This window comes from Lichenostomus cassidix, chromosome 3 (genome assembly GCF_008360975.1).
Source record: "Lichenostomus cassidix isolate B80296 chromosome 3, HeHo_3.0, whole genome shotgun sequence".
Classification (NCBI taxonomy): domain Eukaryota; kingdom Metazoa; phylum Chordata; class Aves; order Passeriformes; family Meliphagidae; genus Lichenostomus; species Lichenostomus cassidix.
Genome location: NC_139483.1, coordinates 107,123,232 through 107,267,410, shown reverse-complemented (window position 1 = coordinate 107,267,410; position 144,179 = coordinate 107,123,232). Strand labels below are relative to the sequence as shown.

The 144,179-nt window shown below is 40.6% G+C and overlaps 1 protein-coding gene across 3 annotated transcripts; it reads right to left on the bottom strand.

The window, feature by feature from the left end:
• Nucleotides 1-62,263: 62,263 nt before the first annotated feature.
• On the bottom strand, nt 62,264-139,815 carry CLIC5 (CLIC family member 5). Of its 3 annotated transcripts, none has more exons than XM_085057057.1 (6): nt 139,088-139,687; nt 94,769-94,878; nt 94,312-94,437; nt 92,877-92,983; nt 73,677-73,858; nt 62,264-71,427 (listed from the first exon to the last, which is right to left on the bottom strand). In XM_085057057.1, exons 1-6 carry the CDS (start codon nt 139,574-139,576, stop codon nt 71,260-71,262), a joined length of 1,182 nt encoding a protein of 393 aa, XP_084913183.1. In that variant the 5' UTR covers nt 139,577-139,687; the 3' UTR covers nt 62,264-71,259. The 3 variants fall into 3 exon arrangements, with proteins under 3 accessions (XP_084913183.1, XP_084913185.1, XP_084913184.1); XM_085057059.1 differs by lacking the exon at nt 139,088-139,687 and adding an exon at nt 120,233-120,603; XM_085057058.1 differs by lacking the exons at nt 62,264-71,427; nt 73,677-73,858 and adding an exon at nt 87,610-92,778 and having other exon boundaries at nt 139,088-139,815.
• Between the last annotated feature and the right edge of the window lie 4,364 nt (nt 139,816-144,179).

Here is a 144,179-nt window from a genome sequence, read left to right as displayed (position 1 = left end):
CTTCTAAGTGTCTTTGACTCAAAAATTTCTTCTGTGCAGGTGTTCATATAGCCAATCATATGAACTATCATTGATAGTTATAATCAATCATAATATCAAAAGTTATTAATTGTTATTATAGATTATGTCAGTAAGATAGCAGGTAGGGTATAAAATAACATGAGGAGGTTAGAAGAAGATAATCATAATTCCTTAAAATCCCAACTATCCTGAATAACAATTTTATGTGGAGACTAAGAACTTCTGGTTTTCCTTCCACTTGAAGAGAGTTTGTCCATTGAAATATTCTAGTTGAGAAGAACAGCTGTAGCTCCTTGATAATACAGTTCATGTCTTCAATTATGTTGCTCAGTCCTTCAGTATCTCTTCTTGAAAGTTCAACTTATTACATAGAGAACACTTGAAAATTTTATTGTGCTGCAGCAGCAAAGTCAATATAATAAGTACAAAGAAGATGTAGCCCACAAACCAGGACAAAACCATGACAGAGTATCCCAGGATTTTTGTAAACCTTGGCAGAAGTATAGAATGCAAAAGGCTATGCATTTTTATAATATTAAACAGCATGTGACTTTAGTACTGTGGGGATAGCTAGATATAGATATAGACATAGATATAGATATAGATATGTAGATATGTAGATATGTCTTAGTTGAACATTGGTATCTAACCATGTTCCATGGATGAACTGAATGTGGTCCCTCTCTGTGTGATCTGGAGTTCATGTCATAAATGAAATTCCTCTCCTCTTGAGGACTGCTTGCATGTTTGAGTGACTGATTACTGTGCAAACACAAAGAGATGTCCTGCCCTGAGCAGTTATGAGGAGTGACTCTGAGGAGCAGGGTGGATGCCAAACACATTGCTCTGCAGATCTTTTGCCTGCTTTCTTTTCATTTTGGATGCAGTACTGGTGGATTATACTTAGCATGTATTTTGAAACTAATTAAGTTTGACTGTTTATTATGTATCTAAAAAGGCAAATGTCTAATTTCCACTTTTTAACATTCTCATTTCATATTTTCTTTAGCAGATTGCTAGTGAAAGCACTTTAACCAGAGAGACTGTGACACATCATCTCAAGAAATAAAGATGAGGGTGACTTTTTTCCCCCCACATTTCCAGAACTTTTTTCCGTACGCTTCTTTGGATTCAAAAGCCTCATCTTTGGAACTCATACCACAAGACAGAAGGATAAACCAAAATCTTCCTTGGCTGTTCTCACAGCATGTTGCAGGAATCCCCTATATCCTGTGGGACAGAGCAGAAAGCATTGAAACAACATTTCAAAAGAAATAAATCCTGCAGAATGTACTACCCCAAAACGAACCTCACCTAGAGTGGCTTCCTAGACCTTAGAGGTGTTCAGTTGCTGTTTTTCATAAGCACCACTTTGATGCCCCCTGTTTTGCCTTAGGTATTGGCTCTAGATCCTGCTGGCTTTGGGATTGTGCTTTTAAGTCAGTGCAGGCATTTTCCACTGACTTTATTGGTCATGGGATCAGGCCTTATAAGAACAGGTCCAGCTTTGTAAGAATTTCATTAAACCCATGTATAGGGGTGCATGAGATGGTCCAGACCATCTCACCTGTCCCTCAAGCCTGCAAAGGTGAGGTATGTAGGTAGTTAGATCAGGCTCCCTGATGCTGCCAACGGTTTATTTCTCTTTTATAGACGATTTAGGAAACTTTGAAGGAGAATACCAACATTCAACACATCATATAGGTAGGATGAACATACCTAAGTAATATCTGTGCAGCTGAAACCTCAGCTAGGAGCTGAAAGATATGGAATCACAGAATCACAGAATGGTTTGGGTTGGAAGGACCTTGTTCCAACCCCCTGCCATTGGCAGGCACACCTTCCACTCTCCCAGGTTGCTCAAAGCCCCATCCAGCCTGGCCTTGGACACTCCCAGGGATGGGACAGCAATCACTATGGATGCTACTGTCTTTCTGAAGTAGACCTAGAGGAATTCTCTGGAGGAACTTAAAGTTGCTTTGCAATGCTTTTGCTAGTCATGCAGTATTTTATCATAGAAATAAATTTTTCCCTAGTGCTGAATGTCTTTAAGATATGACAGACTCTGTGATTTGTTAATGTTTACTATTGTGATTAGTTTAATACTTTAACAGATACAAGGGGGACCAAGGGGGAAAATGACATCCAACCATGGCCAGAGATGAAAGATGCTGCAATTTAAAATAAGAAATAGTGTCTCAGACCCATTTTCTTTAGCTTCTGTATTGCCTCTAAAGGCTTATCCTTTTGCAAACCTTGCCATAAATTAAATACCTTCTCCACCAACTGTAAAGAAGGAAAAGATGACTTTGAAAGCTGTTTTCCACTGTGAGTCATACAGAAAATGTGTATTCAAGCTGGACACAAGGCTGTGTAGGACCAGGACCAGGAGCCAGCTTTGGGACTGCAATATCTTTATGCTGATCTTGTCATCTCTATAATATGTTGAACATTTTGAGCTGGAGAAAGGCAGCCTCTCCTTTTTTAAATGCAAATGCTGCAAAAATTAACTCCCATTCATAATACTGGCCCAGCATGGTTTTCTGATTAATAAAAATGCCCTGTCTTCCTCTAACATATTGATTACTCTCAAGAGTAAAACAATTGAATACTCCCTTATCATCAGGAGTGAAGTCATCTAAATTTTGCTTAAGGATGCTCATACTATTTGCTTTCAGATCCTTTGAACCAAAATCCTTCTTGGCTATTTATTCTTTGCCTAAAACAATGCCTCCTTCAATTCTTATGCTGATGTCATCTGAGGCATTCAGGATGTGCTTACAAAAACTGATGGATTAAACCTCACAATGACCCTAGAAAACAGAGAATTATTATATTTTTGACTTGGTAGAGTAGGGAATTGAGATGGAGAAAAAAAAAAACCTTCTTTACCCAAAAGGCAGTTACATAGTCTTAGCAGTGCAAGGCCTTAGCAAACAGAGTCATTATTTGTTCTCTGGACTTCAATTCCATGTTCTAGCAGTAATACAACACTTTCCCTCCCCTATGTAATACTTTCCCCTCTTCCTTTGAACATCTGTCCTTGAAACTCCTGCCTCGTGTAAATGCATTATAATCCTTAGTTTCAATATTTCATTCAAATCATCCCATAAACAGACACTTTCAAGAGTAAATAATTCCATTTTGAATCACCTCCTTTTGTATGTGAGTCATTCTTCCCATGTATCATATTTGCAGTCAGATGCTTTGTGCTTTCCGGCTGAAAAGTACCTCTTGTCTCAGTAATGATTTAGGAATAGATATCTGCTTTCTATATATTAGTGAGGGAAGACTTCCAAATATTCTCAGAAGCTTTCTTGCATTTTCATCACAGCCAATTCAACAGCAAATCTGATTTTTATTCATGTAGAATAAGCATGTCGAGTTTCTAATCCCAGAACAGTCTTTACTGCAACCCTATATTATTTATTCAGTTTATCCCATGTTTCCATTGTCTTCAAAATGCACTGAATCAGGGAGGGATAGAGCTGAGATTTTGGAACAGGTTTTCATTGGCATAAACAGAGTGAGGTGCCTAACCCGAGGCAGTTTTCATGCACAAATATCACGGCTGTGCAAAGCCTTTGGGGATTTGAAAGTCTCTTCCCAATGCCTAGTGCAGTAAAACAACCAAATCCACACTTACTTTGTGGGAAGTGTGTCTGGATGAGATGGCAGTGCAAAAGGAAGTGTCTGCTGTAAACTCACACCTGAATTTGTTTCACAGCAGCTGCCCTACATAGAGAAGCCTCGGAATTTTTAGCAAAGGCAAATAAATTCAGTGTGTTCACCACTCTGCTGTTTGCTGTGATCACACTGGATTGGACATTAGAGTTCACAATTGAGTTCTTGCCATGCTGTTGGCAAAGTCTGGGTAAAAATATGATTTTTCCAGTGTCTATGTGAAACAGTGCATCATGGTCCTTGTAATATTCTGTGAAATGGTTGCCCCATGTCACATCTGTGTCCTTCTTTCTGCTTTGTTTTGTTTTTAAACCCAGGAAAAGAATTCACTTAAAGCTTGAAGTTTTGGAAAAAGAATAAGGATCAATCAAATTGAGCAGATAAACAGATACTTTCCTTGTAACCTGAAATTTTATGTGGGATTTTGACAGCTTGAGGGAAAATGATTTCTCTTTGCTTTTAAGCCTGTCTCTGATCTCAGGCATTGAAACTTCAAGGCTTTGGGCAGGCAAATGTTGTAAAAGTCTATTCCAAGAGCACCCTGCAGTGGCTGAAAGGACATTTGGCACCTTCCCCATCCTTGCCAGTCGAGGATCCTCAGCTCAGGTTGGCCTTGGTGACTCAGCCCAAAAAATCCCCATCCCTACAGTCATATGTGGGCAGGAGAGGCTGACTGTGGTAGTCAAGATTAATAATTCTTCTACACCATTTGCCAGGTCTTTTTGGAACAAATGAAACAGAAAGAAGCCCGAAGTATGCCTGAATTAAGAACAGCAGGGTTCAGTATTTGGTACGCCTTTGGAGGGAGGGGAAAGTGAAACAAGATAACAGAGGCAGATATGCAAAAACTTGCCTTTGGCAGGAGGGAGTCAACAGATAATGAAATGTAGCTCGGGAGAAATGTGGGCAGAGGGAATTAGGTTTAGCTTATAGCTGGGATTAATTTGTGTTGTTGTGGTGTTCACACATCTGAGTCCACCTGACAGCAGTCTGCATCTCTCCATGCCTCAGCTGTAACTGCACGACTGAGTCCTGTAAATGTGGATGTCTAGCAAAGGTTGCAATGGTCCAGCTGGTGTTTCTAGAGCCTCTTGTTGTTATGTTATCTGTTTGGTACCTGGAGTAATACCTGGAGTTGGTTCCACCTTAGCTCAGGTGAGACAAGCACTGTGGAGGCTAAATAAGGGAGTCAGTGTTTGCCCCACAGCCAAGCAGAGGTTATGTCAAGGATTTGACTGATCAAGCATGATTTTTGGTTGATCCATTTTGAGCAAGTATCTTTTTCGTCAGCAAGTCCTGCCTCTTAAAAATGTAAGTGCTTTGCAGAAATGTGTCCCTTTTGATCACAAATAGGTGAAGGCAACCAATGTTCATCCAGTAGCTCGAGCTGTGCAAAAGCTGTGCTGAAATCCATGCTCTGCCCACTTCACAATTAAGATTTTCACCTGCACTTTCCTATTTCACTGGGAAGTTTCCTAGCTGTTTAATTGTGTTTTTAATTTTTTACCAGAGTTGTATCTGCCTAGCTCAAGTTACAAACAACAAAAAAAAACCCTTTAGCACATTAAAAAGAAAAGAAAAAAAAACCGAAGGATTTCATAAAAGTGACCCAATGAACTGTATGAATCCAGGCAAGTTCTAGTCACTTCTTCAAGGTCTGGAGGGGAATTGAAATCAGCAGAAGAAACACTCTCATGACAGCTGGGATCTCCCTGCAGACAGAATGAAGGTGCAGGGTATGGATCTCATCAAAGACAGGCACGACCGGGAGCCTCTTTGGTTTGTGTTCATTCATGCCTTGCCAGTTCTGCTCACTTTGATGATAAAATTCCTTCTCCCTGCAATTTCAAGGAAATGGGGAGAAAACACACAAAAATACTTTGGAAAATGTCACTAAGGCTTTCAGAACAATTTTCTGTTAAGGAGGCAGTGTTTCGTCTCTAAGAGGGATTTGCAGTGTTTCAACCAATGCTAAATAGGAAACTGAACCAACCTGTCACTAAAAGTAAAACGTTGACTCATGTTGACATTTGAGCCAAAACTCGTAACAGGCCTTGGGAAGAACAGCTAAGATCTCCTGCATCTGCTTCCTATCTGGAGGTAGAGGTTATTAACATTTGCTTTACTTTTGACTGTGATAAAAAAAAAAAAAGATGAATTAACACCGAAAATATAAACTTGAGTTAAAAATAACGTCTCCTCATATTTATAGTGTCTCTCACAGAGAAGTAAACTCTTGATAAAACTGTCAATATTTCCACAGAATCACAATGCTCATTCTTTAAAACTTTATTAATCCCATTCTAAGGAAAGAATTCAAAGTATTCTTAGTGTTAAGTGTGGTGAACCGGGGAAATGCTAAGAATTTTGTTCCAGTAATATTCACTGTTTGCAGCAGCTAAAATAACAACACCCAAACTCATGGATGAATCTGATATGAAGGCAATTTTCCTGGCCCTGTTGATGCAGAGGACTGTAAGTTCTGAGAGCTTCAGACAATGCATGTCAGCTGTGCTGAAGAGGCAACATAGGAAAATTAAAATCTGAAATACACATAACAAGTGACAAGTTGATCAGTATTCCATAAAGTTTAACACAGTTCTCCAAGAGGAGTTACTTCAAGAAAACATCTCTCTGAGACATCTGCCAGGGGAAAAATATAAAGAAAAAAACATTTCCACCAGATTACTGAAGGTTAGAAAATACAGCAGATCTACTAAATCCTTGGCTACATGACCACACAATGGTTACAAACTGCCAGTCTCTGAGCCTTAGTTTCCCAAACTCTGTTGGAGGTGACTGAGACTCATTTCCAAAGCTTTCAGCTGGGATGTTTTATTTAATGGGTTTTGTTGTGTGGGAACTGATGAAGACCAGTGATATGATAAGCTCTGCCACTTAATTGGGAAATGGTTTGACTTAATGAATTTGGGCTCAACCACTGCCAAGTGCTATCAGAAGGTGAAATCAATGTATCAAAAAGCCCCACCAAACGCTGTGTTATGGAAATGGGTGGCAGGATCTGGCTGGATCAGAGTCTGATGGACGCAATGTGAGCATCACATGGTGAGGTTTTGTGGTTGGCATTATGCAGAGAGTCAGTCTAGGTGATCTGAATGGTGCCTCCTGGTCCCAGCAGAGAATAAACTAAGGGATGTTTTGATCTCTGTGTTGTTTAAAACTTATTTCTTGCGCCTGTTTTCACACCATAAATGCAAGGTGTCCACTTGCACTCATATTTGTGAGCTCTTAGCTGCTCTAATCAAGATCCTGCAAATGTTGTCTTTGGGAATGGGGCTAAATACATTCATAAACTTTTGCAGGAGCAGGCATTAATCAGAGCAACCCTTTCTAAAAGGACTGCATTTAATTAAATTAATTATGTTTCTTTGTATTTAATTAATTCCATGCTTCAGGGTTTCCACTGGAGGCCTAGAGAGGCCAGGAAGATTTTTTTTTCCCACCTTTGATGAACAACTTGGCTGCTGATTTTTGGTGTTTATTTTTCCCTATTTTGCTCAGATGCATTGCAGATTGGCGGCACTCTGACGTGGGACATGAGGTCAGGTGCACTGCTGTTTCCCTCTCATCAATTACAGGGCCAAGAAAATCTTCTCCATATCAGATTTGCAACAATTTTGTATGTTGGGTGGATTCCTTGGGCATTTTCACATGGCCAGTGTCCTGCAGTGGAAGATGAGAAAATCAGAGGTGATGGCTTGAGTCTGTTCTGTGCTCATCATGTTCAATACTATAGTTTTAAGGTTGTTTTGCTTTCTTGTGCTATAGATGTATTTTTTTTTCTTTTTTTCTTATTTTTTTTCTGAGTGTTGGGCAATGCAGCTAATGATGTTTGGATTTGTGCAGAGAAAATGCCCTTAGGGGACCTCCCATCTCTTACATCTTTGCTCACAGGGGAGTAGATTCTGTTACCCAGGTGATGTTCTCCAGTCTGACACCCCTGAGATAGCTGAGCATGAAGTCACACCTTGAAATTGCTTTATGCTTGAAATTCTTGGGACAAATGCACCTAACAAAAGGCAAACTACACAAATGACAGCTAGCCACAAATTTAAAGATATTCTAATGCCAGGCTCAATGAATATTTAAGAAATATATAGGCTCCCATTGCACTTTATAGCAGCTGCCATTCAGTTAAAGACTTTAACACCAATCCATGGGGTTGAGCTGTCCCTGGCTGCAGAGGGAGAGTTCAGGGGATGGAGGGTGGGATCTCCTCATGGCTGGCATGAAAACAAGAAGGAGACCATTGCTTATCCTCCTTCTGTGTGACAGGGAGGACCTGAGTGCTCAGTTTGAAAGAAAACCTTGTAATGAGAGCTGGGACAGCAAGGTACCCAGGCATGGACAGGGATTTGTGGTGATCACAATTAATAAGACTGTGACAAACTACTTTGTTCAGATGGTAGTTTTGGTTTGGTTTTTTGGGTTGGGGGGGCGTGGTTTTGTTTGTTTGCTTGTTTGGGTTGTTTTTGAGGTTTTTTTATTTGGTTGATTGGTTGTTGGTTTGTTGGTTTTTTGTTTAATGTGCGTTGACACAGGGACTCAATCTTCAGAAAACCCCAGAGGAAAGGTCAACATCCAAGACTTCCTTGGACATCAACAACACGGGGATGGGATTGCAGAAATGCCTTAAAATTTTTCTGGGTCTGTACAGGACAAAGCTTGATTTCCACTGGGACAACTGAGGCTAAAGCCAATGCTCTCAGACTGAGGAGCAGGTGATTATTAGAGCCTTGGGGGCCAGACCTGTGCTCTGATTGTGCAGGTAAGAGATGTAAGGAGACAGCAGCACAGCTCAACATCCATCTGTCTGGGTTCTACCCTGTGGAAACCTTCAGTTTAGCAGGCAGATGCTGCTTTGAGTTAAGCACAAGACCAGTGACACTAAATCTTCCTTCTCAAAATCCTTCCACCTTCAGGCAGAGAGGATGACAGAAATGTTCTGACACAAGTGCTCTGTGGCTCAGCTCACAAACTGGGTTGGGATGGCAAATGCTGGGATGAGGCTCAATGTAGAGTGTTACATTCCAGGGCTTGCTTGAGATCAAAGGCTGTGTCATATTTCTGCCAGAAATATTGGCCTGGGAAGGAAGGAAAGTGATTGCTGTGAACGCATCATGTCACATGTGACTTGCAAGGCTTTGGTGTTTTTAGTGTTCCCTATCCAAAAACAACTCTCCTGGCTTGAGTGAATTTCCTGCAATAAGGGTAAGAAGAAAGATTTCTTATTTCCTGGGCTGAACTGTGAAATTATTTTCCCCAGGAATTAATGAACACCACAAAACTCACCGTCCTCTGGTGAAATGCAAGACATCTACCTCTGAGCTACCTCCTCTGATATGGGACTTGAAAACATTCCTTGGGAAAGCAAAATCCCTTATTGCACACCCTTGCCTCCTGGGGAAGGAGTGACACAGATGACAAACACCTGTCACATCTCTCAGTGGGCTCCTGGAAGGTGGTCACTCATTATGGTGGGGAGCCCAGCTCACAAATATTCAAATATACCCTCCCAGGTCTGCCAGCCCAGCACCACCCAGCTTCATACCACAACCACCAGGGGATCCTGCCTCAGGAACAGAATGCCTCTTATTCACAGCCTCAGCATTTGTTGCTTTAAAACTCTAGAAGTTTTTTTGTTTGGTTGTTGTATTTTACTTTTTCCAATAAGTTTAAAAGAAAAGAAATGCAAGAAATCCCTTCCCTTTGACAGAACTGTCTCCTTCTTTTAGATTTGCAGCAGGGAAGGGTGTGTTCAAGGAAGAGAATGCCAGTTTGTTAGGAAAGGTTTTATTTAACAACAAAACCAACAAAACCCCAACCAAAACAAAAGTCAACAAGCTCACGGGTAAACAGTCCAACACAACAAATCTGAAACTAAACAGTAATGTCAGTCAAACAAAAAAAAAATTATCATTCTTAAGTAAAAGCTACAGATAGAGCAAGCCAGATGCCAAACTGATTTTATTATTCCTCTACTTTAGCATAAATAGGCAAATGTCAAAATACAGCATCTTGTCATTTGACGAAGTGAAATTCTACTAAATTGAATCAAGTTGAATAGAAAGACGACTGTAGTTTAGACAGGCACTCCCTCCCCTTCTGACATTGTGGGTCTGCTTGGCAGAATGCTCAGGTTTCAAATGAAAGAAATGTGTTGGAATAGAGCAAGTGATGAAAAAAATGTCCTTAACAGGAACTTCATTAATTAAAACCCAAGAGGCTGACAAGCCTTGAGCTAATGTCTTGCAGTGTTGGGGTGAAGAGTATAAATTACTGAGAGCTACAAGCCAGGTTTATCCCCTGCCCCTATTATCAGGACTGGTGGAGGTTTCTACTGTAATTTAAACAGCATTCACTGCTGGAAAAGAAAAGAAAAGAAACACAACATCAATAAAACTGAGCATGTTGTACTTCTGCTAACCTTAGGGCAGCATGCAGCTCTCATCATTTATAAAAATCTGGCTATCAGTGTCAGGGTGTTATGCTGGGGCACATCACCAGAGTATCTCTCAAAGAACGTAAAGCAGATTAGCCCCTAAAGCAGATTAGCTCCAGACTGGCTTCACAGCAGTTTTCATGGACTTGTTGACTTCTGCCATTTGAAAATCCGCCTTGTTCAGGGTCGTGTCTCGTTTGTCCATGAGGTTTGAGTTTCTCTTAGCCTTTTACAGCTAGATTTGACTTTAGCTGGCCAAAAGTTAGTTGGAGAGGGACCACCCAGGGGCCTTTCAAGCATCTTGCTGGCAATAGTGGAAGAGATGTTAAGGAAGAAGGGGTACAGCAGTTCCTGAAGATCACAGAATCAACCAAGTTGGAAAAGACCTTTAAGATCATTGAGTCCAACCTATGATCTAATATCACCTTGTCAACTCCCAGATGTACCTTGTCTTCCATAAGACCTATAAAGCACATTTTAACTGCTTGTTTTTAGAGTTGTTTGGCCTGCCTTAATGCTGCATGGGTTTTTTCATCATAGGATCCTGTGTTCATTTGTGCCTGAATATTTATCTGAACTTCTTCCATGTCACACATTGCCCTTCAAGCTGGATTTCTGTGGAAGTGTCATCAAAATATTTCATCCCCTTGCAAGTACAGAGCACAGAAAAAAAATTTACTCCTGTCAGGCAAGACAAGGAAAGAGTGACTGGAGGGGAGTTTAGATCAGACAAGAACCTAGAATTCTGATGAAAAATAAAAACAAGAACAATTAAAATAATAACTCTGGGGTGAAAAGGCTCAGGCTGTTTCCTGAGGGAGCCTGAAAGCAAAGACATAAAGAGACTGGTGGAAAGTCACATTCCTGGGCATTATGTAATTGCATGAACCAGGCCTCATGTCTCCTTCTGCAACCTTTGTCACTTTTAGTCTAGTTTCAGCATGATAATGAATTTTTGTGATAATGAAACAGGAAGCCATCTTTTCAATATGGGAGTATTTAGTAATTTCACTGAGTTCCTGTCCCGTTCACTGACAGAAACAGAGATCCAAAAGCAGGGAAATACCACATCTGATTGAGAAATAGGAAATAGACATTTTTCACTGAGGACAATAGAAAGGAAAGGACAGGAATTAGCATTAGCACTTCACTCATTGTGCTCTCCTTTGCAACAAAGCAAATGAAAGGATCAGTAGATCTTGTGAGTCTCCCATTGCACTGAGCATCTGTAGGATTAACATGAGGCAGAGAAAGAAGAAGAAGAAATTTTAAAGTGCAATATTGCAAAGGAGATTATAAAAGAAACTGGTCTTCTATCTTTTCTTCTTGACTTTGGTCTAAATTTAATGCAAATTTCACACATAGGAGGGAGCATATTTTTAAACAAAACACTCAGCACTTGGAAATTTCATAGTTTCATAATGAACTAACAGACCTTCTTTCATTTCCTTCTGCTGGTCAGTCCCAGCCAAAACTCAGAGTCCAAAACCCATGCTCAGGAAAGTATATGGAATAAAACAATACACATGTTAGAGTACCAAACAACTGGTAATAATCAGGCTATTGGAATCAGGGGAGTAAAAGAAAAGGAGTTGGACCCATTTGCCAAAGAAAAAGGAAAATGAACCCAAGGCTATTGTAAAAAGAAGGAATGGCAATGAGAAAACTTTATATCTGTAAACAGAATTTTTTTACTAATATAAAGGTCTCCTCAGGGCAGAGGGAAGAGGAAGATGCCTCACTCAGGCTAGCAGCAGTTAGACAAATTGATCTCATTGACTTTCACCTCCAGCTCTGTGGCAATTCCAGAAGCCTCAGTGAAGGTCGAACAGCCATCAGATGACTCCAAGTAACTTCTCCATCCATTAGTTTAGGCCATATGAAGGTTTGCATCCAAATCTAAACAGCTTATAGCCTATGCCTATTTCTATTTAAAACTTCGCTTGGCAGCAGAGAGCAAAAGATTTATTTTTCTATTATTATTGTTATTAGAAATGGGATAAGATTCCGACTTGATCTGACAGGAGAAGTTAAAGTTTTCTGCATGGGATTAGATCATAAAATTCTGAAGTATTTCCTACATAAATTCCTAGTGACTCTGTATTTAAAGAAACTTTGAAGAATTGGAAGGCAAATCTCAAATTACTGGAAATGGCTTTCAGTGAGAAATTCATTCTCAGTCAAAACTCTTCAGTCCATGGAGTGTATCAGAAAGATAACTGAGCAATGATGCAACTAAAATCTATGAGTATGCTCTCAAGGTAGAAAGCTTCAGCATTCAATTGGTCTTTCATCAATCAGAGAAAGGGATAATAGGAATGGGAGCCCTAAAATTTCCAAATAGAAAAATGACAATGGAAGTGATTATTCATAATTACAAACTACAAGGAAAGCAATGAAATATTCACCTGTGGAACTTTTAAAGGGGCAATAAAATTGTCAAAGATATATTTTAACCAATACAATGTTATGGCTTTCTTGAACAAAAATTATTGGAGTATTTAGCCAGGGTAGTTTGGATAATTTGATTGCTGCATCTCCATATTAAATGTCTTTTCATCACTCTTCTGGTCTTAAATTCACTGATTAAATAAATCTAGTGGGGTGTCCCCATTCCAGCCTTGAACATCTATGAAGCCACAGATCTAATCTTTGCAGAATGAGCACATGGTTGTGTTTTGACACAGCTGAGGGTGGTGAGGCACTGAAATAGGTTTGTCAGAGAAGTTGTGGAGATTCCCCATCCCTGGAAGTGCTCAAGGTCAGGTTGGACAGGCCTGGAGCAACCTGGTCTTGTGAAAGGTGTCCCTGTCTGTAGCAGGGGATTGGAACTAAGTGTTTTTTAAGGTCCCTTTTGACCCAAAATATTCTGAGATTCTATGATTCTGGTATTAAAATTTGAAATAAGTAGCATGGTTCTAATTTTAAAGTTGATATGTACAGCTCGTGTTTTTGATGCCCCCAATGAGGTGAAAGGGGTTTTGACTGCTCAGGAGGGCTGTTAATGCTGCCAGCCTGTGCAGATCTTCCCTCTGAACTGAAACATGCAGAGCAAACTGATTTATCAGCACGGAAGAACTGCCAAGGGAGAAATTAAGATCTTCCCAGTCTCTCACATGGAGCCTTTGAATTCAGGCTGTCTTCACAGAAGGAATATTAAGTGATCTGGAGAGACTGCCTTACCGTTGTTCCCAGGCTTCTTTGTGGAGTAGCTGGCAGAAAAGATGGGAGGGAAACAGCAGAGAAAGGTGAAAGATAAAAGGAAAAGTTTGAAGGGAAGTGTTCCACTTATTTAACTGACTAAAGTTCACCATCTGTGTAGAGCTGTGTTGAGAGCCAAGGAATTTGCATGTTACAGTGAACCATTTATGAAATACACAAATATGTATATAAATATATTATAGTAAATATTCTTGTAGTTGAGGGGTTTTTACCATTAAAAGACCCTATTTGCACTAAAGTTCATAACTTTAGATTAATCACTTGCTATAAGGAATGAACAATTTTCTGAAAATTCTGAGGTTTTCATAGAAACTTTCTTAGGATTACATATAACACAGCCTTCAGCATTTGCTTGAAGCTTTCATTTCACTTCCAAAATGGAGCTTTGTTTCCCTCCAAATACTCCCACTATCACTTTTAGCAGCCTACTTCTTTTTTTTTTTTTAATTGGACAATACTATGTGTATTAGGAAAAGACCAGAAAGAATATTGCTGGTGAAAATGTTCCACTTTATTATATAAAGTGACCTCCCTAATCCTTTCTGACACATAAAGAAAAAAATTTTCTATAGGACCAGGTCACACTTGGCACCCCTGTGGGTTTTCATGAAGAAATTCAGTTTCCAGGTTTACTTGGTTTGTGTAAAAGCCTTCAGGTTTGCAGCACTGGACTGAAGAATCTGGAGGCTCCAGTGGTGTAATGCAGTAGACCTTGGCAAAAAATGAGGTTCTGGACCCATCTTGGCACTTAAAGGCAGTGTAGTGCCATTGGCAGTGCTGGTAGAGAGAGAAACAAGAGAAGATGCTCCTGTGCCTTCTCTTGCAGTATTTGTCAGCCTATCAGCATGTACAGCTCTAAATTATTCTGCACCCTCAACACCCACTCAGTCTTCAGCTAAACTCTCTGCATTTCTTTGAGGAAATCATGATGGTTGTTCAATGCTGAGGAACTCAATAATTCTTCTAACCTTCTCCATGAGAACCAAGGTTTGGGTAGATAAAACATTCACAGGGGTCGGCCCTGGTCTTGCACTTTCACTATGGAATGGATTTGGATCAGGATGAACTGAACCAAGAGAAGAAATGCTTTGAAAGAACAAATAGCAGCACATGCAAAATTCCAGATTGAAGGATGAATAATCAACTGTGCAAATAGAGTACAGATACAGAGGACTGGAAGTTTCATTGAAAAACATCAAGACATTACAATGGATCAGAGGGTGATTGAAGGTTCATCAATGCTGTGATGCTATTGAGGAAAAAATGGGCAAACACAAGATCATGAAGCCTCTCCTGCTCTCTTCTGCATCAGTATGTCCCCAGCTGGGCACAGCATCCAGTTCTGACACCTTTTTTAGGGAAGAGCATGCACTGACCAGGACAGCAGAGAAACTCACCTGGGGATGCGAGAATGGCTAGAAAACCTGGTCTGGGAGAAAAATGGAAAGAATAATTTTTAAGAAAGCAGTAAACCTGGAGCAGCTCCTGAAGGTATCTTCCATACATTCCTGTTTACATGCATTGTCCATGGAACACGTTCACTTTCCTGCTTTAGCCACCACATATGAACACATTTCCCTCTGCTCCCATCAGTGAAAATTCCCAGGGATCCATAGAGTCCTGTGCCTCCTCACTTGGCCTCCTCCAAATTTGGCTTTGACCTCCCCATCTCTCAAGCCTTTAGACAGCTCCAAACCTGTCATCCAGCAGGTCAGGGCTCTCCCCAGCCAGCTGCCTTACAGCTTCTGGATGAGAAGTTGGCTGGGCCCTGCCTGCTGTGTACAAAATAATCTGGGTTTAGGCATAAACATGTGCTTGATTTCTTCCCTCTGTAGAGCAGTGTCCTCCCAGCTAAATTACAGGAGCTCTTATTTTCCTTTAAGATATCAGGAAAGTAGTGAGCTGCGACCTATAAATGCAGATCCATTGAATTTTTAGCTCCACGAAACAGCAACCACTCATCTTTAGGGCCATAAAATTGACTGGAATGAAACATATACTTTCCTTAAAGGGGCTGTGATTCAGTGTAACTGAAAAAGTTCCTGTCTGACTAGGCAAAAGAATAAGTTTTGGGATCCAGCCTCTGCCACAGGTGTAGGATTTGAGCTACACCCGACATTGATGCTCACTGGCTATGGAGATATCTGTGATTTACTGAATTTCCTCTGCACCAGGAGGGCAAAACAGGTGAAGGTTTCAGGAGCACATGCACTGCCATTACAACACTTACTGCTGTGCTAAGCAAAGGTACTAATGATAACAGAAAAAAAAACCCTAAACCACCCAAAAAACCCCAAAAGATACATTTTCATAGCAGAATATTTGATGTATAAAAAGTGTACAAAAGTATGCAAACAGATGCACTGAACTGGGTAAATTGTGGGCACTCCCATTGCAAACCCTGGCTATGAGTGACTGGTGAGTTCAGAGTGATTTGCAAAAAATGTTTAATAAGTAATCATTAATATGGAATAATTCCAAGGGAATCATGGAAGAAAAAAAAATAGATAGGACTTATTGGTTACATATTTTTGTGAATTATTAGCCCGCAGTCTGCACATAGCACACATGTCTTATTAAAGAAACTAATTTTCCTAGAAAATAAGTCTTCGAATAGACCTGAACTATAGTGAATATTCCAGCTGTTCAAACTGATTTTATCTCCATGAAAAGAATTCAAGCCTCTATTTATTTTTTCAGCCATGCTGTTGCTACTGAGTGAGAGAACTGTGACTCCATGTTATGTATGTGCACCCATTCAACAATCAGATTATTGACATTCCAGTCCCCTTAGTCTTTAGGCAATATCTCCAATGGGAAAATTCCCTTTGAGGTGATGGAATACTAGATCAGACCTTGTGGTCATGATCAATCCATGAAATGAAGCCAAACACAAAGGAATTGTGTTCAAACACATGTTGAACAAATCATCTGAGGGCATTGCAAAGACTGCAGAAAGGTGAAATTTGGAGAAGAAAATACGTTGTTTTGCCTCAAATGCATCAAGCATATCCATGAACCCACCTCATGGGTGGATGTGTGCAATTACACACACTTGCATGCACGCACAGAGCCAGGTACATGCACACACACATCCATGGGCATATAAATAGTTTTATGGCAGGTGCCTCCAAATGGCAGGGTTCCCACAGAATCCCCAGCTCTGTTTCTTGGCATGGAAGCAGACTTTCCTGCCATGTAAAGACATGCTGTTACGCTCTTATGACTTTTAATTTTCTGGCTAATTGTTGACAGAAGATCATGAAATCTCAGGGCACCCAGTCAACCTTGAGACTGCAAGGGAAAGTGAGGAGCCCAGACACACTTAGCAGCTCTTAATAACTTGTTGAATCTGAACTTCTGTCAACTCTGGCCTTTATTCTTTCCCTAAATCTGCGCTTGGAGCTGTTTTCTGTGTTGAGACATCTTGGGAGCCAACAACCAGCATGAAAGGAAGGATTGCTCTGCCCATCCTTGTAATCCCCTCTCTACGGGAGAGGTGCAGACATCTAAATAAAGAAAATTGCACTTTGCATGTCACCAGGCTCCTCATCCATCATGCTGCTCGGCCAAAATGTGTGCATATATGCCTCCAGTGAGCTATCTATGGGGGAACAGAAGAGAGAGCAGGAGGGATTGCTGTGTGTGTCTCGTTTCTAAGAAAGCAATGGACTCCCAGCCTAGGGAAAAAAGAGCTCTGATTAGAACACCACAGCCCTTTCTGATTCATTGCCTTGGAGAAGTGAGAGCAGCTTTGGCATATTCCCCTGCTATTGTGTGCCAGCTCTGAGAGAAGCCACACTGGGAAGCCTGGGGCTGTACACCGTAAGCAAAAAAAATAATCCACCGCAATAATTGCTTCTTGTTAGTGCAGCTCAAACCCACACTGCAAAAGGTTAAGCTTTTGGAATAAAAACTAAATAGAGATTGTCATTTTTTTCCCCTCATAAGTACAGTACTGTACTGTTTAGTTTGTTGTTTAAATCCTCATCTTGCCAGTGCCTGGACCTTCAGCAGAAGTCTGAACATGAGAGAAGATTTCTGGTGTCAAATTAATTTTGAGAGTAGCCATTTATTTTGTTTTGTTGGGTGAGACGGTTGTTGTTTTGTTTGGTTATTGATTTTTTTTAATTATTTTTATTATTACTGTCTTCACTGGCATCAACCTTCTACATCTGACATGCAGAAACACACACCCATGCACATGTTCATGAAACAATGCTGTGGCCACGTGCCAAGGAGAAGGTCAGGTCCTCATGAGCCTGTGGGTTTGCATGTGAACACCTCACTGTGGAGCACACCTGAAAGGCTGGAACAGAGCTCCAGGCTCTCTCTAGGGAGGCCACGGAGAAGCCACAGCCCCAGCCTTGCCTGGGCTCTGAAAAGAAAGCAGATCCCCCAAGCATGGCTAACACCATCCCAAAAGCCTCCACGCACAATTAACTTGGGGAACTCACCACCACCAGGCAGAATTGAAACCAAGGTGGTAGTGCTATTCAAAATCACACTGAAGCACATCCCAGAAACATCAAGAAGTACCTTAGCTTGCATAAAAATATGTGCATAGGGAAAGTAGCACTGAATTTACATTCCTGACAGGCAAATTTCTGCGGTCTACACTCATTAACAAATTGCCTTAAAAGGCAGTGAAACAGTTAACCAAGGCAACAGCTCCCTGCAGAAACTGTGCATAAAAATGAACAAATGTTGTTTTCCTTCTCTGTATCAGCTTGTGTCCCAATGAACTGCTATAAATTATTCTGCAATACAGATCCTGAGTAGTACAGTTAAGCTCATCCCAGATAAGAAAGGTTTGTTGTTTGCAAAGATGTCATGGTTTTACCCACAGTAATAATGTATCCCTAGACACAGGAATCTCAGCCTGCTCGTGTGAATCCTTGTGACTTTCTACAGTGGGAAAATATTGGAGTTAAAGATGGGTCAGAAGATGTCGAGTGAGTGATCAGCAATTCAGTCTCCTGAACTAACCTCTGGAAACCATTGTACCAAGCTCAGGGGTGAAACAAAAGTTCAACTTGAGCCATTTCAGCACGACCTAGACTGTGCTGTTCAAGCTGTACAGACAGCAGGAAAGCATTTCATAGCAATTTCTGTAATTAAAAAGTATTTTCATTTAAGAGACCTCAAACAGATCCCATTTTCCAATGACAATTTTTGTGAAGCAACTCATTTAAGCACTTATCAGTATGACAAACGGGCTATAAAACCAACTTGAGAATGAATGAGATCTCTAAAAGCAATTATTTTGCTAATGGTTAAGACAAGAATTTCCATGATAATTTTAATTAAACATGTGTTGTAAAAAGTCAAATAAAACAAATAATATTGGCAATTGTGCACCCACAAAAATGTGTCAGACAATTTGCCCTTCTTTAAAGCAAGCAATTTAAAGACATTTGTTCACCTGCTCTATTCTTTTGCTTGAAGCTATTAAACATTCAGTTACACTGATCTGAGATTGTGATTGTGTCTGGTGTAATGAAATGTGTTAGATTAGATTTACTGACTGGGGAGCCTCGATCAAAACTGCTTCCTATGCACTTCTGAATCTGAAATTATTCCTTTGAAAATCATTTTATGTACCTCAAACCTGGTTCTAGTCTCATTTATAGGGTGTTTTACAAAAGCATATCTTAGTGTCTAAACCCTGTCCTGACATCCCTTGTCAGATTCCTGCTGCACCAGTGGCTGCCAATCAGATTGGGCTCATCAAGCATGGTGCAAACTCTCCTGAGCATCTCTTTGCTCTGGTGATGGTTGGTTCTGCCCCATCTTCCTCACTCCTACCCTTCCCTTTTGTGTCTCCTCTCCCTTTTCATCTCTGCCCTGCCTCCCACAAATGGAACCAACCCTCAGCTGCTTGTCTGTCACCCCTGTTGGGTACAGAGACTCTCTGGGACCCCAAGATTTGGCTGATTTTCCTCTTACCCAGTACATCTTCCTGTAAATTTGCTGGCCTTCTAGCTGAATATTTTTAGCTACTTCCAGACAATTCTACATCACAATACTACCAAACCCTTCAATGCAGTTTTACCCTGCCACACTTTTGCTTCACCATCTCCACTTTTGAGTCCTTTTCTTCTTGAACTCTCTCCAAGTCACATCTCACAGTGCTTTACAAAGTTACAACAACACCCTCCTCTGTGTTTTGGTGCCGTTTCTCTTACTCCCTTTCTATCTCACAGTGCTCTTCTTCCCTCTTTTTGATACAAGCAGGGACAGGTATGTTCCTCCTTTAGCACTGGCAGCCCTACCCCACATGATGCCTTTGCAGATCCTGTCCTTTTTTCCTCTGAAGAAGGAAATTTGAATTTTTCACTTTATATGAATTTGTACTGCATTTCATGCTCTGGTTAAATCATTGTTCTCCTATTGCACCTCCAAAGATACTGGTGAGGATTTCGGGTGCCAGCACTCTTTGACTGCTGATTGTCACACTGAGCAGCAATTGTCACCTTTCCCCACCATTGCTGTCCCCAGTCACCTCTTGTTCCTTGCCTCACACCTCCAAGACCTTGTAACCAGCACTTGGAGAGTCACCAGGACCTGCTGAGTCACCAGGAGGGCTCGTGTGTGAGCCATCAGCCCCTGGCAAACATGGTGTGAGACAGCTGAAGTGGGAACTTAATTAACACAGGGTCTGTATTCATACAGCTCCTCGCTGGGGACCTGACCCCAGAGTTCAGGTTTCCCAGAGGCTGAGGCACAATGACTAATAATAATACTAATCCCTCAAATATCAGCAAGGGAATGTTTTTGATTACAATGCAGATGCTGATGTTTGAACACAGGGTTTCAAAATCTGCTTGCATTGTAATTTTAAAGACATGGTTATGCTGTGGAAGGCCCTTTGACCCTTCTTTACCTGCTCCCAAAGTGATGTGAAATTCATCCCCTGCAGAAAGGCAGCACAATGAGCCAATTAGACCCCCAAGACCCACGAAGGGTGAGTTATGTCCATAGAGCACCTACACGTTATGAAAGTATATTGCTGAAAAAAAAAAAATAATGTAACTCTGTAACAGTCTCTTTGAACACAATATAAATGCTACTGTGGACCACAGGGGTTAATCCATTACAACAAGGCAATTAGATTTAGTGACTGTTTGGAAGATAAAAGCAGCGAGTCATAATCAATCCTGAGAACCCAGACATGATAAATTTCCATAATTTCCTCTTACTTCATAGATCTGAGCATGACAAAGCGAGTTAGGGTGGAGTGGTTACAGTCCCATGTCAGAAACGCAAGAGGAATTTTATTTTTATTAAACAAGTTACATGTGAAAAAGGAGTCTTTCTCTTGCTCTCTTTCTGGCAGTCCCATTCCAGATGGTGATACGTTTAGCCCTCAAATATTTTGTCGATGCTTCTTGCTAAGCTTTGAATGTCAGTTTCTGGAGGAAGATGGGAACAAAGGACTTTTTTTTCCTGGTTCTGCTACAACCAGGACACTTCAAATTGAAGGTCCCATTCACCACTTTCTGGTGAAATCTTGGTCAGGATAGCTGTGCTCTGCTTGCAGATTGTTTCCCCCACCAAGGTGAGTGGGAAAGCACATTTCCAGTCCTTTCTAGAGGTGGTACATACTGCTCTGCACAGCCAGCTGCTTCCCAAGCCACACTGCAGCAGTGGACCAAACAATTTCTGCAGCTGAGAGTGGCAAATCCCCACTCATTAAGCATGGGGTTTTCCACAGAGCCAAAACCCCAGGCCAGTGCAGAAGAGTGGATCAGAGGAAAGCCATCCTGGTAGTTTGAGTTGTGCACCCTTCAGTCCACTCTGCAGCACAGGCCAGCCAACCCAGCTGGAAGAGCATCCTGGCTCTCTGGCAGTGTCCTCCAGCAACCTCTGTGTTGGCCTAAATTAGGCACCTGAGGTTGGATGTCTGCTTGGTGTAATCCCCCTGACCTCACTGCTCTGTGATATGCCTACAAAGCAAAAGATCTTGTTCTCACTGGATTTGGTATCAAGGCAATGCCCTTGAAATGCTGATGTCTGTGCAGTCACTGCTCAGACTTTCTCTGGAGACTTGGGTTAGAGGAACAGGACTGCAAGTGCAAGGCACTGCCACCCTGCACAGCACAGCTCCTCCTGGCAATGCTGCCTGGGGAGCTGGGATTTGATCTCAGGCAGTGAGATTCATCTCAGTTTTGGGTCTCCAAAAATTAGTGGCCTAACCTAGGCAAGTCGTTGAGATTCCCTCTGAACTCAGGAGGAAAAGATCAGAGAGGGATTAGAATCATAGAAGCATTAGGTTGGGAAAAACCTTTAAGGTCAGGAGTAGGCAGAGATTACTGAGGGATAAAATATCATTGAATAGGGGGGATTAATGAACTGTGAAGGTGCTAACCATACAAAGAGTACAAACAACTTGTTTAGAAAAAAACTTAACTTTTAAAGAGAGATAAATGCAAGTCTTTAAATCTCTAGCGAGCTAACAGCAAAAAAATTAAATAAGATTCCTGAAATTGTTTGATCCATCCAATAGCTAGTTAGGGTTCTAACTCCCCTTTTTTCCTTTTCCCAAAAGAAAGCCCCAAATTAAGCAGGTTGGGCAGAACCCATGTGCTTTCCTGGCCCTCTATGGAGATGTAAGCTCAGAAACACCACACAGGAATTCTCAGGAAGAAAAACTGTCCCTGGTTGGACAGCCCTACTTTTTCCTAGGAGAATATGAGAGCTGTTTTCTTCAGTGAGCCCCTAGCTCAGCATCACAGGAGTTGCCAACCAAAAAGGTGACACATCTCTAAGAGTAAATAAGCAGCATCCACCTCCTCTCCCCACCCACCCATCAGACCCAGCAATGTGCATCTGCTGGCAACATTTGGATCAGGAGAGCTGGGATGAGCCACCTCCCTGGCTGTGCCATTACTCAGTGCCTTAAGTGACACATAATCCCTTGTTTGACAACTCGCCTGCATGTCTGTGGTGATGTGACCAGCTAACAGCAGTTCAAGCATTCCTCTGCTGTGTGTAGCTTATTAGGGCTTTCAGCTTTTTTTTTTTATTAATATAAGAATATGTGAGGAGGAAGAACATGGTAGCAATTAAGTGCAGCCATGAATTTTATGAACAGTATGCTGGAAACCACATTAATGACTTCATCAAGGCTAAGTGCACACATCAGCCCAGTGATATTTATTCTTAAAATAAATGTAGTGCTCAGGAAAGATGCCCAGATGTCAGCCCTGAGGACCAAAGCACCCTCCCGGCTACAGAAAAGGCACAGTGAAAGCAGCAGTGGATATACCTCACTGCATTGCCATGCACATGTGGGCCCCAAGTGGGCAAGAAGGGTCACCTCTAGACTGGCACAATAATTCAATATTACATCCTTTGCTCCTTATCTGCGCTTGGAAGAGGTTCCTGTTTACGCCAGCAGTAAGAGGATCTTTAGTACTACAGTAACCAGAGCCTGGATTCTCCTCTGAGCTGCAGCACAACAAATCAAATTACATTTCTCCAAGAGTCAGCATCATTTCAGTGCACCTCTTTGCCTGGTAGGAACTAGAGGGTCTGAGCAGCCTGTGAATTTAATCTTTGTTGTCTATTTGCTATTTTTTTCTGATATATTCACACCTTTTTCCCCCCTTGAATTTGGAAGATATTTACCATAAATATCTCTAAAGCATCCCTATTTTCATTGCTGTGGTTTCTTTCTTAAACACCTCCTTTGCCACACTGTCTAAAGATGACCAACTTGAAAAAAAAGTCTTATCCCAGTCTTTATCACACTGAGCAGCAATGCCTCAGTGGCTTTTACTCCAGGGCTGTCTGATGGCTTATTCTCATCCAGCTATGGCCAATAGTCATCTCTATCCCACTGGATGATTTATTCCAGCTCCAGACAGCAGACACCTCCCACTGCATTGGTAGGGGTGGACACTCACTCTATTCTGATGAATGGTTGGCATTTGAGTGCAGGCAAGTGAGGATTTTAAGACTGTTGGCTTTTTAATGGAAGAAGCCACTTTTAATGCAGTTTATGAGGAGAGAACAGTGAGGTCCAGGTCTCCTGCAACAACACCAAATGTTTCAGACAACCCCAACCACAAAATTCATATCCAATTCAGGATTTAAACATCCACAAGCTTTGTCCTTGGTTGTGAAATTCAGCTCAGATTCTCATGGCAAATGATTTCTAAGGCCAGTGTCATAACTGGACCCAGGCCATTCTCTGCTAGGAACTGAATCACTGCACACAGAAAACTGGAAAATTCTCAAGTGAAAAGAAATATACTGAAAAAAATGCTAATGGACAACCTTTTCAGCAAAAGGCTGTTACCTGGGTACTCCATGCATAACCTTTTTAGGCTGCTCCACACCATTTTTTTTCAATTTATATTCCAGTGCTAATGAAATTTGTCACATGCTGGTTTTGCATAAGTACTATTTCTTGAGAAGATATTTGAGATAAAAAATAAAATTCAGTTTAGCCATGTATTTTCCCTCATAGTGAAAGAACTAAAAGAATAAAGAAAAAGCTTTTCTAAACATGAGTGGAAAGAACTTTTTAACAAACTGAATAATGAATCTGTGAAATTCATTAATTCTAGATAAGATTACCAAATATACCTGAGGACCTAAAACAAATAATTTATTTTAAAGCAATTTTATGTATGAGCAGAGTAGATTTATTCTGGAACAAAGGCTGTCATTTAATTTCTCTGTACAATGTTGTGGGTTTTAATGAGGTTAAGCAACTGAGGAAATCATTCTTCAGATAAATCCGAACAATTGTGTTCTCTTCAACATAATTGCAAAATCACAGAACTGCTGGGTCTAGAAGGCACCACTGGAGATTGCCCAATCCAAGCCCCTGCTCAGAGCAAGGTCACCTGCAGCAGGTTGCCCAGGACTGTGTCCAGCTGGATATTGGATATGTCCAAGGAAAGTTCCCTGGGCAACCTGTTCCTGTATGTGAGCACTCACGCAGTGAAAAAGGTTTTTCTCATGTTTAAGCCTTTCTTCCTCAGGCTGAAAAATCCCAGATCTTCAACATTCCTGTCCACCCAGCCATTACAGGCATGTGGGGCTGCTCCTACTCAGGGGCAGAACTCAGCATTTCCCTTTGCTGCACCTCATGAGGATGCTGGGGTGCTTCATTTTCTCCATCCTGTTGAGGTGCCTCTGAATAGCAGTACATCCATCTGCTCTATCAGCCACTCCTGCTGCTTCTGTATCCTCTGCAGACTTGCTGAGGACCCAATGTGTTCCATCAACCAGGTCACTAACAAAGGTATCAAACACTGTTGGCCCCAGTATGAACCCCTGGTGCAAAACACCAGCAGCTGATCTCCAAATGCATTTCATGGCACAAATCACAATATTTTAAGCTTAATATATTGCATATATTTTTATTTTTCTCCTCTAAGTTCTAAAACACGTGATTCTGCAAACACTTGTATATATTTATGTATCTCTATCTATATATAAGTACATAACCTATGTCTACATATATTATAATATACAGAGTTATGTAGCTGGCTTTGAAACTGCACATAGTCCTGATCATTTTAGAGTTACTCTTGTGTGCAAGCCTGTACAAGATCAGAGTATTTAAAATAACCAGTCTGGATCCCAACAAGAAATATGCATCTGACCTCAGGATGCTGGGCATCTCACAAACATAGCTGAGAATTATGTATGTCAGGAAACTTACGTGGAGAAAGATTAGAAATGGAAACTATGAATATTTAAGTGTCTCCTTGGGTTTTTTAATGTAAATTTCACTGAGGCCAATCTCTTCAGTCCATGTTTTTTTAAAACATTTCCATACCTCTCAAAGTATCTAAGGTATGTTAACAGCCAGCTTTTATGCAACACAAGCAAAACGACACCATTTCAACTTAGAGTTCCCGCTTAGCAAAAATGTTACCTTTCCAAGGTTTTTCACTTTTCTGGTTTTTTTTTTGAGAAGTGAGGTCTCTTCCTGCATCTTTTCTGAATTAAAAGAGGAAGGGCAAAGGTGGGTGATGAAACGTGCTGTGAAACACAGTTATGTATGAGGAACCAGGCATGTAATGTGTATTTTCATAACGTTCCCAGCAGCAGCCAAACTTCCACTTCAGAAGAGCTAGCCTTTCACATTCCTTTTTTTTCTATGGGAGGGAAGATTTCCAGCACTGTGTTTAGTTTCCATATCACGCTTTTGCTGGAAATGTCCTCTTTCCATACAGTACCTCTGAGTCATGGCTCAACGGGAACGCTGACTATAATCTCCTCTTGACATTAAGATGTTGCTGAGCGACCAGAGGATATTTCAAGCAGTGGAATTCATGTTCAGCCACATGTTTGGGCTGACGACCAGTTAAACCTTGCTGGGGCAATATTTTTCTATGCCGTTAGTTTTTATACCAAACAAGGTCTGTAGTAACTGGATGCCCCAATTGAGCAAAGCTGTTTACAAGGAATAAATCACTCCTGGCATTAAGAAAACACAAAGCCCATGACTCGAAAGCACAGCATCATTCAGATCTTTATTTCTCATAAACCTAACCCCCAACCATGTGCATTCTGCTACACGGTGACTTTGAGCTGTGGTCAGTGCATTTCCATAACCCTTTATTACCATGCTTCATGCTTACCTAACCTTGCAGCCTTATTTAGCTGCAAATGCACAAGCCACCATTTCACTGCTCAAAAAAGGAAAAAAAATGCAGGTGAAGACCTGACATGAGGTAGAAATTTATTTGCCTAATAAACCAAAGCTTAATTCTCATGCAAAACCCCCAGTGATGCATGAGGGTCAAAATGTGGTGCTGAGAACGACGTGTGGCTGGTGTAAACCCTGGTGCGCCTGAGTTTCAGGTCCTCTTTCTACCAGCCCACAGAGGATATGAGTTATTACAACTCCTGGCGTGGCTTTCTGCTCTGCAGGCTCCTGAGTTGCATTCTGATGTGTCAGGTAAGCAGGATCTGTCTGACTCTTTAGGGCCTCGGATCTGTCTGGCACTTTAGGGCCTCAGACCTCAGTGCTGCAGTCGAGCTTCCTCCGAGCACAGGGGCAGTGCAATCCCTGGTGATGCAGAGCTCAGTTTTCAGACAGATTTCAGACCAGAAGGTGGTGATTCCATTTTGTTTATAGAGCAGCACCCTCAGTTTTACAAGTCCCAGGGAGCAGCTGCTCCCAGCAGAGAGCACTGAGCATATACTTGGAGGCAAAAAAGGAAACTGAGCCCAGCACCTTGTTTGCTTCCCTCTCCATCACAGGGAGGTGAAAGCAGAGTGCTGGACCAAAACTGGAAATCAACCTCAAATCCTCAAATGACAGCCCTGCCCGTGTCCATTTTTGCATCAAAGTGTCAGTGGCTGTGTACAACAGCAAGGCCACCTCGATCCCTCTACCTTCCAATGAAAGATCAGATGATACTAGAGAGGCTACAGAGGTTGATACTCCTTGGAACAGATTTTTTTCCAAGATGGAAGTTTCTTATCTCAGATGAAACTGACATTTAAACCTCTGCATGATGTGTGTAGCTGTTAGTTCCTCTTTTACCACGTCAGGAAAACAGTACTTGCATTTTAGTGCTTGTAATCTCATCTCTCCAGACAGTTATCTTTCATCATCAGAGCTTGCTTCTTCCTCTGTTTCTGTGCAACATGCAGCATAAGAAAACCTTGATTTTTCACTCAGCCCTCTCATTTCCTCAACGTGGAAAAGAAAAAAAAGTTATTTTGAGATTTTAAACAAGTTCCCATGCAACAGAACCCCATTTTTTTCTCGAATAGGTAGTAAAATGATATCAAAAGCAGATAGTTACTGCTCAAGCATAAAGTGTTTTACTTAAATTATGTGTATTACATGATGCATTGTTTTGTGTGCACTTCCTTTGTTTTGAAACATTTTGTCAAATGTCCTAGGGGTTCTCAGCCCATTTTACTCACACTTTAAGATCATCAAGTCCAACCCAGCAGTGCCAAGTCCATCACTAAATTATGTCCCTAAGCACCACATCTATAATAATAATTATAAAAGCTCTCATTTCTGCTGACAAATTAACAAAAAATATTTGTCATTCAATCTCAAGAGCATGTGTGCAGAAATTTTAGTTACTGTAGGAAAGGTGATTGACTAGATTTTAATGATGATACTTCTGGTTCTAAAAGCATGGCTTGCATCCACGAGAGACAATTTTCTGTATTGTTTTCAGTTATTTGGCTAATTCTAAACAATTTGCTAATTTTTCCATCCTGAAAATATCTTTTTAAAGGTGTATTTTATGAGAGAGGCCAAAGGATCCCACTCAGAACAGCTACATTTATTAAAATAAATTAAACAGGGTCAAGCCCTTTTCTCTGGTCCTAAGAGCAGATGGCACAGCATAGATCATGTCCATATGTTCTCCTTCATTCCCAAAAACCCCAGCATGTCATTTCCTACAGTGTTTCTCAGAAACACAGTGAAGTAGCCAGTGCAGACCAGGTGAGTGACCTGGTCAGCACCTGGCATGGGCTGTTTCATTGCAGAGGTTTAGCAAAGGTCAGTTTTCCAGTTTTTTTGGATTTGTCCTTGTTTACATTTTGAATAAAACATAATCCTAGACCAATAATCCAGAGATCCTCTTTTTTTATACTTCAGCTGTGGAGAATCCCTTGTCCATCTCTGCACAAACCCAGAAAATTTTACTTTTGAGCCAATTAACGGAAGCAGAGGTGGATGTTCCTGTCCCAGGCTCACTCCCACAAATGCAGGAGCTGTGCTCCCTGTGTGGGCACAGGCTGAAGTTCGGTGGGCACATTTCCAGGCTTGGTGGCGAGTGCAGCAGGTAGACCTCAAGAGACTCATGACAGGAAGATCTATGGCTGTGAAGTGCTTTAAAACACCTTTGAAGTCTCAGCTGTGAATAATCATAACATTTCCACAAAATTGACGTAAATTCTATGGTGATTATGCTGAGTTCATGTTAGCTGTGGAGCCAGAGGTATAAAGCTGTGGCACTGAGTGGCAAGTGTGCTCGTGAAATTGGATAGCTCACACTGTAATTTGTAAAACTGGAGTGTGTGTTTGGCCACTGGATAAAATTGGAACAGCTTAACTTTGTGTCATCAGTCCTAATAATATTAATAACACTTTTTTCCTAGATGGTAATTTTGGCCAATATTCCTCAAAGTATTTTACAAAGTGACAAGTAAAATTAACTCCAGTTTATAGGACAATAATTCGAGGCACAGAGAGGTGAAATTTCTGGCATTAGGACTCACAGTCAAAGATCTGAACACCCTGCACACCAGACTGCTTTCTTGGTGGTGCTAAATCCACATTTGGGGTCAGCAGATTCTGAATTCATGTCTTTATATAGCCCAATGCCCTTTCAATGTTTTATTTATGATATCTGTAGGTATATATCTTGTATGTGTGATATAAGGTATTCAGGCTGGCTGCTAAAAACAAAACAATTTGTTGCTATCGGAATATTGATTTGTGTCCAAAGCTGTATAAGAGACAAAAACAGGTGAAAAGAAAGCAGGATAGATTTTTTAATGGAGCAGTATCACTTGTGAGGTCAATTCGCCTTTCTAAACTGCTCAACTTTCCCAATAACTATTGTTCTATAGAGATATTGAAATAGTGAAGCACAACACATCAGCACAAACCATTTAGACAGATAAATTAATAAAAGCAATTAGCAGGTATGAAACACTCAACCAGCTCTACTTGTCTTCTAAGCTCAAGTGTTGCCTTCACCCTCTCATAGCAGTAAATAGGAACAGAGCCAGACTGGGTTTAAAGGTTCAAACACTTCCTCTCCCCTGCCCAACAAAGAAGATGTCCAAAATATTTCCAAAGCAAATTATGATGGAGCCAACCACAAGAATGTCCTGCCATTTTCAGTGGCTTGTACCAAGCCAGTCTTGCTGTTTTCCCAGTGGAGTGGGGCAGAAGAGTCACAGTGAGTTCTTCGACCTCAGCCCTGTCAGCCCTTTCCAGCCTCAGGAATCTCTGGATAATTGATGACCAGCTGGCCTCCATGGCCATCTAGGTGATTAGCAGTGTTCTTGCTGAAGGATCCGTGCACTTTGGATCACCCTCCATCACGGATGCACAGATCTCTTGCCGTGCTCAGTGCCAAGGCTGCGGGTGGACATGTCACCATGGGACAAGGGGAAATAGTTTTGAACTAAAAGAGGAGAGATTTAGATTAGATGTAAGGAAGAAATTCTTCCCTGTGAGGATGGTGAGTCACTGGCACATATTGCCCAGAGAAGCTCTGGATGCCTCATCCCTGGGAGTGTTCCAGACCAGGCTGGACAGGGCTTGGAGCAACCTGGTCTAGTGGAACGTGTCCCTGCCCATGGCAGGGAGATTGGAACTAGATGATCTTTAAGGTCCCCTCCAAACCCAAACAATTCTGTGATTTTTAACAATATTCTTCATTGCACAGCAGTTGGGGAAAAGAGCCACAACAGGTCTTGGGTGCTTAACTTGTTCTTGCTCTCCTTCTAAGATCCAAATCCCTGAATTACCTCCCACCTAACTTGGAGGTGCCTCCAAGGCACCATCAGCTGTATTCCCTGAATTTGCCACAAATCCTTCCTCCTGGCACTGCTAAATAGCAAACAGTCTAACGTGTGTCATTTTTAAATGCTGCCAATCCCCTTTTAAGGGTACAGCTGTATCTATCCAGGAATCTACTTAACAGTGGGAAGAGCAGGTGACTAAGGAAACTCCAGCACTCTTTTCACACTGTTTGGTGTGGGATATGCCCTCTGTGACAGCACTGGAAAGAGGCTGGCAGGAGCACAGCCCTCTGCAGAGCTTCATGTGTCCTTAACCCCATACCATTATTCAGAGAACAGTGTCCTATATGTGGCTTTCATATCCTGGACTACAGTAAGCAAAGTCTGTACTTCATCCCATTATGACACTCCTTTTATAAATCTTCATAACTTTGTGAATTTAATCATTTGGGCTGAAATTTTACAAATGCGGTTCACCTGTTTCCAAAACAGAGTCCAAGAAAAAAAAGTTCCATTGTCTCACAGTATAAAACACAACAGAACCCAAATAGGTGTTTCATTAAAAAATTCTACTATCCCTCTTCTCCAGAGCAGGGATTTGGAATTCAGCAAGGGGCTTACCCTACTGTCAGAGACATGCCTTTTCCTGCGAAAACCTTCTCCGGTGAAATTACCCAGTGAAATTATCCTATGAAATGAGCCTTTGGGAACTCTGAGGTCGCACACACTCCACAGAGACTTTTTTTTCAAGTTTAACAGCTTTGGAGTTTCCTCCAGCCCTAAGCCAAATATGAGTTTCTAGATAATTTGCTGCTCTTGGCTGTGGAAGGGGTGCTGGTAATGCTGGGGGAGCTGGGGATGCTTCTCATGTGCTCCCATTGCTCCTCCTGCTGGAGTCGAGCAGCATGAGGGAGGTTGCTGGGGAGGGAGATGGGTATAAGTAGGGCAAGGGGAAAGGGTTGTCTGTTAAGGCTTTTCCCACAATTACTGAAGTTGGCAAGTTATATAGTTTTTAAAGGAAAACTTAATTTTCTGTGCAAGCTTTTCATGCTGTCAGCTGAACAAAAAGATGTAATTCTAATTACATGGGGAGATGTAAGCACAAGTGTTCCCAGCACCAAGAGCAGAGATCTCAGCAAGAAAGCAGGTGGGACCCCTTAAACGTTTCTTTTCTGCCCCTGTAGTCCCTTACTCCATTTCCACACATCCTCACACTACTCTTGAGACTACTGATCCTGAGCACTGGATGAGACCAAGATGGTTTGGAAGAGATGGGATATGATAATTTCATTTGAGACATTAGGGAATCACAGAATTGTTTAGGTTGGAAAAAGCCTCGAAGAACCTTGAATCAAGCCATTAACCCAGCACTGCCAAGCCCACCACTAAACCATGTCAACAAGTCTACACATGTTTTAAATACCTCCATAGACTTTCTGCACATGGAAAGAAAACTGTGACTGCAAAAGCTACCCAAACTGTGGCTTTTCCTAATTTCTTGCTTGCCTTTGTGACCTAAACCTCTTGAAGAATAGGATGTATGCACGTGTTTGTATGTAATATCTATTTTTCCCAGCTAATTTGCTCCTGGAATAACACAGACACCAGACCGTCTAGTGTAAAAATGTACAACATCCTAGGTAAAAATGCAGCCAGAAACTAGCTTTTGGCTATGGGCTGCAAAGCTGAGAGACACCACAAATAGGATAACAAGGTGAGTTTCGTGAATCCAGTTGCTCAACAACCTAATGCAGCTTTTTCAAGGCCTCAGTGGTGGATTCCTGTCTCCAGGCTCTCTTGTGGTCAAGGAAGTGTGAGGAGCCACAAATGACAGCATGTTCTTGGCAGCAGCATGCTGGCCTTGCAAGTCTTGCAGGATTCTGGTACTTCAGGACTTCAGGTTTTCATTCACCACAGAAGTAAAAAAGGGCATGCACATGATTTTCTAAATTTTATTTCCGTCTCCTGTACTTCATGCACACCCTCTGGTTCATACGTGTGTGAGTCTGAGAATGAAAGAGGAAACTGACAGATTTATCTATTTCACATCACTTTTCAGTAATGTTATTAGATGGAAAATGAAAAAAAAAGAAGAAAACCTATCAAGCAATGAAAAAGCATTTTTAGAAATGGAGACAGTAGACAGAACTGAAAAAACCTGTTTGAAATGTCATAAAATTTGATATGGACATAACTGAAATTTTGCAACAAATCTGGAAGGGAACACATTTATTGTTCATAGTTGTGGCATAGGGTGGCAGACAGCTGGATTCACTTTGAATTTCACTATAGTGGTTTTCTGGTAAGTATCACCACAAGAAGATGCAATGTCTGAAATCCTTTGTAGTTGTAAAGGTAAAAAATTTTATGTTTAACACAATGAAATAGACTTGCCTGTTGAGATCTCTGGTAAAAGGAAGTGTTCAAAAATTACTCCTGGTCACTGGGAGAGGACTAAAGCACCATTCCCTCACTCCAAGAGCAACTCCTCACCAGGCTGTGCAGGGCTGCTCATTGAGTCCCTGGGGAGGATAAGGTCTTCCACAGCTGGAGAATACCAGAACTTCCTCTAGAGCTTCAACCAAGAAAACCAGGTAAAACCAAAAAATACTCAAAGATCAACATGAAAATCCCATTCTTTTAAATCATGTCTTCCTAGACAGAGATACATAACTGAAGTTAAAACTTTCTTTGGGAGACAGAGAAATTCAAAACTTTACTTTGGACTGTTCAGAATTTTTATGAGCTTGGACACACAAGGCGCAGACAAGGAGCAAGGGAAGATAAACAAGAAATAATAAGCCTGAAATTCAACAATAACAATTTATATTTGACAAGAGAAGAAACTTTTTAAAGCTAAGAAAATATATTGCTTGGGAATTTGAATTTCTCATCACAGGAAAATTTTTAGAACATGCAAAAATGTCAAGAACAACATGGATGATGTTCACGTTTTCAATATGTTCATGAAGTCTTTTCCAGACTTCCTGACTTAATATTCCTCTAATTCTGGTATGTCACATGCACACATGTAGAACTACATTAGAAAGACATCAGTAAGATTAGAAGGCAGGTTTCAAAATGTTCATAGAAACTCGACTTTATGCTTTTCCTACCTTTAGCCCCTGCACACATGCATAGCAAGTTAGCCAGCAGCGTTATCGTTGCCTGACTGCCATTTTCATTAGGAGCAGCAGCATTGGGGCTGGTTTGTGCAGGCATGGAGACTGAATTCTAGGTCTCTTTCTACTCCAGAACTAAGTGATAATTGAAGGGTGAACTGACCTTTGCAGAGCATTACCAACGACTGTTCTGGATCTGCTGCCAAATCAGGCTTGTTCTGCTGGATGTTACAGTGGGATGGATTTAAAACCAGTTTTGGAGTAGATACAAGTGAAATTGTGCTTCACCTCTTTGCTGATAATGGTGAGACCAGAAGTGTTTCATGATACAAAGAGACTGTAGACCTTTTGCTGAGGTGATTTTTGATTTGGGTCTCCTTCAGCAGAGGTTGGGCAGAGATCACCAGTTCTACCATGGGTGTGCTTGCTTTGGGACAGGTCAAGAAGACCACTGATGTCCATGACTTGTATGTGTAAGAACATAGCTTTGCTTGACTGTGAAAAAATGCCTTCAAAAATAGAACATTTTTTCTATCAGTAAGAGAGGAATGAATGAATTTACAGAAACTAGGACTGACCAGTTTGCTGGGCAAAATCTTTGAAAAGTTTCATCATATATCAGTATTGTTTCAGTCAAAACAGTAAAGGTGCAATAGCAATTCTGGTACATCTCTATAAATCTTCTAAATTTGAATGTGTGTGAAGATTGCATTTATGGTTTCACAACCAGCTAGAATCTGCAATGCCTCGGAGGAACCACTTTGTCAAAGTGATGACTGCTCAGATGGTTGGTTATAATCTGAGTCAACACTTCCCCAGATACAGAGATGAAGACATCATAATAATTGTCAAAAATTTATGACCTCAAAATTAGTGGTTTAACTCCCCTTTTGCAGCTATTAGCTCCTTTCTTGTTTTTTCTTTTTTTGCAGCTCCCATTTTAAACTCAGCTCTGCTTCATTTGATGCATTTGATAGGCAAATCTTCCATTTCTTTTTCTGCTCCTTATTGTTACATGCGCATTACTAGAGACAGGAGCCTTGAGGAAAAAAATATATGTGATTAGATAACTAAAGACTATCATAATTTGCAGTGCCAGAAGGCAACGTTTGGAACTTGATTGACACCCTTAATTCTGGCATTTATCAGCTTTTAACTGATATAGTTTATAATGACATAGTTTTCACAACTATAAAATGTTCTTCCTGGTTGATTGGATTATTTATTTGTTTATTTATTTATTTTCAGATGTAGTATCCCAGGTATCAAAGGTATCCCAGGTATTCCCTTCCCCCTCCATGGCTCATCAGGTGCCACCATGCCAACATTCACGTGGGAAGGACTGAGGTCTATTGACGCAGACTGTGGACCAAACTCCATTAAAGATAAAAGAGAAAGAAGCAGTGAGAGTAAACTGTCCTCTTCTACCAGAGTTATGTGGAGGTGAGAAAACTTCACCAGTAATTTTCACAGACATTTACTGACTTCAAAGGAATAATGAGCAATAGAAATGCTGGGAGTCATCCAGACGGCACTGAGCACAAAACCAGGGCTCATTCCTTCTTCCCCTTCCTCTCTTACCTCTCCCAGTCTCCTTCCTACTTCTGAGTATACCTAATCCCATCCTGCTACCCTGGACAAATTCAAATAAGCTGCTCAACACACAGCAGAAAAGTATCAGGAGTCAAATTATGCATGTGGGCATTTAATGATTCCCTGGATGGACAGACTAAAGAACAGCACAACAGACAGAAAAATGGATATGTGGACTAGCAAAAGTAGAGGTATGCTTGTGTTTGACCTGCAAAATATCTGACCACAGATATTCTCACTGTGTCCAAAAACTGCATTAAAAATATTTAGGGACATATTATACCAAATTTACAAAATCTACAGTCAGCACTTGTTCACACACATCAAAGCCCTGTATAAACAGGGGCACATTTCACTCCATTGTACAGATGCTAATGACTCTTTTTTCTGTAGAGGTTTACTTTTTGGTCACTCATGTGGTGGGGAAGATAATTTTCAAGAAGCCCAGTAAGTAAATTCAGTAAGGTCCAAGGAAGTGGGTATTGTCATCTGTTAACTACCACGTTGAGCTTTGAAGTCAGGAGAAGCCACAGTGCTCACCACAAGGCCATGGTTAATTTTGAGTGGTAACGTCTTCCTCCAGATGACATTATGTCAACCACTGTAATAATGTGCTCTCTCTAGCTTTGAAGGGTTTTTTTCTGATCAGTGCCTAGGATTTTATCGGAAGAGTCATGGACCTTAGGGGACTAACTGCCAAAAACTCATTGTGAAATTGTGCAGGATCAGATTACGGTGGTGAAGAGAGGGTGAGAGTCCAAGACAACTTTAGACAAATCTGCCTAACTCAGTTTATTTGATACAGGTTGTATGATTGCACAAAGCCTTATTTCCCTGTCAATAAGAAAATAATACTGTTTAATAACAAGAAAATTGTATGGCTGTATTCCAGCTCAGCAGAAGGAACCTTGTAGCAGAATATTTTTTTGCCTTAAGATAGTGTATTTCTATTAATATGCAAGAACAATGTAAAAAAATGTTTGTAAGAAAGATGTTTTATAAATGACTAAACATTTGTCAACTCTTTATTATTCAGGTATCATGCACTGACAAGATTCGTGCTCTAATGCTCTCTATTCTTTACCTCTTTATCCTTTGAGTAACTCCTTCTCAGTGAAAAGAAATTCTCTTTCAGGTCTGTAACCATTATGAAATGAAATTAGGTGGCTTAGATCCTCATTACCTCAATTAAAATATGATGCAGAGCTAGCCAAGCCCCCTGAGTAGCATCCATTACTGTATTACTCTTACAGTGCCACTCACCCATGATCAAACAGCAAAACCATGAGATGACCAGAAACTGAATTTATGTCTCCAATACCTAACTCCAATGCCTTGACCACAGCACCATCATTCTCTTAAATCAGTAGCATTTGGTTTTGGTTATTCCAAATCTCATCAATGAGGTTTTGCATAAGCAGAAAAGCATCAGCATTGGGCTAAAAGTAGCAGCCAGTGGGAGTGTTCCAATCCTAATGGCTTCTGTGGGCTTGAATTGGTATTAATGAGGGCAGGACTTGCCCTTCTGCTACTTGGCTCACAAAAGGATTTCAGTGTGTAGTGCTTGAGAGGTAGGGATAACTGGAACAAGACGGTCAGGATATGGATCTGTGCACTTCAGTTCCTTGGTCTTTTTGTGCAGCTCTTTTTCTGGTAGTTCAATCTCATGGTCAGTCATTCTTCAAACATATTGATCTTGCATCAGCTTCTTTCCAGTATAAGGAATGTTTTATATTGTTTACAGCAACTCCTGTGTAGTCACACATTTCAGCCAAGGCTTACATGAGACCCAGAGGTTCTCCTTGAGCTCAGGTGTCTGTGGTTTTTAGGTGAGGACAGAGTTTGGATTCCAGCCTAACTGCCCTCAAGAAACACACTCTGGCAATCTGAGGAGTTAACAATTTTTAATTCAACAGATCTTGGTAATCTGCAACTTAAAACAACCTGAGAGAGATTTTGATATTTTGGTGGGTTCACGCTTATTTTTAATGACCGTAGAAGCTCAGAATTCCTGAAGATCAAAATTAATGTGCAAGATTTCCAAGGCAGAAAAGTGAGATGATGCAGATAGCTGACTGAGGTGACTTAATTCAGGGTAAAATTAAAGGAATGTAGAAAAGTGATTCAATAAGAAAAGAATTTAGAAATAATATGTAACTGGGGCCACTCAGTAAGTTCAAATTAACCTAATTTTCTTTTGAACCAACACATTAGGTCTATAATAATATCTTCTGAAATATGTGAGGTACATAGGCTTTTGCAAGGTCAGTTGACTGTGTAGTAATTCTCCTGCAACCATGAACTTTGAGCAGTCTCAACAGCACATAAGTAAAATGAATTAAGAAATTATTAGCTAAGAGATCTCAGAAATAGGAATGTCAACAGGAAATTAGTTTTTAATATGGTACACCCCCTGTGCTCCTACAGGGATTGCTATTGTGTCATGTCATCCAGTGCTTTGATCATTGCTCTGAGAACAAGTATAAATATTGCTGTTCATAAAGTTTTCAGATTGTACAAAGTTTCCCAGGTGGCTAAATAATAAATTAAGACTGAGCCTCAATACTGAGTGAATTGGATCAGTCAGTAACCTCATCTAAGTCAAACAAGAGATGTTTTGGCAGGTAAAAGTAGAAGTATAGCTCTAGAAATAGGTAGTTCAAACAGTGCAGAAGATCTCCAGACCAGCAGTGGATGCTTTTCCAGAAAATACAGGTAGTTACATTAAAGTTATAATTTTTCCAGGCAAGTGGGTCATATCACATTATTTCCAAACATTCAGTTTTAGAACATAAGGTATACATCTGACCACAGATACATGAGTTCATCTGACCACAGGCATACACTTCTGCATAGAAATAGTCACTCTGGACTCTACAGCCACAGAGTCATAGAATTATGGAGTGGTTTGGGTTGGAAAAGACCTTCAAATATCATCCAGACCAACCCCCTTTCCCTGGGCTGGGATATCTTCCACTACAGTTGATTGCTCAAAGTCCCATCCAGCCTGGCCTTGAACACCTCCAATGATGGGGCATCCACAGCTTCTCTGGGAAAGTCATTTCAGGGTCTCACCACCTTCATCACAAAAAAGTTCTTCCTTGTGTACAATCTAAATCTCCCATCCTTCAATTTAAAACCATGGACCCTTGGAGTGACATACTACAGGCACTGGTAAAAATTATTTCATCACCATTCTTATTAGCCCTCTTTAGACATTGAAAGGCCACAATAAGTTGGAGCCTTCTCTTCTTCCAGCTGAACCACCCCAGCTCTCATGATAGTCATAATGAGAGATGCATTTTAAACCCATGATGTATCTCTTCCGAATACAGATTAAAAAAACAGACCAGATTAAGCAATCCCCAAGGGATCACATTTCTTTCCTTTGCTAATAGTGGATGCTTGCATGAGCATCCTCAGTGTAGCTTTCTGAAATTATACAAGATAAATCCCACCTGAAGTGAGAACAAAGGATACAATTCCCTCTAAGTCATGAGACATTAATGTATCTCTTACTGAATTATACTTTCAGAACAGCATAGATCAGGAATAGCTCAATTCACTGTGAAATAACTGACAACTTCTATTGGAAGATAGTCTGAGAAATTATGAAAGAGCCCAGTTTTCAAAAACAGTTTTCCAGTTTCACAGTGCACTTTTCGAATCACAGACTGTGTACCCCTCATATTTCATTTGTATCATGATATTGCAGATTGAGTGAAATGGTGTTTTTGTGGTATTAATGCCATTAGTTTTCTCTTAGAATCCATTTGTCAAAGCAAAATTCAACAGTAACGTCAATGTGTTCTGATTGGCAGAGGCTTCAGTGTGTCTTTATCACAAACTCAACCACATCTGTCCTTGAAGCAAGTCTACTGACATTTCCAATGACGAGGAAGGGAGAATGGCAGGTCTGCTCACCCCTACGTGTCTGGCTTGCCTCCCTGACGTGACATCATTGCTCATGCCCTACTCCAGCATAATCGAGCAGGTCAGTGGTTATTCCAAGCTTCACCCATTCCAGATTCCACCCTTAACCCTCCAAAATGAGTCTTTTATAGTTAAATTATTCACTTATTAGGTAAAATAAACATGAAAATAATGTCAAATTAAAATAAAGCAAAGTAGCATGAAGTTAAATTCAGACTGACACTGAGCAAACAGTCTGGCTGGAATCATTATACCCTTTTGGAAACAGGCACGGATATCGGAGCATGGATCCAATTAGTTTCAGTTGGGAGGACCCTTCCTGTTCCTGGCTCCCTGAGCTTAAATCTCAGCATTTAGACGCTATTTTAGTGCCAGAGACAACTGTCATGCAGTTGCCATCTACAGGAACTCAAGAACCCTGCAAAGTGTGTTCTGGGCTCCAGACAACAAAGTACTAAAACAAAGCATGTAATTGATCATTTGCAAAGATCTTTTAGACCTCCAAGAGGCATTGGTTTCTATGAAAATTTGGAGAGAGAGCAAACCCAAGCCAGGTTCACCAAGTTCAAGCATTGGTCTTCAAGTTTGGAGCCAGCAGAGAGGCCAACGTAAACAGAAGAAAAACAAGGGGAAAGGGGTCAGCAAGGGCTGCTCTGCAACTGCCTCAGAGAAGTGCTGTACCACTCTTTCAGGCTGGCTTTTATTAATTGTGGTCCACAAGTGATATATTTAGATGCACTACCAGACCACCTACAGCCACTTTTTGGCTTTTCTGGTACTGCCCCTTACCTCAGCCCAGCAGATGCAAAATGATACACAAAGTAATATGAAAGGGCAAGTCAGTGGCACTGGAGCAAGCTTGTGGCTGTAGGCAACTTTCTGCCTTTCAGGCATAGCTCCCTTGTTGAAGTTGTGGTATCACACAGGGAAAACACAAAACCACAAAATTAACTTGGTGGTGCCAAGTGAAAGTCAGAGAGGAACTTTTTACAAGGATAGGTAGTGATAGGACAAGGAGGAATGGCTTTAAACTGAAAGAGGGCAAGGTTTGATTGGATATTAAGAAGAATTTTTTATGTGAGGATGGTGAGGCCCTGGTACAGGTTGCCCAGAGAAGCTCTGGCTGCCCTGCCCCAATCCCTGGAAGTCTTTAAGGCCAGGTTGGATGGCGTTTGGAGCAACCTGGTCAAGTGGAAGGTGCTCCACAGAAGGAGGGTTGGAATGAGATGATCTTTCAGGTCCCTTCCAACCCAAACCATTCTGTGATTCCATGGTTCTGTGATTCCATGCCAGATCAGGATGTGTTGGACACAGGATTCTTCACTGAACACCGCTGCTATTGGTACCACTCAAACACAAACCTCAGAAGAGGAAGGAAGTACATTTCCCAGCTAAGCTAAGCTTGCTTGAGCTCAGTGAAAACAAGACATTTTCCAGGCCCACATGGAAGAATAATTCTCAGCAACACTTGTAGATTTTACACCACTTTTGAAACCATGCCCAGGGTGTGTATAGTGCAAGGTTCATCCCCACTTGTCTGCAAACATTCCACCACCCTGAGAACTGGCAGTTCCCCCCAGCTATGTCACAAGAGGTGACATTTTAATATCCTGACTCAACAGAATCCAAGAACTTCTCAGCAGCTACCTGTCATGGGGCAGCTGTGAGCACCACAGATATACACAGTTCCTGATTTTGCATGCAGTGAAAATCAAAAAGTGTCAGGATGTAATTTCAAATACCTAAGTCTTTATTTATATTTTAGGATGAAATATGGACATTGAACACCTTTTTTGTTGTTGTTGTTGTTGTTGTTGTTATTCAGTTTCTTTGTAAAATCTCAAAGCAAATGGAGCCACAGTATTTTTGCTGGTACACTGATATTGTTCTTCTGATTTCTGTGTATTTGGTGGCAAGCAGTTTTCATATATCTCTCTCCACTACACCTTGAATTGCCAATGCACATAAGTATATTGTATATATAGTTAAATTTCTTTTCAGCGCAATGAGAACCACACATGTATTTTTAATTAATAAACTGTTGAATTTGAAAATTGGGTAACAGTGATTTAAAATAAAAATCAAAGCTGATATCACCATCTCTGCCAAGTCAGAGTGATCCAATCAAAACTTGGCATAATCAAGTGGTATGAATTCTTCCAAACATTCATTACAACCTTTAAAACAATTCTTCATCCAAAAAGCTGATACAGCATCAGTCATCACTCCCAGGAACCATTAACAAAAGAGGTATAAGAAAAGGCAAATGCAAGAAGATATTATTAAAAATCATGCAAATTGGGCAAGAAAAATCTTTGTTTTTACTATGCTTGCCTCTCAAATATGACAGCTGATGTTGTTTACTTGGGCTTGTGTCAGTTCAGCATTCTCTGGATGGGGACATCAGCTTTTCAACAGGGCACTTTACATCCTGGCAGTGTGTCACAGGGCTCTGGCCACACAAATAAAAGCCATGTCTAGACAATTCTTGAGAAATAAAAGCAGTAAGATGGCAATGCTGCAGAATTTCTCCCTTCCTGTCCCTGGAGAGGCTGATGATCTCTCTCAGCATTTGGCAGCTCCAGGTCAAAACCACAAGCACAAATGGAAAAAAGTGGGAGATAAGCTTGGCTGAGGAGAGAAAAAGGCATGAAGATACTATTTGTAGATGTCACCAGTTGCTATTTTATGTAATATAGAATTTCACCTCTTAGTACTAAGAATGTCTTATAAACAAACACTTAAGATCAATTTTCAGTGTCATGACACTGCAAGCAAGGTGAGCAGATGCTATGGCAGAAAATTGTAATGTACTCCTTGACCTCACAGAATAAATCAGAGTCTAATAAGAAATGCCTCTGGAAACACCATCTTGAAGACATCCATGAAAAAAAACTGCTCATCTTGATCCCAGTAATGCATTTTTTACATTTGTTGCCCAGAGAAGCTGTGGCTGCCCCATCTCTGGAAATGTCCAAGGCCAGGTTGGACAGGGCTTGGAGCAATTTCATCTAGTGCAAGGTGTCCCTGCACTTGGCAGGGGGTTAGAATGAGATGATCTTCAAAGTCCCCTCCAACCCAAACCATTCTGTGACTCCATGATTCTCTGACTTCCATGGCCTTCCCTGGCACAAGGTCAAATGCACAAATGGGGGTCTCTCCTGATGTCTGCTTTCCAGCAAGAGGTTGTGCCCATTCTGGCCCCTGGAATTTTATAAACAGCGCAGTCCCAGCACACTGGCTACTGTTTTGTATATTAAATTGTTGGGGAGGTGGTATCAATAAACAGCTGCACGGTCAAATTAGTACTGTTTACTGTCAAATTAACAAGGAAAGTGATACTTTCTGCTCTTTGTTTATAACCCTGCACAGTTGGCCCTGGCATCAGAAAGACTAAATGAAAATGGACAGCTCCCGATGGTAGATGCTCTCCAAGATCAAGCAGAAGGGAAATTTTGTTTGTCTTATAAGCTAAACAGTATCTTTTCAGGTTCATGTGCTCAGAATAACAGCTATTCAGCTGCACCAGCTGTTTTGTATTTCACTGCTAATTGTGTGTCTCATTCCTTGCAGGTCATTGTTTGATTGCTGATGTTCACTCAGGGAAAGGGAACAGGAGCCCAAAGCACATGTGTGTGCATGAGGTAGAAGACTGGGAGATGTTTAAACTCCTGGATGAAAGTTGTGTACAGCTGTAGGTTTTTGTTGTACTGAGTTTTAGAAGACAAGCCCTGGCCTTTCAGCACACTCTCTGAGCTCTGCTTTTGGGAAGGTGGTGTAAAAATGTTGTCAAATGCTTGCAACAGTTATATGAGACTGCACCCACACTTGAGGGTGTTTTACCTTGAAAAAATGCCTCAAAAATTTACAAACAGACTTTGAGTGTAAAGAAATCTGTGCTCTTCAGTCAAAATATAAATTTTGAACAGAACTGAATGATTGCTTTTTCAAAAATATCTACTTTAATAGGGAAAACTTAATTAATTCCACCTGAGCTTTTTTTAGGTATGTTCTAGACTACTTGAATCAGGAAGATGCTACCTCTGCACACTGTGCTTCTGGCCATTCACTCACTCTTCTGACTTTTCTTCCTTCATCTCACCAATCATTAAAATTTCTCTTATAATAGTTTATTTTCTAAACTGCCCTGCACTCAGACAGAAATACAGAAAGGCTGTCATCACATAGCAAAATAAAAACAATTGGCAACGCAAAGAATGCACAACTTTTGCTTATGATAGACTTGCCCCTAATTTTACATTATTTGCCTTATTGTCACTTCAAAGCAGGTATTTGCAAGACACTTGATGTTGGTGTATCCTTCTCTTTAATCCAATAATAATTCTACCATGTATTCACAAGAGTATAATTATGAGAGATATGCGAACAACTTTCGAGAGCTGCATTTCTTGTCAGAGGAGACAAAACTTAGAGAAAGCAAATATACAGACTGTTTGCATCCTTTTGTTAAATTCTCAGAAACTATGTGAGTGAGGGTGGCATAAATGCTTGGATGCATTAAACCCAAAGGCAGCTCTTCTCTGTCTCCAGCTAAAAGACTTTTGTGGTGATATGTTGATAAGAACTTTGAAGTGCTATAAATAGTTAGATAGGATCTCTAAAGAATGTGTTTGAGGTCATTCTAATTCATCCATTTCCAGAAAAAAAATTCACTGCAGGCAATGTTTGCGGATCACATAATGTTTGGTGAGCTGCTAAAACAGTAAGAGAGGTCATTGCTCCAGAGTGACAGATCAGTACCACAGTCAGGCAGGAAGGGTGGGATGGATCATGTCCAAAGTGCTTTCAGGACACATTTAGACATGTGTTGGGCATCTGACCTCTGTTTTAGTCATTGGGGGTTTCATCCCAACAGTCAGTGAGGTGTGTCTTGCTGTAGACACCCATGTCTGCTCTCATGATCTTTGCCCAAGGTTCCAAAAACCAGAGCAATAAGGTTTTGACTTTAGTGGGACTCAAGACAAGCAGTTCACTGGTGGATGTTGGCACATGTAGACACCTGAAATTAGGAATTAAGGTGACAATGAAGTAACTTCCCTATGTTCCCTGTATAAAATATGGACAGGAGTGTTCCTTATTCCACCCTAAAAGGCAACTTTATAGAGTAACAGGTGGGATGTCACATTCCACTAAATTCTAAGGAAACCTAGATGAGTGATTTAAGCTATCTACACAGCTTTAGAGGACTGAAATTGAATGAGGTGAGAGGGTGGGGAAAAGGGGAGAAGGAAGGAAGGAAGGAAGGAAGGAAGGAAGGAAGGAAGGAAGGAAGGAAGGAAGGAAGGAAGGAAGGAAGGAAGGAAGGAAGGAAGGAAGGAAGGAAGGAAGGAAGGAAGAAAGAAAGAAAGAAAGAAAGAAAGAAAGAAAGAAAGAAAGAAAGAAAGAAAGAAAGAAAGAAAGAAAGAAAGAAAGAAAGAAAGAAAGAAAGAAAGAAAGAAAAGAAAGAAGAAAAGTTAGATTTCTCTTTTTTATTAGCAAACAGCATCATATATTAAGAAACTATATGGTGATCTTTACTGGCATTTTTACAGAACAAATCATAACATGCTATAAAGCAAGATATCAAATCAGGATCCTATAAATTGAATATTTTCCTGTGCTTTCATCTGGATGTTTAATGATATACTTCTGAACCAAAAGCCTCTGTAATATTATTCCTTCAGTATACATATATTCACTTCACAAATGACAAAACTTCAGAGATAACTGAAGCCATTTCTGAACCTTTCTGGACATTTCTAGGCTGAGGAAAATGTGGAAACACAATGGCAAAAGGTAGCCAAAAAATATACAACATAGTTCTGTTAAACCTTGAACATGGTGTCTCATTTATTGAACTCTAACAGTATTTCTGTTATGTGATGCCAACTAATGCAGGGCAACTGTAAAGTCAAAGAGGATAAAGGAAATCACTTTTTCAATTCTGTGCCAGACTCTTTCAAAAGACAACTAGGAATGTAGCAAAAGTGATCAAAGGCAAAAGAGCCTGCCAGGCTTTATTTACTCTCTACTCTCTGTCTGTTGGGGATTGACATCTTTTATATTTTTGTTTCTTTTCTAAAAACAATAGTTTAGACAAATGTGTCTAGACTGATGGTAGAGCAAATGTGACATTAATTATGGATTCTTACACAGTGGCTCAGCGTATGTGGGCAGTTGCCAGTTCCCAGGGAAACAAGAATTGCCAGGCTGCCAAAGTGGAAATAGCTGCTCATCTTTCCATGGCCTGGTCTCAGAGTGACTGGTATCAGATGCTTCAGAAGAGGCTGCTGGCTCATGGACTTGGGCAGCTGCAGGGCAGCAGCACCAGAAAGGTGTTGCCATATTCACAGGTGCTGATGGAGAGGAGCCTACAAGGAGATTTGTTTTCACAGCTCTGCAGGAGGTACTTCAGATCCAATCATGTGCCAGGTGAAAGCAAATTTGGCTTGGAGAAAGTTTTATGCAAATATGGTGAGGCTCTGTTTGCAGCCCAACCAGGTCCATTTAGTGAAACCCCTGAGTCTGATCTCACAGGGTTGGTTTGCTCAGGCTTGTCCACACAACTACAGAAACTCAGGAATTATTTAATATTCCAGATTTTTTAGAACAGTGGGAAACATCTGCCTTGCTGGGGACATCTTCCATTTTGGGAAGACTTTTGTGCAATTCTGATTCCATTGCACTGATGGCTCAAAAAAAACCATGTTATCAGCCAATAACATCTCAGTTGCTTCCAGGTGATGGCTCTGATACTAAAGCAAAAATTCTCATTAATAATTCTGAAGTGAAATCCTTGTATTTTGCTCTGCTGAAAATCATACAATTTCTGCTTTTCTCACCCTCAGGACATCAGCTCTCCCTGCATGTTAACCCTTCTCTTTGTGACATCAGCAAAATATAGAATCATGGAATCAGAGAAGGGTTTGGGCTGGAAGGGAACTTAGAGACCATTCAGTTCTGAGCCCCTGCCATGAGCAGGGACACTTTCCTTTAAATCAGGTTGTCCAAAGCCCCATCCAACCTTGCCTTGGACACTTCCAGGGATGGGGAATTTACAGCCTCATTGGGAACCTCTTCCAGAGCCTCACACCCTCAGAGTTTCTTCCTAATATCTAACCTAAACATACCCTTCTTCATCTCAAAGCCATTTCCCCTTGTCTTGTCACTCCATGCCCTTGCGAAAAGTCCTTCTCCAGCTCTCTTGTAGGCCCCTTGAGGTTCTGGAAGGGACTCTAAGCTCTCTTTGGAGCCTTCCCTTCTCCAGGCTGAAAAGCTCCAAATCTCTCAGTTTGTCTTCATAGGAGAGGTGCTCCAGCCCTGTGATCAGTTTAGTGGCCTCTTCTGAGCTCATTTCAAGAGTTCTACATCCCCTTGTGTTGAGGGCTCCAGAGCTGGATGCAGCAATCCAGGTGGAGTCTCACAAGAGCAGACTGGGAGATAAACAACTTTTTTATACCAATGGCCGTATTAAATGTGCTCATTCTTAAGAAATGGTTATTGACAAGCATAATTCTTGAAAAAAAACCTCATCCAGTAACCTCCTTCTGGCCCAATACATAATTTCTCTCATTGGAGTCAACATTTCTTTCTATTGAGCTGATTCCTTACACATCTTCCAGCTAATTCATATTTGATGACTGATCAGCTACCACATGTATTCTGATTTCTTGTGGAGTTTTTGGAGCATACAGCAAAATATAAAAACACTGTAATAACAGGACAATGTAATTCAGTGTGGAACACATTGCTGACCATACTCAGTTTATGCATCAAAGTCTGAGTTGTATTAGTGTACCAGACCTGGTTGTCAGCTTCCACACAACCTTATAGGTGATGTGTTTATCAAGAAAGGTACTTTTTAATATTTGAGCCAATGAATTAATCTAAAAAACAAATATAATATTTAAAATATTTTTAAAAGCATAGGCAAATTGTTCTGCCTCTTAACAAAGACTCAGCATTATAATTTTTAGAACTTGCCAGTAACACTACCCATTATTGGTTTGCCCATATTAAAAACTTCCTGGCTCTATATTTAATCAAAAATAGCTCTGACTGGCAGAAGTGCTGAAGGCTGTAACCTTCTGGTTATCCACAGAACTAGAATAACAAGGGCAGCAGGGCAACCTCTGCTCACCCTGCCTCTTCATGCTGTGTCTGTTCTCCCAGAGGGTCCAACTCTTCCCACTCAGTCTAGGGCTGTTTTGCTGAGTCTGACACCAAAACTGTGCAACTGAGTTTCCTGTAGGGATGCCAGGGATTAAACCAGAGTCAATGTGAAGCCACAAAGAATCCCTTAAAACTTAAGACTCAGAAAAATGACTCAGACTGGCTGAGGAAGCCAATTCATACAGATAACTACTCTCTGCAGCACTCAGGCTAGGGTGAAAGAGGTGGGTGAAAACTCCTGCCCTGTTATTAAAAAAGCAATTTCCCTGAATTCTCCCTGAATTGAGTTCTCCGTTGCCTTAAGTGATCTGCTGGTGAAAGTGCAGCAGTCAGCTCCTGCAGTGCCAGAACCACAGGCGCTGGGCATTGCAGAGCTCTGCGCGCTCTCTGCAGACAACGCGCTTCCCAAAACTTTTGATTCCATGCTTTTTTGAGAGGTGTGAATATGGAGCTGCTCAGTATTGAAAAGTAGGTTGGGTGGGGATGGACCATACTCCTGTGTGTGCTCAACATGGAGAAGCAAAGGCTATGGGGCGATCCCACTGGAGCTTTTCTGTCCTTAAAGGGAGCCCACAAAAGAGAGGGAGAGTGGCTTTTTCATTGGAAAGATAGTGAGAGGACAAGGGGGAATGGTTTTAAACTAAAAGAAAAAAGATTTAGATTAGATGTTAGGGAGATGTTCTTCACTGTGAGGGTGGTGAGGCCCTGGCACAGGTTGCCCAGAGAAGCTGTGGCTACTCCATCCCTGGAAATGTTCAAAGCCAGGTTGGGCTTGGAGCAACCTGATCAAGCAGAAGGTGTCCCTGCTGCCTCATCTTTAACATCTACTGATGCTCATGCTGATCATCAATTCACAGTTCTTTTTTCCCTCACACACACAGAAAATCAGGATGCACAGCTTTCCATTGGAGGATCCATTGTGCAAAGGCACTAAGCTTATTAAAAGCATTTATTTCATTTAAAAAAAAAAACAGACAAGGATGTCTGGTGTGGAAGGAAGTATCAAGAAGGATAGGAAGAAGGTAGGACCTACTGGGTAGAGTAAGATCTACCAAGTGACAATAAAAGATTCTGAATGACATTTTGAGCTTCCTAAGAGACCAAATCCCCCTAAGTGACGAAATCCTCCTAAGTCCACATTCAGACTGACATTGTTCACATTTCAATTTTTTTTAATTTCTAGAAAAATATTCATTTTCCATTAAATCTTGGGCAAAGAAAAATACCTCTTTTTCAGCTGAATGCATAAGTGACAACAGCACATGGATTATGGAAATTAATTAACGGCCATGGTCTTTCCACTCTGCACAGTGGAATTCATTTACTTAAACTTGTTCAGCTTCAGCCAGTAGTCAAATACTTACCTCGAGTGCACAAGAGAACAGTGGCTTTCCATCTACTTCCATTTACAAGATGTTTCCTTAAACACTACGTAAATTTAAGTAGGTGGTATTGTCCCATGGATATTTCATCAGAGGAGAAGCTGGAGATGTAGTCTTGATATTCTTTATTTAAGTACTTGTTTTATTAGTGTTTCTCTATGCCTCAGGTCCCTTATTCTTACCATTAATATATCCTGAAGTATTGTCAACACAAGGGAGTACAGTAAAATTAACCAGCTCCATTTATTTAGCAAATTCTAAAGCAGAAATTATATTCAGCATTAGTAAATATGCATGTAAGTCTAATTTGAATTTTCAAGAATACCCCCAAAGAATAAAACAGTGGACTGGGGGCTGTTTGAAAGGGAATTAAGAAATTTTTTTTTCTTTTCCCCCAGTTTTAAACCATCTTTTTACAGACATTTTTAAGTTTCTAGTAATTTTACTGGATTTGTTCATTCCTATGTTTTTGTGTTGAATAAGGCCTACGTGTTGAGTTTACTTATTTTGTTTTGGTTTTCCCTTTCCAGTATTTTTTTTTTATATTAGTCATTTCTTGTAGCAAGTGCTTATCTTTCCCTATCCTTATTGTGATAAGAAATGACTATGAGACACTGGACAGTAGGCATTTTTCCAACCTTTGTTTTTTTAATATAATTGGGCTTTTGGAACAGAAAATCACTTAAAGAAAATAGGATGCAACCTCAAGAATAGGGAGTTTTACATTGTACAAAAACTTGGTTTCTTCATGCGGTTGAGTCTGAGGCTGTTGCTACGAATTACATGCATCCAATGATTTTGAATACCCACTGCCAAATGCCAGGATTTGCTATTGATATTTTTTGACTGCTCCCTGCCCCCTAAATGACTGTTCCTGATCCAGAATGGCTCATACTTGGCTTGAGCAGCACTTGTGAAAGATTGCACACTCATGGAATACACATGATCCCTGTGAAAACACAAAGGTACAACAGAGAACAGAAAGGGGATGGGAATGTTATATAAGTTGTGAGAGGGAAGAGAAGAGCCAAAACACAAAATGAACCTCTTGAGTGGGGATTCCCAGGTGAGGAAGGAGTGCAAGGCTCTCTGTGGGATCTCAGCAGCAGCAATGGGATATTGATGGCCCAGGCTCAAGTCCCACTGAGACCCTTGGAATTCCCTCCTGTGCTGGATCCCTGCCTTCTCTCTTTCCCCCACAGCCGTGTAGCTCCTGCCCCAGGACTTCTTTGTTGATATTTTGCTAAACTAATTCAGCTCATTAAAGTGACAAAAGATATATCCAACAAAAAAGTATGGAAATTTGCCATTTCCTGCCATTTTACAGGAGTAGCTCAGCTCACACAGGCATTGGACATGCAGTGGAGACACCCAAGTGCAGGTGCAGGACTACAGGACCCTGGTGCTTTCCATGTCCCATGGATTCCCCACCACCACCTCCAGAAATCTGCCAAGAGTTGTTTGTGATGGTTATACAGTTAAATATTTTACTTTATTTTGAACACAGACACACTGACTGCACCTATACTAGTGCTTCCCTGGATGTCCATGTGCAAACAGCTAAATACTCCCCCAAAGGCAGGAAGCTGCATCTGAACTGCTACTGGGAACAGCCTGAGCTCTCTGTTAGCTCCCAGCTCTCAACTGGACCCTGCTGGGCTCAGGCCAGAAACATCCTGGGGGAAATTCAGGCAATGTAACAGCAGAGACAACCAAGGGGCTGCACACGAAATGCTCCTTGGCACTGTTTAATCTGTGAAGGTTATGTTCAGCATAGGTGAAGACATTGTGTCTTTGGTAAAAAACCCCAACCAAACCAACAATAGAAGCAGCAAATAAAAGACATGGATCAACCAAAGCAATCAAACTCACTGTTTCTCTCCTAAGACACTGTGGTCTCCATGCACATTTTGCTTTCAGATCCACTCCTAACAAGATGCCTTAAGTCAACAGGGTATTTACTCACTAATTTGGTCTATATTTATCCCAGGGTTGAATGACCAGTCTTTTACTGATTTCCTGCCTTTCATGAGAGTTTTGTTCCATCTCTCCATCTCCTCTTTGTATCAGATGATCCTGCCATGTGAACATTTCCCAAATACTCCCAGCATGTGCACTGTAAGTTGTCATTTCTGCAGTACAGAACTCAGGACTCAATTTTAATGCATATTCAGGGTGTGGGGGAAGGAGAGAAAAGGGAAAAAGTACAGAGTGAATTTATTTCTTTTTTTGCACTAGAACTAGTCCATATTAATTCCAGTTGTGCTGATGAAAGAAAAATTTGTCTTGGTGCTGCTCAGCAGGGTCTTGTAGATTACAGAGTATTCCCCTCCTTGGTTGTAGACCAAGGCTGTAGACAACCTCACAGCACACAGAGATCTCTCTTCACTGCTTTCATCTGGCTCAGCCCTGACTTGCAGAGATATCAATAAGAGCTTTTCTCCTGGCTCCAGTGGGGGATGCCTATGGCTCTTGCCTGGTTTGCTTCCTACTCATCACATTTTGCTGGCAGCTGCCTCTGCTGCTGGAGGGACAAATGTGTTCTCAGTTATCTCCTAATCACTGCCCTATGGCACTGCAATGAAAGGAGCCTTTCTGGGGCTGGAACAGAATTTGTCCCTTTCAGAGGGGTGTTTCAGTCAGTGGAAGCACAGATATTCCTGGGGGTTGATTGCAACAGCTGCTGACTGCTCAATCCAGCAAAGTGTGCAAACCCAACACTTCAGTTCAGACCTCCCCTGGTCCCATTTGTGTGCACGTGAGATAATTCTCATTTAAGTTCATCCATCATGAAGTCTGAAGCATAAATGCATAGTCTGAGATGGTCTTCTTGTAAAGAATGGTGTTCCTCCCATTCTAAAGGGATGTGTTTACAACCAGAGAGGCAATCAGCTTTGTGAGAGTGCTCATCTCACAGGACTGATGGCAGACACACCTTGGTCTGAGGTAGCCAATGTTAGATGAGGACTAGCCCGCCCCAAGGGTTTGGTGTGGGCCCTCATCTCAAAAGGGTCACACCAGGGTGCACAGGGCTCTGCAGAGGCCACACACAGCCCTTACTGATACTGCACTTCCTAAAGATAAAAATCTCAGTTCCCTCCTGCTCTGCATCTCCATTAACTAAGTTATGTTCATGATTCATAGAATCATTTGGGCTGGAAAAGACCTCTAAGATCATCAAATCCAACCATTAACCCAGGTTTCTAAGAGAGCTTAACTTTGTGATTGAAGATTTTTGCAGAGTGGGATACCAGTGTCCTGGTGGGAGACATAAAGTGCTGCTGGCTGATCTACTTGGGGAATCTGTAGTCACCAAATGGCAAGAAATGCAGCTCCTGGATATTTAGAAGACCCAGGCCCTTGCATTTCAAACAGTTTCCTGTTTACCTCCTCCACTGCTGTCCTACAGGGAGTCAGAAGCAATTCAGTGCTAGAAAGTAGTAAATAAATACAGAGAATTGCAAAGAAAGGACCAGTAAGCCTTATTTTCAGAGCTCATCTTCACTGGTACTGCAGACATGGCATGAATTTGCAGCTCTCTGGGACCCAACACCTGCTGTTCACAAAGTTGGTGCAACCACCTGTTCCCCTGAACCACTGCATGTGTGTGACCTACACAGCCGAGAGGTTTTTACTACAAACTGCAGCAGCTCCAGATCTGTGCCACTCCAGGCTGCCCTTCTGTGAGAAGCCACACAGGGAGCTTCACATGGCAAACACCAGGAAGGGGTTGACCACTGGGTACCACCACTGAGCCACGGCTCAGCTGGAGAGGCAGCTGCAGAAACTCAGCTTCACCCCAGGTGGGGTTGGACAAGCAGGGTCAGACATCCAGCCTGGACCAGACCTGGGTTTCTCCCTGCCTCGAGAGCATGGTGGGCATGAACCACATTTTTAAAACAAGGAGAGAATGCTTTGAAACTGGCATCTCCACCACGGCCTTCAGTGCCCACAACTATGTTTGCACAAATATATGAGGGGTATCAAGAATTTTATAATGATACTCCCTCGCCCATGGTTCCAGTTAAAACCGCTGTAATAAACAAAACATACAGAGCACATCACTGGCACCAGAGGCTATAATTTCCTCTGAGCAGAAATATTACCAAAAAGAAAAAGAAAAAAGAAAAAAGGCAGGATTTCATCCAATTTAGGAAGAAATCTATGCAGACCTTTCCTTTCATTAGACTTCTCAACTATTATTAACGGAAAGTCAGTAGCCAAAAATTCTTTGATGATGACATTGAATCATTTGATGACAGAGTGTTTTGGGAAAGGCTACAGATGCAGATCACTGGCAAAAACCTTGAGTCCCAGGAAGAAAAATCTTTCAAATGTCACAACACTTTCTCTTTTGTGGGGGAACACTTTTAACCCTCTTTTATGAGTGAGGTTTATATTTTATCTGAAATCCTTTGGTTTTTTCAGCTATGAGGAAAATAATATGCAATGTCTTTCCTTCTGAAGCTGCAGTAGGTCTTGACTGATAGCAAAGAGAAAGCAGGTAGCAAAGAAAGAAATCTTGGTACTGGAGGATATGAAACAGGTAACACTCAAACATACTGGGAGCCGAGATGTTTACATTTTATTTTCCTGCTTAAGATATTTCATAAAACCACAAGGAAAAACATGGTCTACATGGTGAACAATTCATCACCACATGACTCCTCATTATTTAATATTCTGTTCGCTACATATCTTTATGTTTCAAATATCCCTAATGATTTATTTTTCACTAATTTTTAGCACCCAGCTGTGGGCACTTTAAAGAAAGTACATTTGAAGGTGCTGGTTAGTGCTATTCAGAGGATGAAGTTTTCTGAAGGTGTTTCTCTTGCTGTGTCACCCTGTCCACTGAAACTGACCTTTTACATGATCTTGGATGGTTTCTTTTTTTTTTTTTTTTTCATATCAACCTCTCTCTCTAAATTCTGTGGAAATTCAGTATCCAAATGAACACCTCTTCAAGCACATGTTCAACTCTATCCCAGATCAACAGACCATGTAATACCATGACTTCAGTCATGGATTTAAGGATAAGTATGTGCCCATGCATTTTTTCGGGTGGGAGTCAAAGAATCTAAAGATGTGATCCAAGCTGAATCTGGCCAGCTTTGAGCACCTGCAAAAGAAGCTCTGGGCTACCTGTGTCCACCCCTCTGGGACTGAGGCAGTGATCATTTACCACAGAATCACAGAATAAGTACTTAGGTTGGAAAAGACCTTTCAGATCATCAGGTCCAACCATTAAACCAGAACTTTCAGGTCCACCACTAACAATGTCTCCAAGTGCCACATTGACCCATCTTTTAAATACCTTCAGGAATGGTGACTCCAACACTGCCCTGAGCAGCCTGTTCCAGTGCTTCACAACCCTTTCTGTGAAAGTTTTCCTAATATCCAATCTAAACTGCCCCCGAGGCAACTTCCCATTTCCCCTTGTCTTCTTGCTTGTTATTTGTGCAAAGAGATCAACCTCCATGTCTGCACAACCTCCTTTCTTGTGGTTGTAGAGAGTGAGAAGGTTCCCCCTGAGCCTCCTTTTCTCCAGGCTAAACACCCCCAGCTCCCTCAGCTGCTCCTCACCAGAGCTGAGCTCCAGACCCTTCCCCAGCTTTGTTCCCTTCTCTGGACACACTGCAACCCCTTAATGTCTTTCTTGTCATGAGGGGCCCAAAACTGAACCCAGGATTTGAGTTGTGGCCTCACCAGTGCCCAGCATAGAGGGAATCCCTTCCCTGGTCCTGCTGCCACACTATTGCTGTCACACACATGAAAATGTGATGTCCACATGCCAGAGGACAGCAAATGAGTACAGCAAGCAGGTGATAATGACTGTCAACCAAACATAGCCCATTTTGGTGCACTAGAAGGAACAATTCCTTTTGAGCTGCTATTTTACTTTGAAAATGTAATTTAATTTCCAAATACTGAATTTCAATGAGATATTTAACTTTGGGATCCTGGTTAGTAAATGAAGATTAACTGTTTTGGTGGGGTTTTGAGTGTGCGTCCAAACCAGAAATTTTATTTGGAAAATTTTGACAGGATTACGTTTTTTAGCGAGAATTTCCTTTGGGCTGAAAAATATTTTTTCATCTGGGATACACATTGCTCAGAAGATCCCTTAACTGGAGAGCCATGCACAGAAGATCCACGAGCTGCCCATTCAGATTTTTGGAAAGGGATGATAGCATTTAACTTTTCCAATGGGACCCCAAGTCACCTGTGCAGCAAGAGGTTCCTGACTGGGTCTCTGCAGGTGATGGACCACACTCAGGGAAGACATCAGGATTTCACTGGCCTTGTTAGAGTGGATAAAAGCAGGAGAGGAGCACACCTGTGATGCTCATCCTTTTGGGTGTGTGCTGGTTTGGGCTGGGATGGAGTTCATTTTCCCCACAGCAGCTGGGATGAGGCTGTGTTTTGGGTTTGTGCTGGAAACAGTGCTGACAACACAGGGTTGTTTTTGTTATTGCTGGGCAAGGCTTACTCAACACCAAGGCCTTTTCTGCTCCTCACACCTCCCCACCAGTGAGGAGACAGGGGATGCACGAGCATCCCTGAGTGAGGGGACTCAGATGGGACAGCTTACCCCAGCTGACCCAAAAGATATCTCAGATCATAAAAGCAGGATTTAAAATTTATCCTGTTTCAGAAGGAAAAAGGAAGGGAGGATGTTTGGAATGACAGCATTTGTCTCCTCAATCACTGCTATATATGATGCTTTCCTGGCATGGCTGAACACCTGCCGGCTCATGGGAAGTGGTTAATTAATTCCTTGGTTTGCTTTATTTGTGTCCATGAGTCTGGCTTTACCAATGAAACTGTCTAATTCTTAACCCACAGATTTTCTCACTTTTACCTTCTAATTCTCTCCCCCACCCCACTCAGGGATTGAGTGAATGCCTGCACTGCACTTGGTGCCTGGCTGGGGCTAAACCACCACAGATCCTGCAGGGGTGGTGGCACTGAAGGGATAAGGGCTCCTTGGTCAGTATTATTTATCAATTGCATTATTTAGCCCCAATTCATGGTGGACCTCAACCCTCTACATCAGATGGGAGGTCAGGAGGGAGCATGGCACAGAGAGATGGGGCAGAGAGAGCAGGGAGGAAGAAATGTTAATGAGATTGTTCCGTGTCTGGTGCCCTACACTGTCCCAAAAATAAGGGGGCACTTGGGCACTCAGGGAGGAGATTTTCAGAGCTGAGCTATTAATCGGACCATTGAGTGATGAGTGAGCATCTCTGGACAATCCTCTCTCTGCAAATGGAAGCTCCAGCATGAAATTTTTATCTCATTTGGATTGTAAATTCATGGGAGTAGCTTCAAGAACTTATCATATTATTGGCACATAGTGTTATATATTTTCATTATTTTATTGCTATTTATATGACAGGATGTCAGGCTGTGTGGGAAACCTCTTTCAAAGCTTGCTGTGCTAACAATGCTGGTGTTACCCACTGATTATTTGTCACCATCCCTTATGCTTTCCTGTAGTTTTTTCAGAGGAAGTGATTAACCAAGTGCTCTGCCATCACCCCTTGACAGAGCCAGCAAGGTTCTCACTGCTCATCCAAACTACTCATGATAAACACCATCAGTGAGCTAAGGAGTGCTCAGGCAACCCCTTGCCCATGGACAGGGCTGTGGAAGTTGTAGCAAACACCTGGACAAGGACATTTTCCAGCAGCTCAGTATTTGCTTAGCAAACCAACCTCCTTGGTGTTGGTCACTGCCCCCAGGGGCTCTGTAGCTGAAACAAGACCAATGCTCTGGGCACAGAGAGGGGTTTGGGAAGGAGGATCTCTGCCCTCTGCACTGCCCAGGGTGGTTGGTGCCACCGAGGTCCCCCCGGGCCACTGTGACTCGCGGCACTGGGAAGTGCAGTCAATTTAATCCAGGTCATGTCTCTCCCAAAAAATCAAATCATAAAAGTACATTAAAATGTGATTTGTTGAATGGTGACCAACATAACAAGCCACCCCAGACAGCTGCTTTCCCACGTGTTTCCTTCTCGACAGGCAGCTGGAACTGATAAAGCCATAATTGCCACTTCCACTCCAGAGAGCATCATGGGGAGAGATGCACAGAAAGCACCTCTGTCCTACCTGGTGTGCACATGACTGTCATGCAAAGCAGATATTTGAGTGAACTGGTGAAAAGATGTAGAGAAAACTTTTATTTTAATCAACAAGTATCACAGATAGTTGCAATACCTGCAAATGCCATGGTCCCTCTACATCTCACCAGCCCTGGTCCTGCTGGTCTGCCAGGTACTGGTGCAGAGGATGGAGCAGAGCTCCATGTTGCTCCTCCATGGCACAGATGAGCAGTCAGTGGTTTGGCTGCCTGAGGAGCTCCAGAATCAAGCTTGTTTCCTAGGAAACAATGGCATTGTTGCCACTGGAATAAACATCCTGGTGGGCCACTTGTGTTTATCTGGTATTTCCATTCTCTGCTGATTAACCCAGCCAAGTGAGGTCTTCATGTGGTAATTACAGCACAGCTCATTTGTGTGTGTTTTACAATGGTGTTGATATAATCCCACTAGAGCACCCCAAGCATGTGCAAGGAGTTCCCACCAGAAATCCAAATAACGCCCCAGCACTGCTGACAGCTTAATAACATGACAAAGTTCAGTCTCGCTGGATGTCAGGGACAGGAATGCAGCTCAGGCTGCTCTGACCTGGAGCTTTCAAAATACTGTACAGTTGAGGCTGAGTGTTTGACAAATAACCTTTTCTTTGCCTGCTCAAATCCATCAGACGCTACCAGGTGCCATGGAGAGGCCACATGCCACTGTTAAAATGTTAAATTGAGTGGCACAGCCATCGAAAGCTCTGAGGAGGGACATTTATCTTTATTATTATTGTTATTAATAATGCAGATATTGCTGTGCATTGCATTCCAAGGTATTTTTGCAGCACTAAATCATCCAAACGCCCATCGACGGCCCTGATAAATCACACAATAAACCAAAATTCAATACAGCTGTCAGCCCAGACCCCAAGCAAAATCTCAGCGAGCTTAATTACAAAGTTCAGGCAGAGACTGAGCCTGCTTGTGAAGGGACGAGGGGCAGCCTGGCACTGGGATGAGGGGCAGACTGGCACTGTCCCTCCAGGAGCTCAGGAAAGGCTGCATCAGCCCTGTCCTCCCACTCCACAGCATCCCAGCACTGCCACAAGCAGCACGATGGGGATAGCTGTTCATGACAACACCTCTCATTGTTTTTCTCTTTCTGCTTTTTCCACACTTCTTCTGATTTATTTTAAGCTCTTTCTCTCTCTTTGTATTATTTCTGCTTTTCTTTTGCTCTTCTCCTTTCCTGCCATCCCTTCCCTCTCTGCCATCACTTGCCTTCTGTCTCACCATCTCTTTCTTGCTCTCTCCCTCTTCCTCCCCTCCCAACCCCCCCATCAAAGCAAGGAAACCGTAACCCAAAGGAAGAACAAGAGTTGAACCTGTGCCAACACAATGGGCCAAGAGGCTACATATGGAACCAGCAAATCACAGAGCCATGAAGGATGTTAGTGATTTAAAGTTATGTATATTGAAGTCTGGATCTTAAAATGAATCCATAACGGTAGAGGTAACTAATGGAGAGACTTAACTGACAGCAAGCAGAGTTTTTTCTTTTACATTGTTATGTTCCCACAAACTCCTCTTTTCCTGTCCCCACCCTTCCCCTGCTCCCCTTTCTGATTAGTTCAACATCCACACTGACAATGAAAAGCTAAAGCTGCTGCTTCATGAATAAAGATTTTAGCCCATACACTATAAATATGAGTGCTGGTTGCAGAGCAAGGCATCCAACTGGCTCTGACAGCTCTGGGCTCTCCCTGGGGAATCATGCCCATGGCAAGGGATAGGGGATATTCCCAGCAGGGCAGGCAGCACAGCTCTGGCTGTGGTGTGATAAATAACCTTCTGAGGACTTAGGATTCAGCAGAGATGAGATGCCAAAGCCAGCTGGTCCTGTGGTGGCTCAAATCCCAACTCCACTGATTTTCTACAATCATGAAGGATAATAAGGGGGAACCCAGAATTAAAATGCTGCTCAGAGGGAAGGATGTCACTGCACATGTGTGCATGTGCCTCTATAGATAGGTGTACAAAACATTATACAAAGCAAAACTACAGTAAAACATTACTATACTTGCAAAGTCACTCCAAAGTCAGGAAAGATAAAATACTGCTCATCTGCCCCAAATTTGCTACTTTTTATGTGCAAGCGTCATGGTGGCACTGGGACCTGAGGCAATAGCTGAGGGGCAGGAGCTTCTGAGCACTCACAGCTGTTAGGAACCATAACCCAAATATCTGCCTTTACTACTTAGTGTATATATATTTATTTACATATATACATATATACATATATACATATATACATATATACATATATACATATATACATATATACATATATACATATATACACATATATACATATATACATATATACATATATGAATATGCATGTGTGTCTTGGCTCAGGCCATCTAATACCCTCCCAAACGAACCTTTGAAATCAGTTGGAAGCTCATTTGTTCAGAGAGTGTTTCTAACAATCCATTTCCAGGCAGCCATTCAGCTGAGGAGGGTAAACCAGTATGTACAGGAGCCATTTCATGCTAGTTTGTCCCACAGTTTAGGAGTGATCCCAGTAAATTGAATTTATTGGTACAGCAGTTCCCTGAAATCACAGCACAGTGAAAAAATCACGTCTTAAAGAGATGAAATGGAGCATCTGAAGTGAAAACCCATCTCTGAAGTTTTCAGTCTTGGTTCCCACACTGTGAAACACCATCCCGTGCTGCCCCTTGGGGACACATGAAGTGATGTGACGAATGTTTGTGAAGCTGAAGCAGTCCCAAACAACGCTGCTGCAGAGAGCACATGATACCGTGACTGCGTTAAAGAGTTTCCTAACAGGCTGAGCAATAAGGAATAAAGAAGGCCCAGCACCACGCTGTGCCAAGAAAACAAATTGCATCACCCCTTTGGGGCACCGACAGGGCAGGAGCTGTGCAGGATGTGGTGCATGAGCTGATGAAAGCTGGTACCACAACCCATCCACACCAGGAGCTGGATGAGGATTACATGGGTGACCTGAACTCCAGCAGGTTCTTCAAAGTCTTTCCCTTGGCACCAATAATGCTCTTTAATGTTGTTTTAACAAAGGGTTGAGGGAAGGGGGACTTTATTGCTATAAATTCTGTCTCACAATTCTCAGTGAATATACTTCCATCCAGCTTTTCTCAAAACCTGTGGCTTTCAATGCAAGGGAACCAGAAAAAAACCCTCTGTTATCTCTGCTCTAGAAATCGGGAGCATAAGGGTTACAAGACTTGCGTATGCACTAAAGAAAACACCCTTTCTTCTTGTTTATGGCAGTTTAGGCTTTTCAAACTGCTGCACCTTCTTCCCTATGGCATTAAATTCCCCTTTGAATTCCACAGTGCTGGTTTAGGGGGAAACTTAAACAGATTAAAGTCCCTGGGGTGTACACACAACACCCAAGAGAGAAGGGCTGCCTTTCCCTCTGGTTGCTGAACAACAGGGCGGGTTGGAAATTGGCCACCAGCCACTGGCATGGACACGCTGGGCTCCTCTGGTGGAGAAGCCAGTTCCAGTCCTGCTGAGGAGTGACTAGACTGCGGGTTTTCCTTTTCCTCCAGGCTTCTCCAGAGAAAAGCTAGATCCTGTCAGCAGTGGCTGAATATTGGCCAGATTATGGGGCATGTGGGTATAGCCTATATTTATTTTTTTAAAGTATATATTTGTTTGATGTTTTTCAAGCATCTGCTTAAGATTTCTGTGCTTATCTAACGGGAGAAAAGAGCCCATTCCTCCCAAAGCCAACTCAGTGCAAGAAAATGTCATAACACTGCTGGGCCCCTTCGTTTCATCCTTCGCCAGAGGGACTCCATAGTTCCTCTGCTGCTCCTTGGAAAGCCAAGAAGCAAAGGCTGGCAATTAAAGGCATCTGCTGGGCTCATGAAAGGAAAGGCATGCACGAGATATGAAGGATGGATGACACCTGAAATGTCTAAACTCTTGCCTGGTGCAGACTGGACTGATTGCAGCGTGTCGAGAAGGACATGTGGAGTGTTACGTCAGGTATTGAGATAAAAAGGAAAATCCAAACTAAACCCTCCATGACAAAGCTTCCCCCCAGCCCATCCCTGAAGGAAGAGGTGCCAGCAGCTCCATGGAGCCCATCAAGGGCTCTATTTTTCTCATGGCAAGCAGGGAGGGGGAGGGACAGCAGTACAAATCCCTGTCAGATAGAGTGATTACCTGGGTAGAAGTGATCTTTCAGAGACTGAATGACCAAAAAAATGACCAGCAGCAGTGAGACTTTGCTGTGGAAAGGGGAAAGCTTTGGCTTGGTTCAGAGCAAATGCATAAGGAATGATAAAATAAAGACAGAGATGATAAGTGATCCAGGCTGTTACTCACCCCATTTTTCATCATTCAGATCTGCAATCACAATCACTTATGCACAGAAACCACTTATTTTCCACAGTGCCTAATGGATCTGATGTACTCAGTCTTACTCTTTGAAAACATCACCTAGACCAATGTCCAGAGAGCCTGAGACCAGTGCTAGATTTGCTTGTACAATGAAAGGAGACAGAGCTATAAGGAATAATTTTTAATTAAATAAACACCTAAAAACCCACCAGTGTTGAGCATTTTTTGTGTACAGTCAGTAGGTCAACCCCAAGGGTTGGGGCTCCTGGCACTCCTCTGTGAATTATTTGGTACTGGCCACTGTCAGAGATGCGCATCAGGAAGGAACAGCCTCATACCTCTGGTTCTGGCAGGACAGTGACTTGATGGAGCTTTGCAAGGTGTGGATTTCTACAAGAAAATGCCCAGCAGTGTTCTCCATCAGCCACAGCAGTGCACAGCAACCTTCAGCCGCTGAGCAACTGAGCAGCAAAGCTGAACTTCCATTCAGGTCTGGTTACAAATAAGACCCAAAAAATATTTATTAATTCTTTGATATGTCTGATGGTGAGTTTTTCTGATTCCCTGGTTTTTCTTCATGCTGCCATGAGAAGAGAGAAAGGGAAAGATCATATCTGATATGAAGGTGAACCTCAATGTTTGCACATTTAGAGCTTAGTCCAAAAGCAGTCATCCAAGGGCCTGGATTTCTGGTGCTGGACAAGTGAAATGGAATTTCAGCTCTAGTTAGAGCAGAAACATTAGGTTGCCACTTCCCACCTTTGGTCTGGAGAATTTGAAACAGATGCCCATTTTTATATGACACACAACATTGAAAAATATGTGATACGAGAGCAATGCAGGACTAGAGAGATGAGGCCCTTTGGGTACAATCTTTGGTGACCAGAAGAGAAGCTGACATGTAAATTCAGAGAAATCCTGCTTGTTCCTCTCCATTTGCAATTACTGGATGATGAACTCTTGTTGTTTCAGATGGAATGTGATTCCCTGTCAACTGCTATGAGAGAGATTCCAAGCCTCTGTCTGTAATGTGTCTCTGGAACTGGTTTGCTCTGGGGGTGCTAAATTCAAAGTTCTGTGCTGGAATTCAATTTACAATACTCCACATTTGTGTATTGTAATCCCAGAAAGGACATCCTGGAGCCAGCCCTCCCTTGGCTGTGTCTAATCTCTTACAGCAGAAACAATGTAAGAAATGAGGCAAATGGAAACCTCCTTCCTCATGGACTTTCTCTCAGCCCTGGTACTTAGGGACTTCTTGACTTGAAAATTGCTTCCAAAGTTTCATGTTTAACAACATTAATGGATCTGTTCTTCAGGAAGTTGGTGTGTCCATATCTGAACCATACATTCATTTTGATCTGCACAGCATCATCCAGTAAAGGGCTCCAAAGTTTAATTGCACACTGTGGAAAAAGGCTTTTCTTTGTGATTGCTTTAAACTTGCTGCTTGATTATTTCATTAGGAACACATAACCTCTGATATGAGAAATAGGGAATAGTCACACCCCATTTAGCCCCCTTCATTATTATATAGAGGTGTATTGTAACCCAGTCCGTTCTCATATCCCATTTTTAGATCTAGGGATGAGTATAGCTGTATTCAAGCTCTGAGCACAATTTTGGATTTTTGCAAGAAAAGAAAAGTTGCCTGTTCAAAAAAAAAATTAACAAAATTAAACAAAAGTTCAGGAATAACCCAATGAGAAAATAAACCACTTTTATTCAAATTATCAGGTGTTAATCACTCTTGGAATAAAATTATAAACAGCTCCAATTCAGGAAGGTGGTTTCTTCATTTAACACATACTCATTTGAAGGATACAAAAGAAATATTTGCTTATATATTCAAAAGCTTAAAATGAAACAATGAGCAGATACTTTTTCTGTGTTTAAAAATTCAATTTAACTCTTTCTTCAATAATAAAATATACTACCTATTATACAAAAAGGACGTTGATTTATTCACAGTTGACAGAGTACAGTCTCACAATCATAATATCAAAGGTGAACTGCAATGGTTTTTTAGTTCTATTTTTCTTATTATTATAGATTATAAGGGTTACAGCAGCACACAAAGGCCCTAATCAGGGTCATGTAAGGAGCTGCACATGCAGAGAACAAATATATAGTTCCTACTCCAAAAAGTTGCAATCTAATCTAAAATTGCACATTAAGAGAGGATAAGCCTCAACTCAAAAACACAAGTATGCAAAGGGATCCTGGTTTTCTTTCTTATCCAGGGAGACCCCTGGATACACAGTTACTTTTCACTGTCAGACACTAATTAATAGTTGTTTACAAATAAATTACTTTCCTTTGAAGCTTACCAGATCTGAGCTTAAAGGTAATTCCTACTTTCTCCATAAGAGTTCCTGATCTTTCTCTTAGCCCAGTATTTCAGGTGGTAGCCCTGAAGCCATTTGGCATTTCTGGGATTAATAATATTTTGGAGGAGAAAATCCAATCATGGAACTCAGGTCTTGACCAGTAGCTAAAAATTTGAGTGTTGTTTCAAATGAGCTATTTTTTGCCTGTATAATGTCCTGAAGAGGTACCAAGTCTGATCATCATGTCATGCTTCACTGCCCAAATTTTGGCTTTGAATGTCAGTGCAGTTTGGAAGCAACTGTGGGTCCATTGGGGCCATGCAGGTCTCAGATTGCTCACACATCGATGGGAAATGTCCTTATATCTCTTAACACTTCCTAACTAGTTCCTTCTATCTGCTCCCCTTCCTCTCTTTCAGCCTTAGACCTCCTCAAAGTAACCAGGATTGTACCCCAAATGAGTCAGGATTTGAAAACAAGTAGGTTTGGGGGAAAAGAAAAAAGCACTTCTGCTCAACTCCAAATCTTACTATGCAATTTGGTTTTGATCTTCAGGCTTTAGAACTGAAAACAGATTACAAAAATAAATCTATTGATCACTATATCATAATTTTCTAGGAAATACACAGCAGGACCCTTCAATTAAAAAAAAAAAAAAAAAAAAAAAGGAAAGGACAAAAGGGAGCAAAGGGGGATTACCATCATAGCTCTGAGGGTTTGCACAGATCAGGACCCGTTCTCCAGAAACCAAACCAAGCAGCTGTTGGAATTTGTTCACAGCCTCTGAAAACACACCCAGGAGCACAAACTGTCTGGTTTGCACCAGGAAAGAGAGTTGGGATGGGGTTTGGGGTTTTTCGCCCCAAATTCTTACAGTTAATAATGCCCAGCAATTCCCATCACTACACTACACAACACACTCCTGGTTTCTTTGAAACCCAAGGCTTAGAAACAGAACAGGCATTGGAAATGAGAAGTGAGGCAGCAGCGGGGCAGCTCGGTGCACTTATGGGAACATTTTTAAGCCATTTAGCAGGAGTTTATTGCTCCAGCACTGGAGGCTTTGAGCATTCAAGCACGACAGGGTGTGCATTGTTGTGCCAGAACTGCCCGCCCTGGGTGTGTGTGGTGTGGGGCAAGGGGCCAAGGGCTGTGTTTAAACGCACCCGCACGAGAAATGCGATTTAGGCAGAACAAAGCTCACTCCTGTTGTGCCTCCCCGTGATTATAAAATAGATCTGTGTCATTATAAATAGAAAATGACTGGTGACAAAGATGCTGCTTTGACTCACTTCTGAGGCCAAGCTCCTTCGCTGCGGTTCCTGATGTCAGACCAATTTAGCGGCTGCGCTGCAGGCGAATGTGTCTGGTTTGGGGTTAGCCAGTCCACATCTCATGATGGCTTAATCTCATTTTAAAACAGCAGGGGATTCACTGGGGTCCTTTGCAAGCATCGCTCCTTCACCCAAGGACGGCTCTGGACGCCTTCAAAACGCACTGTGCCCACTGCAAGGCTCAGATTGCTAAACAGCAAATTACCTTGTCCTCCGAGGGACTGCCAAACTTTCGGGGTCTGTGAAGTTGAGATCCTGCTTCTACACAACTAAATGGTGTGGTTCTTGTTTATTCCAGTGGGAACCAAATCAAAGACACAGAAATAATAGTGCTGTTTCAAGGGTGTAAGTTTTCCTCTTTATGCCACCTTCCATCCCAACAAACTTCACAGCATGATTGAATTAAATAATGCAGATAAATACCCTGAATATATTTATATATAGTTTTCATGTTGTACAGTAGGTAATTTAAAAAAAAAAACAACAAAAAACAACCAAACAAAAAAAACCCCAAACCTGAAATTAGAACTGAATCTGAAGTCCCTATTGCAGTATCTGGAATATTCTGTTCATTTACTCCCAAGCATGTTTCTTAAAACAAACTACAATCTTTCTGCTTCAATAATTTAATCAGAATCCCACTTCCATTCGTATTTTATACCACAGTTTATTCCCAAAGCTGGGAATAGCCTCTCATTTCCTGAAAGCTCTTAAAAACTTTCTTAATGAAAGAGTAGAGAAATCTGCTGTTTGCAAATTCTACTTACTTATTGCTTACTTCCAAACTAAAGTAGTTAATTTAATGAAGGAGGGGAAAAAAGAGTGAAAAAGAAAAAGACTAATTTGGTGCCTGTAGCCATTTCCCAAATTCTTCAGTTTATAGATCTAGAGAGACAGAGAAAGAGCAACTTCTCAGCAGTGCAGCAGAAAAGGCTAAAATGACCCTGTGAAACCCAAGCAATTCTGGGAATTAAAGGATGTTCACTCCTGTTATGCTTCCACACTGCAAACTGCTTTTAGGGCTCCCAGTAGTCCCCATTAGCAATAGCCAAGCTTTTCTGTTTTAATTTAATTTAATTTAATTTCCACCAACAAATTCCACCCTGTGGTGAGAATTGACAGTATCATGTTGAGAACCATTAAAGCATATTTGGATTGTTTTTACTCCATGTATACATATAAAAAAAAAGAAAAAGAAAAAAAAAAAAAGAAATTCCCCCACCCTTCTTAGTTTTCTTTAGACAAGCCACTTCATAATAAGAGTGAGGCAGACACAATGGAGGCATCGTTGTGCTGTGGGATACCACAGGGAGTGTGGTCGGAGATACAGCAGAACATGCTTTGGCATTGCACTGCCAGCACAGCCTGGTCCCAGCTCCACTCTGAACCTCCCACAGGACCAGAACAGAGCCTGGCAGCACTGCTTGTGTCCCTCCAGTTACCACCTGGTGTCCTTCTTCTGCACTAAGACCTTTTATATCACTGCTGCCTCCTTTTCTCCTTGAATGTATTCTGTTCTCTCTGCTCTCGAAACATCTTTGTGCTTATGCAGCCTTTGGCTTTACTGGGAATTCCTATTGGGAATTCCCCCACTGGGAATTCTGCCACCAGATTTCAAAGGGAAGAGAATAATAATGCCCTTCATTAACGTAGGTTTTTCTGTCATGACTTTTAGGCCCCTCTCCAGGCAGGCAGGCAAGCACATGTTTAACATTAAACACATCAGTAGTCCCTATTCACATGCTGCAAGCTAGAAATGCTCATTAGCGCTGGATCATGGCCCCAGCTGAGCTCTAACGCTGCAGCCAGCGAGCTGGGCAGGAGGAAAGGTGGAAAGGTGGCCCTCAAACCTTTCATCATGTTTGCACCATCACTGGTGGAGTAGTTTTGGCTCCTCCAGCGGGTGGTGGGTGCCCTTGGCAGCAGAGGCACAGCCTGCTGAGCTGTGACAATGTCACCATTCAGAGCTGCTTAGCTGATGAGCACAGCTCAAACACACCACATTCAAATGCATCCTCGGGAGTGTTCTCAGGATTAGCATCTCTCCAGTGAATGGTGAAAGGCAAATGATTTGGGGCAACAGGGGAATAAGACGATGGCTGCAGTCTCTGAGAGGTTGCTGAGTCCTGTGTGGGGAGTGCCCGAGGGATTGCATGGGATTCTTCAGGCTTTTACATCACATGTTAAAAATGGACTGATCAAGCTTTGGAAAACAGCACTGGATGGGGTTTCTGGGCTTTTCTAGGGCCAAGTGTTGTTTGGAATGTGGGACAAGGAAATAAAGCAGCTTAATGCTCTCTGCTTTCCCTGCACATGAGCTGGAAGGAGAGAAAAGGGAACAGGACTCCTTTTTTCACTGCTGAGCACCACATGGGCTGTCATAGTTCAGTGTCCAAACCAGCACATCCCTCCTGAAAGGAGGAAATGGGAAATTTGTGACTCAGAGGGAACATGTCTACTACCTCAGAGAAACCCCTAGGCAAAGATGCCTTCAACATGCTGCCTTGCTCATGTCTGTGCTGAAATTCAAAATCGAGACTAAACAGTCTATCACTCTTGGTTAAAGTATCCCAGATTAAAAGACACAATTTTTCTAATGCTTTTAATACTGCTTTCTAAAAAAAAAATTTTTTTTAAAAATCATTACCCCCTTCAGCTTCTCAACAAGTGTAAACCTCCAGTTACCTGCCTCCTCTGCAATTACTAAGTCATTGCACACATCAAAATTAATGAAAAGGTGAAAGATTCAGCAGAAAGGCAAAATATTACTGGAAAAATATTTCTTAATGTCAAAAGCAATTAAAGAATATGGAATACATGTAGAAGAGTAATAAACATATTTCCTCATGCTTAAAGGAATACACATGAAGGAGGACACAAGACTTTGGGGTTATTTCTTTCTTTAAAACATGAATTAATTTTTTTTTTTAAATAATGCTTCCATGTGCTTCTGGTTTTACAGGACTATGATTTTCACTGACTAAATTTTTGCAATACTTTCAATTCAGCTAATTAGCCAAACTCAGGTGATGCATACAGGGGGCTTCATCCCATCTGTCTGGGAGGAAGGGTCACATTAAAACACAGTTTCCCCTGTGCTCATCCATGAGAATCCTGCTACTTACCACTGAGGAAATGGCTCTGGCTAACTTGGAGCTGAATTTGAGCGCAGACAATAGAGGGAGAAAGGTTTTTAGGAGTTAAAACAAAATAAATATATATCTAAAATAAATGCTATGTGCAATTCAGCAGAACTTTCTTGTAGGAAACAAAGTTGTCTATTTTCTTTGTAATATAGACTGTCATTCCCCTCTGGCAGGGGCTTTTCAGCTGATGGAAACAGAGCATAAACCTTGAGCTCTATATTCCACCCTAGACCTGATAAAGCAATATTGTGATGTGATTTCTATAGGAAAAAATGTTTCTCAGAAGCCCTGGTTTAAACAGACTTTAAACAGATATTCTTTAGTCCTACCTGTGCTGCAAAGTGACCCCTTGGCAATTCAAACAGTCTAACAGAGAATAAGGGTAACTAATCTATGGGATCCCTAAGAACTCCCATACCATTGCTAATAGAAGAAAAATCAATATTCATTCCAATATGAATGGAGTGTTGGATTGACTGAGCAGGGAGCTTTGAAATAAATATCTAAGAAATGTTTGGATGAAATGGACATCTTCAGAGACATTTGGTCTGCATTTCTGAAATGTAGATGATTAAATCCACATTGTTGGCTTCTTCCCCCTCTGCACTATGTCTTTACATCTTGCAAAAAAATTTATGAACAAAGTTATTGTAAATCTGCAATGTCTGTCTTGTCACTTAGATTCTTTTCAGAAATGTTGCCTTGCCAATGTAGATACACAATCTTGTATGATTAATATTTATTACTTATAATTCTAAATACAATGGAAGGTCACCAAAAATACTCTGCCTAAAAGAGTCTGGAGCCCTTTAAAATCTTGTTGGTGATGGATCCTGAGTCTTGAGAACTGAGCGCAAAATCTTAGCAAAACACTTTTCTATGTAGGATTTCCAGTATTTCCTGCTTCTGGCTTATGGATAAAGCAAAAAAGCACAAAGGTGAGTGAAAGGTACAGATCTGAAAACATGAGCTTTGATTTCAAACCCAAACAAAGGTCAGGGAATGTCTGAACCTGTCCATAATCTTGGATCAGCCTATAATAGAGTTATGAGTAAAATGCAAAGTTAGAATGCAGAATGAGACTTGAATTCAGGCAGAACAGGCACCATAGCTGAAAACTGCCCCACTTTCCTCCAATAGTTTCCATAGTTATATTTTATCTAGACATTTTGGAATATTGTATGAAAAATGAAGATATTTATGAATTTTTAAAATTAATTAAAAGGAAATTAGCCTGGGGACTTTCAGATTTTATTATGAAATCTTAAATTTTTTTAAGGACATGCAAATCATCTTAGAAAAAGTTCATTGCACTTATAGCTCATTTTCTTTTTTATATAAGCTCAACCATTTTTAAACATCATTTTTAAAAAATCAGATGCAATTGGAGGTCACTGAAATCTATGGATTGTGATTTGGCCCTCTTCTATGAAAAATAACAACAAAGTAAAGCAAAATGGTGAAGATTGTGAGATGGAAATCAGGGCACACCCTGGTTCACCTGCCTGAGAACTGCTGCATGTTTGGACAGTCTTCTTTTAGAAGCTAAATATAATAAGCAGAGAGAGAGTATCTGCATCTGCTTCTGTGTCTTTTATTCAAAGGTTCACTACAACTGCGACTCGGCAAAGCTACTGATTGAAGTGCAAACCTGGGAAAAGCCACTGAGAAAAATGTAGTTTCTGTTGATCAACAGGATCATACTGAAAGTAAAAAATCCCCAGGACCATTGATCAGATAGAAGACTTTTCACTAGGAACAAATTTGCAGAGCTCTGCTAATAAAACTTTCCTAAACAGACTGAGCCATCCTGACCCACGTGCTGAGTGAAAAAAAAAAAAAAAACAATAGAAAGACAGACAGAAAGGATCGAGTCAATTAAGATAAATAAATAAATAAATAAATAGTTGTCAGATTTTTTTAAAAAGAAAAAAAAGAAAATAGTATCACAATAATTCCAATCTCATGAAGAAATGTTTTTAACAAGCTACATGTGCTTGTGCAGACACTTCTAATCTCATCAGATTTTTCTGGCTGCTATTAGTGTTCTCTGAGCCAGCTGATTTCTCAGCAATATTTTAAAGAGTGCAAACCTTTGCCCTCCAGTCTAGCCGCTGCTAAAATAGCCCATTCTAGGAGAAGACTTGAGAGTTCATGGATTTTCTTCCAAGGTTTTGAAAGTTCAGAACAAATTGACCGTTGCACACAAAACAATAGTCAACCGCAAACTCTCTTCAGTCAATGAGCAACATTCTGCTCCCAGTTGGGTTAGTGTGAAAAGTGGAATAATCCCACCAAAGCAACAGGATGGTTTCAGATTGTCATGAGAATCACATGACAGAGGCTGCTTTTTGATGTTCCACTTTCCCAGCTCTCTGGCTGCAAACAAGTCTGCTGTCAAGTTCCCCTTGGTCACAACTCACCAGCTTGGGGTTCCCCTCAAATCAGTGAAGCTCTAGCAGCTCTGATCAGAAGGGGAGCCACATCAGGTTACAGCTCAGCTTTATTTTGTCTTTTAAAACACCAATAAATCCCCCCAAACTGAAACCCATGGGCCATGTGCGCAGCTGTACATATTGGAGCATGTGAGTTTTAAGTGAAAGGGCTGTCATCCTGAATTTACTAAAAGAACGTGCAAATAATCACTGGTGTAAAGTAGATGTGCCAGGCAGGCATTGCAGATAGAGCAAAATAATCTCTTTGAGAAAAAAAAACCTAATTCAGAACTGTGGAACATGGATGGGTAAAGTTTGGATGAGCAGGACTGAGGCATCATGCCTGGATTTCTGCTAGCACACTTGCTGAATTCCTGGCTGGAAACATGCCTCTCACTGTGCCAGCCTGCCCTTGTCGAGGCTCTCACAGCAAACTGCTCCTGGGGTGACATGATGAGTGCTTGAAAGTGACCCATCTGGAGCCCAAGGCGACGAAAGCTCTTCCCCTGCCTGGAATCCTTGTGCGGCGACAGCTTCCTGCTGCTGATCCAAGTTTCCCAAGATAGCAATTATAGTGGAACTGGCAACCATACAGCCAAGATGACAATATCCTACGTGGTTTGGTTTGCTGTGCCAATTCCCTCTGTGGGTGCTGGAGTCAATCTGCTGCCCCTGTTATTGCTGTGTCTGTCTCTACCAACCAGCAGATCCACTGGGCATTTGGCACAGGCCCTGCTCTTCCAAGGGCTGCCTGTTCAATTGCTCATTCACTCTCTTTTGCTTTAAACATTCGGATCCAACAACACCATGCAAATTTTATGCAGAGTAGCATCTGCAAGTCTGACATATTCGCTCAGGCTTCCCCCTCTTGCGCCAAGTTAAAAATAAATACCCTATAAACTCCTGGGCCTGCTAAGACAGAAGATGCATTCAGAGAGTTTATTTAAATATAACTGCTAAGAGTATTTCTGCTTTAGGGTCAAGCTCCTATTTTTCCCCTCTCTCTCTCTCTCTTGTATGTTGCTCGTGCCTAAAGGATCTTAATAGAACTGGGGGAAAAAGCGTCCTTGAACTAACCTAGAGAAGAACCAGTTCTATGTGTTCCTAAATCCCTTACCAGAAATTTCAGCTAATTTTAAAACTCTAAAGAGTACAGGTCATGATGTACCCCCAGCACAGAACAAGAAACTAGTCAAGTGGACTCATTTCCAATACTGATTGCAAATAACACCAGTTGAGCCAGATCTTGGGTTAGACTTGAAAAGGTCTCCACCCCCCCACATTAGACCTGCCTTCTCTTCTCTCCAGGGAGAGGCAGATTTGTCCCTGCCCAATACACTTGGAACAGGTGAAGTCATAGGGATGCCAACCAGACAGCATAAGGATAAAGTACATCTTAAGGCAACAAGGAGAAGAGTCTGTAAAAGGGGACAGTGAGCCAGGGCTGGGGGCAGTTAGGACTTGCTGAGCCTCTTGGCCACGTCTGCGTAGGCTTGCTCGATTTCTTTGTCTGCTGCACAGGTGTTGGTGAACTCATCCCTGGCATAGGCGTTCTTCAGGTATCGCCACAGCCCCGTCATCTCCGCCGGGAACTCGAAGTTGCGGTATTTCTTTGCAACAATCTAAAGCAAAGACAAAACACATGGAAAAAAGAATCTCACCGGTGATGTATCTCCAGGCTCCTTCTTAGGCAGCTTCTTGCTCTTTTCAATCATATAATTAATAGAAAGCAAGAGGAATGTTTGCAGGATCGGGGACTTATCATAGAAAAGCCTGAGAAGTGACTGCTGGTTATCTCCTATCTTGCAAGGCTGCTGCTTGGCCCAAGGACACTCCAAAGCAATGACCTGGCTACTCTCACCAAATTGAAACTTTTATGGTACTTGAAATTCATTGATTTTACCATATTGGGGTTTTTGGGGTATTTTTACACGTCTTAAGTACATCACTTAAAGCTGAAACACCACATAAGAAGGGGCTGAATCATAAAGGCAAGACAGATTTAAGAGAGAGGCATTAGAAATTATTATTACATATTTTCATATTAATTATTATATTTAACATTATTTTATATATATGGTATTATATTTTTAATATATGTAATATATTTTGTCTGGCCAATGGTGTCAGAGGATATAACCACCTACAGCTGTTGGAAGGCTGTATCTGTGCTCATGAAAAAGAAAAATTCAGGGTGGTATGAGTACCATGATTAGGAAACCAAGATGATTTGGCATATATTAGAAACAGGAGTATTGGGATAAACTGAGGGAGAAAATGGTTATTTCAAGACTTGTTAGACTAGGAAATTGTCTATCAAGGCAAATTTTCGATTTCTAAAAACACTCAGGCCCTTATTCAGGAAAATAGTTAAGAGCATACTTAATTTTAAGCACCTGTACAGTCCCATTGAAGTCAATGGGATTAATCTGCACTTAAAGCTAGTTGGTTGGTTAAGTATCTTGCTGGATTGGGATATTTCAGTTTCCCTATAGGAATATACCATATAGAATAAGCCTGTGGTGACAGAATGAACTAGCTGATAGGAAGGGATGGATTAGCTAATTTAATGAGTGCTTCCAATCTCTAATTTTTCTGACAGTATAAAATTGTTCCTGGGCATAAATTACATACATATGTGCCACAGAGTTCCTCTTTATTTTTAAAGCACATGGTAGAGCTGTTTTCCATCTCAGATTTCTTAGGATAGTCATGTTCTCAGAAACGACTGTGATTTGTTTTTATTACCAGGATCCACTTGGTATATGCAAGTCCAAATCTTGTCCTAAACTGCATTTAATTAAGCATTCTTGCTTTCCATGATGCTTCACACGCATATGGGGAAGATAAAACCTGCTGGGCAACTTAAGTCAACATTTTCAAAATTTCCAGCACACATCTTCCATCAAATGAAAAAATAATTTACCCTTTCTTCTATCTGCAAAATGCTTTTCAGACAATATCCTATGGCTATCCTATTTGTCTGAGAAAAATTTTAATTCTCTTTTGACATCTTTCATTTCATCCCAAGGAGACAAGAACCAGTAAGGGGCCACACATTCATTTTGCATTGTCTGACTCCAACATTGCCAATGAAGACAAGCCAGAAAAAGCGTTAAACCTGTGAGAATATTATCGCATTTCTTACCTGGTGACTTATGTGCTTTTTCTAATTTTTTTTTTCTTTTTGCATGTGTGCAGTCAGCTCCCAGGCTCAGTTTATGTTTTGGCTCACAGAGCCAAATTAGATGCATGACTTGGCTTTAATTCCTAGCTTGCTCGCTTGCCAAGGTCTGCCAGGTACTTGCGTTATTCTAAAGCAACATGTCATCTGATAAATTAAGTAAACGCAACATTTAGAAGTCAAGATGATGTACACAGTTTGCACTACACCAGCAACCATAGTACATCTTAAATCCTGGACCTCGGCAGTGACTTTGATTTCTTAACTTCTCTGTGTGAAATACCAGATGGAATAAATATTCCCCAAAGAGATGGACTGCTGCTCTTAAGTTACAAATGGGTGGGAACTGACTGAAGTTTTGACATGTTTCTTAGGAGTATTAGGAACTAATTAATATGAAAGACTGCTATTACTTGCAGGAGGGTAAAAATAAAGAGATGAGACATCTAGAACTTAATATTGTCTTTGCCACTAATTAGTGATGGGACCATTTTCCCATGTACTAAATATAAAGTTCTTTTAGTTAACCTATAGGAAAGACTGAGGAGAAAAAGTGTGTTTCAAACTGCTCTTCTAGGACTTAAGAACTCTCTGCTGAAATACACATTGGTCTTAGCACTCAGCTTTCAGAGCAAGGCACATCAATGTCACACAAGGCTTCTTTGACCATCTCATGACATCTTTTACCTTGACAACGTGGAGTTTGGGCAGAAGGTTGCAGTCAGCAAGTGTCAGGTCATCTCCATCCAGAAATTTGCGTTTAGACACTTTCTCCTCTTCAGTGCTGTTTGCATCAATCTCCTCTGGCAGGGGAGTTCTCAGGTAGTCATCCAGCTTCTTCAGAGCCTTCACCAAGCCCCTTTCAAGAGCTTTGCCAAAAAAAAGCAATGAATAAGTGATTAGGGCAGAATAAGACTTGTTTGTAAACACTCATTGTCAATGGCTGTGGTAGTGTCTGGAAAAAAAGCCAATTTCTTTGTTGTTAATTCGTGCTCCAAAGCCTGCACAATCCGATGGCAAAGTAGCTCAGCAAGGTACGTCTGCCTGGGGATAAAGTTAATCCTGCAACAGGAAAAGGGACACAGGAACCTTTATGTGCCATGTCTTCTCCTAACAACAAAAAGCAGTGGAAGAGCTCACAGAAGGAAAAAACAGCTTGTCAGTATGATACACCAAAAAAACCATGTATTCCTTATTATATTCTTCTGGTCTGTTGAAAGCCATCACACAAGAACTGGAGCCCTGTACAGTGTTCTTTCATTTTTCTAACCAGACATGTAGGACTGCAATGAAGCAGAATTTTCTAGCATTACTTCAGCTCTACCAAGTCTTATTTTTACTTCTTTCAACCCCCTTCCATAGTAATTAAAGGCAATAGCAATAATTCCAAAGATGCTAACCAGAGCTCCACGGAGCTGAAAGATATACTACAAATGAGATGAGATATTAGCCAGTGTTACAATTCCCATTTAACTCAGGTTCAGCTTTGGTGCAAATGCTCTTTTTGAGAGGTCTCAAATAGGGTCTCACAATGGAGAGGATACTCCAGACCTCTAAGTTCAGGTACTGAAGATTATGGCCCACACTGCTGCTGGCTCCAACTAATTCCAGTCTTCAAATGCCACCTAGACCTCTACAGCAAAGTGCAAATTATTCACCCAGGCAAGAAATTTGTGCTCTTATGCTTCACTGTCAGGATAACAGAAAAACTTGCTTGCAATAATGCACTTTAAAAAGCTGAATAACTTTGTGCAGGTTTGTGTGTTAGTTAAACTGCAAACACCTGGGGACAAGAAGAGCCTTTCGTGTTTCTGTTTGAAGGGTGACAAGCATGATGGAGTCCTGGTCTCCCACAAGTGCTCCAAAGTGCTAAAGCAACATAAATAAGAAACAGCAAGAATTTACAATGTGAAAAAAATAACAAAATGACTCATGGGCTTAGGGCCAGAATTTCAGCTGGTGAAAATTACCTGCAGTGATTTATACCTGCTGCAGATGTGGCCTGGAGTCAGTATTAACAGCCTAATACTGTAAAATCTTATATCTCTGAGTAACTCACTGCCACTGAACTTAGGGGAGAGCTACTGAGGTGGTGTAGCACTACAAGGTCTGCGGAGAGAAAATACAAAGAGCAATGGGTTCAAACTGGCATAGGGGAAATTTGGTTAATTATATGGAAGAAATTCTGTATTGTGAGGTAGTGAGGCACAAGAACAGGTGGCCCAGAGAAGCTGTGGCCCCATCCCTGGCAGTGTTCAAGGCCAGGTTGGATGGGCTTGGAGAAATCTGGGATAGTGGGAGGTGTCCAGTGGTAGAGGATTTGCAACTAGATGGTCTGTAAGGTCTCATCCAACCCAAACCGTTCTGTGATGCTATAATTCTAAATATATTTATTGAGCACAACAGGAGCTCCAAAGGGCTGCAGCAGACACCCTTCTCAGAGAGCCTTGCTGGCACAGGTAGCTGCACAGGCTCTGTTGTCAGCTGCCCCTGTGTTTTTGGCACAGGGAAAAAGGCAGCATGTCCAGGGCCACTGAGAGAGCAGGAGCTGAACACCACAGAACATGATTTCTCTGCTGCCCTAACATCCATTAAACCTGTGCCAGCAATGCAAGTCAGATTAAGCCCTTTTATGCCTTGCTCCCACTGAAGCCTCTTGGCCCAGCCCCAGGGAACCATACCAGCTCTTTTGTGGCTGACTCTGAGACACAGTGGCAAACCCTGGCTTAATTGATTGACTGGAGAAATGACTGCAATCCAACTGAAAATACCCCCACAAACATAGCAGGGAGGGAAGGAATTTTATTTCTGAAAGCAGAGCATCTAAAGCGACTGAAGTGCTGCCATCCATAAAACAAAAGTGTTGCCATCCCTCATTTAATCAATTCAAATTGAATTTTGACACTGACATTCTGCTGTCAGATGCTGGCAGTGGTGCCTTTAATCGCCTGCAGCTGTCCTGCATCTCACAACTTCCATGGGAGGGTAGGAACTGTGGAGTGTGGCAGTACTCAAAGGATTTAGCGATCTCTTTTTGCTTTGGCCTAAAACACCTGTTGAATGGACAGTTCTGCTTCTCTTGGTCAGCCTCAGACTGTGTCCTCTTACAATGTGTTCTTGTAGAGACAATAAATTGCTGTGATTTAATTCAGTTTTGTTCATCCGGATTGAGAACTGGCTCCATGCTGACCACTTTCCAGCATTCCCTTCACCCGGTGGGACTGCTGGGTCTTCAAGTCACCTGAGCAATATTTCAGTATCAGGAGGATATTTGATGCCTTGTGCCAGCCCATGGGTCAATTAGGTGTGTGCACAGAGACAGGAGCAGCAGGTGAGGTGTTTTTATGTAACATTTCTGGAACTTACTAGCTTTTGGGTTTTTTTTTTTTTGTTCTCATTGCTCTATCAAAGTGCGTCATGGCTGCACCAAAAACAATGCCTGGAGAGAAGCCTGTTTGTGACAGTGAGAAAAACATCTATCTGAATTCATACTTGGCGCTTGCATATGGCAGCTTTAGGCCAGAAATAAGCATATTTTCAGGGTTCAATACATCTGTGACCTAATTCACAGGCTCTGCTGGAGCCCACAGGATCCTGACATCTCACAATGAAATCACCACACGGTCAGGACCATCTTATATCCTGGTAGTCAAGAACTGAACAACTATTTGTGACACCAGTGACACCACTTATTTAATCAAAACTCTTCTGATCCTAGAAAATCTCTCAGAACAGCCAGGAAAATAGAAAAATAGTGAATAAGAAAGAACTGCTCTCCTTCCAATTAAATAGTGAAAGAATTTTTAAAAACAAAGAGAATTAAAATCCAAAATTTGCCACATCAGATGGAGTTTAGGTGCACAGGATCAGACTTTTAGAGGCTGTCAACAGTTTCCAAGGTATTTTTTGAATCCATATGCAAATATCCATGTTGCAAATCCTATTTTCTAGGTGCCCTGACACATTGAGATTCATCTGTATGATTTGAAATCTTATATTCATCGAGAAGGTACTTGGGGAAATCCCCACTCAAAGTAGGAGGATGTGTAAAAGAATCTAATTTTCTCTCTTACCTGATAGATATTTAAGCATTATGTGAAAGGTGAACAATTGTGAATGGTCACCAGGAAACAACCCCTTCAGAGCAGCCTACAGCTCTGAATGTTCTGCGACCCTTCCTGAGGAAAGAACTGTCTGGGTTCATATTACTGACCAAACTCAGCCTGCATTAATTCCTTAAACTTGGATTTAATTCCAAACTTCCCATACTATGGCTATTTAATGAAACTCTGGATGACTCTCTACATTCTCTTCACTGAGAGCACAGGGGAGAGGATGCACTCCATGTGAACACCAGTCACAGCACCAGACTGGATGAAGACATTTAAAAATAAGTGAAGAATTAAAAAATTACTGATTCCCCATTTGTGAGAGTACCACCCACAGTGAATTTCAGAAGTGGCTAAGCACCTAATTCCCTTGGCAGCTTGCTCTCTGGGAAACATCATTAAATAACTAAATAGGTTTGCTGATAACAGCCAATGGGTGGCATTAATCTTCCCTGAAGTGAGTAAATTAAAAGAATAGGTTTGAATTAAACATCCTGAGAGCTCCCTCTGTGTTCAATAGAGTTTTCTCTTCTACACGTGGTTCTGGTGACCCCAAAATGAGCTGTGGGGAGAACTTTCCCTGAAGTATCTAATCTGACCCTTGCATTGTTTTGGTAATGTCAGGGTGGAGGATTCAATATTACAACACCAAGTAGAACCAGGCTTGAGAATGTGGCTCTGTGCTGCTTTTGAAATTTCTACCTCCAATTGCTTCCCCACCCTGCAGACTTTCAGTAGGAACTTAGAGATCCCAAATGCAACCAGCTCTGAGAGAGGAGCCCTGTCATCAGCTTATCCATGCAACAGCTGAAACGTCTCAACTCCTGGAAATCATTTTTCTGGACAGTGGAATCACCAAGTACAAAGGCACCAGCATCTTACTGCCTCCACTAGGATATATTTACTATAACCTCAAATTCCAAGAAGTTCTACCCATGTATATACAAAATCCATGGCGGAATCATCTCTCTCAGCCTTCTCTACTTCATTCTGGACTACTTATGCAGCCAAAGAAAACTTCTAGCAATCACAGTCCTGCCCTGTCATCCCACCAATTGTAAACAACAATATTAATAAAAAAGCCTCATGAGCTTTTTGTAATTTTTCTTCTCCCTTCAAAACTATGATTTTAAACAACTTTACTTAAGAATCCTGAGTTAGAAGCCAGAAAAATAGCACTTTCCAACCTCAAAGCAACCACAGAACACTTAATGAATGTATTACCATCTGTCAAAGGCACAGGGTGAGGTTCAATTTAGCTGATGATACCTAATTCACAATGACGTTCTGTTTTCAGCAGAAGGTTACTTGATGTTGAACAATGAGATTAACAAATTCTGACATGCACAGAAATACAAATAATGTAACAAAAGTTAATAATTGGCAAAACTGTGTTCTCGGTTACACTGACATAAAAGAGGAGTAACTGCATTGTCAACAAGCTATTCCATATTTACTCCTATTCAACCAAGAACAGACTTTGGCTCTGTTATTCGACTCTCCAAGCAAAAACTTCCTTAAACTATTAGCCTGTGCAACTATTTCAGGGGACAGAGAGAAATCCTTGTGCCTTGAAGTACTTATACTACATCTGAACAAAACATTGGAAAATATAATGCATGGAGCAATCCTGCAAGACAAGCGGAGGGCCAGATGAAAAAGATTCATTAATAGGTACTCAGGGTGAAATTTTGGCCATCCTGAAGCCCATGGAAGTTTTTCTGTTGACTTCAGTGGGGTTAGGATTTCTCCAGCAGCTTCTAGAGCCAAAAGAGACCATTTTAATCAGTTAATCTGACCCCTGAAATAATACCAGCCATAAAACTTCCAGCGTCATCAGTCGTTTCCATCTGTGTTTTCTGTGGGTCAAATGAGGCTGAAGCAAAATGGAAAGTAACTAGAAAGTAGTAAAAGAAAAACGGTTTGGAAAAAAATAAAACTGATTCACGCTGCCCACACCCACAGCGTTTGCAGAGGTCAGATGAGGACTCTTTTTCCCCTTCCTTGAACTCCAAATATTTCCTTCCTTGTTTAATGTTGGGACAAGGAGAAACAGCAAAGCAGACAAAGCACATAAACACCAATCTCTGCGGCCTGAATGAGCCACTGGAAGGCAAATCATTCCATCCTAAAATAGTAGCCTAGGAAAAGCTGAATTACCACCAGAGAAGCCTCAATCTCTCTCTTTCTCTCTCTCTCTCCCTCTCTCTCTCTCCTAGGCAGACTGACTACCTAAATTTAAAATAGCTAAAATGAGGTGAGATGACTCCTTTTTTATGTGTTTGTGTGGACTTCTTGCAGGATAAGGATTTCACTTGAGAGTTATTATGGAAAGAGATGAAAGGCACAGAGGGCACAATCAGAGTAGTAAGAACAATAGATTCTTTAAGCAAATTGAACATAAAAACTACTTGATTTATGTGAAAAGAGAGCAAAACTAGTTAATTTTTTTAGCAAATTTTAAGCAAAGTAATGCAAGATTTCCAAACAAACATGAAAACAAGAAACTCATGTTTGGGGATGGCTGGTTAAGTAAATCATGCCTAGACATTCAATCATTTTTACGTCACTTTTAAAATGTTGGTAATCTTCAAAATTAACACATCATTTCCAAATTAAAAGGAGAATAATCTTCTGTTTCAATAAGTTTGAGAGAAAATACTTTTACTTTCCAAAGCAAGTTATTATTCACAAAATTCCACCCACATTTGCCAATAAATCAGGTTACTAACACCATCCATGGCATTTTTATTTAATAAACCTTTTGTCACAAAACATTTTCTCCAAGTCAAGGACAAATATATGTGATTATCCCTGTGACAACAAGGCTTCAAAGTCATTGAAGCCCAGCAACATCTTGTTTTCTGTAGCCAACATCTGAAACTACCTGAGGCTGACCTCGGCACAACTGCAAGGTTCTTAATTGTCAAGCCCAGGCAAGTTCAACAAACCATGATCCATGTAGAAAAATGAATGATTCCTGCTGCTACCCTGGATCACTGATTGATGTTTTCCCTTTTTACTGCTTTCTTCCACTGCCCTGCAGTAAGATTTATCCTGTAACACACGCAAATGAACTTGGCGAAATACGCAATGAGGGAAAATGGGGAACAGTACATAAATATTCACAGTCTCAATCAAACAATCTGAGATTTATTTTTCCTTTAAGAAAACAAACCACCTTTCCTGATCACTTCCAGATTCACAGTTTGATATTATATGAGACGCAATACTGTTTTCTGGTAGGAGAGGGGAACCAGCTAAGAAACAGCAATTTAAGGTAAGAAAATAATATCATTCTACTAGTCTGACAGTCTGATTAAAAACCAAGGATTCATATTTTCACTCTCTTTTTTCTCCATCCTGCTCTTTTTTTTTCCTTGCTGTCTGACTCAACAGAGTATTGTAACTTTAATCTGTATAGATTAATTCTTCTCCATGGAGGAGCTGTGACTGCAGTACACATGACTCTACCCCACATTGAACAGTTTTGTCTTCCTCCCTGTGATTTCAATAAAACCCTTGAGATCTGAGTGCTGCCTTGATTTCTTCTGTTCAGCCATTGAAGAGTCAGGTGCCCTGTCTAAGCTGGTTCTGTAGGGAATCAGAGGGACTGAGCATCTCCAGAGGGTAATTCCATCCAATGCCTGAGACACCTGATGCAAACCAGCATGACTCACTCCACACATGCCCTTCTTGCTGCGTGAATTACAGATGAAACCTAAAGGACTAGCTCAGACTAGACACCTCACTTTCAGGGAGGTGAAGTCGGGCGAGATGAATCCTACCCTTTGAATATAATTTCACAGTTCACCCAAGTGATGTATGATAATACCTCCAAATTTTTTAAAGTTACTTAAACATTAGGCCTTACTCCCCACAGGGCAAATACATTGCCAATTTGAGCACTGCAGCATCTTTTCCAGGCATGTTTCTGCCTCATAAAATCCCCAGCTCTAAGCAGCAAATGAGTGGGAGGTCACTAAGAGGGCCATTGGAAATGCAGAGGAGGATGAAGGCTGTCTGCTCCCAAGTATCCAAAGCATTTAGATGCCTAAGTCTGGGCCAAAGGGAGTTTCTGGGGTGATTCAGCTCTCCTATTAAAGATGTTCCACTCCAGATAAATAATTCAATATTCACTGGAAAAGAGGCTTGTGCATGTTCCCACAATAAAGTTGGATGCCCACACATCCATGTGGAAAAGCTGTGATCTGTCTGTCTCTACCCACTTAATGAATCAAAAAATACCTGCTTGTGTACACAGAAGAGAAATAAATTAGTGTCTCTTATTCTTCAACTCCACTTTCTCCCAGTTTGGGGCTGTTTTAGGGGACATGGGCTCATGTTCATGCTCCAGACAAGTCAGAGCTGGGACTTGAAAAGGGGTTTTTTAATCCTGGTCAGTGTTGGGATGAGCTTTCACCAGGAATGGGGTGAGTCACACAAACACAGAGGCACACATGGAAACAGCCACACAACTCTGGTCATAAGTCACCTTTCAGACATGGTCTGAACCAGGCAGAAACAGGGACATGTTTTCCATTCATGTAGGCACATGTACGTTGTCCTGTGTACGTCCAGTGAGAGAAATAGAGGTGCTAAGCCCCAGGCTTCATCCAGAACCCAGAGGAACGTGAAGATGACACAGCTGAGGAATACCCCAAGCACCCTCAGAAACCTGGACACATCAAAAACCTATTGATTTGCTTGTGGGTAAGATTCCCCTTGCCTAACTTCAGCCATCTAATTGTTTGGTAATTAGTCCAAACTAATTGTTCACATCTCCCTTGTACAGAGCAATGAAAGAAAGGTACCTCCAAAGGAAATTGTCCCCACTTTAGACCTGTATTTTAAGAAAAATAAAACTGCCCTTTAGAAATGGATTGATGTCTCTCTCCATTGATCAGAAATAAACTAGGACTTTTGAATGACTAACGCATAACTTTTAGACAGACTTAGGTGAAATGACCTGTCCCTTATCATCTCTTTTCTCTTCCCTCCTCACCCCATCTACAGACTGATGATGTGGATTGACTGATTGATTAATTGATTGATTAGAGCTTCACTCAAAATATTTGGGATATTTTGACAGACGTGTCTCAAAAACTTCATAGAAGGAATAAAAGAGACTGAGAGCTCGATTCCCAGCTACCTTTTCCTAAGAAAGAGAAAAATGATCCAAGCATTAAGAGGTTACCTGGATTTAGGAGACCTGAGTCTCTTCTTCTCAAGCGTTTCTATATGACCTTATAAAAATAATTTAAATCATTTGTCCTGCAACTTTCTATATAAAAAATAAAAATAAAAATAAAATACTTTTTGGCCACAAACTTTACACTAGTAAAGCAGCAATGCACCAGCTGTGGATATATGTTTCAGTTTAGATGGAGATAAACAGTAAATATGACAAAAAGAAGAGACACCTTGGCATATTCCTATTTTTGTGACACCATCTGTCCTACTCCCAAATTAAACCTAGTGAAACAGGTGAATCAATAATACACCTTAAAAAGTAAATTAAACATATTTTTCAAGCATCTAGAAAGATTGGTTTCACTTTTTTCTTTTTTTTTTTTTTAACTGAAAATTCAGGTTTCCTCCTCCCCTTTTCTTATCTGGTTTTACAATGGAGGCAAGAAATAAATGCAGTACTTGTAACATTATCACGAAGAATGCAATCAGAGCACCTTCAAATGCAGGGTTTTAAGAAGAAAACCCAGGTGTTCAAATGACACCAAAGGAAAGCTTAATTTCCAAGTCTTTTAGGAGTCCAAGTGACCCTGAGGGCAGGAAACAAGTGAATGTAAAACTACTGGCCTACAAGTGCCCCAAGAAAAACAGCACCAAACCTGCATTTCACAAATCATCGTTGCTCTGCAGCAGCACATAAGTGACAAACATCATTTCTAGGGCACATCCCCAAGGACCTAATCCTGACCTCTGCCATGTTAGGCTTGTGCAGGTGTCCTTAAAGCAACTGCAGACAAGCAGCAGCTGATTTGCATCAGGAAGTTGGAAAAAAAAAAAAAATAAAATCAAGCCCTGCAGATTATAAACACACCTAATTTATAGTATAAGGTTATCACTCTGCTGTCTCGATTTTTAAGTGTTTTCACTCAGAGTGTAAACTTTTGTTTTACTACCAAAGAGCAAAGAAGATGATTCTGGGACTAACAAAGGAAAACTAACTACATGTATCTGCGCTCAAGTCAGAGTTAAGTGAGCTCCTGGTAGCGAGTGCAGCTGGGCTCTAGCAGCAGTGCTCTGGGGACCCCTTGTGTTCCAAGATTTAAGCAAAGAAATTTGTTCCTGTACAGGCTGTTGGCGCTTGAATCTTTAATATCAATTTCTTTCAATCCCAGGCATGTAGAAAAAGAAAGTCTGCTCCTGTTTACACCAGGAAAACCCCAATTACATTCCACTGTCTTCAACTACACGATTGAATTCCAGCATTGGTGAAGACACGTGAGAGGGAGACACAGCAATGCCTAGCTAGCTGCACCTGAGGATGAAATTTTAGAGATATTAAGTTCCCAAATCCTTCAGTTCACCTAGAAAATCTGTCTCAAATGAAATTATTTAATATTTACAGAATTATCTGTCTTTTTTGTTCAAAAATTATTACTGAGACAAAAAAACCATGAGAAAATGAATTTTTCAAACAACTTGCATCTTAATTCTTTTCCATTGTTTTTCTGGTTTTGAGATTTTTTTGTTTCAAGCCCCATGAAATTACTCAGGGATCATCGTGATTATGCCTCAGCTTCACCTCCCTGAAAGCAGAAGCAAAATTAACAAATTTACAAGAAGCAAAAGTTACAATTAAGTCTGGATGTATGGAAATAATTGAAGTGCTAGTAGGGAGGTCACATTGCCTCTGTTGCAACTGAGGCAAGTATCAAAAACATTGTTCCCAGTTCTGGTGTCCCCAGCTAAAAACAAAGCATTGGGAATTCCAGCAAGAGGTCAAAGGAATACAATAACACAGTGTTCAAGGACTGGGAAAAAGCCTTTAAGACCAAAGACACTTCAGTGCACCAAGGACACTTCAATTTCTGCTATTCTCTGCTCAATCAAATCAAATCCTTTTAAGGATGAAACATTAACATGTTTGCACAATGGGAAAAAACCGACTGGGATGTGATTTGTAGATGATAGTAAATAACCCAAAGATCCTTCTGGCCTCAAAGTCCATGAAATCCGGATTATTTTTTTCTGCGATCAGAAGAATCAGGATATTTTGACAAGAATTTTTCCTCCAATTCCCATTTTATCACCACATTTTTAGCACTATTTTAAAGCTGAAAGTCAATGACTTAAGATCTACCTAATAAAGAAACTTAGCAGCATTGATTTTCATTTATGTCTTGTTCTTCTTTTCCCTGTTATTTTATTAAGAACGTTTGCATGCATAAAACAAAAAAAAAAAAAAAAACAAACAAACAAAAAAAAAAACAAATCTGTTTAGGGAAAAACAGATTCTGGGCCAATTCTTTTCCCTTTGAAGTCATCAACACTTTTGCAAACTGACTTCCAGGAGCCAGTCACTGGGCCTTCTATCATGTGATAGCTTGCAATGGCTAAATATAAGCCTGTGAACAATCCTGTCAAGACATCAAGACCAGTTGGGTATTTAAACCTGAACATTTGGTTATATAAGATTTGAACACTGAACTGAGTAAGGCCACAACTTCATCTATCTCCTTGCTGTGGGCAACTTAACTTCAGATACACCAAGTCTATCACAACGAAGGGAGTTACCCACCAGGGCAAAACCATAGAGCAATGAAGTTAAAACTCAATTCTAAATAATAATGTAATTTAGACCTCCCATTCCAGCAGGGAGGCGCTTAATTCCTCCCAGGACTGCTGCCGCCAGATTGCTCTAATCCACTTCCAGCTGTGCTGCTGCTCCTGTGTGTGAGCATGGGAGCTCAGCTGGGAAACAGAACAAAGCATCCCAGAAAAGCCAGCAGCACTTGGAGGAATATTCAAACACACAGGGGAAATAATTCCCTCTTAAAGAAGAGCGTCTGCCAACTACTGTTCCCATTGCAAGTGTTTCAGTCCAGGCCTGGCCTTGCATACAGGCCCTGACTCAGCAAAGACTTGAGAATGTGCCTTAGTTTCATCATGTCATTAACCTTGTTGACTTCAGCATGTTCTATAACTTTAATTTATATAAATACATATATTCTTTCATATTTTTTTCTCTTCCTCCCTATGGTAGTCTATGTCTTCAAAGTTGCTTCAGCACAGATGTGTCAGAAAATTGTGTCTGTTAGTAAATTTATTGCAAATATTTACTGTTCCCAGAATGGCTGCATCTGAAACTGCTAACCAGCCATACCAAGTCCCTGCCCTGGAGAGCCTGCAGTCTGGTCACACCTGGACTTAGAGAAAATATTCCTTTTGTGTTGTTTTCAAATAGTGTTTTTCAAATTTCCATCAGGAAATCTTTGTATCTCAATTATCAAGGTCTTAGAAGACAGGAAGTTCGGAAACATTTCCTTGTAAGGTAAGTATTTCTCAGATTAAGGTGCTGGTGTGTTATCATTGTAGAAAACTGAAAATCTCTTCCTTCTAATGACATAAAACTTCAGTTCTCAGTTTTGGCAGGTCAAAAGATATTGGTCTTTAAAGCTGTCACTGGCACCAGACAGAATATTGATGACCCTGGGCCTTCAGCCAGCATGATTTTGAGGAGAACTTTCAAAAAGTTATTTCTCAAGAAAACTTATTTTACAAACTGCTGTTCTGACCATTTTAGAATCAGTCTTTGATTACTGGGCAGAAAGTAGATAAAGCAATTTGGGACAGATGATAAATGCAACTTGCAGCACTTCTTAACAAGTTAGCACAAAACTATCACCACAGTTTTAGTGGTCTTTATGTGTATGTTTTTATAAAGAGACAGAGTGAACAGTTTTATTAACATATCATGAGTGAGTTATGCGGGTCATCCCAAATGAATGGCAATAAAAGCTTTATATCACACTCACCAACATGTATTTGGTACTTTATGTGCCACAAATGTTGCAGAAAAGCTATTTTACATATGTTTTAAAGACTGGGTATTTTTTATATTAGGACTGGTTTTGTAAAGCTGCCAAGCACTTTAGCTACCACGAGCCCAACATTATTCAGCTCAGGGGGAGTAATAAAAACTTGTTTAAAATGTCCTGAAATAGCTTTTTTTTTTTGTGCTTCAAAAGGCCAAAGTTAAAGAAACATGGAATCAGCATGGAATTATGGAACGGCCTGGGTTGGAAGGGACCTTAAAGGTCATCTATTTCTAACCTCCCTGCCATGGGCAGGGACACCTTCCACTAGAAGTTCTGTCATCCTGACATGTTCTATCACAAAGCAAGTCCTTTTCCCTAAAACAATTTAAAAAGCTCTTTCTAGTCCTTCCTGGTTGCATGACAGAGAAAACTTGTTATTATCACAGCACAGGACAAATTGTGGCTTGTGCTGGGCCTTGGACAGCTGTGGGTTTATAGTGGAAAACAGAAATTCTACAGCTAAAGAGAAATAAGAAAAAAATGTAATGGCAAGTTGGTACACAGGTATCACACACTTCTATTTCTATTTCTATTTCTATTTCTATTTCTATATATTTATTTATATTTATATTATTTATATTTATATTTATATTTCATTTATACCTACATTTATATCTACATTTATACCTATATACTTATATGACACCTTAAAAACCTTCAAAAAGCATAAAACAATAATGTTGGTCCCAAATTAGAGTCTGATCCAAGATCCCTGTCACGGGAAACTTCCCATCAATACAAGAGCATTCACATAGATTTTTAAACTTGCTCTGGCAAATTCAATAGCAGCTTTACCAAGAACTTTGCTGGTCACAGGGTGAAGCCTTTAGGCACAGAATAGGTCAGAAGGGCCAAAGACTCAGGAGAAGCCACATCTCAGTTATATCACAGTTATAATCTGACCCCTTTGGCTGAGAGAAGCCAGGCTGGAAGGAAGGGAGGTGACTCCCTGCCCTTGCCCACCATGCAGGGACATGTTTAGGGACAGATGTTTGGGTCTCCTGCTGGTGGAGCCAAACCAGACCACACTTGTCAGGATGTCCCAGGCTGCCCCACCACATCAAGAAGCTCCAAACCTGCCTCAGTGCCACAGAGGGTCTGACCATGGAGCTGGTGTTACTGTGAATATTCTACGCTGGGCTTTGGAGTGAACTGATTTTCTGCTCATTTAGAGAGGCATGTGAGGGCTTCTAGGAGGGATCAGTGTGCACCATTCAGCCTGTGCACATTCCTGTGCTGTGGGTCTGACCCTCTGCTTAGCAGGAGTAACTCCACAGCGTAAAACTGATGTAGGGCAGTTTTAATTCCAGCCCTGTGCGTGTGTGTGCATTTCCACTGCACATGTACATACACACCACACCGAGAGAGACATTTCCCACCTCACGCACCAAACCACAAAGTGTGATGGAGCTACTGAGAGAGGTGAACGGCATTTAATCACGTGAGTTAATGATTTAAATGCGCTTTTATTTTTGGCCTCTTGATGTAAATCCAAACCAGACAAGCGGAGTCCTCTGGTCAGACGGCTGGAAATTCCTCTGCATGAAATCATGTTGGTGGTCTCCCAGCTCAGCGCCTTCTGAGGAGCCGTACAGTGAAATATCCTTCCGTACCACTAATGAATGCGCCCACCCACACTGGAGCTGGTGCCCCCTAAGAACTCAATTCAAGAACAACTTTTTTAACTCCTACATGAAATCAAAGGACTCATTCTAGGAGCCAAAGAACTCACAATTTTGGGCGGGACAGTTAATGGGTGGTTGCACCAGGTTGTCCCCTTGGTTTGCAGTACACAGTCTCGCAAGTAAAAATAACAAGCAGGATGCTGACTATGTACACAGCATTCCAATTAATTAGATTTCATCCTCCTCCAATGAATACATAAATTGTTGCTACCCTGGTGACTGTACAGAGAGTGAGTGATTTGCTCAGCATCAACCAGAGGAACCAAAGTAAACACACAATACCTCAGTTTACTTTCCTCTGCTCAGACAAGACCTCTTTCTTGATATTAAACAATCACTAAGCAATCAAAACGTCTCAAATTGGCCGTGAAAACTTGGGGAACAGCATCCAGGAAATAATTTTCAAGACTACTGTCACTGAACCCTCCCAAAGACTCCTGTCCTTGTGTGAATGAGCATTGTCATTTCAGGCACAAGGGGTGAAGCCTGGTGGCAACAGCCAGAGAGGTGAATAATCCAGTGGTGCTATTGAGACACAGATCTAATCCCACAATGAGGAGATGACTCCTTCAAGCAGGCCTGTTATAAAATTATCAAGTGGCACAGGGGGTGGAAGGAATCAAGTTCTGATTGAACTGACTTGAAATAATAAATGCACACACTTTCTTTAAACACAGCTTGCCACATCCTGAGAATCTGGAATCAATTCCTTCCCTTTCAAGAAGCTTAAAAGTGGTGGGACTTTGATATGGCATGAGCATGTTTGCTTCTGGGCTTACAGCCCTCACCAGCCTGTTCCAAAACTTTCAACGTTTTTATATTTTAAGACAGAAAAGTTAGGAAAACAAAGATGGAAAGAAAGAATCAGAAATTCAGGGAACTATTAAATCAAGGGCAGCCTCACTGCCAAATACCTTTGGTAAGTAAATGAATCATGATCAATAACATACTGCCCTGCAGACTTACAGGAGAATGTTATCACCTACTTCTGTGCCAGGCATAAAACATAACGGTGTGTGGCTAATGAAGTACTGCATGAATCAAAAAAAAAAAAAAAAATCACTATTTTTCTCTGTAATGTTAAAGCATTTTTACTTCAAAGTAAATTTAACTCATCCAGAAAAAACATGATTTTTTCCATGAAAACTTTGTCAAAATTGATAGGTTACTATGAAACACTTCTCTTTTGACGATGCTGCATTTGTAAGAGGAAACTGTCTTGACAGAAAGAGCCCTGTTTTGTTAAGGAGATGTTTCCGCCCTGATTGTAAAGCTGCTTGTGTAAAGCTGCTTGCTTTATACATTCACATATTTGCCAGCAGAGGGTGTCACAATCTTAGAAACAGACGTACAAATCTATTTTTGCATCTGTTCACTCACATACGAGGACTCAGACACACACTAAAACAAGAAATGAGCAATCTCTCATTGTAGTCAGTAACTCTTCCACTATCAGGAAAAAAATAAAAATCATTTAGCTATGTAAAGGTCACAGAGCGTGTTAGCAGCGCCATCTCCCCAGTGCTCTCAGGACAGGAAATACCACAGTGACATGGCCAGCAGTGGCATCACCTGCAGCGTGACATTTCTGCGTGGCCCTGGCTGCAAACTCCACTGGGACGAACAGCAGCTTGGGCTTATCTTGGGTGTGCATGAGATTCTCACTAATTCTTACATCCAGTACCCTCACACTGCATAAATATCATTAATTATCCCAACCACTTCATGCCACTTTTCCGCAGAGATGAAACAGCCCCAGGCTGGGCGGGGAGCTCAGGTTGCACAGACCACAAAACCTGTCCTAAACCAGTACCCTGCAAGGACTGGTCACACATAATTACACCTAACCCACACTTCTCACAGCTAGAGATAGCCTGATGCCACAAATTCCCAGCCTGATATCCCCTGCCTTACTGAATTCACTTCCCTGACTCCTGAGTTAATTTAAACAGCCTATTTGGTGCTTTAGCTACCTTGCTATGCAGCACCCCGCTATTCCCCTAAAATAAATCAAAATTATTGTTCATATAATGATCTGGGCTCTATAATCTATTTTTAATTTAATAACAAGTCTTTTCTATTTGTGTTTTGATCACGTGCAGCTGATGTTCCATTCACTGGTGTGGCTTTCTAAATTAAGCCAAGCACGAGTCAGCTTGAGCTAGGAACAGATACAGAGGATGACTATGAGATGCAGATTACCTTTATCTCAGAGCTGGCATCTACAGGAACCATTTAAGATAACCACAAGCAGCAATGTCTATTCTTTTTTGGATCTCACCTGCTTATGTGGAGACAGGGAAAGGGACTTCACCTAAGTAATTATATTTTATGTTTAGACAATGCTTTTTATTGTCACAGAACTATATACAACTACTTCTGCTGTTATATAGGAAAGACAAAATTATAACACAAATACAATATTGCTATATACAAAAATAAATGTATAACATTTATTTCACATGTAAAGATAATATACTATAACATCAATCTAATTTAAAAATTATTTACTTCAATAGGAAGACTCAAGCTGTACTAGGGGAGGGTCAGGCTGGACATCAAGAAGAATTTAGTTACAGAAAGAGTTGTTAAGCATTGAAATAGGCTGCCCAGGGAGGTGGTGGAGTCACCATCCCTGGGAGTATTCAAGAATTGACTGGATGTGGCACTCAGTGCTATGATTTAATTGATAGGGTTGTGACCAGTCAGAGGTTGGACTTTATGATCTTTATGGTCTTTTCCAACTTTAGTAATTCTGTGATACTATTCTATTATTTTGAATAATGCAGCAGGACCTCTTGCAAAATTATATGTATCAGATCAGGGCTAGAGTCCCAGATCCCTTTTGAATCAGTGTTGCAATTTTACAAAAATTCTTTAAAATACCAATTAAAAAGAAATAGGTTCATTAGGAAATATGTACACAGTATTGCTCTCCTCTTTGCCCACAGTCTTTTCATTGCTCAAAAAATCTAACACAACTACTTTTTCACTAATTCATTCTTTTCCATCTAAATTGGCCTTCAGAGTAACTGCTGTTGTTCAGATGAACTGGACAGAAGGTGAGCAAAATGCCCCTGGGATAAAGGAAAAACTACTCTTCCTTAGCCTTTGAAAACTGAAAGTCGATCACTCTGCTGAAATTGAGGGCTGCATGTACAGTCCCAGGGACCCCAAGTTCTCAGGTATTTTACTTCATTGCTAGAAAGCACACAGTTATGGATAGGAAGAACCAGTGCTACTCTGCCCATCTCTGCTCTATTCTCATTGCACTGCAGCACGCCAACTGTAAAAAAATTAAGCTAAAAGCTTTTCTCTACTTTGAAGAGGAAAGTTGAGCATCAGTACATTCAGAGACTGCAGTGTGTCTGGATAAGACAGTAGCAGGCACCAGCTAACAAAAATGGAGTGAGGATGTTTGCAGGGAGGAAAGACTGTTGCTTTCCTGCAGCTCAACAGCTCTTGTCTCTATAACCTTGGTGTGCTTAATTGTCATTTACAAGAGTACTTTGTATAACAAGTACCCGTGTTATAAAGAACTAGAGAAAGCTCCCTTTAATCATATCGGAGCTTCTAAAAAATGTGGAGGGCATTTCAGGGTTAGATTCCTTACCTCACCATAGTGGATATTCAACCTTGAATTCCAGCTCTGCTTATGGCCAGATGCAGACACCTCTAGAACAGCCATTTATTCCTGACTGAACCTGCCAGCCCTTGTGATTTGAATATTGTAGGCACTGAGAAGCAAGAGTTGGGATTGTGCATGTGGGGCAGCACAGCTGAAGATTTACAGTTGCAGAGCAGACCATAAAAATTCCTTGTAAATGGCCAAGATATTTTACTTTCATTGTTACATCTATTTAGTCTAACTCTTAATTTATCTTCCTTTTACAACTTCCTACAGAGGTTAGCTAAGCATCCCATTAGCATTAGACAAAAAAACCCAAGATTTTAGCATCACTCAGAAGTGAAGCACTGTAATTATTTCCTTCTGTTAACAACACAAAAATATTACAGAGGAGATTGTTATCTGACTTGAATCATTGTTTGCCCACTTTTATCTCATGGGTCAGCCCCCGGCAATGAAATATAATTGCACAGATGAAATGTGTGGCAGAGCTGGAACCTGCAAAATCTAGTTTTTTCTGAATGATACAATATGAGCACACAGTATTCAACATGTCTTAGGTCTCTGTCAGTGAAACTAGTAATATAATGTAGGAGGTACATCAGTGAATAGCTGCAAATATTCTACTAGGTCATCTCAAGGGATAGGGATGTATAAATCCACTAGCTTTATGGAGCAACAGGAGCTCAGACTTGCTGAAATATTGCCTCTCTGAGGGGAAAGGAATGTGGAGGAGAACAGCAATATTATGAAGAAGACAGTGTGGGATGCATGTAAATATGAATGGCATCTGGCTTCTGGGGTGCTCTTTCTTTTCACAAACCAATGTGAAGGAAAATCTGGAGCTTACAGAATGCAATTACTTTTCTTAAAGCCACCTTATTCTTTTAATTACTTGATAATGAATGCCTTGATATAACTCAATTTATATGAGCAAATTAGCTATAACAGCATAACATAATCATAAGATAAGAAGGCAAAGAGCCTGATGACAACATCTATTAAAGCATGAGCTGCTCTCACAGGTTTGGGTCCAGTCAACACACACTCCCCTCAGCAGTGCCTGGGCAGAATAGAGGTAGCACAGGCCACCAGTGTCTCCCAGTAAGCAGTAAGGGATCCTGCTCTGGTGAGGAAACCTGCTGTATGGTCAGGAGTCATGTCATGGCTGTCGGTAAAGACTACCAAACACTCTGTGGCTGTTTTAACTATTGCAGATGTAGTTAATTCAATTGTGGACGTGTGAGTTGAGTCCACCCAATCAACCACCTCAAGCTGATCAGCAGCAGTACCTGATGTCATCTGAACAGAGTTTACAATAAAATGAGAAGAGAATGGCAAAATTTTTCCACTTCTAAGCACACAAACTCCCTGGCACATTTGGCAGTGGTCATACTCACCAGCATTATCCTGCTGCTTGGTGTTTTTGATGTATGCAGAAAATTTGGAAAAGATATCGATTCCAGCAGTGTTTGATTCCCGGTGCTTAGCAGCCAGCTTGGGGTATCTGAAAAGGCAAAAGCAGTGAGGAGAGTAACATCTTGTAACCAGCATTACAGTAATGGCTACAAATACAATTTACAAGAAGAGAGAAAAACCTCCTGTGTGAAGAACTGTAATTAACACTCATTATCTCCAAACAGCTTGGCAAGACTCTCTTAACCATATCTGTTATCTGCCTGTCAAGGCAGGTGTGTGGAGAGTTACATAGGGATGGTGTCAAGACAAAGGTAATTGCACTTGTGCTTTATGTAACCACAATCCAAAATCAGCCTTAAATCAGAAGGAAGCATAAATTTCCAGAAACGTGCAGGGGAGTTTGGCAGCCAGCTCTCTCCATTATGAATGGCAGTCATGTCTAATCCTCTACTCTGAAAATGCACTCCAGGATGGAACAGCAAGGCATGTTAGATTACCCAGGTGAAGGAATATAAATGTTCCAGTCTCTGCATTTCTTTTTACAGACATTTGGTGAAAAGGAAGATATTGAAAGATAAACACAAACTAACAACGCCTTCTGATTTCAGTGGTCTTGGAGCAGAGTATAGAAAATTTAAATATCTGATCTCTTGCCTCAGGACTAGCCTACAGCTGCTGATTCACTTGGAGGTAAAATGCTCTATAAAGAACCAAGCCAAATTTGATTGATTCATAGATTCTAAGGTCCAGCTCACAAGCCAACTATTTCTTTTTCCCATTACTCTGGTATTAAGTCCAAAATGTTTGACTAACTAAGGCATATCTGGTAAATCTAAACCTTTCCTTTGTAGCTTTTTCAGACTGAAAAAATCTGGGCCTTATTTCTAATCTGAATTTTAGTTTGGTTATAACTTCCAGTCATGAGCTCTTGTCATTTTTTGACTAGAATAATGAGCACTTTTCTGCCCCCAGAGCCTCTCGTCCTCTGTAATCAGCTCCCCTTCCAACCTTCCTAACACACCATACAGCTCAGAAACCTCTAGTTTTTCGCTGTAAAATGCTTTTCCTGGCACAGATAGTTTGTGTGGCAATTCTCAGCATCTATTCCAAGTTATTTTTAGCTTTGCAAAATGTGGCCACCAGACCCCTACAATTTTTTTCTAGTAGTGGTCTCCTTAATTCTGCATACAAGGGCATCCTGAAATGTGTACAGAGAAAACATTCTGCAGTTATTAGTCACACAAGTAACCTTCACACATGGAAGTCATCTCACTGAAGCCAGCAAGTTCCATAAATAAATATTAGTCGTGTAAGTAAAGGTTGTAGGAAGGAGTGCTTTTTAGGAACTCTTCTTAGGACATCTTTCATTCCTAGGAAATGGAATATTGACTGAAAAAAAAAATCTGAAGGTCTTACTTCGGAGGTGCAAGAATCTCTTCTAAGAATTCCTCAATCTTGTTAACATCTGTCTTGACTTCTCCATTAAAAGTCAGGAAAGGTGGGTGGGTCCCAGGAGCCAGGTTGTGCAGGTCAGCTGGCTTTCTGCAGGCAGAGAAAAAGTCATGAAATCACTAATCTTTATGGTTGGGTAGTTGTACAGATATTTATAGTTCCTACAAAATCAGTCTGCCTTTTTTTTTTCTCTCCTGTAATTTGTGGTTAGAAGACTTTGAAACTACCCCAAGCACCCTGTTTAATATAAAAACATTCCACAAGTGAAAAAAAATAACAACCAAACCTGAATCCCAGCTATTTTGTTGTGCACCACAGGCTCTCTAGGCCAGATAAAAATCGGATTTAACTTGGAGGGGTCTTTCTATAGTGCAAACACTGGATCATACAACTATTTTCAATTAAACTGAATAATTTTTACCTCTTCAGATCAACAGTGGTGACGTTGAACACAACTCCTTTGAGCCACAGGATCATGAAGAGACGCTGGGAGAATGGGCAGTTCCCAATGCTTTCTCCATCTATACCAGCCTGGGGGACAGAAAGAGAGGAAAAATGGATTCAGACTTGATACTCATTTACCTCCCTCAAGATAGAAAACTGGATGTTGAAAGAAATTTTAAAAATAACCAGCAGTGCCTGTTACTTAATATAGTTTATCATCAACACAAGAATGGAGTTACTGGAGGATTCAGCCTTTGTCAGGAGCTCAAGGATGCAATGTGGAGCGTCTCCTGAAGGCAGTTCTAAGGAGATCTGACCCCTGCTGATGGCAAGCGGCATCCAGGGTGTTCTTTCAACTGCTCTCATCCCTACAGGACTGAGCCCTTGCCTCATGGGCAGGGCAGACAAACTCAGGACCTGTTTTCTGCTCTGTTTAAGTCTGTGGACTGCAGTTTATATCAGCTCAATATCTGCTTCACTGTTTTACTATCTAAAACATGTACTTGAGAGTTAAACTGAAAAACTCTGGACATTTATTCATTCTTGTTTACATCCAGTAAAGCAACTGCCTCAGACACAAACAGCCAGGTCTAGGCAGAAATCTCCACCTAAATCGTTCCAAGGCTCAAGGCAGCTTTCAGCTACCATATTCAGTCTGTTCCTATCTCTAGTATCTAATGAGTTGCCTGCGAACCACGACAAAACAATACAGAACTGCAAGTGTTAGCATTGAGGAAACAGCCTATTTTTTCCTCTAAAAATTTATGGTCCTCAGCCATGCAAATTCTAACTTTGAGCCATGGAGGGATACAAATAACATCAGCTGAACTGAGCCAACGCTGTGGCCAAGGACAACATCCTTCTACAATAATTACGCTTGTGGCCAAAGCTTTCAGGATGATAATGGTTTTGATAGATTTCCATTTTAATTTGTGGTACCATTGTGTTTAAGAGATTCTTATAATCCTGGTGAAGCAACCAACCTTCCGTTGTTGACCCACATATGTTGCATAACTGTATTTTATGCACACAGTGTGTGTCCAAAAACGGCTGATGAAAGGGCTAAGCAAATAAATGCTCTTTTCCTTTGGAGACAATATTATATTACTCTGTTGGCTCTCATAAATTTTGTCTTATTAATATTCAAGCTGTGAGGTAGCATTTCTCTGTCTTAAAGAACATGTCCCTTCTAATTACTGCAGCTCTGTGAAACATCCCCAGCACAACTGGAAACATTCTGAGATATGTCCAGTTGGTAAAAATTCAGGGCTTGCCTGTGAAATGTTCAGCCAAAAGATTTTCTGGTAGGCATCAAGAATCTTTTTCATGTCTTGAATGTAGCTTTTGATGATTCTGGGTATAAAAACAAATTCCACATTTCCTGTCACCAAACTGTGGGGAGAGTGTGAATTGAAGGCTTGGAGTCAACCTGTCGCAATATTCGGAAATGTGTAAAGACGTTGATCTGGGTTCAGACTCAGTTTCAAGCACTCAGACTCTAGAGATACTTGGATATAGGGGGGAACAGTTTGGCTGCAGTTTTACTTGAAATTATGGGTCTGCAGTATGTCTGGCACATGGCACATGCAAGGAGCAACAAACAATGTGGGTGAAAGAGAGGTAGGGCATGAGGATGAGCAAGAGAAGATGCATTCCCCCATCTATCTGAGGGTTGAGTAACTCAGTTCTGCAAAATTTTATGAACTAAATTGTTAGGTCTGTTCTGCAAACTTCCTGGCAACAGCAACAATGTCACCATGGGAATAACCAGGCACCACAGTACTGCATGCCATAATTACTGCAAAGTCACATATTTTTATTTGGATTTAGTTTGCTAAACCATTGCCAGGAGTTTTTGACTTCTTACCCTTCCTGAAAAGAGGCAAATGCTATGGGAGAAAACAGAGATATGACACCAAATTTCCCCTTGGTTTTTTTTCACCATCTTAGTCATAAATCACAATTTCATCTTTTTTGGGAAAGACACAGGAACACTATTTCCCTGCTCTCTCCACTTGTATATTCTCATGCAAAGGTTAAGGATTACCCAGATACACATTTTCTTATACATCCTCTGTCTTTCAAGGGAATGGTGAAAAACCATCTCCAGACCAGAGGACTAAAGGGGGAACAGAGCAGCTGAATCACAGAATCACAGAGTCACAGAATCTGCTGAGTTGGAAAGGACCCACAAGGATCATTGAGTTCAACTCTTAGCACATGACATCCCCAAGAGTTACACCATGGGCCTGAAGAATGACAATGACAAGGAAGAAACAGAAGGGATGGGTTGTGTGAGGCTAAGGGATGCAGAAGTCATAGGGAAAAGGAGAAAAATGTGAAATCTGGAAGAAATGAGATTCACTTGGTGAACAAAACTAAAATTGTGTAGGTCAAACAAGGCCTCCAACAGCCCCAAATGGTCAAAATTCCTTCTCAACATTTCCAAAGCCATGAGAAACATAAATTGCTAGAGACACTTGGGAATAGGCAGAGGAAATTCCAAAAACAAAAGATAAACTAAACAAAAAGTATGGTATGATCTCTGTTCAAAGCTCCAGAATCTGGAAGCCAGGCTCATGATTTGGGTGGAGATTGACTCATGGGTTTTTATCTCATGTGACTGGCACAACTGAAAACTCTACCACAAATCACAAGGCAAACTGGTGACAGAGGAGGGAACAGAATCAAAATCTCCCCAGCAACACAATTTATCCATTATGTTCAGTTCTTTTTCTGTGGAAATTATAGGCAAGGCTCTGTCAGTTTTGCGAATCCTTTCTCATTGGTACTAACAGCAGTCAGAAATTCAATGTTCAGCACTCAGAAAGAGCAAAACCTTAGTAGGTAACAACATCAAAGGCTTATCAGTGTTTTGAGATCCCTTGTGAAGTCTATTAACTACCAGGAGGAGACAAGAAAGAAGAGAAAACTTCCAAGGCTTAGTCACTCTGAGCTTCAAAGAAAAACAGCTTTCTTAAAGCACCCCAGTAGTGCCTAAATACCAACTTATTACATATCTGTCCAAGCATAAGGGCTCAGAAAGGCAGGAATTAAATAATACCTTCATCAAGATCAAGAACTCAAGCAGTGGATGGAAAGAAAAGAACAAATAATTGACAAGCTGGAAAACCACCATTTATCCCTGCTGTTGTTCACAAAAGCTTTCTCCTGCAACTTCCCTGAAACATAGTAAAAGTGATGAAGCACTTATAAAACAGAGCAAGTGGTGATATATGCACTCTCCCTGCCACTAATATTGGATATTTCTGATATAATGATGGCAAATAGGGACAGTTCTGACAATTCTGATTAAAAGAATGCAGCTAGGGACAGACTTGAGGCTTTGTGACCACTAGGATAAAGGAGATAGAGTTGTTAAACTGCACTCCCAATTGAGAAGAGCCTGACCTGAAAAGGCAAATTCCCATAGTGACTGTGGAGAAGTAGAATGTATCTGAGGATTTTCTGGGTGAGAATCTTTGGTCAATCACTACTCACCCCACTTAAGTTTAACTTAGGTGCCCAAGGGAAGGTCTCCTGTGCAGACAAGGCCAAGATGCACATCTGAAAGATGAATCTGTCCAGCTTTCACTTTGACTGAATCCACTGAGTGCCTGAATTTAAGTGGGATGAACGTGGACCCCAGCAATAGAAAAGTCTGGAGTTTGTGGAGACAGAATTTCTAGAGATTTACTTTTCTCCATCTTGGAACCATCGCTTTTGCTCCCATTGCTTCCCACAGACATAATTTTATTAGTTTACCTACTCAAAAAGTATGCTTTTCTATTTAATCTCCAGCTGTTTTTGTCCTTCACACCAAGTGAAGGTCCTGCCCTGGGACTCAGTGTAATCACATCAGGAAAAGCCCACTCTCAGACCAGCTGCTTCACTCTATCTCAGTAATGGCAAGAATGAACAACAAGTTCTCCTTTATTAATTATAAGGTGCTCCTCCTTAAATAGTTCAGCTATTTTTAGTGAATTAATTAAGCCTTAATGACATTTGTGTGCACAAGTGGGGGCTGAATGGACACATTATCAATTAACAAAATTAAGGAGGCTTCAGGAGGGAGAAAAAATAGTCTGTGATTATATGAACTTGTGTCAAGTATTTTTGTAAAGTCATGGCAGTATCAAAAGCCTCCAACCACTGCACAGCACAGCTGACCAATGTGAACAGGGAGCTCTACTCAAGTTCAAGCTAATACTTTGCTATAAATGAAATAACTGGAATAAACTTCCTCACATATTCCAAAAATATTCCAACTGTTACATGCACAGGGACTGCAATACACACAGACAACTGTATATTATTTTAACTAATCTTAAGAGAGGAAAAAAAGGCAAGTTTCAGCTTCTCCCAAAATATAGAACTTTAAAGAAATACACCATCATTAATAATGACTAAGCATCTAGCTTAAAAATGGCATCACTGGAAAGAATTGCATATGGCAAAGCACTGTGTGTTTTCCAGGAAAATAATGTATTTGGTTTTATCTATCCTCCTTCTCCTTTCATTTTTCACTGCATTGAAGTCACTCTGCACGTGGTCCAGGGGTCTCCTAGACTGTGGGGTAAAGCAGGAGATATTTTTGATGACACTAAAACACATTTCTTTTTCAAAGGGATTTTAACAAGTTAACAAAAACAAGCAGACTAATTCACCTCAGTGTTTCCCAGTAAGGATTAAGGAGGGATTTGATTTCATCATCCCTGCAATCAAAATCAAGGCTCACATTACACATGGTTACACCCTCTCTTTTAAAACTGGGAAAGCTCCTGCCTTCTGACACTTACTCTCCTTACGCTCAGAACCCAAAGGGGAAGCGAAAATCCTATTTGAAATGCAGAGCAGGCCAGGAAATATCCTATTTATTGTGCTATTAAGAAAAAAAAAATCTGTCTTAGTAATTATACCACACACACAATAGCACAAATCTCCATTGTAGGCAAAAATCATGGGTTGCGACATGAGATCAGACATGCCAAGGTATTGCTTTAGTAAGGATCCTTTTTTTTTCCACTTTCTTGTATTTTTTTCTTTTCCAACTTCTTGTCCAAATGCAAAAGCCAGTGAGCTTTTTGGAGTGCCACCAACGGAGAGGCAAGCTAAGAACTGTACATTCATAGAGCAGCACTGGTAGGTCTCAAGTAAGAAGTAAATCTCGTCACACAAGCCCTGTGTATCACAGGACGCTCTTGTTGACTGTGGCTCTGGTTCAGGAAAGCATTTAAGCATGTGCTGAAATACATCCCAATTTAGAGGAAGTATATGCTTGACTTTAAGCATGTTCTTAAGTCCTGTGGATTTCAATAGGACTTAAGCACATACTTAAGTACTTTCCTGAACAGGGGCCTATAAAAACAATAATAAATTTGCTGTGCAGCATTTTAATTTCATTGGACTTTTCCTGAGACTTCATTTTGCTAGGAGAAGCTGTGGGCAGCAGCCTTCCAAAGGAGGGCAAGGTAGAGCAGGAATATATTCCTAAACACACACACATGGAAGTGGACCATGTGCATATATGTCAAATAAAAATAGAGCATTTGCCTGAAAGATTGTCAGGGCAGTAACAAAACAAAAAGGAAGTGGTGAGACTCTTTAGCCAGCTACCCAAAAGCCAGCCAAAATGCTGTCCAAGCTTGGCATTACATACAGGCATATATTTTAGATGCACATAAGCTGAACTGGATCTGCACTGCTGGCCAATTTGAGGGGAGCTAGCTTCTCACACTGGGCTCAAACCAGCTGAGCAGCATGGCAGCAGGGCTGAGGATCTCCAAGGAGCTATCCCTGCAGCTTTGGAAGAGATGCATTTGTACTCTTGAGACATTCAGGACTTTCAGGAGGTGGAATTGCAGGTTGGAGACCCTGTGGGTATCACATAGGACGTGACAAATATTGTCCATAGGTTTGGTAAATCATGATTTTTCAACTTTTCGTACCCATGTGAAGGGCAGCATGGGCGGGAAGGGCTTAGTCCTATAGGTTGGCTTCTTCCAGAGAATCATTTCATGATGGCTTAGGATATTCACAGGTGAAGACCAGATTCATCTGCCACATCAGCTGTGGTCCTGGTAGCAGAACAGCTGCATGCACAGTGATCAACCTGCACAAATAGGTCTCTGTTGCCTCAAGGGCTTTGTTGGAGCCACTGGCCACTGTATTTGCTCTTGCATGAAATAAGTTTCACTCTGAAATAAACTTTGTGATGTCTGAGAACTCCAATGTGCAGTTTAGATTTAGAAAACTACAGGCTAGACATAGGTGAATGGTCTCATCACATGGAAATTATTCCATGCTATTCCATCACCTCTTCTGCTTTTTTTTCTAAAGTTCCACAACTTATATCTGTGTTAACTAAAGTTCCACAACAACTGACAAATATCAGCAGAGTAGAAGAGCACAGACTGGTCTGACAACTTAGAACATGATATTATTTTGTTCTCTATTACATTTGTAGATCCATTACTTAGTTTTGCATGCGGTCAGTTTAATGAGAAATTAGTATAAGATAACCAGAGGTAGTGGGAATTATAACAAAACTTCCTACACCAAATATATGTATATATATATGTGTATATATATATATATATATATATACACACACACATATATATACACACACATATACATATACACATATATATATATTAATTAAGTTTGGTACCAAATTTTTTTTTTTTCCAAGAGACCATATTGCAGCCTGCTCTGCTGTGAGGAATTTCTGAACACCTAGACTGACTTTCACAGAGTGATGTATAAGGGAAAAGCCCCCAGAAGAGTGGGAGTCATTAAGTAACATCAGCAGTGCTGGAGAAAGTAATCACACAGAGCATGTCTTTAATTTATATACTTTTAATGTCAGCAAAATACAGGCTAAAGGATGGGTGATAAATGCAGGCTGACATTTCCAGAGTGGCTAGCAGTTTTAGACCCTGTGAAAAAATTTGAAGGCAGCTGACTTCTCACAAGTATCAACTCTCTGCATTTGGCAAGTCATGCCACAAGCCACCCAAAATGAAAAGCTGATTTTAAAAGCCTCAGTTAGAGGGAAGTGTCACTGACTGTGGGCTTCTTGAGCAACTAGAAAAGAATTAAGTGTTGAAAAATAAAATCTCCATTGGAAAATATTCTTTGAGGAGTTCCCTTGGAATTTGACAAATACCTGACAGAGATGCACAAAGGCTTTGGCCATATCACCTTGGGAATACACCTGGAGTTGTGGTCTTTGTCCAGCCCCAGAGGACAGGCAGGGTGCTGGGACCACACCATGGGGACCACACCATCCCAGCAGGACTCACAGGGTTCCTGGTGGCCCAGTAGCCCACCCAGGAGTCAAATGTCCTTTTAAAATTACTACTGCAGTTCCCCTCCTCACAGAAAACCCAGCACAGCCTCTGTTCAATAATGCTGTGAACATTTTAAAATGGGCTCTTTAGACTTAGAGCAATTTAGAACACAATCTTGAAATTCTTCAAAACCAAAAATTGCCATTCTCATCACAGCTCTTGATAGCAGATTGTGCACAAAGTTCCTGTGCTTCAGGACGTAGCAGAGTGAAAATACAGGAGTTTCATTCTTGGCTTGATGGACAAACAATCATCCTTTACACTTCTTCCTGAGCCTTTTCCAATCTAATAAAGCAACAACTGTGCTTCCATCACTCACCAGGATGTTGGCACAGGATCCTGGGTACCCACATCAGCCTGTGGAGGCAACCTCAGAGAACAGCTTTTAAAAGCTTTGCTTTTTGGGGACCCATCAATAATTCATTGTGAGTGAGACACCACAGCAACAAGAAAAGAACTAGGAAATGGCAGATGTATAAGTTTAACATATAGGAAGATACTGGAAAAAATGAGTAACAGTAACTCACAAGTGCACATGGAAATCTAAAGTTGATAAGGAAAGAGAATATGAACATATCAGGAACAAATGACACGAATTAACCCAAGTAAATTTTGTTCTCTTCCAGGGTTCCCAGCACTTTTGGATAGGAAGGAAGCAGCAGGTACCCAGAACCATCAGGTGACATCAGATCCAGACAGTATTTTCATTAACAAAACAGGGAAACAGGACCTGCATGAAATCTCTGCAAAGTGCTTGTGGGAGTAGTTGAAAAAACACTTACAGAATAGCAATAATCAAATTTTCTGTCAGTGTATAAACACATAACAAATATAGGTACCATAAAGGTCTGTGACAAGATGAATCATATTTAATGCTTCCATTAGCAAAATGGAGGAAGGAACAGACAGAACCTTACAAAATTTCCTGACAACAAACAGAGTTTACTGGGATTTCCCAGGAGAGGAGTAAACTCAAAGTGATGCTAAGAAGTTGGAACAAAGTGTCTGAAATCACTTAAATGAAATCCACCAAAACAAACCTCAAGGTGTAAGATGTGAGAAAAACAAAATGTAACGTACAAAATGAAGGATGGGGAATAGCTGGGGAGGGCGAAGTGAAGGAGGTTTTACGTAAATCACAATATGAATCATCAGTCTGTGCATCTGCAGGCAACAGCAATAAGATGATGAGATGTACATGTGTTGTTCTACTATAACATAACAGTCCTCAAGCATGTATAAGACTGTTTCACAAAGAGGATGATGATCCATTGTTGTTCATGCCCACAGTGGATAGGATGAAGTATTTTGCTCAATTTGCAACAATAACGATTTAGGAGGGGGAAAAAATAGTGCAATTATAGGACTAATGAAACACAAAGCAGGCTTTCTAAGGAGGTTGTGTAATCTGCATTTAGTGGAGGCTTTGAAGAAATCAAAAGAAGTCAGTAAAACTGGTCTTGATTTATTTCATCCTGCTGCAGAGCAGAGAGGAGGCATAAGATGTTTTAAAAATCCTTTCTAACACTGTATATCAGTGTCTCTGACAATAAAGCTGCTCGTGCTGTCACTGCTGGGTGCTTGGTGGCACAGACTTTTGCTTCCCTCTGACCTGCCCAGGATGAAGTCTGGCCCCAGTGAAATCAATGGCAATTTCGCCTGTGACTTTGACAGGACCAGAATTTCTCTCAGAGGTTTCATGGCCGGAAAGGACAATTTTCATAATCTTTCCTGACTTTTTGCATCATACAAACACAGATTTCGCTCAGCCTGTAGCCAATATCTTGTGGCTGAACTAGAACATATGTTTTGGAAGGGCTTTCGGGAGAGGCACATGCCTGACATAGAGTGGTAGTAAAATCCCCTCTAGCGTTGCCTGTTTGCATTGCAGGGAGAAGCTCTCGCTCCCAGGGACATCAGCCTCACATTCGTGGGGTTTTCCAAAAGGTACCTAACTTGTCACATCACTTATACACGTCATCTTCTTATCTATCAGTTGCATTTATACATGTGGGTTTAAGTACTGGAAGGAACCGTAGTGACAGGATTTGGGGAGTCAGGACACAGCAGTACTCAGAAAATTATCACAATTTTAGTAAAAGTCAATAGAGATGGTGAAGCATCAGCTACTGCTTGGTTGTTTTGGATAAAATGCAGTATCTCATAGGAAGAGGTAAGGACTTGGAACAAGAAAGTCACAAATCCCTTTTTTTTAAGACAAATAAACTGAGAACCATAATGTTCCTGATTGGAAGGGACCTTAAAGATCATCTATTCCCAACTCCCTGCCATGGGCAGGGACACCAGACCAGGATGCTCCAAGCACCATCCAACCTGGCCTTGAACACTTCCAGGGATGAGGCAGCCACAGCTTCTCTGGGCAGCCTGTGCCAGGGCCTCACCACCCTCACAGGATAGAACTTCCTCCTAATAACCAATCTAAACCTGATCCCTGTCCATTTGAAGCCATTCCCTCTCATCTTGTCACTCCAGGTTCTTGTAAATATTTTCTCTTCATTTTTTTTGCCAGCTCCCTTCAGGTATTGGAAGGACCTTGTCCTGCAAGTTATTGATACTGGTGGCTCTTCATGCTCTGCATATCCATAATGCAGCTCCTTCATTTTGGAAGCTCACGCCTGCAGGATCTTAATATGATTTTTGCCTTTAGGTGTCACACCCATTAATGTGTTATATTCTCATGGAATAGGTGGTGGATGCTCCATCCCTGGAAACGTTCAAGGTCAGGCTGGACAGAGCTCCCAGCAAGCTGATCTAGTTAAAGATGTCCCTTATTATTGCAAGGGAGTCAGACTAGATGACTCTTTAAATGTCCCTTCTAACTCAAAATATTCTACGATTCAATGATAATATACCTTATCTAATTCCATAACAGTCAGTATTCACACAAAATATTCCTACCAATGGTAAATTTTCCACTGACTTCAGTGAAAGCAGAGTCATACTTTGGATTCACTAGTTTCTTCCTAATAAATGATTAAAACCACAAGTGGTTTTATGTGCTCTGAAGAAAGAATTTGTGAATAACTCATATTTAGCTACTCACAAAACACAAATTTTAATACTCTCAGATATTGATGATTCTATATCCTGAGAGATAATTAGATATGGAAAAAAAAAAAAAGTCATTTCCCCCCAGGGAAACTGAGAACATAAAGTGAGAGATAGATCATTGTCAAAAGGTGTCATAGGCAATGCAAATTATAGCAAAATTATTCCTGCTTCTGGTGGAGATCAGGTGCAAATACAGGAGTTGTTTCTCCAAAACAAATTCTGTGCAGAGCTCCCATTACAGTACCAGAATCCTGCATGCAGTTTTTCTCATAAGAATTAAATCTGGCACATCTGGAATTTGCATGTCTGTTAAAAATCTCTGAGCCAGGGATGGTAATCTGGTCACACAGCATATTCTGCAAATGTTGGTGAATTGCAGCCAAATTTCCATGCCTCTAAGCAGCATATCAGACTAACAAATAATAACAGCAGCCAGGTGCTGAAAGTTAATGCTGAACTCGAAATAAGATCCAGGGCTGAATTATTTATTGAAATTCCATTACTTTATTTGCAGTATTAGAAAAGAGAGTCACTTGCAGGCACTGCAAATAAAGGTCTGGATGGTGGGTGTTGCTGATAAGGGCATTTATCATATCAGCTGACCCCACAATGTGTCCTCAGGGGTCTCGTTTTGTACCTTATTAACATCATAAAAATACTGTTCATCAGTCACTTCGAGTGGGTTAAAAGAGCAGTTGGCAGCCCCCAGGAGCTGTCCCACAGTGGGCAGGACTGGGTCTTCCTCTCTCCTTGAGCATCACCAAAGTTCTCAGTGCTGCAGAGGGCATGGGAGAAGCTCCACCCCGACATGTGATGAGAGTTTGTGACTTTCACTGAGAGCAGATCAAGCTGTGCTGCAAAGGAGCAGCAAACCACAGGCCCAAACAGTCTTTTCTTTGGTGTTTGTACCTCAGTGTGACTTCCCAGTGCAACCCACAATCCCCCCAATAAACTCATTATCAATACAGTATTACCAGCATTTGGACTGAGCCTTAATACCCTGAGAATAAAAACGCCATATATATACATTTTCTGGTTTCCAGCTACTCACAAAGAAATAATTACAGAGTTTAGTATTTAGGGGATTTTTTTCACTTTTAATATTTTCTTCTTTACTGTATTTGTTTATCTGATCATCTACACAGACATACAATCATATTTATCCATTAGAGGGGAGTTACACTACAAGGCAGTCTTTTCTGATGCCACTCTTTCTGAGTATTTCATTAAACACTAAACAGAGAGCAAGTTCTGAGTTTATAAATGTAAATACCTGCAGTGAAAGCAAGAGTCTAAGACATACACACAAACATGAAGCAAATATTCCTTGGGACTCATCTAAAAGCAAAACAATTTGTGTATTCAATATCAAATGCTGGAGAAAATAAAAGGTGATGTTTTACAAAAGCCACTAAGAAATTTTGAATACGTCTGTGTAGTAGGAAAAGTGGAATTTACAAATATTTTTGTGCAGTATGGGCTTCTGAAATTATTGTATGATAAATGTTGTAAACAGAAAAGACAGTTAGGCCAATGAGTGGAGTTTGGAAGGCATTTCTTGTTTACTCAGTATCCCAGTGCAGGATGATTTCTTAAATTTCTGTGTCAGTACTGTTTGGGTCAGTTTGAAATGCTTTAAAAACTTTTAACAGGAAACAGTTTCGATAATTTTCTCAAAACAAATTTTGACTTAATGCTCAGACTGAATTTCCTCTAATCTCATTTTATCTACTTATGCAGCACGAATAAAACCAAACACAAAATTTAACTAAGTTTAATTAACTGTTGTGTATTAAAATAATTCATATTATTCTTCCCTTTGCAAAAATACCTTAATTATGTCATAGCACTTTCCCTAGCACCTCTTCACTTCTTACTGTCCTTTTGCTTCTGGGATCCATGACCATGCTGTCAATTCCAAATATCATCTTTTTTTTCTTATCACTCCTAAGTCCCTCATGCTCCAAGTAGAGCACCAGCCAAAAAGCCCAGCAATGACCCCAGAATGGTCATAGAGCAAAACTCTTCTCCAGCCTGCTCTTTCCTCTCATACCTGCCTCAGAAGCAATCAGTAGCCTTCTTCCTAAAAATCTCTTGCTTGCTCTCTTCCCCCCACAAAAAAATAATCATGTTGTTGATTTGCTTTCATTTTATGCCACTCACCTTTCAGCCATGTGCTCCATTCCCTAGCCTTCACCAATGAGTTGGTGACAGCAACACTGATATCTGTGCCCAGCTCCTGTCCCTTTCTCTGGCTCTTCACTCTGCTTCTCTGACATTGTCACCCAGCTGCTTTATTCAAATTAAACAAATCCTTTTTGATATGGTGGAAATGGAGTGGGACATGAGGGTCATGCTCTCTAAATCTCCTCACCCATTTATTGTTGAGTTCAAAAGAAGGTGCCACCTTCTCTGGAGACACTCCAGGTTAATCAGGTAATTGAGAAACCAGCATTTGGCAAGGGAATTTCTGAACATTTTCTATACATTTGTATACAGCTAGGCCCAATTCCCTCAAGTACCTGAATCAGCTCTGAAGAATTAGCTATTTTTCATCTTTACTTACAGTTCTCTCTAAAATGGAGATATTTATTATTATTATTATTATTATTATTGTAAAATGTCAAGAGCACACGGGTGGTCTTTCAAAAATAACAACTAAGAGAAATTCTGTAATTTCACACTTCCAATGAGAAGTTAAACATCTGTTAGTACAAAATCCCTCTTCCGGCAGCATAGCACAACATGATTTGTACTAACATTGCACTCATTTTCAAAGATCCTGGATATGGCTTTAAATAAATGTTAAATAAATATTCAAATAATTTTTAGTAAGTTAAAAAATAACAATCCTTGGTGCCCAGACTGAAAGAGATGTCATGGGACTAGTTATAACTTTATAAAGTTTATAAAGTTCATAAAACTTTATAAAAAATTATGTAACTTCATAAAAAAGTTATATAACTCCTTCAAAGTTCCCATCTTGGTCATATCCTTCCTCAGCTCTTCAAGGTTGGACCTAAGTAGCTGTCTACAGTCAACATTTTTAATTTTTAACATTTATTATTATTGTTGAATCATCTCTTTTGAGATAAACTCTGAATCACAAGGCCATTGAGCATAGACTATGCTCAGTAAGAGAACAAGGTGTTGCCACAAGCACAGATCATAGGGCTGCTGGTGTCAACAAGCCAGGATGGGCAGTGGATACTTCCCACTCTGAAACAAGTCTTCCCACATCCATGTTCACCTGCCTGTATTAGAGACTGAATAGTGAGAAGACTTATGGAGTGTTTAGAGAAATATGGAATTGAAGATTTGCATATATGGAATTGAAAGATGTAATGGAAGATTACATCTGTGCACTCTGAGGAGCTTCTCATGGCTACGTCTTGGAGCAGGGTGAGTACTGAGTGCCTAATACAGAGAAAACATCATTTTTGGACCTCAGACAAGACCCAGCCCTAGGACTGGATCTAGAGCTTAACTGCGAGACTCAGAGATAACCAAAAATTCAAATTTAGAGCATCCTGGTACAAGAAAGGGCAACTCAGTAAATCAAGGCAAGATAGAATTCCATGTCAAATTGTATGGGTGAGTCTACATTCAAAGATGAAAAGTGAATTAAAATGAACCAAATGCTAACTGAAGACTGAAAATAGACTTAATTAGTAGGGGGGCTGGTACACTGGACCCTCTTGGCGTGTCCTGGGCTTTAAAAGAACTGAGCACAGGAAAAACAACTAAAACTGCCATTCTGAGAGAACCTAGAACCTGCAAGAATATTCCATCATTCAATCCCTCTTCATTCAGGAAGAGCTTTTTAAAAAACACTATAAATAAAATAAACAAACCAGATCTCCAGTTGCACTCTGAATCAGCAGCAATGGCTCATCACAAAACACAGGGCAGTGAAAGAAAATAATTTCCCCCCATGATATGCATTTGCATCTGTTTGAAGTTGCCCATTCAGCAGCTAAAAGCAAAAGGAAAGCAGTAACACAACGTGCCTGTTGACCCACACAAATTGAGTCACAATCTAGAAAAACACCAGCAACAATAGCGATGATCCATCAGGGCTGGTTTCTCTGATTTCCACTTGTTTGGTACAATACACAGGTACAGGCATGCACCAGCATGCAGAACAACAAAAGCTGCATGCCCTGGATGTCAAGGTTCAGGGTCTTTATTTGGGTGTTAAAATGTTGTGGGAAGGACAAGCTTGGCAATTCACACAGAGAATCACCAGCTCAACCTGGGAATTAATTCAGTATTTTGTCAGGAGTTAATCCATGATGTCTGAGTAGTTTTTACAGTTGCTCATCTATATAAAGGGAAAAGAGGGGATACAGTTTTAGCTGGACATACTACTGGACTACATAGATCTGAAAATGGATGTCAGGGAAATGTTTCCTAGGGAATGAAGCCAAGGCACAGGGTTGTGGCATGACTTAGGCAATGACAGACAGAAAGGGAATTCAGCTCTTGTGATTCCCAGCTTAGCTCTTCCTCATCTCATCTTCAAGGTCTGACCTGTACTGACACAGCACTCATCTGCTCAGCCTTTGGAGGCTCTTCCAAAGTCTGGCCCTTGCATAACCAGACCTGATAAGCATTTAAGATAAGCAATCTCATATTTAACCACCACCTGAATTAATCACAATCCATTATCACACCCAGGACACGTAAGCAGCCTCTCAGCATCATTTCTGTCAGACTGGCCTCAACCAAATTTGTACTGTCATTCAGAGATATAGAAATCAAAGATTCCTTCTCTGCTGGAAACAAGCCCAGTTCTGGTTTGTCAAGACCTTCTCCAATGCAATGCCCTGCTAGTTTGCAGATTTTCTGGCATGTTTATTCCTTTATTGTCCCTAATTCTGTGTGCTTCATTACAGCATATCTAGTCTTGACCTGAACCACATGCAGAGAGGGCATGACTTCTTGGGTGGTTTGTTCCAATAGGTAATCACCTTTGTAGTTTCTATTAAGCCTACTCCTAACCTGACTTCATTTGACCTTAACTATTAATATGTTGCAAAGAGAAGTGCATCCCTGGAAAGGATCAAAGCCAGGTTGGATGGGGCTTGGAGCAACGTGGTCTAGTGGAAGGTGTCCCTGCCCATGGCAGAGGGATTTGAAGTAAACAGTCCTTAAGTCCCTTCCAACTAAAACCATTCTGTGATTCTCAGGCTTGTTACACTTGTTACCACTCTACTAAAAAGCCCCCAGATACATATTTGATAGTGCAGTCAAGTTATGTTTGCTCATTTGCTTAAAGGAGAAAGACTGCCTTCAGGATGGCAATCTTAAGCAATTTTTAAGCCTTAAAATTATTCTTCCCTACTTCTTTTCCAATGTCCTAACACACATTAGCTTTGTGTTTAAAATAGCCAGCGAAAAGTTAATCTAAACCTTGACCCCTACTAATAGCAAAGGCTGTGTGGGACATAAACACTGAATCAGACATGCTAAGTGCTGTACAAAACCCAAAAAACACAAGAGCTATGATTAAAGGACAAAGCACAGGACCAAGATGAAGTTATTGCTGGCCCTCCTTGCACAAGCTTCTCAGCTTCTTCTCCTGGCAAGTGCTGACTGTGACTTCATAATTTCTGTAAAAAAGCATCTGGGTTTTTTTTTTTTTATAATCCATGCCAAAGCATGGAGCAGCCTGCACAGCCTCCTTTGCAGAACTAGGATCTAAGGATGCTTAATTGCTATCAGCATCTAGTAAGGTTGGAGAATTTCTAGCATCACCCTGAGTTTTAATAATAACTATTAAAAAAACCAAAAAACACCTTCACCAAAAAAATCCCACTGCTGAACATTTAAAACATATCCTAAACAGCCTTTTCTGAATTACACACAGTTGCTGAACTCAGCTGTCAGATGTCTTCTGAGATGGAACATAAAAAGATAAGCTTATCATACTTTGGGCTCCACTGTGAGCCTCCAGCAGCACACTCTCTTTGGAGGTGATGAGCTCTTTTCCAAGCAGTAAAGCATTACAATTATATGTCTTTACTCGTGGCAGAAGTTGATAAAATGTCTATCTGCTTTGGCATCCTCATGGTTAAGAGAAACAGAAACTAAATCCGTATCTAAATCAAGCAAATTTACTCTCTGCATAAACCCCATTCCCAGAATCACAAATAGGTTTTAACATCTGAGATATTGGTGGATAGTGAACTGAGTCATGATTTTTTTTTTTCTTAAACCAGAGGAAACAAAATAATTGGCCAGAGAAATTGTGGATGCTCCATTCCTGAAAGTATAAAAGGCCAGGCTGGATGGGTTTCTGAGAAGCCTAATCTAGTGGAAGGTGTTTGTTTGAAGGGGAGTGGGAATTATATGAGCTTTAAGGTCCCTTCCAACCCAAACCATTCTATGACTCTATGAAACACAAAAGAAGCAAAAAAAACTTTTAAAATAGTCAAGAAATGGCTTTTTTACAGCCTTGCTTACAAAAAGAAGGGGGAAAATTTAGTATTCCCATATAAAAATGTTTGCAAGATTTATAGAATTTAAAGTAAATGAAAATCAGTTTCAGCCTTGAGCATTAGGCTTTGAACATTTTAACTACATTTTGCAGCAAGCACATACAGGTGAATGCCATGGGCTTCTGTCATCTGCACTGCACACAAAATTAGTATCTATCAAAATGAGGATTTAGAAGAGCAAACTTTCACTTCTCACTATCTGAGCACCTTCATCCTTAATATAATGTCCTTTATGCCAGGGCAGCTATAGCAGCGACAGCTTCAACTCCTAGTGTCCTACAGATACATTAATAAGTTTATATAACACAGCCTTTCTGAAATGCATTTCAATTAGTGCTTAATTTCAGTTTTATGAAGAGTTGCCAGAAATACATAAAAAGGAGCTATTTTAATGTCTCTTGGATATTAGGTGCACAGGGAAAAAAACTGGAGAAGCACCTGAGCTCCAGATATACAATACCTCTTCAGAACCAAGCTACTTTGGGGACCAACACAGAAATCATGGGGATTACAAGACTGGTATAAATATAAGAGTCTGAATGTGTGAGAAGAAGCAGGAAAAGCAGAGAAGTTGGTCCTACAGAAGATTCAACACATCTGCGCAAACTTGGCATTGGAGGAGGACTGGTATCAGCATTTTATCAAGGTGAGAAGAGCCTGAAAAACTTGCCTTGGGTCACTGAAGGAGGCAGAAAAGCACAAAAGTAAAGAAATCCTGCCAAGAATTTGGGTCAGAACCTAGGAATATTACTGAGTTTGACATGTTGCAAAATTTGCCTTGTAGGATATTTTTCACAGTTTGTTAAGAAAAAAAATTAAAATCAGAGGGTTTGAATGGTGGGAACTGTGATTTTGCTTTTTATTAGCATAAAGTGCTGAAGTGCTGATTTGCTCATAGAATGGAAAACCAAAAAAAGTTGACTTATATTTTGACAACACTGGGGCCATTTTAACATGGCAAAGCTTTTCTGTGGTGTGTTAGAAAACCATATCTCAGGTGCTTTGTGTTCCAATCTCTTTTCTGAGAATATCTCCTCCTAAGACACTGTACCCATGAAATTTTAGAGTCACTGAATCAAAGAAGAATATGTGTTATATCATGAACAGTCCCTTCAGCCAGTGAACACCAGCACTTAAAAAGTGATACATATAGAAGGGTAAAATCATGAACACTCTAAAGGATAAGTTGTGAAGTTATTCTTGAGAGGGATAGAATAATACTCATTTACAAAGAATAATTACATTTAGGAGAGTCAGAGAAAAAATCCTATGGACTCATCGTTCTACATTTACATGTGGAGTGGCAATCAAGTTATGTAACAAACAGCAATGACATGTTGTAAATGCAATCAGTTCAAGTTCTACCCCTAGGTATTATTAGATTAAATTACTGGCTTTGGAACTGTAAAACACAGCTGGATACAGTTTGAATCACTTCTGTTCCACTGTAATAATTTTCAAGTCTTAAGTTTATTATAAAAAAATCATGCCAGGAATACATGATGCTGATTAAATTCCTCAGACCTACAAAAACCAGATTTTTGAACTCATAGCTCCAGAGGTACATATATATCACTATTACCCCATCAAGATGAGTTTTACTGCACATCAGCAGCACAGAAGTGCAAAAAATGGGGAGAACAAGAGACAAGGAAGGAAAGGAAACAAAGACATTTCCACATGAAATTTTACTGTATCAAACAAATCACTTCAAGCTATTTACAAAGTACCTACTATAGCACTTTAGGTATCTGCTCTGATTTCCTGCTTCATGTAAGATTTATAGATTAATTCCAGCACAAAACCAAACCCTTCCTAGCTCAAACTGATTCTCCCTGACTTTGAGTTAGCCTTTGCTAAATAAAAAGTTTATCATTGAAACTTTTTGTTATTCATTTATAAAACTAACACAAAAACTCACAGCCCTTTAGTATCTGCCCAACTCTGTCAAAAAGGACTAATTTGAAAAATCTACCAGAGATCTTAGCTGAAAAATGGAAATACTACTAATAAAATAATGTTTCTGTTACTTCTTTGCAGCACTGCTGGGATTATTTTGCAGGTGTCTGCCACATTTTGAAGAATTATGTGCCACACAAGAACTAAGTGGTTGCTATGATGGTCCATGTGTTCTCCTAAACAATCCTTACACAGCCTTCCATCAAACTCTATTTGACATAGCCAGGTGAATTGATACCAACATTAAATCCTGGAGCACAGGCAGACGTACTTCCTGCTGGCTCTCTTGGAAAGGACCCCTGTGTATTTTTGGGATGTGATGTCAAACGATCCTGGTGGCATTTGCTGTTCTGGATTAGCCTCAGCAGAGCCATGTATTGCCAATAAAAGTTTCCTGAGGACACTTACTGGAGCTTCACTGTCATCACTGAACCACGACCCAACAACGTGTGAGTCTGACAAGATGGTAGCTGCCAGGGATGGAAAAAGAGCTAAACATAGAGCATCCATAGTACACCAGTGGCTATTTCTAAGTACAAGCAATAATAATTATGAATATCACCAGTTCTTCATGGTAAAATTAAAATATGGTACTTACCCAATTTTACTATGTGGCTCAGAAAAGCTGGAATGAAGGAAAGAGTTAGCAAGTGGAGTTCAAACAAGATCTCAAATACACTTAGTTCTGCTGCCACTGACCACAGCAGTACAAAACTGATTTGCTTTTGTGGCCATAGAATATGGCCCAACCTGAATGTTTCTGAATTCTTATTTATTTGAATGGATCCAATCTATAAGGGCATATTCAACAAAGCATTAGAATATATTTCATTTTAATCAGATGTTTTGATCACAATTAACATAAATATCAATGACATAAAATTTAATAAAAAGCAAGGAACAGCCATTCATAGAGGAAAATCCCCAAACCATGGCAGATCAGGGTGTCACCCACCTTTAACCATAAACTAAGGATCAGACCATGAATTTAAGCAGGAGACACAGCGGGAAATCCCTTCTTAACTTGAGACCCAGTTTCCCAAGCAATCCTAAAAGCATTCCAGACTAGGTTCAAGGTGGCAGGGATAGTGACTATATCCATGCCAAGTCATTCTATAAACTTGGCCTGCTTAAACTATTTACTGCCTGTCTCCAGTATTCCCACCAACAAGGCACTTGTCTTGATGCAAAACAAAACCTGCAAATGCTCAGAGACAAAACAGACACACAGACACACAGACGCTGGGTAGTATAACCCAGGCTAAAGCTTCTTTAAAGTATTGTTTTTCTTCATCACAAGGAAAAACAAGCAACTTGTGATTTTAAAACATTTGCTAGGCAGCTATTTGCAATTTACTGAATTATTTTTTTAACAATGTAAGTTTAAAGCAAAATGAAATTTTGCCAAGATGTATGCTTTTCCTCTATTTTTTAAGTTATTTTATTGAAAATGCTTAATAAAACGACCAGAGAAGCAATTACCAGTCCAAGCAACATTTCCTTGATTTAAGTAGGTCAGAAGTGAAGTTGTATTGATTTGTCACTCCAGTCACTCCTGATTTGACAAGATCTTAGCAGAACTATTACACTGAAATACTTGAATCCCCCTGAATGGAACTGAGGAAACTCATTTACAGACGTTTATACAAACCTACAAAAATTATTTGCCTCCCTGGTGTCCAGATTACTGGTAACCCTTGTAAATTTTTTAACCTTAATACCAAAGCACAAGGCCAGTACACTGGAAGAGAAGACTCAGGCTGCTGATCATGCACTGCCTCACCAAAAGAAGTTTGAAGAGACACAAACCATGGTGCCCATCACCTGCTTGGCAGCTCCAAAAGGTAAAAATTCAAGATACACAATACACCCTGTGCTCATACCACCTCCAGGGTGACAGCTGAAAAGTGTCAGAGACTGCACACACTGTACTTATCTGCTTTGTAGGGTGGTTGTGGTTCCCTCAAAATGTGAAAGGCTTGGCAACAAAAAAATGTTATTGTCAGTCTTGGAGCACCAGACAGGTTGGACCAGATGTTTCAGTATCATTATTCTTCCTTGTGCTTTTTTTGTCTTTGTTATTTCCTCTTTATCTAGAAAGTTTAGCTAAACATGGGAATGATTTTGTATGAAAGCCAAGCTGAGCTCATAATACCCACACTTCTCAAGAAACAGAAATTGACTTCAAGCCCTCCAGATCTGATTCTGATTTCCACTCATCAATGAAAAGCTATTTGAGGGCAGTCTATGAATGAAACACACTGCAGAGCCTGTACTGTTATAGAGGGTTAAAAGGTTCCTAACAAGTTATCTCTCCCAGTTTGCAAAGCCAGTATTGGTTGTGATAACCCTGAAATTCTGAAACTGAAATCAGATTTCTTATCAGTGACCTCTTACATTGAAACCACAAAAATCTTAATAGCGGGGGGCAATTGCTTATAAAAGGTGTAACATTTTTATTTGTATCTTCCTCTAAAGCTATGTAACCACACGTCACCAAAATCAATACCAAGGTTGGGTTGAAATCACCTTTCAGCAGAAAAAACATTTTTTAAAAAAATCCAGAAAATGCACCCAGAAAGTTCACCAATTAAACACCCAGAATTTAAAAAAAAAAAAAAAAAAAAAAAACCAAAAAAAACAAAACAAAAAAAAAAAACAATTACACCTCCCTGAGAAAATTTCTGGGATATTTGTGTCCAAAAGAGGGGCAGTAACACCTTCCTGAGAGCAGCAGCTCCTGGGATTTTGATGGAGCACACTGTTGATGACTGTTCTGTCCTGGCAGCCAGGCTCTCTGACAAACCCATTCATTCAGGAATACTAATTTTGGTGCAATCTTGCCATCACTCCTAGACATAATCCTAACAAACCCAGTCTGTTTGCCAGCTGGCAAACAGGGACATGTTAAATGTCTGAAGTAGTGATTGTAGAAACTCAAGGCCTTTGAGAGGTCTCTTTTGATTTGTACACTTGCAGCACCTTCACATTTTCCCTAGAGGGGTGTTCAGTGTGACTGTGGGTGAACACTGTGGGAGAACTGCTCACACATTTCAAGCAAAAGCTCTTGCTCATCTAATCCTAGAATGGTTTAGGTTGGAAGGGACTTTAAAATTAACTTTATAGATTTTAGGTACTACTCTAATCCTGAAAGGCAAGGAATGTACATCCAAACACCTGTTTCCATTGCAAACAGAGAGAAGCCACAAAAGTTCTGTGGTCCTCCCTTATGAATTCTAATTGTATTACTTCATGTAAAAGGAGCACTATTTCAGTTTAGTCATTATGTTCATGTACACAGGTGCAAGGCTGCCAGGAAAAGCTAAATATACCTTCCATCAGGGTGTCACTGTCATTTATCCAGAAGCACTTTGCTTTTCCAGCACACAGAGGATTGCAATTAGCCTGAGTTAACACAAGCTGGGTTAAGCACAGAGCAACCACTACTTCCCAATGTTCACTTCCCCAGACCTTTGGCCACCAGCATCTCACAACACTATGCATCCAACCTTTCTCTCTGGCAGCCTCTTCCAATTCCCTGTCAAACAAGTTTAGAGAGGGAATTGCTGCTGGAGAGTTTCAGCAAAGTCCTGTTCACACAAGTGGCATATCTGATCAAGGCAGCACCATCTCCCTGGCAGACCTCACCACTCCCACCATCTCTCTCCTTGTGTCCTGCCCCAGATTTGGGGGGGATTTGCCCTCAATCAAGCACCTTGCAAGAACAAACACTTGTTCACAAAAAAACATCTCACAGATCCAGGTTAGGGCACCGTTAGAAAAAAGAGTGAAATCAATGGGGATGATAACAAATAGGTGTGATAACCACTTGACCTGTCCCTGCAACAGCAGCTCAGCTGTGTCCTGGTGGTGCCCAGCCCGTCTGTGCGGCTCAGGAGATCCTGAGCCAACCTGCATTAGGTTACAGAGCAGCTCTTTTGGTTACAACCCTGCTCTCTGCTTGTCTGTCTGAGGCTCCTGCGCTCCTGGTTGATAAACAGAAAAGGGAAATAGAGCAATTGTGTAACACCTTTCTTTTTTTAACCTGAGACAGAAAATGCTTTTATTAGAGACACTGTGGCTGGTAAAAAAACAGCCCTTTCTGGTTTATTTGGGCGTGTGGAAGATACAGTTTCCACCAGGCCACATCTACTGCCCTATATTTTCTCACTGTTCTCTGTGTTTTCTCTGTGTTCATTCAAGGATGCAGGACAGAACTCTTTTCCTTGGCTGAATTATTAGCTGTACAAAAATCAAATGAGGAATTGCTTATTGATCCAAACATCCCCTGCTGTTAGAACTTGTGTCGAGTGTGGTCCAGTATATTTACATTTGCCACTTGTCCCAGTGTCTCGTGGTCCTCCAGAAGCTGCCACTTTTCTGTTCTTTCCAGCCTTAAAACAGACAGAATAAGTATATTCTCCTTTGCAGAGAGTCTCCTGGATCAGCCTTGTGTTTATCTCCCCTAACTAACAGCCTATTATTTGCAAAATCATCCTCCAGAAAAGTTTTTACCTGTTCATGATTCTCTTACATGCTCCTATTTTTCAGCTTTCAGTTCATCTCTCCTTTGGATGTTCTTCTTTTTATTTTTGAACTTCTGAGATGTATAATTTAATACTCCGGTTACATGCTTTACTATACAACCTTTTAAACTTTTAATTAAATTAATGGCACCTTTCCAAAACATCAAGAATTGCAATTTTTCAACCTAAATGGAAAGTCTCCAGGAGGATACCAATTAATTCTTTTGCTCCAGCTCTGAGTTTTATGTGAGTCTCTATGTAATTCTGTAATATGCATTATGCAGGAAGTCACATTACTAAAAATGTTCTTTCTGGAGTTATAAATCTTCAGGTTGTGGCAAGGCTTGGTTTAATTCAGTGCTCATTTTTCTCAGTATCTTATGGATCCAGAGCTTCACACAATGAATCTGAGCAATGACCTTCATTTTAACAGCTGATGCAGTCAAAGAACCACAAATCACAAACATCCATATCAGCCTTGGTGAAACAGTGTGAGCACTAAAACAAATCAGTAGCTACAGATTTCCATTCCAGCACACCTTTGACTGATGACAGAGTGCCAAACAACCTCACCAGCCTATTTTTTAGCCCTCAAACATCTCCATTAGACTCAATTTGGTAGAAACAACTTGTAAGAAGTGAGGTGTTTGGCTGTATGGACTCATGCTGGTCCTTTTTAGTACATTAAGCTCTCTGTACAAAGGATCCATGGGGCACTTATGAACCTGAAATACTTGTCAAATCTGTTTGCTAGGAAAAAAGACCTCACTGCTGTCTCAATCAGAGTGGCTGCACCTGAACTGACTGGTTTTGAAAGATGTGTGAAGAGGCCATGTATACACATCATGGATGTGGCTGACATTTCAGCTTACAGCCCAAAATATCCATCAGGGAGTACAAAGCAATTACATACCCTCGTCTTGACAGAAGGGAGGGGTTGGAATCTGCTTTCCTAATCATTCAGGGCTCTGTTTGCAAAGGGTCTGAGGTAACTCCCACATATTAATAATAATCCTGTGGATTTACAGGGATGGTTTAAGCTCAGAGAGACCAAACACCTGCAAATGTTCCAGGCCAGGATGGACAAGGTTTTAAGCAACCTGGTCTAGTGCAAGATGCCCCTGCTCATGGCAGGGGGATCGGAACAAGGGGATCTTTAAGGTCCCTTTCAACCCAAGCCATTCTATGATTCCATGATTTTACATGGTCATAGGGGATTTCAGTCTTTGTGTGTGTAGAGGCTTTAAAACACTCTGAACACCAAAAAATCTGAGCTCTTCACTGAGACAGAGTTTGCACAAAGTTTGCTATTAATAAGGGTTTTTTTGTCATGGGTTTCAACTCTGCCACTGATTTTAACAGTAAGGTTTTCACAGACCAAGACCAACAGTCATATACAACTTGAAACATTCTGAAACCCTACCACATAACAGGTGTATTCATTTTTCTATATTTTCATTAAATTGGTTTCTGTTCTCAGTTACTCTTCTATAAAATCAGAATGAGCTTCAGGCTGAGGAAACTGAGAGTAAAAGCTAATTTAGTTTATATTGATTTAGAAAAAAAAGAAAGTATTGCAGTAAATAATCAGAAGACTGACAGCTTATCTCAATCCTTATTGTTTTATGGCCCATCAGCATTTCAGACCTGACAGCCTCTGCTGGTACCCCTCAGCTCTTCCCAAAAATGGAAAAGAAAGTCCGGATTCATAGAGCAAAACCTGAAGCCTACAGCCTCAAGTCTAAAGTTAGGACACAGTACATTGCAGGCAGCAGGCTAAGAATAACAGAACAAACTCACGAGGAGAGAATTAACAATAAAACACAGGAACTCTGACTCTCCCTCCACAACATTACCTAATTCTAATGTCACGAAGAAGAAAGCAGACTGAGTGTGTGTGTTCAAGAGATAACAGGCTGTCAAAGCACCGCTTCCACTCAGCGCCAGAAAATTAAAGTTTGATTATTCAGTAGAAGCTGAGCCGATCCGAGAGTCACACCAGTGTCCAGTTCACAGCGCAACTTACCTTCACAAAGAGCTCAATTTCAGGGTCCTTTCCTTCCCCATTAGCAGCAACAGAGTCTGTCATTTTTCACCCCCAAGGCTACCAGCTGATCTCTTGCTATTAAATGGCAAAAGGAGGTTTCAACTGCACGGCGTGTGAGTTTCTCTTCTGAACCACTCTCACAGGGCTCTTAAAACATCATTTGTAATGATAAAGCTCGAAAGCAGCGGAGTAAACAACTTTGCAGGTTATTAAATTAATAATAATTAGGAGAAGGCTGGCAGCAGAGGAGCAGTCCCTGTTACGGTAGTTCTTCAGAGCAACAAGTGCTGCTGTGCTCTGGTACAGTATCCTCATCTGTCAGAGCTGCAGCCCTCGCTGCCTGCCCAAAATAGCCCAGAGCATAAAAAAAGAGAGGGTGGGGTTAAACTCACAGGGGAGGAGACAAGCTCCTGGTACCTACGGCAGGATCAGTCTCTAGGCAAATAATTCTGCTCTTCCCCGCTTTCAGCATTTCTGTTGTTCCCTCCCTTATTCTACAGCTGGGAGCACCAGGGACAGGGAAGAAGGAAGTCCTGCAGCAGGGCTGGTTTCGTTGATTTAAGCAACAGTGATGGTTTTTCCTGCTTTTTTGAAGGATGTTTGTCCTGCCTCTAGCTGTTCAAAATCCTAAATTGTTATTGCTAAGGAAAGTAAGGGGGAAAGAGCCTGTGTATTGGCTGTTGGATCAATGCAAGAAATGGGCAGAAAAGCAGAGCTTTGCCCCAGCAAGCCCCTCCATGTGCATGGTACAAAGTGGTACAGAAGCCAAAACTGAATGCTCAGGTGAGAGAAGCACCTGTGCTGCCATCACTGCTGATGGAGCTCAGGAGCAGAGGAATGGGAATGTTTGGATCCCATAACCATTTCTCAGCGTGTCCCTCGGGGTGCTGGTTTAGAGGGGGACACGAGAGTGGTGATTCGCTGGGCGGAGCATGGGAGAACAGTTCCAAGGGCCTCAGCCTGCTGCTGACGTGCTGCTGTCATCTCTACTCCCTTTCCTTCACCCTGCATTCCTTGCGTGAGTCAGAGGGCACTGCACAGCAGCCCTGAGCATGAGGTGGCACCTATAGAAAGTCCTGACACAGCCAAAAGGCATGGAGGGAGGGAGTGCTGGTGCAGGAGGGGACAGCGGGCAGAGGCAAAGGAGTCAATGGCACCTCCTGCTCATACCCATCCCTGCCTGGAGGGACTTTGTGTCCTTCTGCCCTCGGAAATCCCTTCCTGCACTTCTGCCCCGATCCTGTGTCGGGACTGCCAAAGCTCTGGCTCACAGGCTGTTGGCAGCTTGAGCTGCCAGACATGAGCAGTTTTACCTTCCCCTTTTGACACACAGAGGCTTTTTGGGGAGGGTTTTGACATGATCAAACACTCGCCTTTCCTGAAAATGCTCTTAGCTGTGTGCTTTTATGATGATCCCCAATTCCCTCCGTGACCTCCAGGCATTTGACACAACTCCAGAGCAGTCACAGCCAACATCTCCATGGCCCTTTGGGTAAGTTCTGTGGAAATTTTCCCACAACACCTGCTTCATGTGCACTCCATGAAGGACTGAAATGGTTAACGAGTAAATCTCATTATGCTGTTGTAACTGTAATTACAACATAATCATCATTATAATTACTGTAAAAGAATGCTTATGGGTTTTTGATCTAATTAGCACTCATTCAAATAACTGGAAGGTTAACTATAAGAGAATTAAGTGTTATTATTCCTTTGATTTCAAATTTTTACATGTAATTTTTGGAGCAGGCACATTAATTACCAAACATTTACAGTACAATTATTCTTAGGCCTACCGGCAAGTTTCCAAGGACATGGGCTAAGTGTACTTACATGTGGCAGAAAGAATCATTGCATTGTAATTACACATTACAGTTATAAAAGTCTGCCAAAAACTTAAGAGTAATCACCGTATCTCTAAAATGCGTCTCTAAATAACGCAGAATCAACTATACAATGATGATCTTTTGGGTTTTGCTGAAAAATTGTTTTGCTTTAGCACCTCGTGGTGACATATTTGCCTTTTAAAGAGGGTTTCTGGAAACAATGGGAAATGGGTCATCTAGACTGAGGTTACCTGCAACTCCAGCCTCACTGAAAACATTGTTTTGATATAGGTAAGTGGTTTAAACAAGTTACATCACAGGAGAGTCTATATTGGCTCTGGAAGAGAAAATACTGCCAGCTCTGAGTACAGTAATGAGGTAATGCTGCTAATGCTAAACTAAAATGTAGAAATAAAATCAGCTTTCAAGATATCGGCACTTACAAGTTGTGATGCATGTGACCTATTTAGATGTCTATTTTAGAATGAAAAAATGTGCCCTAGAAGTGTCTGATGTTTCCCACTGAGCTGGGGGTGATGAGATAATCACATAATGGTCAGACAAATCCTGCAGTAATTTTCAAGTAAAAGAAGTCTGTGATTTTAGTGCCTGATTTCAGTGCACGTGCCATCCCTCACTCCAGAAGTTGTGTGTGCCTTGCTCTTCTGAAAGTTAAACTCTAGATGTAGCAGTTTCAGTAGAGACTGAACATGTCAAAACGTTCAAATCCTTCCCTCCCAATTACTGTCTGCGTTTAATGGTGTGTTATAATTAGTTTGCAGACGAAGATTATTGTGCTGAGGCTCAGCAAAGCAGAAGGGAAACTTTGCAATACAGAGAAAGGTAGCAAAGATGCCCTGCAGCCATTTCCATCTGAACCCAGATATAAATTACTGCAGGAATGGGCCAGAACCCACCTGGTTCAAGGTGTTTCTGGGCAGTGCTGCCACTGGAAGATGCATTTTCCATCTGCTTCCACCCCTAAGGCACCACCTTGTACTCACCCCCTGCCCCAGGACTTGATTCTGGTTGCTCAGAGGCTACAGAAGCTGTGGAGTGAATACCACACATCTGATATTCCAGCTGTGTTTTAGGTATCCACAGAGAGAATAAACCAGCCCACCTCAAAAACCACCCTCAACTTTTCAAAAATACCCATATGGAACCCCTAGAAGAGACCAAACATAACAGAGCCCTTGTTCATAAAATGCTGTTTTTTTAAAAAGATATTCTGAAAACTGAATTTAGGTTAAACATTGTAGAAGGCAGTGAGTAGGAGAAAATATGTATACAGATGCATATATATATATATATATATATATATATATATATGCACTGCTTTGGGAATCTATTACTGCATTTACTGCTTTTCTGTCATATAAAACCAACTTATCACTTACATCTGGGTGGAACCTTTCTGACTATAATGGTTTTTACAGTCTACACAGCTCTTTTGTGTGTTATGAAATCAGCTCTTTCTTCAGCCAAATTAAGGGTAAGACACTGATAAATAATTAGTACACTCTCATTTTACTGCAAAGAATGAGTCACTTAGCTTGGCCTATCGTTTTCTCACAAGTCAGAAGTAGCAGAGGCTTTGAGTTACATGCAAGAACATTATACACTGAATTATGAACTCCTTATAAGCCAATTCATTATAATTTGAGGTTTATGAGATATAGAAATGAATATGAGCACGTCATCCCATTAATAAAAGAAAAGGACAGCTTCAGAAAAGGAACAGCCACGTCTCCACATAAGACCTCTATTGTAGGTGAGCTCTGATGCACTATCAGCTTTCACAGGCCTGATCCAAGCTTCACTTCCAGCAAAGATTTGTCCCGAGGGGGTGAATCAGAGGCCAAGCATCCAGAATGTAACTCAATCATGCAGTTCTCCAGCAGACCGCTACGTTACCAAGAAAGATCAGGGCACAAAACACATCCAGCCCCCAGTGCTTCCATCCAGATCATTCCATGAGAGCAGGTATTGCAAGTTTTATACGACACAGGCAAAGTTTTTCTTTGTAGTGATGAAAAGAAGTAAAAACTTGGTGCAGCAGCAGTAAATGCAGTAAATGGTATTTGGGGCTATGATTTTACCAGGGAATTATTTAACTGCTTAGTTGGCTAAAATCCCCACACCTAAGCAGCAGCCAGGCACTAACCCAGCTGGTTTGAATGGGTTATGAAAACACCTATTCCAGAGACAGTCTGAATTACTGGCAATTTGCAACTGCAGTTATTGGATGCTAGTAGTTTTGACGTGCAACACACTTAACAAGTTAACAACTGCAAGGAATCAATCCAATGATTTTAATTTTCCTTTGAGTTACAATGTGTCACAATCAATTTCTTGTCTGAACTTCAGAAAAAATCAAAAGGATTTGTCTCAGATATTTGGGGCCAGACAGCCTGTTCCCCTCCCCAAATGTACAAGACATACAAGGACATACAAATCTCATCAGCCTCGAGCCAACACTGGGTGACCAGATACTTTCCCTCAACTCCAAAGAGGTACAGTACCTCAAAATTTGTTGGTTTGATGGGAGAACTGTGATTTTGTTTCTTCTTATAAATTTTCCCACACTCAAGGTAATGGAAGAAAAGACATCAAGAGATACAACAACAGCTGTGCAGCCTGAGTGTCCCAAGAGATGGGATGGGATGGGATGGGATGGGATGGGATGGGATGGGATGGGATGGCATGGGATGGCATGGGATGGCATGGGAAAGCCTAGGCCAGAAAAGTTTGCACTCCATTAACTGGCCAGTTTGAGATAACCCATTCTGTGCTCCCCCCCAGATATTATGAATCCATCACAGCCGTGAGCTGCAGCAGCTCTCCTTTATCTTATTATTAAAATGCATTATTTTAGCTCTAAAATTATGACTGAAACTATTCTGTTTAACAATGAATCAGCTCAGACTGGAATTTTGCAAAGTAAGTTTCAGTCCAAAACCATGGAATTATTTTTATGTATAATTCTCTTTTCACATGGATGCAGCATCAAACTTTGCTGTCACGTTAATAAGCATTAACACCTTCTAGAAAAAAACCTGCTGCTGTTCAGTGTGAAGAGGGATTTCATTATTGATAATGATCTCAGTGCCCACATTGAGAAAGTCACAGGTACCCATTTGTAAGGAAGTGGCTCTGAAAAGGTAAAAAATCATCTCCTAATGCTGCATTCAGTATAGAGGCTTCTAGAGGGCAGTGGTTTATTCCTCTATTTTACTATCATTCCAAAACTGGCATTTGAATTAAAAACAAAAGATACTTCCAACCAGGACTGAGACTGCTCTGGAAAGTGGTATTGTAGGAGATACAATGGAGAGCATGACAGATTGTCCCAAACTGTGGGATAATGCAGCTGATGAAAGGAGAAATGGAGAAACCCTCAACCCTTGCTTTTCAAAATGAATCCTCCATGCTATTAAGCGTGGTGAAGAAAAACAGCACCAGGTAAGTGTGATGTACCCATTGTTGTTGACTCACTACTGTCAGAACTAAAATTACATTATTTTGCTTCCAAGTCTGCAAAAGAATAAGTAATGGCTATTCCTGTCCTATTTTACAGAAGTTCATGGTGCAATTCCATATTTAGATTATTTCTGTTCACTTCTTTGTATGCTTTTTGTCATAAATTAAGTCTAAATTAATTAGGACTTGAAGCACGAACATGAAAAGTACGATTAAATTCTCTCCAAACAAAAGACCAGCACACAACACACTACTTTAATCCTGATTTATGAATTATTATTTACAGAAAGTGTTCAAAAAGGCATGTACAACTCATGCAGATCTCAAGCTAGGTTTCAATTCCTCCCAGTAAATAAGGCTAAAACAATGCACAGTTGCTGCTGATTTCATTGGATACATTTGTGATCCACACTGTTGTTTAGCAAACAATTTGGCTGAAAGCTGAAATTACTTTCTATGTTCTGATGCACATTATTTCTAAAAGGTGAAGCCTTCAACAGCTCAGTTTAAAATTACTCATGACTCAGGCTAAGTCCCCAGGGATTCATATGCTGCCATCAGTACCTGCACAGCAGGTTATATGCATGGATCTACCCCATGGATTTCAGGATCCTCTGTAGTGTATGTACTGTTTGGCTTAAGAAAAGGCCCTCTGGTTTTTTGGTCCCTAAAAATCTCACACTGGATCAGTGTGAAATAGCAGGGCTCAATATCCTTACATCTCCCTGTGGCAGCAAAGTTTAACCTCTGCAATGGCAATACCTCTGGTCAATGGCAGTGCACTCACCTGGGTTAATGCAGCTAGCTGACCTTGAGCTTCACAGCGAACTGAAGAACTCTTCCATTCTCCTTAATAAATTGCCTTCATTCATTTTTCATTTCACCTTTTGGTACTTCTTCTGTGATAAAGTTTCCACAATGTTTGCCAGCTCACTTGTCTTCGTGCATCACCTCAAGCTGTGGGTTCTCTGTGCTTTTTTTCCCTCCTAAGAGCTTCAGTGTAAGAGTTGCAGCACCTAATGTTGACTTAGTGATATCCCATTTTAGGTTTTCTTTGCTTGAGGACCCTTTTCACAGCAGAGTTAATGCAGCCAACCAGGATGAATTGGAGCAAGGTGGTTAGTTAAGCACATATGTGAAATTCTCTTCTACCAATTCACTTTCACATTAGCAGTTTTTTGCTGGCAACCACCATGTCCAAGTTATTAGGACTACAGAGATCATGTCCCACATCTTTAGTGAAAGATGATGGTGACAATTCTTAAAAAGGAGCTTGACTTAAGACCGAAAGTAAATTTTGTGGTGAAATTCAGCACTGAGCAGAGTCTAAATAATAGCGCCTTGTTTAAGTCTGTCAGAACTGGGAATACTGGGTAGTCTAACTAGAAAGACATAAGGGTTGTTTTTTTTTTCTTAAATGGAGGATTTTCCAAAAATTTTTCATCGTTTGCCAAAATCACAACATTTTCACAGAATCTGTGGCAGGTGTCACTTTCATAAGTCACCAGCTGCAATACCTGAGAGCAACATCACAGACCACCAAAGTGTCAAAGCCCACTTTGTCTTTGCAGTCTCACTGCTCTGACTTTGGTGGCAACTCTGATACAATTCCGCTGAAAATGCACTAAGTTTTCCTGTGAGACCTACATCAGTTAGAAAAGTTCTAATGAAATATGGACCCCTTTGCTCATTATTAGCAATTTCTACCCATTTCTAGCCAAGCAGGAAGTCAGAGTTGAAACCAGACTAATTAATAAATATGCATAAAGGTATCTCATGATGTTGAGAGAAAACCTAAATTCCCCTACAGAGGATGGCAGCAAACAGAGACTCTCCAGTTAAGTCTTGTTTACAGGTTCATGCAGAAAATTGACCTTCAGAGAGGAAAAGCAGAGCTCAGAAGGATGAAGTTTGGTGTGTTGTGAGGTTTGACTCCTCTCAGCTCTGCATCTCAACTAAGTGGAAGTCACTATGAGGGAGTTTCTATCACCTCTGCCCATGCTGGGTCTCCTGACCAGAAGAAGATGACTTTAGGCTACAGAACTATCAAACACACTCTGCAATTATCTCATTTGCCATGACAGATCTAGCAATTAAACAACAAATTAGAAGGTACTTGAATGACCTTTTCAGAAAATTAAGTATAAGGAATTAAAACAGAAAGCAAGTTAGCCAGGTCATCTATCACTCTCCCCAGATATTATAAACCTTGCACTCTATTATTGTAAACCAGAAAAATATTAAAATACTGTAATTAAATGAAGTTTACACATACAAACTTCATTGTGCAAAGCTTCATAAAATCAAAGAGGACTCAGAGCCACTGGGAGTAATACATGTGGGAGTATTTTTTATTGATAGGGCTGATAGTGCCATTGACTTTTAATGCTTCCTAATACTTTCCCTGTTTTCAATTCAGCATAACTTTTGCCAGACTTTAAAAAGGGAGTTCTTCAACACTGATGTCTTCTTTATTCATCTAAAGCACTTCAGATACCCAAAGGTTTATCCTGAAATGCACTCAGACACTAAAGTCACTGATCCCCCAACCTACAGCTTAAAACAAAAGCTTGAAAGTGAACAAAAATTCAAGGAAATGACCCAATTTCCCCCGAATCAACAGCAAGCTAAGAATAGACTCCTGAACTCCTCAATGCCAGCTTAGTCAAACCATTGTCAAATGAAAACACATTTGTTTTTCCAAGTGTTCAGAATTCCATCATCACAGAGCAGGCTCTCCTTACAGGTGATTATGTGAATACATATAAAACTACAACATTCTTGTAAACAATATTCTACAGGCACACTTCCAAAGACATTCCACCAGCCCACCTGTCACACTCTGCATGGAAAACCTGCTTGGAAAATCTGGCCTTCAGTTTGTATCTTTTTTTTTTAATATAAAGTAGTACTTGGTTCCCATCCCCATGAGTCACACAGTCCAGTCTCGACAAGTTAATTGTTAAGTGGAATTAGGCAGCAGAGTGTTCTTTGGTCACATCCTTGCAGGGACTTGGAGAGCACGGTCTCCTCCCTGGCTGGCAGTGGAGGACGGAATGCCAGGGCAGCTGAGCTGCGGGCTGCGCTTTTATAGCGGCGCTATTTTTAGCTGTTATCAGCCGCAGTGCGGGACCAATCCCCGCCTGGGGCCGCAGAGAAACTCTGCTCCGGCCAAACTTCACTCGCAGCAATCTCACAGGGAGGAGCCTAATGACTCTCAATTTGCTGCTCTGAACTTCGGCTGCTCTTTAAAAGGGCTCCTGCAAGGCGCCAGCACACCAAGGACACGAAGAGTCAGGAGCACGAGGAAGTTACTGATTCAACAGATAAGCATCCTGCCTATACTTGGTGAAAATTAGTAAACTTAAGGTGCCTCATGAAGTCCAATAAATTATGCAATCATTCAGTATGATATACATATAAATCAATCTCTGGTGTTTTTAGAAAGGTGGTGTTTTTTATATCACCACGTAACTATGTACTGTGTAACTAGAAACTACTTACTGTGATTATTTACAAATCCATGTGCTCAACAAAGACAGGAAAGACAGACTGGTGCCTCTTCAAAATAGGCCACATGGTGTAAAACAGATTTTTGATACTGGACCTTTGTCCACTATATTTTTTGAGTAATTTTTCATGGAAATATGACCTTGTAGTAACTTAGGGCTTTGGGAAATTAATTTCAAAATGGTAAAAAAAAGTGAATTTAAGTTCCAATAGCTAAACATTAGGCATATAAGACTTTATGTAAGAGAATAGGTTTATTCTTTTCATGGATAAGCATCAGAGCATTCAGAGTGCTGCAGCACTTTTTTTTAACAGGGTTATGTGTGCTATCTTCATTCTTAATGGCATTTTTTGATGGCCTGTGAAAAGGTCCATGAAATGTCCAAGTAAAGTTACTTGCCACGCCTGAATCACAGTGTGACATTAAAAAAAACAAACAAAAAAAGCTTAAAAAAGGACTGTTAAGTCAGTAAGTCTACTCTGTGAAATTCAGTATTCCCGAATTGTTTCCCCCAGTACTTATCTGGAAAGTTCCTAGCTAATAGATATTAAAATCAGACAGAATTTCTAATGACATTAAGAAAAATAAAAATTGTATAGGTTTAAACTATTTCTCCTAGTACTCCTGTTTACTGAGGACTTGCCAGTACTATCTGGACACCTCACTGTCCCTTTCTGGCTAACAGAGACCCTCTTGCAATGAGGGGCCACCCAAAGTATCAGTGTTACAGATAAAGATGAACATATTTATAGAGCAAGTGTAAAAGCTGGCAAATGTAAAACACTTCTGTCTGGTCAGATTTTAATCAAATGGATGTTAAATCCAAAAATGTTACAAATACATGTGAGCAGAGGTCAGAAGAATGATTCAATACCTATAATTTCAGATGCAAAACTTCGCCTCCCTCCATTTGCTTCTCAACCAGCTCTCAAGCTACAGGGACACAGTGTTGAGATCTCCCAAAGCACAGTAATACAAACATTTCACCTCAAATACAATTTGTTTACTTAAACAATCACAGATATCTGAAACCAGGAGGTTATTAAAAGAATCTTTTTGCTGCTTGTTTAGTTTAGCTGTAAAAGCAAAAGCTACCTGAGACAAAATGCAGCTGTGAAAAAAAGGCACCTTTGTGCAAAGAAAGTACGTTCAGAAGGGGATTACTGTGATGACTGGCAGAAATGGAGACAAAAAGGACTGCCTGGTTTAGTCCCAAAACATCTGAGGTTGTCTCAGCCTAAACCGATTTTAAAAAGAGCTAAATGCATGAATGAATGCTAATGGACCATGCTAGCACAAGAGCAAGGATGTCTTAGCTGCACATGAATAAAGGGAATTTGGAAATTAAAGTGTCAAACCTTCAGAGCAGTGACATTCTGCTCTGAAATCTGAAACAGATTTCCAGAACTAATAATATAGTAATAGTTTCTAAATAGACTTTGATCACTCTACAAATGAAGTATTACATGATGAGGCAGCATGTGACAGAAGACTCTTATTTCATGTCCCAAAAAGTCACATCTCATCCCATGATTTTTTTTTTTTTCCCAGATTACTTAGAATCCCCAAAGAAACCATCTTGGTCAGTGTGCAGATTTCTACCTTTCTGTGCCTCATTTTTTACAAATATATAAGCAGAAGATAATGGTTTTATCTCAGAAAATGTGTTCTCAAGTTTTACTTCATTAACACCTGCATGGAGGCTGCAACAGAAAATCAATTAACTTGTGAATCAAAATCCTGGTTTCAAACACTGCTGGATGTACTGAAACCAGACCTGTGCACTGACCAATCCCCTTCCCATCTATCCCTGATCACATCATTGTAACATCATGAATGCCACTGATGTCTTACATTATCAGAGACTACCAACAGTAAAAATTCAACTACAATTGTTTCATTAATTGATATGAAAAAGATCATCTAAATAAATATGACAAAAATTATACCTGCAGATGACAAATCAATGACTCATTTTAGAGTGACACACTTCCTCCATTTTTTTTCTTTTCCACAGAAGGCAGTTTCATAAAGGTTCATAACATTTCCCATTAAGAAGTGGTAAATATTTTTAAAACTGCCACCAATTCAGAAAAATATTTGTCTCTTTTCAGCCATATCCAAGGGTATGAGAAGACATTGAAAATATTTCTAAATGAACCAGTAAATACAGTGGTAAAACAGTGGAAGTTTTCCCTTCAATACAGTGTCTTATGACCCAAACAAACAAAGGAAATTTTCCCAGTTAAAATCTTAAGCTGTGTTTGAAGTGGTACCTAGTAATTAAAATCTAGTGTATTCAGTTGGCTTTTCTCTTCTACTGTGGTGTCTAAAATAAAAATTCTAAAACAAATATAGTTGAAAGCCACATATATGGGAATTGTTATTTAAAAAAAGGATGAGATTCAACTGAAGTGAAAGGAAGAGTGCTGGCTCTCAGTCTTGGAAAGATGCTAAAATGTATTGGGTTATTTAATCTGGTTAATTTAGACTGTGTAATGAACAGCATAAGTGTCCAACATCACAATGTTTGATCACTATTGCACTTCAGTTGTTGCTGAGTGTGGACACTGAAACAAAAAGGGAAATTATAGCCTGGGGAAAAAATAAATTTGAAGTTTGTTTCCAGATATCCATTACCAGAATTCACTTCTGGTCTAACCTAGTAATTCAAGATTTGTATTAAAACTGTCACTGGAGACATTCAGTTTATTCAACTTCAGGTGACTATGCCATCATTTTCAGTGAAAATTTATGGCTTGATGCAGTTGCCTAAACCTTGATATCCATTTGATATCACAGCATTTGATAGGATAGCTGAGGAATCCATAAACATTTCTGAGACAGGATCTTTGGGACACCCATGGCCTGCAGAGACAGCTGGAGACAAAGAGGGAAGTCTTTAGACATCTAAACCAGCACGGGATGCCCATGATTGGAGAACTGAGTTAGGCCCCACTCCATAAAATGCACGGAGTCTACCAAACCAATAACCTTACCCTACAGCTGGTGCCTGCACTTGGCCACAGGAGTTAACCTCCTATCGTGTTATTTCAGACAGCTCTTTGTTGCAAAAAGACCCCAGACATCCTGCATAGGTGTTGTTAATGGCTTACAGAGACATCCTAAGTTGCATGAGCCAAATCCAACCCTTGATATTGAAAAAAAAACAAAGAGCAAAGCAGAAAAGCTGTTTTTCTCTTGCAGACTCCAAATAATTCACATATATCATCACCAGTTGCTCTGCAGGGATTATGCATTATTTTTTGTTAGTAAAATATTAGTCTAAGTAGAGCTGCTCTATAGGTGCTTTTGAAACAACCAATTAGAAATAATACAAATTTGCTCTGCATTGGACAGAATCCATTTAATAGGTGACAGAACTGCTATATAGGTAAGTTTTCAAGGCCAGCAAAGAAGAAATCAATGCACAAATCCAAACATTTTTTCACACCAAAAATGTAGGCGCTGAGGTGTTTCAAAAGAAAAAAACAGTCCATGCTGGGATAAGAGCCTTGTTTTCAGAACATCAGAGGGTGTCACAAGCAGGAATATAGAAGAAAAATAAACGAGTAAATAAATCCTGTTTTAATTTTCTCTCAGTGTGACTACATTATTTACATTGTGTTTGCCATTGCTGCAATCACTGTGCAGGGACAATTTCCTAGATAATACGGCTCTGTATTTTGAAGCTGTTGCTATGTTACCTTTCTGTGTCCAGCCACAGAGCCACACACTGAGCGGGGCAGGGGAGCCGCAGCTCAGAACTGATTTACTCACCTTTCTGCAGGTGCTTGAGTGAAGCACAGACTCAGCAAAAGGGTCAGAAGCAAGACTTTTACCCTTTGTATCCAAAAGATTAAGCAAACTGCTCTGCCCTCCTGCTGAAGCACACGTTCTGCTCGTGACTGATAGTCGGGGGACTGAGGGTTATCTATAACAGAACGGTTGTCACTAATCTTTTCACACATACAGAGTAATTCGGATAGGCATAAATCCAACTGTGAAGAGACCCACACCACACTTTTCCTCCTGACAAACAAGGGTTAGTAGCTGTTAGGTTTCTATGGTAAGAGATTGCCAGTCTGCTATACGTTACAGGGTGGAGGAGGGAGCCATAAATCCACGTTGGGTCCACACCGTGGTGTGGAGGTGTTAGAGGTGTATCCCTGTTTTCTGAGGTAGTAAAGCAAAAGCACTGGAGAGGGTGTCCTTCACACTGGATTTATGTCAGAGCAGTTCTCTGACTCCAAAACTGTGCTGTTTTCAGTGAGGGGTGATCAGAGTCTGATCACGCCCCTCAGAAAAACTTAAATTTTCACAGAAGAGAAACATAATGCTATAGAAGTGAAATGGCAGCTGCAAACTGTGAGTAGTACTGCACTACACTTGCTGGGCAAGTAACAAATGGTTGAGAACATCACTGCAGCATTTACTGGGAAAACACCAAGGCTGGAGGAATCATTCAAATGTTAAAGGATTCAAAAATATGTTAAAATACAGCAGATAAAGTGTTCTGACTAGAGAGTTGGATAAACAATAAAGAAGCACTTACTGTAGTAATTTTTATTGGCACTGCTATTTTCATTACCTGTAAACTGGAACTTAAGAATTATATAAATTTACTGGAGAAAGACTGGAAAAGGTAAAAAACCCACCCCTAAAACAAACAAAAACTAAACCACAACACACCAAACCACCCAACATTTAGAAATTATGAGTCAAGCTTGAAGGCAAGCTGAAGGAACTGAATTTTTTTCAGTTTAAGGAAGCAAAGACGGAAGGAAATTTGGTCTGTGTCTTCTATATAGATAAAGGATTTGTCTATTAAAAAGGAAAATAGCATAATTCAGAGCAACAAGACTTTAATAAAGGAAAATGTTTGTCTCAGGACAATAATTAAGCATCGTCAGAACCTAACTGGTATTGGTGCTGAATTGGCATCACTGAATGTTCCCAAAGAAGCATCTGTTATGGATAGTCTAGATAAGACTAGAGGAAGAGGACACATCTTATCACTTGATATTCCAGACCTGTGGTTTTGTACTTAATTGTACTTGTAAGCTATTTGCAGGAATAAACAACCATTAATTTCATTATAATTATCAAAACAGGTATCACGTTAGGATATTGGCTCCCATGAGTCATTTCCTGCTGCGCACATGTCAACTTCAGCACGCTGCATCTTGGTCTGTAATTTTGCCAAGACTGGAAAACTCTGAAAATAGTTCTTGGCTCTTTTCCTTGCTCAGGTGTCTCAGTTAACACTATTTAAAAGGTGGATTCTGAATCACTCAACCTTTTTCTAAGCTTATTCATAAGACCAAAATAATATTTGCTTACTTCTGTTAGATTTATTATTTAAAATATTTTTAAAAGCTAAAATGTCATAAAAAGCCAAACTACTATAATTTTGTGTACATATGGAGAGTTACACATGCTACCTGGCTTCAGACTGAATTTACATTTCTACCTGCCAATCTTGGTGGAGAAGATATGGCTTAACACCAGCCTTATATGATATATTGGAGTCAATTACAAAGCCTATTGGTTTCAATTGCTAGAAGGAATCTGGACACCCAATTATGTTTACAAATGTTTAACAGCCCAAAACTGCAACTACAGTTGTTTTACCCTGTAGATTATGAGTGCAGTAAGAAATGCCCACTTCTGTTCAGCAAAGCACCAGTTTAACCACTAACTTCTGACTGGACATCCAGGTGGTTCTGCTCTCTTCAAATTACACATGCTTAAAATTAGATTTGTCCTGTGACTTCATGTTCTGGACAATTAATACACATTTCTAAACAGAATTTTCTCAACAGATACCAGAATGCTCCATAAAATAAGAGAAAAACCAACTAAGTAGGAAGAAGCATGATTTTCCCAGTGATACAATGACGAGGAACACGGTCTGTCATTCACAGAAGTTCAGCTTAGTTTGGGGAGCCAGTAAGGAACTAGCACAGGGTTGTGTCACCAAGTTAGAGCCCTGAAACATTCCTGACCTGAAAATCACAGAACTACAGAATCACAGAATTTTTGAGGTTGGAAAAGATCATCAAGTCCAACTGTCAACCCAGCACTACCACCATGTTCACCATTAAACCATATCCTCAATTGCCACATCCACATGTTTTTGGAACAGTTCCAAGGATGTTGACTTCACTTCCCTCAGCAGCCTGTTCCAATGCCTGACAATTGTCTCAAAAAAAAAAAAAAAAAAAGAAAATAAAAAGAAAAAGAAATTTCTAATATCCAATCTAATCCTCCCCTGGAGCAACTTGAGCAATTTTTTCTCATCCTGTCACTTGTTACCTGAGAGCAGAGCTCGACCTCCCTGTCTCCACCTTCCTTTCAAGAGTTGTACAGAGGGAGAAGGTTCCCCCTGAGTTTCCTTTTCTCCAGACTGAGCTCCCCCAGCTCCCTCAGCTGCTCCTCATCAGACTTGAGCTCCAGACCCTTCCCCAGCTCTGGACATGCTCCAGCATCAAAATGTCCTTCCTAAATTGAGGGGCCCAGAGCTGTGGCCTCACCAGTGCCCAGCACAGGGACAATCACTGCCCTGCTCCTGCTGCCACACCATGGCTGGTACAGCCCAGCTGCCATTGGCCTTCTTGCCCACCTGGGCACACCTGGCTCATGTTCAGCCACTGTCACCAGCACTCCCAGGGCCTTTCCAGCTTTCCAGCCACTCTTCTCCCAGCCTGCAGCACTGCAGGGGTTACTGTGACCCAAGTGCAGGACTCAGAACTTCAAATGAGGGAGTGGGGAAGCATCTTGTGGGGAAAACAGAAATGTCCTTTCTTTTCCAGCTCCTAACTTAATGAAATTTTATTAAAGGATACAATAATCCCAAACAGAAACAGCTAAGTGCTTAGGTTCTAATTCTTAAATATAAGCACTGGTATCCACTGAAAGGTCAGGAGGCAACAGGCACAAACTGAGATACACAAGATTCCATTTTAAACATAGATTTACCATGAGGGTAGAACGATAGAATGGTTGCACAGAGAAGTTGTGGGTCCTTCATCTTTTGAAATATTGAAAACCAAACATGGCCCTGAGCAAGCTGCTGTAGGTGATCCTGGTCTGAGTAAGGAGTTGGACCAGATGATCTCCAGGGATGCACTCCAGCATCCATAACTCTGTTACTCCAGTGCAGTGATCCAACAGGTGCAGGCTGATGATGCTAAACCACTGTATTATGTTGGTCTTTTTTGCCTAACACAAGGTTTTTATTGCTTAGGGTAAAGAATTACCTTCCTTCTTTTGGGAACTGTGTTGCTATGGCATAAATGAGTACAGAGAGGGTGTAATCTGTAGTCAGCCTCAGGTCATCAAAAAAATCACAAGGGCAATAATTTTCTTCTGAAAAGAAAACTGGAGGACTAGTCTTTAAATAACAACTCAAGCTTCAGGAAAACAAAAAAGTTAAAATTTTCATAGAAACCTAAACCCTCAGAACAAACATGCTGCTCAACAGGAAAATACAGTGTACAAGTGAGAAGTCTGGACCTTGGAGCTGTGATTAGGTCAAACTGTCCTGTGCACCCAGTAACACAGCCTGTGTGCCACTCATATTTCTGTTCAAATTGCAAAGGCTTTTGTTTGAAGAAATTACAGTGTTATTGAAAGGGCATTAAGGTGGCTGTGACAAGCCTGGACGTGCTGGATTCACACAAAGAGATCCATGTTGGTACATGCTGCATTCTGCTGTTAAAGGCACAGGGAATTCCTTTTTTACCTTATGGCACATCCTGAAATAGTCCACTGACATAACATAGTTACCAAGTAATGACAATGAGTGAAAAGCAAGGTAAAATGATGTAAACATTGGTGGCTAACAAATGGACTACTGTACAGATTATCCATCCAGCTGCACTGTGAGTTAGATACCATTTAATCTTCCCACTTTCTCTGGTGTTCAGTCCTCTGACACTCATGTTTCCAGTCACTGACAGAGATTTATTAGGATTGCAAACAAAGGAGGGAATAAATAGTGACAGAACTGTCATGACCACTATTGTCCCACAGCACAAGGTTCTGCTGTCACTGTCAGTGTCTGCAGAAAAGTGCAAGCCCAGATGAAGCCAATTTTAGAGTAACACTTGTCTCAGGTGGACTAGAGACCATGTGAGAGGGGCACCATCTATGAATAATATCTATTGACCCAACTGAGATATTGGTTCCATGTGCAAGAAGCAACAGCCCTCAGGGTTTTCACCACTCTTGTTATATATTGTTCAATGACCTTTCATTTTACAGGCTGACTTTTGCTATCAAGATAATTTAAAAGAGCAAAGCTGGATTGGAACTCCATGAAGTTATTGCTTTATTACTTTGATACCAGAAAGATAGAAAAGCAAGAGGCAAAGACTAATCCTCACTTTCTGAAGGAGTAAAACACTTAATGGGAGTTCAGTTCAGCCATGCACACAGCAGTATCCAGTGCCCTGCCCATTGGGATCACAGCATGGAGCACCTGAGAGCCTCATGTCTCAACCTTTCTGCCAGGTAGGGATGTCTTGGGGCTCAAGGACATCTCAAAGACACCAGGCACTTGTTTGGCAAGTGAAGAGAGCACAGTTTGCCTTTCTCTCTGGACTAGCTGATAAGAACCTTTATGGCACAATCAGCTACTCTCCACAACAAAAGCAAGGAAAAGGACTTCCTCAAGACCTTGACCACGACAGTTCTATTCAAAATGCCTCTCCTCACTTTTTCAATTTATCCCCAACAACTCTGCTTGAATGGTAGCATCTGCATGCATTTCTTATTTTATCCATAGAGAAAAAAACTAAAAAGATGTTATTTTGAAACAAGAGGAATGTGAAAGAATAAGGAATATAAAGAGATGATTTTAAAGCCAAAATACAGCTCTCAGGTTGCTTACCCCATGTAGTTGCTAACAGACAAAATGTACTCAATTGCTGCAACTTTTGACACATACATAGGACCACATGAAGAGATACAAACTAGGACTAACGCCACAGCTTACTTTGACCATATAATTAACATATTTTTAGCAACGATTGTGATCTAGGCACAGAAATAGGACAGCTGCTGCTTCAGGTAGTCATTTCACCAAATAATGACATTGCTGAAAACACTTCTCACTATGGGTGGTGACAAAATCTCTTCTGCTGCTTCCAAAGTCCCTGTGGAACTTAGAAACAGATTTGGATAATATTATTTATGTCAAAAAGTGACAAACTTTATCAGACTTCTCTTGAAATAACAAAGTGTTATACTCATGGTGTATTGTCCTGTTCAAGGGAAACAAGACCTTGAACATTGACTTCTTTTGCAGTTAAAAAGAAGGAACTGTGAGGCCTGTTTCAGCCTAATAAATGTTGAGAAAAGCTAAATACAAGTGCTTTTATGAAGGGAATCATAATGTTTATTCAAGAACACAGTTTCATTCACAGTTTTGAAACCCAAGAAATACTTTATAAGTATTATTCATAAGGTTAGAGAAAGTATGAAAGCCCCTCAGTAATTTACTCCTAGCTGGAAATAAATGAAAAATACATGTTGAAATTGTCACAGAAATACATCAGTCTAAATATTGAAAGAAATAAAAGAAATACTTCTTTCAATGATGAGCATTATTTAAACTATATATTCAGTTTTCTTCATAGCATTTATAACTATCTCTTTTGAGCTTTTAGCTACTAGGTAGTGAAATGCAAGGATAGCTGAACTAGCTCAACAAATTAGTGGCAGTCTAGGTGTAACAGCAGGGATATTTCACAGAATAAATGAACTGCAGCAACAATCAGAATACTTGCACCACATTTCCACTTGAAATGAAGAAATCCCAGGCACTTCCACACAACACAAATCACCTCTTTCTCTGCTTAAAGGTGCAAGAGGTAAGTGAAGGGATTGACTCCCTGTAGCCGAGTTGGGAGCAAAGCCATGGGTAGCTGTATTTCATTGATTTGGAGGAAAACCACATTGATTTGGAGTTTAAAACTAGGGTATGCTTAGGAGTATCCAGGTTCTTACCTTTACAAAAATGGAAATCTCAAGATCTTCCTGAGAGTTGTTAGTTTCTCCAGAGTTGTTGTTAAGGGGAAACTTGAGGGAAGTTGAAGAGTTGGAAGAAGTGCTCTGTCTCTGACGAAACTTGAAATCTGGAGGAAAATGCTGGTTGCTCTCAAACATTGTGCCCTCTACATCTTTATCTTCTGGAGCTGGACTCAGCAGGTCCATCTGCTGCTGTGGGTGGTCTTCTTCAGCACCATGGTGAGATGAAGACTCATCTTCTCCATCACTTCCATGCTGAGAAGCCACAGAATCATTACAGCTATCTCCTGAGTTCTCATGACTACCATCCACGTTTTCTGGGCTATAAGGGATGGAAAAAGGAGATGCTGAATCTTCATGGACATGATCAGAAAGATCACCTTCTTTATTTTCCTCAGAGTGTGAATCCTCACAGACAGTGGTGTCATTAGCATTTTCATTGATGTCAGTAAAGACTGGCTCTTCCATGGCTGGTAGCTGGTGAGTTTTGCCTGCCTGCTGGTACCTTACCAGACTACAATTAAAGTGAGATGTTGACAGACAAGGCTCCTCAGGAGGAAGCAGAGACTGTGGTGTACGTTCTGAATGCTCAGCTACACATGGCATATCTCCAACAATCATTTACTCAGAGCCTTGAATCAACAACTGCACTTCCACCAAAGTAAAAGGCTATCTCACATTTAACCCTTTTGTCAATCTGACTCCTGGGAACTGTAGCTCAGGTGCTGTAATCAGTTGTTCTTCCAGATGTTGCCTGGCTAAGTATAGCAAAAAAACCAGCTGAAGAACTTATCAGTATTAGAAAGTTACAGTAAAAAAAAAAGTATTCTTACACAGGAAGTAAAAAATAGTTCAATTGGAAATCTTATTTGTGTAAAGAGGTAGAAATGCAGACTTCACCCCCTCTACTCCTATTTTCAGCTTCAAAACTTCTTGGAAAAGCAAGGCAAAACTGCCTCAACAATACAAGTAATCATCTGTAACATTTTATTAGTTACTTAGAACATCATCAACAACTGATGATCATTTATAAAAAAACTACAAATTAAAAAAAATTATAAAGTTGTAAATTTTAACTCTTTCCGACATTGTGATTTGTTTATTTTGGGGACCACATATTTCATATTTGGCATTTTTAACATCTCAGCTATAAGTGGGTTGACCCCCTGTAAAAGGTCTCATGAGCTGGCCTGGGAATATAGGAAAAGAAAGCACTGAAGAAGTATTAATCATGATTACATATACATAATGCATCAATTAATTATAATGCCATTTAGGTTATGTATCTCCATGTCATAAGACATATAGTATAGAAATCTAGTTTGCCATCTTGTGCATACAGTTCCTTTCCTTTAAAGAATGGAGAGAGACACCAAACTGCACAGAATCAAAAGTGGGTGAATACTGCCAGCTTTAGCATAAAATTAACTGCCCTCCTAGCGACAGATACACATTCCAGAGGAACTGAAATCAACAGAGCTGAAACTTCTGGAAGATCCAAACCTGAATTTATCAAATTATTGTAATGCTACCAATTTATTAAAGTCATGAGAACTTCAGGCCCCACTGCCTAAAGACTTTTTACCTCTATATTTACTGCATCTGGATTACATAGACTGTTACAAGAATTCTTATAAAATAATTATATTTAATCTTTTGGGGGTTGAGCTAAAAGGAAAATGAAGGTGTTTTCCTCCTGACCCAACCTTGTAACTTTCTCAGAGGTAACTGCCACTGCCTGGTTGGATTTCTTAAAGAAATAAAAAAGAGAAGTGAGAGAGGACGATGGTAATTCCAGCCACCCTAGACAGAACAAGAAGGGAACACATGCTGTTCCACAGGGCAGAGTAGCAGGTGCTGCCTGCCTGGGATTTATGACTGTAGTTAACTGCCATTAATCTTATATTGAACAGTTTCAAGTACCACTACAGTTAAATATAAAAAGCAAACCAATATTTAATCTTAATAAACTTAGATCCACCTTCTAAGGCTCCTAGATAACCTGAAAAGTACCAGGATAATAATCACAACCAAGTTTAATCACAACTGTGATTGTACAGTACAAAGATGCAGGTAAATATCAGAGAGCAATGAGACCTCTTAGCTCACGAGGGCATTTCTGGCCTGATGCAACTCAAGGACTTCAAGGATACATTACCCATTACCAAGGCCAAATTTCAGCTCTTACTACTCACACATTCCTGCCTGGCACAAGTGGTCCATCAGCAAACAGGACAGAGGACATCTCCTGTATGTACCTCAGCCACAATTCCTCATGTGGAAATCCTAACTCAGAGATTCTAAAATGTGTGCTGTGTAATCTGTCTTGCAAACTTCTAGCATTCAAGACCAAGGCTAATGATAAGACTGATTTAAAATCATGAACTTAAATTACTGAAGTTCAAGAAACTTGGGGAAAGCAATAAAACAGCTGGAAAGTTTTATATGTTCAATTTCTTTTATGACTACTTTTCACTTCTAAGAAAACACTTGGGTTTCTTCATATTTTCTAGAAAGACAAATGTATTTCTGCCTGGGTCTGTTCAACTTGCTCTGAGCATGACTTTGGTCACCAACTCCCACTGATCTTCAACATCTTCTTACAGAGTGCTTGCAGGATTGAACTCTCTGGGATCATAAAAACTCCTTCCTTAGTAACTTGGCTGGCAAACAGTTTGAGGAAAAAAGAGAACACAGAAATATTCATGACACAAAACAAAGAACAAAGTCCAGTTGTAGTCCAGTCCATTCTTTTTTATTCCCTCCACAAAGATGACATTTGCAGGATGCAGCAGCACCTGCTGGAGGGTTTAAAATATCACAAGTAGAACAAAGAGTAAGAGGATAAGGTGAGTATTATTTTAAAATAAATAAATACAGTTGATGTGGATTTCTTTATTGCAAGTTATCCAAGTTCTTCTTTCCTGTGCTCCCACTTCAAGAGTAAAGAAAATTATCATCCAGCGTCCAGTGAAATGGGACTTCTCTCCTGCACAGAAGTGACAGGGAAGAGGTTGTATGAGGCAGGAGAGAAAAAAAAGGTCTCAGCACAACTAAACAAAACCCTCTGAATAAGTCCAATCCCCAAATCCATGAGAATGCAAGATTACAAAATAAAGATTACCAATTTCATCCATTTCCTAAATTGCTCTGCTCCCAAATCTAGAAGACATTGAATTAATGTGGAAGTTGGTAATGTAACACTTTCTGCTGCTATTTCTGTAACACAGGTTGTGTCACTGACCATCCGGATACACATGAGCCATCAGTAATGCTGGTTACTGACTTTGCAGAAACATGAAGCACAAAAACCATAAACAGAAAAATTCATAAAAGGACAAAGAACATGAGCAACAGAGCTCCACATTTGCAAGAGAAGTTTATTTTTTACTTTATGACTGAATTTCTGATTTTACTCTAACTTGCTTCTTTTTAAAGCAAGACATACCAGAATGAATATGACTACAGCTCCAGTTAGCATAGGTAAGACAAGTTACAGTTTTGTTAGAGCTCAGCACCTGGAATAAGAAAATCAAAGATTCTTTCTACAGTCCAGGGGACAGCAACGAGCACCTCAAAGTATGTGGTAAAAAGAGACGAGATAATTATATCAAAAGGAGATGAAAATGGTCTTTAATACAGCCCAGTCATCAGAGGTCCCTACAACAGATAGGTCTGTTTAGACAGCAAAGTTGGAACTCATCTACATTTAGAAACCCACAAATGGACACCAAAATTTAAGCTAGAAACCTAGATAACTGCCTGTTTCACTCTGCAGAGACACACAGAGCTCAGTTCAGCAGCCCAAACACACAAGGACATTTATTGGTATTTAAGTTGTTTGCTTAGAGTACCTTGATTTATCTGAAGGATAAGGGCACAATCAGACAGCTGAAGCTACCCCTAAAACTTTAACTGTTCACTCTGAAAACCCAACAGAAATCAGCACCTCCACCTTGCACTTGTTTTGAAATGACAAGCAGAAGATCAACTTGTAAAAGAATTGTTGCATTGCTAGTGTCAGTTATCCCTCACCTCCCGAGTGGAAGAGAAGGATGGGAAGAAGGAAGAGTTACAAGAACATCAGACCCCTAAAGAGAATACTTCACATCTTCTCAGAGATTAATCATTAGAGGCAAAAAACATATGACACTATTTAATATAGATTCCCAAGGCTTTCACTTGAGTTCACTGTTACTGAAGCAATAACTTGCACATATCTCTAGACATTCCACAATACTGTAAACAAACTCATCCATAAGTGCCACTAGCAGCTTCAGTGGTTCACAGGCCTGTTTAGAAATAGCAACCTATTTCTCCTGTCATTTCCAGTTGGTTATTGCTATGGTTTTAGTGCTTTAATTAAAAGAGACACTGAATTTTATTTGTTCTCCATGAAGATACTTACATACTTTAAACAAAGAGCCTGTAAATCTTTCTTCATAACCTAAAGAAATTGAGGTCCTTCAGTTGCTTCAGTTGCTCCAAAGTGTCTTTTTCTAGACAGAAGAGATGCCAAAAAAACCCCTGAATAGTTGAAAAGAAACACTTAAAGTTCTTGGAAACAGCTGAACCTGAAACTGAAACTGGATGATGGTAAACAAAGTTTAATGTCCCTCAGAAACTGAGGGATCTTGGCATCCCATAGGATCAGACCCATCATTTGCACCTAAGTCCACTTGATGCAAAATCTTGAATGTTCCTGGCCATTCAGAATGTTGGTCTTACAAAAAAAAAACCAAAACCAAAACAAAAACAAACAAAAACAAACAAACAAACAAAAATTCCCAAATTTTTCCTTCATAAAGCTCCAAAATTCCAAAGCTTTGCAACATGTAGTTCAAGGATATTATCAAAACTCCACTTTTGGGAGACAGACCGGTCATGGTTTACAGACATATTATGGGGGACTTTCAATAAATTCATACCACTTTGTTTCCACTCTTGGCTGCATTCAATAAGTGGAGGAAATCAACCACAAAGTCTTGCACCATTTCCAGCCTCAGTTTTGACTTGTGTTGTTAGCAGCACCTCATCTCTACACAGTTCATCAACAGTAATCGTCTATCCA

Bases quoted from the DNA above. Each gene is read 5' to 3' on its own strand.
- CLIC5 (XM_085057057.1), bottom strand. From the start codon at position 139,576: ATGGAAGAGCCAGTCTTTACTGACATCAATGAAAATGCTAATGACACC. The intron at 92,984-94,311 runs GTAAGACCTTCA...TTGCCTTTTCAG, and splicing joins GAGATTCTTGCACCTCCGAA to ATACCCCAAGCTGGCTGCTA. The intron at 71,428-73,676 runs GTAAAAGATGTC...TCTTTGCTTTAG, and splicing joins CCAAACTCCACGTTGTCAAG to ATTGTTGCAAAGAAATACCG.